Raw genomic sequence first — 144,179 nt, 5'->3', positions numbered from 1 at the left:
CATGCATACATTTACACCCGATGAACACACACAAATGGCTGTGCAAGTGCAAACGGCAGGGTCGCGTCTCACACACCAACGCACAGATAAATAATACACATGGTGTGGTCAGGGACAAGAGGACGATTAGGGTTTCCATGTATGCCAATAAATCCCGTTGTGACGGGGCGATCCACTGGAAATCGGAATGTATGGTTTTATGATGTCCATGTCTATGTGCCAAATGGTAGCCTATTCCCTATGGTGCACTATTTTTTTTACCAGGGCCCATACAAAAGTATTGCACTACATAGGGAGCCATTTGAGACGCAACCCATGTTAGAGAGCCAGAGGACAGCTCGAAAAGAAACCACCCACAGTCTTGTTTTTGGAACCAAATGGCTCTTCTTCTGTTTTTCAAATAAAGGAGTGTCCAACAGTCCATGTTGCACTATTACAAAACCAGAACACTTCTTTACACAAGAGAAATCAAGGTGGGGTCCATAGGGCTCTGGTCAAAGGTAGTGCACTATATAGGGAATAGGGTGCCATTTGGGACACACACAAAGCGGAAACACATTCAAGTGGAGATGTCCAAACACTGAGGATGCATTTGCGGGTTTTGCTAGAGAGACAGCGAGTCCAGAACCAATCTGCTAATGCAGAAAGAGAGAGGGTGGGAGAAAGGGGGATAGAGAGAGTAAAGGGAGAGAGAGAGAGAAGGATATGGGGAGAGAGACAGGGGGAGGGGGGGGAAAGGGAGAGCTCCTCTCACTTCCTCTAAGCTCAACCGCTCTCGCGGGCCAGAAACACCACACTGTTGTTTCCACATTGTACGTATGTTGGGGTCTAAAGTAAAGGATGTAGGCTCAATCGTCAGAGAAGGTAACTTATGCACATACACTAACCCTTAGGTACGTGCATAGACCTAGAAAACAAATCAGACGCTAGTATACGTGGCAATTCACAAACAACCTTCAGCCACATGCCACATCAAGCCAATCTTCTTTCCAACACAAAAGACACGAACATACTGTACAGAAAGACTAAACTCAACCGTCAGACAGACATACTACGCTCACACACACACAAAACCTCCCATGGAACTCTGCTGCCTACATGGAGACCAAATCACTGGCCACTTTAACAAATGGATCACTAGTCACCTTAAACAATGGCACTTTAAATAATGCCACTTTACATAATCTTTGCATATCGTACATTACTCATATATGTAAACTCTGCAAAAAAAGAAACGTCCTCTCACCGTCAACTGCGTTTATTTTCAGCAAACTTAACATTTTTAAATATTTGTATAAACATAACAAGATTCAACAACTGAGACATAAACTAAACAAGTTCCACAGACATGTGACTAACAGAAATGGAATAATGTGTCCCTGAACAAAGGGGGGGAAATCAAAATCAAACAGTCAGTATCCGGTGTGGCCACCAGCTGCATTAAGTTCTGCACTGCATCTCTCCTCATGGACTGCACCAGATTTGCCAGTTCTTGCTGTGAGATGTTACCCCACTCTTCCACCAAGGCACCTGGAAGTTCCGGTACATTTCTGGGGGAATGGCCCTAGCCCTCACCTCCGATCTAACAGGTCCCAGACGTGCTCAATGGGATTGAGATCCGGGCTCTTCGCTGGTCATGGCAGAACACTGACATTCCTGTCTTGCAGGAAATCACACACAGAACGAGAAGTATGGCTGGTGGCATTGTCATGCTGGAGGGTCATGTCAGGATGAGCCTGCCGGAAGGGTACCACATGAGGGAGGAGGATGTCTTCCCTGTAACATACACCGTTGAGATTGCCTGCAATGACAACAAGCTCAGTCCGATGTGCTGTGACACACCGCCCCAGACCATGACGGACCCTCCACCTCCAAATCGATCCCGCTCCAGAATACAGGCCTCGGTGTAACGCTCATTCCTTCGACAATAAACACGAATCCGACCATCACCCCTGGTGAGACAAAACCGCGACTCGTCAGAGAAGAGCACTTTTTGCCAGTCCTGTCTGGTCCAGCGACGGTGGGTTTGTGCCCATAGGCGACGTTGTTGCCGGTGATGTATGGTGAGGACCTGCCTTACAACAGGCCTACAAGCCCTCAGTCCAGCCTCTCAGCCTATTGCGGACAATTTGAGAAATGGAGGGATTGTGCGTTCCTGGTGTAACTCGGGTAGTTGTTGTTGCCATCCTGTACCTGTCCCGCAGGTGTGATGTTCGGATGTACCGAGCCGGTGCAGGTGTTGTTACATGTGGTCTGCCACTGCGAGGACAATCAGCCCCTCATCCTGTCTCCCTGTAGCGCTGTCTTAGGCGTTTCACAGTACAGACATTGCAATTGATTGCCCTGGCCACATCTGCAGTCCTCATGCCTCCTTGCAGCATGACTAAGGCACATTTACACAGATGAGCAGGGACCCTGGGAATCTTTATTTTTGTGTTTTTCAGAGTCAGTAGAAAGGCCTCTTTAGTGTGCTAAGTTTTCATAACTGTGACCTTAATTGCCTACCGTCTGTAAGCGGTTAGTGTCTTAACAACCATTCCAAAGGTGCATGGGAAACAGTGTTTAAACCCTTTACAATGAAGATCAGTGAAGTTATTTGGATTTTTACAAATTATCTTTGAAAGACAGGGTCCTGAAAAAGGGCCGTTTCTTTTTTGCTGAGTTTATATACTGTATTTTATACCATCTATTGCACCTTGATTATGCCGCTCAGCCATCGCTCATCCATATATTTATATTCTCCTTCACCCCTTTTAGATTTGTGTGTATTAGGTAGTTGTTGGAGAACTGTTAGATTACTTGTTTGATATTACTGCACTGTTGGGAACCAGAAGCACAAGCATTTCACTACACTCGCATTAACATCTGTTAACCATGTTTAGGTGACAAATAACATTTGATTTGATGCACCACGCTCACCTCTCCCTACCCTCCAATCCTCCAAAACGACTTGGAGTCACAGTAACACACATTGTTTTTCATCTCATGGTAGCTGCTCTTTGCTTTTAAATCGGGATCTCCCTCGGTCACTCTCCCTAATCCACTATCAAATCAGAACCAGGCTGGGCTGGGCCAGGGACTAGACTGCCACAGATGAGATCCGCAGGGGACTGCAGGAGTTGATGAGACTGAGGAGCTCTTGAGTGGAGGCCTTCTGCCCTGCCGCCTGGATAGATACAAGTATGCAAAAAACACAGGCACGTACACACACTAACATGAATGCGCACATGCAAAGGAGACAGACACAAACACCATTGTAATGAACCCATTAACCGTAGCGCTTACAGGACCATCGGTTATTCCGCCAGTCATTTACACCAGCCAACACACTCACTAATGAGATTGACTTGACTGCACACAAGACCCAGGCATACGGTACAGTACAGTCAAGTACAGCCTGGCAATCTCCTACTTCTAAGCCCCCGTCTAAAGACAGAAATCCATGGAGACAGTAGGCTGATGTACAGTGAGATTGTTTGACTGTAGACATTGGCTAGGAACATGAGATGTTAAGCCACTGAGGTGAGAGAACAGAAGGATAGGAGGAGTGTGTGTTGGGTGAGGGGGTTTACGCTGTTCATCACATGTGATTTGTCTCTTGTGAGTCGTCTCGCTCTCCTCCTGCACCCCGCCTCCCACACATAGCAAGGCCCCGCTCCACGCCACTCAGGGAAGCTGTTCCTCGAGGCTTGACCACTCGCATGCAGTCAACGTACCATCAAGTAGAAACAGATTCCAAACAAGATGTTGGAGAAAACAATTCTGCTTTCCACTTTGTTTCCAAATCCACGTTATACGATTACATTTGTCCAGCTTATTCTCTCCGAAACACTAGTTAGCAAGATGTCTGTGCCTACAAAAATGATTTTGCCACTCATGCTAAATCTTTCAGTGTAAACTTAGGGTGTCTACACATAGTTCTGAGCTATAGTTCGAATCAGAGTTTGATTATTTGTTACATTGTAGTTTTTTTTCATTTTGGCAGGCTGGTCTCACATTGCCAAATGTCTAATGAACTAAGATGCCGAAACAAAATGTTCATGTTAAATCCATCTATGATTATCAAGAAGCATAACTTGTGTCCCAAACGTCCTATTACTTTGTTTTTGGTCTTCCAACAACACGCGGGAGGAATCTGCTCTAACTGCGACGTGAACAGCCTATATTCAGTAGCCTATATCCTCGGTATAGCCCCCGCTCCCCTAATCTGCAGCGGATGCACTCATAAATGCACTGCTACTCAGAATGTTTCAGAGATATCAACAGAGTGCGAATTACCGGGGGCCCGGACCCCCTGAATGAGACATGGGTCTGCTTAACAGCCATCCACATTGCAATGAGAGTATTCTTCCATTTACTTAGCTATGTCAACTGCAGTTGTTCAATTCCCAGTTGCCGCCGTGTGCCAGAGGAGAAGTCTGCTGCTCTGCAGGATGTTTCAAGGATGGGGTCCAAAAACGCAGCAAGACAGGCAATCCGTGTGTGGGATATCTTCAAACAAATAAATCTAATCTAATTTTAATTTGTCAAATGCGCCGAATACAACAGGTGTAGTAGATCTTACCGTGAAATGCTTACTTACAAGCCCTTAACCAACAATGCTTTAAGAAATTAATTAAAAAAATTGAAAACAAATAATTAAACAGCAGCAGTAAAGTAACAATAGCGAGGCTATATACAGGGGGTACAGGTACAGAGTCAAAGTGCGGGGGCACCGGTTAGTTGAGGTAATATGTACATGTAGGTAGAGTTAAAGTGACTATGCATAGATAATAAACAGAGTAGCAGCAGAGTAAAAGAGGGGTCTAGGTAGCCCTTTGATTAGCTGTTCAGGAGACTTATGGCTTGGGGGTAGAAGTTGTTAAAAAGCCTTTTGGACCTAGAGTTGGCACTCAGGTACCGCTTGGTATGCAGTAGCAGAGAGTACAGTCTATGACTAGGGTGGCTGGAGTCTGACAATTTTTAGGGCCTTCCTGACACCGCCTGGTGTAGAGTTCCTGGAAGGCAGGAAGCCTGGCCCTAGTGATGTACTGGGCCATTCGCACTACCCGCTGTAGTGCCTTGCGGTTGGAGGCCGAGCAGTTGCCATACCAGACAGTGATGCAACCCATCAGGATGCTCTCGATGGTGCAGCTGTAGAATCTTTTCAGGATCTGAGGACACATGGCAAATCTTTTCAGTCTCCCGAGGGGGAATAGGCTTTGTCGTGCCCTCTTAAAGACTGTCTTAGTGTGTTTGGACCATGATAGTTTGTTGGTGATGTGGACACCATGGAACTTGAAGCTCGTAACTTGCTCCACTGCAGCCCGTCGATGAGAATGGGGGCGTGATCGGTCCTCCTTTTCCTGTAGTTCCCAATCATCTCCTTTGTCTTGATCAAGTTGAGGGAGAGGTTGTTGTCCTGGCACCACACAACCAGGTCTCTGACCTGCTCCCTGTAGGCTGTCTCATCGTTGTCAGTGATCAGGCCTACCACTGTTGTGTCATCGGCAAATTGATGATGGTTTTGCAGTCGTGCGTGGCCATGCAGTCATGAGTGAATAGGGAGTACAGGAGGGGCCCCCGTGTTGAGTATTAGCGTGGAGTATCTGTTGTTACCTACCCTTACAACCTGGGGGGCGGCACGTCAGGAAGTCTAGGACCCAGTTGCAGAGGGAGGTGTTTAGTCCCAGAGTCCTTAGCTTATTGATGAACTTTGAGGGCACTATGGTGTTGAACGCTGAGTTGTAGTCAATGAAAAGCATTCTCACATAGGTGTTCCTTTTGTCCAGGTGGGAAAGGGCAGTGTTGATTGCAATAGAGATTGCATCATCTGTGGATCTGTTGGGGCGGTATGCAAATTGGAGTGAGTCTAGTGTTTGTTGGATAATGGTGTTGATGTGAGCCTTGACCAGCCTTTCAAAGCACTTCATGGCTACAGACGTGAGTTCTCCGGGTCGGTAGTCATTTAGGCAGGTTACCTTAGTGTTCTTGGGCACAGGAACTATGGTGGTCTGCTTGAAACATGTTGGTATTACAGACTCAGTCAGGGACAGGTTGAAAATGTCAGTGAAGACACTTGCCAGTTGGTCAGCGCATGCTCGGAGTACACATCCTGGCAATCTGTCTGTCCATGCGGCCTTGTGAATGTTGACCTGTTTTAAGGTCTTACTCACATCGGCTACGGAGAACATGATCACACAGTCGTCCGGAACGCTCTCATGCATGTTTCAGTGTTACTTGCCTCGAAGCGATCACATAAGTAATTTAGCTCTTCTGGTAGGCTCGTTTCACTGGGCAGCTCTCGGCTGTGCTTCCCTTTGTAGTCTGTAATAGTTTGCAAGCCCTGTCACATCCGACGAGTGTCGGAGCCGGTGTAGTACGATTTAATCTTAGTCCTGTATTGACGCTTTGCCTGTTTGATGGTTCGTCGGAGGGCATAGTGGGATTTCTTATAAGCTTCCGGGTTAGAGTCCCGCTCCTTGAAAGTGGCAGCTATAACCCACACATGTATCAATCTGATTGATTGATTGTGTTGTGCAGTAAGCATGCTCAGGTGTATAACTGTGGCTCCTTCCACCTTCAAAGAATAGGCAAGGACATTTCATTATTTCTATAACTATGCTATATTGTTTGTCCTCGTGTGTGTGTGCATGTTTTTCAGCATAAAATACTCTGCAGCCACTTACACGGAACCCAAACCGGCTGCGCATGTGCGCCATCGCGCATACATTTATTTTGTCCCCCTACACCAAACACGATCACGACACGCAGGTTAAAATATCAAAACAAACTCTGAACCAATTACATTAATTTGGGGCCAGGTCGAAAAGCATGAAACATTTATGGCAATTTAGCTAGTTAGCTTGCTGTTGCTAGCTAATTTGTCCTGGGATATAAACATTGAGTTGTTATTTTACCTGAAATGCACAAGGTCCTCTACTCCGACAATTAATCCACACATAAAACGGTCAACCGAATCGTTTCTAGTCATCTCTCCTCCTTCAAGGCTTTTTCATCTTTAATACAGATAGATGTTTTGCATGTCACTTCCTGATGATTATGATGACTGACAGTGTTAGAATGAAAAAAACAAATCTTAAAAACATGCTCTCTCCCTCTTTTCTGAGAGTATGCTTTGATGTGAGAGAGGATGCCAACCCCAGTCCCGTCATCGCCACCTCACCCACTTAAGATAACCTTCAGGCCGACTGGGAGCCCAAGGCTGGTTAGGAGACACCACTAGAGACACTATTATGTAATTGTGATGAACTGAGAGAATAGGGTAGCCCTGTGATTCATTAATAATATGCTGTCTTCCCTGCTCCTCTGTGCTTACCTCTTTCCCTTTGTCTTTTAACACCTCCCTCACCACCTCTATCTTCCTCTGTTTTTATAATGCACACCAGATGTGCATTGAAGTACAGATTGAACTTGTATTTATAATATTACAATTATATTTATAATGCATGTATTAATAACACTTGGATAATGAACTTCTTTCAATAAAGCATTTGACATTCTCTACTGGTTGAAATTAAGTCTCATTTGACTAAATATTTCTCCTATCCTGTGTTTTATCAGATTAATGCAGATTAAGGAAATTAGATATAAATACTCTAAAATCTCTATGATGCATTGGAAGTGTAGTGTATGGTTTTTGTATGAATTACAAATCAGCCTTTAACTAGTTAAATCATGTTTCTAGTATATTGCATAGTTACAATGTGTACCATTGATGTCCCAGGACCAGGATTGGTGAACACTGTTGAATTGTATAACTGTAATACATGCATGCACACACAGCATCATTCAAAGACTGGAATTTGATACTCCTGGTTTTGGATAGGACCTAAAAATTATCTCAAAAAGACATTCACACCTGAACTGCACCTTTATTTGTCAAGGTAGAGTACATAATCAGTGAAAATATTAAATGTACAGGCTACATGGTTGTTTGATGGTTGTTTCAGGAGTCGCCAAAATATTAAACAACCAGAATTACAATTTCATACTCAAGTCACAACACCCATAAAGCTAACCTGCTAACGTAGCTGGCTAATGTTAGCTAGTCAGCTAGCTTGCTAAATCGCGATTTTCGTAAATTAACTTTATGACAAAAAAATATGCATAATCGTTTGTCTCCACATTAACATATTCCTCTCAACTGTACATGGTTTGCATGATTTGTTATGACGTTATAATTACTTACATTTGCTTCCATCCTAGTATTTTTGTCAGCCATCTTTGCTGAAGATCTTCTCCAGCCTTGGGTCACATAGCGTCAAATTCGTCCTGGGAACCACACGATATGATTGGTCATCGCCTAGCAGTCGCCGGTGGTGATTTGGAAAATGTTGAACTTTATCCACTTCCTCCCACGCCACGTTCGCGCCGCCAAATCGGTCCCACGCCCTCTCCGCTTTCCTTCCATTGAAAATAAATGGGAAGCGGTGTTTCGCCGCGCGGGGCATGACACGGGAAAGCACATGATTAAAATTGTACACCTTGCAGTCAACATTTAATTGGGAAGGTTTTTTATTCAAATTTGGTGTCAGACTGCCAAGTCAAAGGGTCACAAATGTGAGTGTTTTGCAAAAGTATTCATCCCCCTTGGCGTTTTTACTATTTTGTTGCATTACAATCTGTAATTTAAATGGATTTTCATTTGGATTTCATGTAATGGACATACACAAAATAGTCCAAATTGGTGAAATGAAAAAAATCCACAGGAAAAAAGAAAAAGAAAAACTGAAAAGTGGTGCGTGCATATGTATTCACCCCCTTTGCTATGAAGCCCCTAAATAAGATCTGATGCAACCAATTACCCTCAGAAGTCACATAATTAGTTAAAGTCCACCTGTGTGCAATTTAAGTGTCACATGATCTGTCACATGATCTCAGTATATATGCACACACCTGTTCTGAAAGGCCCCAGAGTCTGCAACACAACTGAACGAGGGGCACCACCATGAAGACCAAGGAGCTCTCCAAACAGGTCAGGGACAAAGTTGTGGAGAAGTACAGATCAGGGTTGGGTTATATAAAATAACCTTAACTTTGAACAACCCACAGAGCAACATTAAATCCATCATTAAAAAATTGAAAAAATATGGCACCACAACAAACCTGCCAAGAGAGGGCCGCCCACCAAAAATTGCAGACGAGGCAAGGAGGGCATTAATCAGAGGCAACAAAGAGACCAAAGATAACCCTGAAGGAGCTGCAAAGCACCACAGCGGAGATTGGAGTATCTGTCCATAGGACCACTTTAAGCAGTAAACTCCACAGAGCTGGGCTTTACGGAAGAGTGGCCAGAAAAAAGCTATTGCTTAAAGAAAAAAATAAGCAAACACATTTGGTGTTCGCCAAAAAGGCATGTGGGAGACTCCCCAAACATATGGAAGAAGGTCATCTGGTCAGATGAGACTAAAATTTAGCTTTTTGGCCATCAAGGAAAACGCTATGTCTGGCGCAAACCCAACACCCCGAGAACACCATCCCCACAGTGAAGCATGGTGGTGGCAGCATCATGCTGTGGGGATGTTTTTCATCGGCAGGGACTGGGAAACTGGTCAGAATTGAAGGAATAATGGATGGTGCTAAATACAGGGAATATCTTGAGGGAAACCTGTTTCAGTCTTCCAGAGATTTGAGACTGGGACTGAGGTTCACCTTCCAGCAGGACAATGATCCTAAGCATACTGCTAAAGCAACACTGGAGTGGTTTAAGGGTAAACATTTAAAAATGTCTTGGAATGGCCTAGTCAAAGCCCAGACATCAATCCAATTGAGAATCTGTGGTATGACTTAAAGATTGCTGTACACCAGTGGAACCCATCCAACTTGAAGGAGTTAGAGCAGTTTTGCCTTGAAGAATGGGTAAAAATACCAATAGCTGGATGTGCCAAGCTTATAGAGACCCAAAGAGACTTGCAGCTGTAATTGCTGCAAAAGTTGGCTCTACAAAGTATTGATTTTGGGGGGGGGGGGGTGAATAGTTATGCACGCTCAAGTTCAGTTTGTCTTATTTCTTGCTTGTTTCACAATATAAATATTTTGCATCTTCAAAAAGTGGTAGGCATGTTGTGTAAATCAAATGATACAAACTCCCCAAAAATCTATTTTAATTCCAGGTTGTAAGGCAACACAATAGGAAAAATGCCAAGGGAGTGAATACTTTCGCAAGCCACTGTATATACGCACGCACGCACACACACACTCTCTGGCGGCCAACCTCGTTTATGTTCACACTCTCCCCAGTGAGTGATTTCTGAGCAGCGCCACATCGACCAGTGTTTTCCAATAGTGCCAGCTGTCGGTTATACAGCTGATTACAGTCTTATTTTCAGCCGAGTACTTTTTCCACTTAAATGAACTAGACTCCTTTACAATTTGCTAGTCAGAAGGGGGAAAAAGTCTGCAGAGCCCTCCCGCTAAAATGAACAATATGGCACCTGTCACTCACAAAATGAGCAATGACAGGAAACACTGCTGGTTTGACAGTCTGCTGTCTGTCCTGCCTGTTGGTACCTGGGTGTGTGTGTGCGCTGTGGTCGCAGTCAAATTTCTTTACAGAGAGAGCATGAATTTGCACTTCCCACATAATGAGTGAATTTGCACATCCCCATACAGTATAATGTGGTAACGATGACAAAATCTACTTAGCCTATTGTTTTCTGGCACATACATTTATTTTCTTTATGTGCAGGGTCTGGGCCCAGTAAAAACATGTCGGGCCAGTGGATCTTGTCAAACAGGGTCCTTCCAGTTCAACATTTACCTGCTCTATTGAAGTCTACCATTGAAAACTACACGCATAAATGTAATGCTTTGTATTTGAGTAATAGGATTGGCCGTTCATTCAAGCACCACCACGCTCCCCCGATTCACAACGCCGAGCACTCGAGCAAGACATGAGTTGATGCCTTCACACAGCACACAAGCTGTCCAGAGCAAAAATAAGTGCCCATCAATCTACTCGCTGAGCGTATTTCTTTTTGAGAAAGTGATTTACAAAAGTAAACCATCAATAGTGTACATACCAGCAATATGCTGGCTACTGTTGACAGTCTGAAAAAAAGCAAGCTACAAAAAGACACCAAGCATTCGTCTTTGCTAGCCTACTGTAGCCATGTCAATATATTTTTTGGAACATTCAGGATACTTCAGGATTTTGACAATGAAGCCCTTTATCTACTTCCCCAGAGTCAGATTAACTCATGGATACCATTTTGTCTCTACATCCATGGCTCTATATGTCTCTACATCCACTATGAAGGAAGTTAAGAGGTAGTTTCACGAGCCAGTGCTAACTAGCATTAGCGCAGTGACTGGAAGTCTGTTGTATCTACTAGCATGCTAGCAGTTACCATAGCGCAAGACTGGAAGTCTAACACTAGTTAGCAATTGCGCTAATGCTATTAAAAGGGAACCTTTAGGATTTTAGGCAATGAAGCCCTTTATCTACTTCCCTAGAGTCAGATCAGCTCTTTGATACCATTTTTATGTCTCTGTGTGCAGTTTGAAGGAAGTTGCTTAGGGATAACCCCCATTTCTTTTGGTAACTCTTGAACTTTTTTGGTTTTTGCGACACTACTTGAAGAAACTTTCAAAGTTCTTGAAATTTTCCGGATTGACTGACCTTCATGTCTTAAAGTAATGATGGACTGTCATTTCCAACCGCTGTGTCTTTGTGAAATGCAGAGTAGGTGAACGGATGATCTCCACATGTGTGCTTCCTACTGTGAAGCATGGAGGAGGTGGTGTGATGGTGTGGGTGGTTCTCGGTGACACGGTCTGTGATTTATTTAGAATTCAAGGCACACTTAGCCAGCATGGCTACCACAGCATTCTGCAGTGATACGCCATCCCATCTGGTTTGCACTTAGTGGGACTATAATTCATTTTCCCAACAGGACAATGACACAACACACCTCCAGGCTGTGTAAGGGTTATTTGACCAAGGGGGAGAGTGATGGAGTGCTGCATCAGATGACCTGGCCTCCACAATCACCTGACCTTAACCCAATTGAGATGGTTTGGGATGAGTTGGACTTCAAAGTGAAGGAAAAGCAGCCAACAAGTGCTCAGCACATGTGGGAACTCCTTCAAGACTGTTGGAAAAGCATTCCTCATTTTATTTTTCACCTTTATTTAACCAGGTAGGCCAGTTGAGAACAAGTTCTCATTTACAACGGCGACCTGGCCAAGATAAAGCAAAGCAGTGCAACACAAACATCAGAGTTACACATGGGATAAACAAACGTACAGTCAATAACACAATAGAAAAGTCTATATACAGTGTGTGCAAATAAAGTAAGATTAGGGAGGTAAGGCAATAAATAGGCCATAGTGGCGAAATAATTACAATTTAGCAATTAACACTGGAGTGATAGATGTGCAGAAGATGAATGTGCAAGTAGAGATGCTGGGGTGCAAAGGAGCAACAACAAAAAAACTATTTGGGGATGGGGTAGTTGGGTGGGCTATTTAGATGGGCTGTGTACAGGTAAAATGATCGGTAAGCTGCTCTGACAGCTGATGCTTAAAGTTAGAGAGGGAGATAAGACGCCAGCTTCAGTGATTTTTGCAATTTGTTCCAGTCATTGGCAGCAGAGAACTGGAAGGAAAGGTGGCCAAAGGAAGAATTGGCTTTGGGGATGACCAGTGAAATATACCTGCTGGAGCATGTGCTACAGGTGGGTGCTGCTATGGTGACCAGTGAGCTGAGATAAGGCGGGGCTTTACCTAGCAGAGACTTGTAGATGGCCTGGAGCCAGTGGGTTTGGCGACGAATATGAAGCGAGGGCCAGCCAACGAGAGCATACAGGTCGCAGTGGTGGGTAGTATATGGGGCTTTGGTGACAAAACAGATGGCACTGTGATAGACTACATCTAATTTGCTGAGTAGAGTGTTGGAGGCTATTTTGTAAATTACATCTTAGAAGTCAAGGATCGGTAGGAGTCAGTTTTACGAGGGTGTGTTTGGCAGCATGTTGCAAAATAGGAAGCCTATTCTAGATTTCATTTTGGATTAGAGATGCTTAATGTGAGTCTGGAAGGAGAGTTTATAGTCGTCCCGAGAATGGAACCCTGTGGCACGCCTATAGAGACTGCCAGAGGTCCGGACAACCGGCCCTCCGATTTGACACACTGAACTCTATCTGAGAAGTAGTTGGTGAACCAGGCGAGGCAGTCATTTGAGAAACCAAGGCTGTTGAGTTTGCCGATAAGAATGCAGTGATTGACAGAGTCGAAAGCCTTGGCCAGGTCAATGAAGTTGGCTGAGAGAACTCCAAGAATGTGCAAAGCTGTCATTAAGGCAAAGAGTGGCTACTTCGAAGAATTTAAAATATATTTTGATTTGTTCAAACACTTTTTTGGTTACTACATGATTCCATTTGTAATTTCAATGTTTTGATGTCTTCACTATTATTCTACAATGTAGAAAACAGTACAAATAAAGAAAACCCCTTGAATGAGTAGATGTATCCAAACTTTTGACTGGTACTGTGTGAGTGTGTGTGTATATATATATATATTTATCCATCCATTGATTCTTGAAGAATAGAACTCATAAATGCCTCATGAGCTTAGTTCAACTGTCACACTACATGAGAACCCAAATTATAAGTTGTTTTTCTCCAATGTTTGTAAACATTGTAAATGTAACAAACACTGTATAGCCTCATAACATGGTTAAAACAATAATTTTGATATCATGGACGGTCAGTCCTTGCATCCACATTTGTCTATTAATCTGAGAGCGGTTACATTTCTCCAGGCTCATCCCTCAGCTTTTTACCAAAACAGAGGCGGGGCCTCCATTTTGTTATTGTTTCATCTGTGGATTCGCCCTTTAAACAGCTGCATATTATCAAGATATCAAAGTGTCACCAACAAAAAGATAAACAATAGGCCTATAGCAAATGCAGCATATGGCATTCATTTTTCACATGTAAATAGCACTTTTCATTAGTGATCAAAGCATACCATTCCATGAGCGCAGCATTTATTTTTCAACTCAAATCAATGAGCCCAATCAGTCGTCCATGACAACAAAATCATGAACAACAGAGTAGGGCTGACTAATAAGTCCTTAGTTTTGGGGTTAGGCTCAGGTAAAACAATTAGACTAATCTATATTTCCAAGTTCTATTGTTGAAGATTTTTTGGAATGACTGGAATTCTGATATCTTTACATTAAAAATCAAAGTCTATAATTGAATCGTATTATTATATGTAGTAGAAAGCGATGGGTTAGAAGAAGCCTACATAACCAACCCATAAAGTAAAATTTAACATCCATATATGGCCAGCTATGTAAACTTTAACATTAATTTATCCTGCAATAGATGTCATTCAATTAGTAACATACATGTTTGTCTTCTTCTAATGCCTCTCGAGGGGAAAGTAATCTAAAAGTAAAGGAATGTAATCAGATTACGTTACAGAGTTTGGGTAATCCAAAAGTTACGTTACCGATTACAATTTTGGACAGGTAACAAGTAACCAGCGGATTACATTTAGAAAGTAACTACACAACCCTGGTTACTACGTGATTCCATGTGTGTTATTTCATAATTTTGACGTCTTCATTTCTATTCTACAATGTAGAAAATAGTAAAAATAAAGAAAAACCCTTGAATGAATAGGTGTGTCCAAACATTTGACTGATACTGTAGGTCTACTGATTGAATCAAAGCGTTGACAATAGAGTAGTCAACGGTTGCTTTCTGTGGAGCAAAGTCCATGTTTAATACTTGCTTCATTCTTCAATCAATCCTGTATTGCAGATAGCTGAGAAAATGTCTCTTCAAAAGAAGCTTGAAGCCCATGGAAGTCAGCATACTTTTACAGGATTCAGCATACTTTTACAGCATACCTTTAAAGGCCCAGTGTGGTCAAAATTACATTTTCCCTTGTTGTACAACAGCTGATAAAACTAACACGGTAAAAACATTAGTTGCTGGTTGAAATAGAATCTAGCATTAGAATGTACCAGAGCCCAGCAAAATATAGCTTGTTCTGCAAAAATGTCTTAATAACCCATGGGGGGCAAGTCGGGACCCCCCAGCCCGGCTAAATACTTTTTCTATTTGGCTTGCTACTCCAGGAAAATACTGACCAACCAGACATCACAGCCACGAGCCAATCATCTGCTCCGCCACTGTGCACACCGGCCAATAGGACAGCTCAGTCTGGAGCTGGTGTAGACAATGCAGCTTTCATCAGCTCTATAGATTACACTCCCTTACTGCACTATCTCCCCACATTATTCAAAATAGACCCTGAAACACAGTCGCTTTGAGTGGAGATAGATGTATCCATTAAAATGTAAGCAGTCATATAGTTATATTCTATTGCCCATTTCATGACACTCTTTGTGAAAGGAAGAAAAGAAGAATGTATGGGCTGAGCGTATGAACATTATACACCTCTACTTCTTTATGCGGCACATTGGCATGAATTTGACATATTACTATACATCTCTATGGTAACACTATAGACTAATTAGTGACCTGTTTTACCATTCAGACTCAGACTAAACATTGCAATAAAAGTATTTTGTAAAGCTCCTAGCAACAGCTAATTCCTTCCCAGCAGTGGACAAGGTTGATGTACCATGTAGCTTCTGCAATGGACACGAATCTGTGGGTGAATGAATGGGAGTGAATTGTGTATTAAACAAACACGACACCGTGAAGGGCCTAAATACATTTGCGAAGCGGTATTAAAAAGGGTGCCCAAGACAGCCCGTGACTGTGGGGGGGGGGGTGATGCCTGGGGCTCTGATCAGTGACGGAGCACAGTGAGTGGGTATTCTGCCTTTGAACATCCCTCACATCAAATGATCTAGAGCCACAGACAGAGAGCTTCATGGGAGACACATGGACACAGATGAGCTGGAGGGGTGTATGTGTGGAGGGGGTAAGTGTGTGTGTGTGTGTGTYGGGGGGGGGGGGGGACATACACTCTATAGTAAAAGAGAAACTACTGTACCACAAATCTTTAAATTGCACTTATACGTTCCACTTTGCATTGTGGAAGTAGGCCAAGTATGGTATAATCATTAAAGATAAACTTGACTGGTGACTGACAGCTTACCATGTCAGCTTACCATGAATGGCTTTTCCATCCCGGTTCCCACATGAAGTGGGAAGTGCTGTTTCTAAAATAGAATCTGTCAACTGATAGAATAGTGGCCCTTTCAACAATGATACGCATGACAAGTCCTCTCTTAGCTACTGCGTGAGGAGGAATTATTATGTTCTACCCATAACCTAATACAGTATATTTACAGTCCAGTGTCCCAGATTAACCTCGACACTGCTCACACAAGTAGGACACCTGTAATAGGGAACAACTTTCACAGAACCTTGACTATACTTTCAGAGTCCCCTCAGCTGAGTATAGAAGTAATGAGAGCAAGAGAGAGCGAGAGCGAGAGAGAGACTGTCCATTCCTAGTGCGCTAGGACAGCAGGGCTCCACATCAAGCTGTGGTGCCACACCCAGGCACTGGTCTGCATTGTGCCAGCTCGGTGACGCAGGCCTGGTGACTGACTGGCCACCGCCCTCCCACTGTCTGTCACACTGTTCCTCCAATACACTGCTAAAGAGACTGGGTGAGAGGGGGGTGTCTGTCTGTCGACAGCCACCACCCTTTTCTCGTTTGTCATTCAGCTACAGGGACAAACTGACACCCCCTATGACTGTACTGTACCAGACTACCCACACTAGGTAGCCTAGCAGTTAGAGCATTAGGCCAGAAACTGAAAAGGTGGCTAGCTCGAATCCCCGAACCGATTTTTTTTTTTTTAATAATCAATGTTGATGTGCCCTTGAGCAAGGCACTTAACCTTAATTGCTCCAGGGTCACCATTGATAATGGAAGACCCTGGCTGTGGCGCCAATCTCAGGTGTCTCAGGAAGGGTTGGGATAAAAATAAAAAATAAATTAAAAGGAAAAATGACAAATAAGCACCCACCAATGAATTATTTAATATTAAAAAAAACTTTGACTAACACAGACTGACCAACACTGGCCAGACAAGTAATGCAGAAAAATGGCAGTACTTATTACAGACAGTGATTCAGCACTAACGGAAAATAAACAAGCATTAAAGAATGTTACCACCCTGTCAGCGTATGAACAGGCTTCACCACAAAACACTGAGAAATGGAAAATGATTGGTTGCCTTCAAAACCCAAATGACATGGTGCTAACTTATTAAAAAAGGGAAGATTGTGTTTGCCTTACATAAGTGCTGCACTGGACGAGAACTGTCAATCCCACCAACAACTCTACTCATCAGCTAGCTACGGAGTGAGAGCAAAAATGCTAACATCAGCGTTAGCTGCCAAACTGACTGACTAAAGACCAAATAGACCACCTACAATCAACTCCTCAGTGAATAAGCTGACCCTAAGAGTCACTCAATGGAAAAGGGAAGCTATATTAGTTTACCATTAGCATCTCTAAGCAGACTTTCCCAGCACATTGAATGGCTAGGCTAACTTCTTCTTGTTAGCATTACTTTAGCTTAGATAGCTCCCACTGCAGTCAATGCAGTCAATGGTAGACTGTGATTGTGTGTCACAATGGCCATTAAGCCCTATTGACTTTCTCCACATCCTCGGAGTCTCCTCCTGCCATTGTTCTTGTGTGTTATGGGAGACTGCCATCCAAACAAACGTGCTGGGATTTGGCTTCAAGCAACGCTAAGCCACCGACTCAAGGCCTAAACAGAATCAAAGGAAGCTTCCTGAGTGGGTAAACATCAACAGGAGTTTATATGGCTGGATATACACGGAGTGTACAACACATTAGGAACGCCTGCTCTTTTCATTACATAGACTGACCAGGTGAATCCAGGTGAAAGCTGTGATCCTGTTATTGATGTCACTTGTTAAATCCACTTCAAATCAGTGTAGATGAAGGGGGGAGACGGGTTAAAGAATAAGTTTTAAGCCTTGAGACGTGGATTGTATATGTGTGCCATTCAGAGGGTGAATGGGCAAGACAAAAGATTGAAGTGCCTGTGAACGGGGTATGGTAGTAGGTGCCAGGCGCACTGGTTTGTGTCAAGAACTGCAACGCTGCTGTTTTTTTGAATGCTCAGCAGTTTCCTGTGTGTTTTAAAAATGGTCCACCACCTAAAGGATAACCAGCCAACTTGACAACTGTGGGAAGCATTGGCGTCAACATTGGCCAGCATCCCTGTGGAATGCTTGACACCTTGTAGTCCATGCCCCGGCGAACTGAGGCTGTTCTGAGGGCAAAAGGGGTGGAGAAACTCAATATCAGGAAGATGTTCCTATTGTTTTGTACACACAGTGTAGAACGCTGTATCTACAGACCTCCATGGCATAGCTATCTATAGTAGTAGGCCTATACCAGGGCTTACCAGCCTGCCCCCTTTTTCAAATTGTTGATTTCAATTGTTTATTGAGATAGCCTATATGAAAAACACAACCAGCTTGATTTTGTTTAATTTGTTGTTTTGAAGCTCATTTCCTGCAATTCAACATAGTTAAGACCCTTGACATCTTTCAGGTAGGCTACGTAATGATAATAGTATGAGACAGTCTCTCTCTCTCTCTCCCCCTTCTCCTCCCCAGCTGCTGCCTGATGCCATAGACAGGCGCATACATAGCAAGACGGGCCTGGCACATGATAGCATAGGCAGAGGGGACATTGTTGTTAAACAGTATGCCTACTCGCTGTAAAATAACAAATCGGTTGATCTTCTTGCAACCATAATACTTAGGTTAAATGATGAATACAAGTAGATAGATGCAGAGATTCACTGAAGACAGACAAGAAACAAGCGCCCCGATAAGAATCAGGCCATGTCGAAATCAAACAGAATGCTGATATTACACTAACAATCTGTGCCAGCGACGCGGTCCTTTGAAGAGCACTCTCCAACTGGAGAATCTTCTAATATCCTTGGACGGCAACGAAGGGAAACAGTCAGATTTGTTTTCTTCTTCTTGAAATAGTCCTTTAAAATGTTGCTTTGACTGCAACGTGGGCTAACTCTGACAAAATGAATTACAGAAAAATAAATAAGCTTTTGTACATTCAATAAATAGCTTGGGCGGACACATGCTTGATTCAATTCCTGTATGTTTTTCTACCTGTAAGCAAAATGTCATACAGTTCTTGGACCAAATATGTTGGGCCATTTCAGAAAATGCCTACATGGTCAAGAGCACAGGCTACACGTGCATCGTGATGCGACAACACGCAACTCTCATCAACTGTTGTGACTTGTCACATGAATTGTGCCTAGTGGCCCAGGGGCCAGTAGGTTACTAGAACACAACGGCCGCCACCTCTGCGATATCTTTCCCTGTCGCTGGCTGAACGCATCAATGACCCTTACCATAGTATATTCTCACTTCCCGTTGGCCATGTTAAGACAAAGACAGTTCTATTTGAGATATCCCTCCATTGGGGTAGGCCTATAAATACACATTAGTATAAGATGCATTTAGCTCTGGTGACAGAGTAGGCCTATAGTATGAGAGGAACTCATCCTGGTATTGTTTCATGCAACAAGCCTTGAATGTTGCAACTGGAAAGACTGCATGAGCCAAACGCAAAAGCAAGGGCATCAAGATATAGTGCCAACTGGAGGGTAGTAAAGCAACCAAAAATATATTCACATTCCCTGCTCAATGTTATAAATATAGTGTAAACTGGGAATGCGTGGGTGTGACCAGGGATAAGTGAACAAATACATGTCCTTCGTCCGTGTTTCCCAACTCCAGTCATCAAGTACCCCCCAACAGCACACATTTCTGTTTCAGCCCTGCACAAACACACTTGCTTATTCAGCTGATTCAAATATACAAAGCTTGATGATTAGTTGGTTATTTGAATCAGGTGTGTAGTGCTAGAGCAAAAACCAAAACGTGCACCCGGTGATGCTTTCAAATCTAAAACAAATGCCAAAAAACATTTGTGAAGGACAAGCATTTTTGCATCGATTGTCTGTGTGTTTCGATTGGCTGAGCTGGAACAGTGGCGCACTGTCACAGGTGATAGTCATTGAGCTAATTAACACATGGCATTTAAAACCAGGTGTGTTGAGGGAAAATGTCTGCCACTGAGGTAAGCCACTGCTGTTGTGACAATGTGGTACTAGGCATTTGTTCCAAGATTTTTAAGTACACTGTCAAACCAATGTTTCAATTATTTTCTCCAAGGTTTTTCATTTTCTCACTTATGCAATCACCTGCATAAAATGTTAAAGAAATACAGCAAACTCCAACATTTTGAATCATTCCCTGTCAGGCTGGCAGTGTTAGGTTGTCATTGTGCTTGTGAAACAAGCTGTAAATATACTGAAAATATAAACACAATGTGACGTATTGGTCCCATGTTTCATAAGCCAAAATTAAAGATCCTAGAAATGTTCCATACACAAAGCACATTTAGCTCAAATTTTGTGTACAAATATGTTCATATCAATGTTAAATGAGCATTTCTCCTTTGCCAAGATAATCCACCCACTTGACAGGTGTGGCATATCAAGAAGCTGATTAAACAGCATGATCATTACACGGGTGCACCTTGTGCTGAAGACAGGTCACAAAAATGTGCAGTTTTGTTAAACAACACAATGCAACAGAGGTCTCAAATTGAGGGAGCGTGCAATGACCACATTTAGTCGACTGGTCGATTGGTTTGTCGATAGACTGTTGGTCGACCAAGATTTTTTTAGTCCAGCAGTAGCAAATATATACAGTACCAGTCAAAAGTTGACACACCTACTTATTCAAGGGTTTTTATTATTTTCTACATTATAGAATAATAGTTTAGACATCAAAACTATGAAATAACACATGGAATCATGTAACCAAAAAACTGTTAAACAAATCACAATATACTTTATATTGAATAATCTTCAAAGTAGCCACCCTTTGCCTTGACAGCTTTGCACACTTGGCATTCTGTCAACCAGCTTCATGTGGTAGTCACCTGGAATGGAATTCAATTAACAGGTGTGCCTTGTTAAAAGTACATTTGTGGAGTTTCTTTTCTTAATGCATTTGAGCCAATCAGTTGTGTTCTGACAAGGTAGGATTGGTATACAGATTGGACCTATTTGGTAAAAGACCAAGTCCATATTATGTCAAGAACAGCTCAAATAAGCAAAGAGAAACAGTCCATTACTTTAAGCCATGAAGGAAAGTCAATCCGGAAAATTTCAAGAACTTTGAAAGTTTCTTAAAGTGCAGTCGCAAAAACCATCAACCGCTATGATGAAACTGGCTCTCATGAGGACCAACACAGGAAAGGAAGACCCAGGGTTACCTCTGCTGCAGAGGATACGTTCAAGAGAGTTACCAGCCTCAGAAATTGCAGCCCAAATAAATGCATCAGTGTTAAAGTAACAGACACATCTCACTGTTCAGAGGAGACTGCGTGAATCAGGACTAAATGGTCAAATTGCTGCAAAGAAACCACTAAAGGAAACCAATAAGAAGAGACTTGCTTGAGCCAAGAAACACGAGCAATGGACATTAGACCGGTGGAAATCTGTCCTTTGCAATTTCTGGTTCAAACCGCAGTGTCTTTGTGAGACGCAGAGTAGGTGAACAGATTATCTCCGCATGTGTGGTTCTCACTGGGAAGCATGGAGGAGGAGGAGGTGTGATGGCGCTTTGCTGGTGACATTGTCTGTGATTTATTTAGAATTCAAGGCACACTTAACCAGCATGGCTACCACAGCATTCTGCAGCAATACACCATCCATCTGGTTTGTGCTTAGTGGGACTATCATTTGTTTTTCAACAGGACAATGATCCCAACACACCTCCAGGCTGTGTAAGGGTTATTTGACCAAGAAGGAGAGTGGTGGAGTGCTGCATCAGATGACCTGGCCTCCACAATCTTCCGACCTCAACCCAATTGAGATGGTTTGGGATGAGTTGGATCGCAGAGTGAAGGAAAAGCAGCCAACAAGTGCTCAGCATATGTGGGAACTCTTTCAAGACTGTTGGAAAAGCATTCCTCATGAAGCTGGTTGAGAGAATGCCAAGAGTGTGCAAAGCTGTCATCAAGGCAAAGAGTGGCTACTTAATATATTTTAGATTGGAAATCTTCTGATTTGTTTAACATTTTTTGGGTTACTACAGGACTACATACTATATGTGTTATTTCATAGTTTGTCTTCACTATTATTCTACAATGTAGGAACTAGCACAAATAAAGAAAAAACCGTCGGTGTGTCCAAACTTTGACTGGTACTGTGTGTGTGTGTGTGTGTGTGTGTGTGTGTGTGTGTGTGTGTATGTATATACACACACACACACATATATATATATATATACACATAGTTGAAGTTGGACGTTTACATACACCTTAGCCAAATACATTAAAACTCAGTTTTTCACAATTACTGACATTTAATCCCAGTAAAAAATTCCCTGTCCTAGGTTAGTTAGGATCACCACTTTATTTTAAGAATGTGAAATGTCAGAATAATAGTTGAGAATGATTTATTTCAGCTTTTATTTCTTTCATCACATTCCCAGTGGGTTAGAAGTTTACATACACTGAACTAGTAGTTGGTAGCATTTCCTTTAAATTGTTTAACTTGGGTCAAATGTTTTCAGTAGCTTTCCACAAGCTTCCTACAATAAATTGGGTGAATTCCTCCTGACAAAGCTGGTGTAACTGAGTCAGGTTTGTAGGCCTCCTTGCTTGCACACGCTTTTTCAATAGGCTTGAGGTCAGGGCTTTGTGATGGCCACTCCAATACCTTGACTTTGTTGTCCTTAAGCCATTTTGCCACAACTTTGTATGTTGGGGACATTGTCCATTTGGAAGACCCATTTGCTACCAAGCTTTAACTTCCTGACTGATGTCTTGAGATGTTGCTTCAATATATCCACATAATTTTCCTTCTCATGATGCCATCTATTTTGTGAAGTGCACCAGTCCCTCCTGCAGCACAGCACCCCCACAACATGATGCTGCCACCTCCGTGCTTCACGGTTGGGATGGTGTTCTTCGGCTTGCAAGCCTACCGCTTTTTCCTCCAAACATAACGATGGCCATTATGGCCAAACAGTTCTATTTTTGTTTCATCAGACCAGAGGACATTTCTCCAAAAAGTACAATCTTTGTCCCCATGTGCATTTGCAAAGCGTAGTCTTGTTTTTTTATGGCGGTTTTGGAGCAGTTGCTTCTTCCTTGCTGAGCGGCCTTTCAGGTTATGTCGATATAGGACTCGTTTTACTGTGGATATAGATACTTTTGTACCCGTTTCCTCCAACATCTTCACAAGGTCCTTTGCTGTTGTTCTGGGATTGATTTGCACTTTTTGCACCAAACTACGTTCATCTCTAGGAGACAGAACGCGTCTCCTTCCTGAGCGGTATGACGGCTACGTTGTCCCATGGTGTTTATACTGGCGTACTATTGTTTGCACAGATGAATGTGGTACCTTCAGGCGTTTGGAAATTTCTCCCAAGGATAAACCAGACTTGTGGAGATGTGCAATTTTCTTCTGAGGTCTTGGCTGATTTCTTTTTATTTTCCCATGATGTCAAGCAAAGAAGCACTGAGTTTGAAGGTAGGCCTTGAAATACATTCACAGGTACACCTCCAATTGACTCAAATGATGTAAATTAGTCTATCAGAAGCTTCTAAAGCCATGACATCATTTTCTGGAATTTTCCAAGCTGTTGAAAGGCACAGTCAACTTCTGACCCACTGGAATTGTGATACAGTGAATTATAAGTGAAATAATCTGTCTGTAAACAATTGTTGGAAAAATTACTTGTGTCATGCACAAAGTAGATGTCCTAACCGCCAAAACTATAGTTTGTTAACAATTAACTTGTGGAGTGTTTGAAAAACGAGTTTTAATGACTTCAACCTAATTGTATGTAAACTTCTGACTTCAACTGTATATATATTCACACACACTCAGCAAAAAAATGTCCTCTCACTGTCAACTGCGTTTATTTTCAGCAAACTTAACATGTGTAAATATTTGTTTGAACAAAACCAGATTCAACAATTGAGACATAAACTGAACAAGTTCCACAGACATGTGACTAACAGAAATTGAATAATGTGTCCCTGAACAAAGGGGGGGTCAAAATCAAAAGTAACAGTCAGTATCTGGTGTGGCCACAAGCTGCATTAAGTACTGCAGTGCATCTCCTCCTCATGGACTGCACCAGATTTGCCAGTTCTTGCTGTGAGATTTTACCCCACTCTTCCACCAAGGCACCTGGAAGTTCCCGGACATTTCTGGGGGGAATGGCCCTAGCCCTCACCCTCCGATCCAACAGGTCCCAGACCTGCTCAATGGGATTTAGATCCAGGCTCTTCGCTGGCCATGGCAGAACACTGACATTCCTGTCTTACAGGAAATCACGCACAGAACGAGCAGTATGGCTGGTGGCATTGTCATGAGGGTCATGTCAGGATAAGCCTGCAGGAAGGGTACCACAAGAGGGAGGAGGATATCTTCCCTGTAGCGCACAGCATTGAGACTGTCTGCAATGACAACAAGCTCAGTCTGATTATGCTGTGACACACCACCCCAGACCATGACGGATCCTCCACCTCGATCCCGCTCCAGAGTACAGGCCTCGGTGTAACGCTCATTCCTTTGACGATAAATGCGAATCCTACCATCACCCCTGGTGAGACGAAACCGCGAATCGTCAGTGAAGAGCACTTTTTGCCAGTCCTGTCTGGTCCAGCAACGGTGGGTTTGTGCCCATAGGCGACGTTGTTGCCGGTGATGTCTGGTGAGCACCTGCCCTACAACAGGTCTACAAGCCCTCAGTCCAGCCTCTCTCAGCCTATTGCGGACAGTCTGAGCACTGATGGAGGGATTGTGCGTTCCTGGTGTAACTCGGGCAGTTCTTGTACCTGTCCCGCAGATGTGACGTTCGGATGTACCGATCCGGTGCATGTGTTGTTACACGTGGTCTGCCACTGCAAGGACGATCAGCTGTCCTTCCTGTCTCCCTGTAGCGCTGTGTTAGGCGTCTCACAGTACGGACATTGCAATTTATTGCCCTGGCCACATCTGCAGTCCTCATGCCTCCTTGCAGCATGCCTAAGACACGTTTACGCAGATGAGCAGGGACCCTGGGCATCTGTATTTTGGTGTTTTTCAGAGTCAGTAGAAAGGCCTCTTTTAGTGTCCTAAGTTTTCATAACTGTGACCTTAACTGCCTACCGTCTGTAAGCTATTGGTCTCTTAACGACCGTTCCACAGGTGCATGTTCATTAATTGTTTATGGTTCATTGAACAAGCATGGGAAACAGTGTTTAAACCCTTTACAATGAAGATCTGTTAAGTTATTTGGATTTTTATGAATTATCTTTGAAAGACAGTGTCCTAGATTTTTTTGCTGAATTAAAAAAAAAAAAATTATGGACACCTGTCTGATTCATGCATGTCTCTGTGGACTAATCCATTGGAGGCCGCAGGATGGCACACCAGTATCACCAGTGGTACATTTACCACTAATTCCGCTAATATTATTATTCGTATTTTACCGTTCTCATTGTCGGGGTGGACACATTGTTTGCGGACCGCACAACCTAGGCTACACTTGTGAGGAACAAGTTTTGGTTTATTTCATGCCATTGTATTTTATTTGTAGAGCTCCGGTCAATGCTGAGTAAGGACGCGCACCTGATTATGCATAGAAGTAGGCCTAGGCTACCTGGCCTGCATCGAAATGTAGGCCTATAAATGTGCCCATTTTTGGATCTGATAGTATTTATGGATTGTCTTAACGCACCACCACTGTGGAGCTTCGCAAAGTAATTACATCCATTGAGGATGACAATAGTTCCTCAACGTAGCCTATTTGAAAAATCTTTCCACCTCTTTCGATAACCACTTGGTGTGAAAGGGGAAAAAAATGTAATACTCTGATCTGGTGGAAACGTCATAAAATAGGGCTACCTGATTACTTATTTTCCCTTGCTCAAATAGCCTACAGCTGTGTCTGTCCGGAGATCAATGGCGCTGGAAACTGAGGGTGCAGAATATTTTATACAATTTTGCAAGTGTAATGTTTCAAGTTCCTTGCAGACAGGCCATGCGTAGCCAATGTGATTTATAGGATATTTATAAATCAGGATATTTTCTACCTGCAGGCTTCAATGTTTTTATTTGTTGGCTTTATGTAGGCTATTTTTACATAGTTGCTAATGGCAGTAGAAGTCACTTTTGGAATTTTGATAAGAGTATTATAAATGAAACTGTTCCACAAAAATGTGCATATGACAATCATAACTGGCATGCAGATCAGTATAAATGTTAAGATAAATTGGCACTTCAAATGGAAAAGGTTGCCGACCCCTGGTGTAGCCTATTACCGACAACTTCAGGAGCTTAAATGGCAGAAGCTGCCAAGGCCAGCAGCTGCTGGAGGAGGGGGAGATGGGGGATCGGGAACAGTTTTTTTTAATTCTGGTTAGGCGATCTTGATCTCTGGCTCCCTCGAGTCATTGGTGTGCCTTGATTATTTAATCACAGTGTGCTAAAAGCATCAGACGAGCTCAGTAGCCTACATCTGGTTGATTTTAATAACACATAGGGTGTGTCTATTTAGGGAAAAATATGTGTTAAAAAATGTTGACTAATAGGTCGAAAGAACAGACTACTCTCGACCAACCAATATACATTTCTTTTTAGTCGGGGACAGTCCTAGTGTAGATGCAGTTGCATGTAACCTTTGTTGAGATGTCACCTCTCCACGCCATAACAACTTTAGCCTGTCTTCCCTGCTGAGAATGACATCACTGTGGTATTTCATGAGGATTGACCAAGGCCCATTGCGACTCGTGACATGGGCTTTGAGAGGACTGTTGCTCTATGTCGGCAATTAAGAGTTGTTGGGGAATGTGAGTCTCTATGCCCATGTCTTCCCTCACTATGAGACATTGAGACAGTGTAGAGCGGAATACGAGCTAGAACTAAGGTACCGTATTCCCTATAGGAGGTAGGCCAAGTTTGGAGATCTCCTTCTGCAGTCACCGATTGCGCTCTTTGCTGAATAGCTTGATGGTTTTCCCCTTTAAGGCTCCTTGGGGGTTCAGGTTAATAAAAAATAAAAAATTAAACTAACCCATGTGCCTTGTAGAGTATGGACATGGTTCCTTACAATAAAATGGCATGATGCTATAATATAGTTACTATAGATAATGAATACATTGTTGCTCTGAAAAGTGCAGTTTCCCCCTCATCAAAACGCTTATGATGCCCATCCTGCAAGCATCTGCATACACCAAACGCAACCTCACTGAATAAGCCCTGTTGACCAGCGGCAAATAACGCAGTGGCTACATGTGTAACAATACAAGTCAAAGAGTAATTATACCCCCCCCCCCCCCGCGACATGGAACGCTACTAGTCAGATACAAAGTAACTAAACCAAATGCGTCACGTTCACTATTGCTTGTCCATTGAGAATATGACACTGTATTATTATAACGTTACATGTTTGATAGGTGGGGTCAACAAATCTAACCGACCTAGTATCTAACAGTTTGGGGAAAATGTGTTACGTTTCTGTTTTAAAACCGCATCCATGACATTATCAAAGGCAAAGGGGTGAAAATTATGCTTCTTCGAGCCTGTTTGGGTGACTGAGCTAGTGGTTTTCGACCACACAAAGCAAACCTGAATGTTGTCACGTTATTTTCTCGACGTAATAACGTTACTACCCTACCAAGCGTCTGTGTGTTGGAATTGAACGGCCACGATAGATGTGCCATTCAACGCTATGCAGCGAGACAGCAGCTTGCAAGAGCGATTTGACATTCGACTTGATGTCAATAGCCTTGCACAGGGACAGTTAGGTAGATTTGGTGCTTGCCATAGACTATATAATCTATGCCCTCGTATGTAAAGTGTGAGTAACGTTATCAAACGGGTTTACCTCCACTGTTGCTTGAATCCACTCCTGTAGTCCAGCTCCCGATACAACCTTTTCTAATGAGGAAGGCGTGCGCTCCGTCTGCTTACAAATACAGTACTGCACTCAAACCCATACTAATTCCCTTTCCACGAATGACAATGTGACTGCTTTCCAAACGGCACCCCCTGGTTAGCTTCTTCAATATAAATCTTACTCAGTACAGCTGTCAACTAGTAGATAATCCAAATTTCCTTTCTTTTTTTCCCTCCAGAATATTGCGTATTTGAGAGCGCTGTGTCACGTCACCAGCCAACAGCTTGGTATTTTTCGTGTTAATCGGTGTAAACTTCTGAGCGCGCGACCTCTCTATTTTATCATTTCATTGTATCATATTATGGGAGGTAGCCTACAGTTTGGTGGGAGGGAGTTGTACTGGGAATGGGCGTCAACGAGGGAGGGGTCTCCAGAGTAATTCAACCTGAAGATAGGCTACTGTATCATATACATTCTGAAAATTAAGAGTAAGCTTTCGGCTTTTGCCTATAGTATCCCAGGCATGCGATATGACTAGATGTACACTCAGTGGCCAGTTTATTAGGTACACTCATCTAGTACCAGGTCAGACTCCCCTTTGCCTTCAGAACAGCCTGAATTCTTAGGGGCATGGAAACGTTGCTCAATTGGTATCAAGAGACCTAATGTGTGCCAGGGAAACATTTCCCACACCATTACACCACCAGCCTGTATCGTTGACACCAGACAGGATGGGGCCTTGGACTGATGCTGCTTACGGCAAATCTTGACTCTGCCATCAGCTAACGCAACATGATGATGGTGCCGGAGGGTAGTGCTGCCGTCTTATCGGCTCTCAAACAATCATATGATTTTGTTTGTTTTTTCGCATTGTTCGTAACTTGTTTTGTACATTTTGTTGCTGCTACCATCGCTTATGAACGAAAAGAGCTTCTGGACATCAGAACTGGGATTATTCACCTCAAATTGGACGTGGGGTTCTTCTTCAATGAGTCGGACGCGAGGGATATACTGCAGACACCTGACCAGGCCCTGAGTCCAGTGATTTGCCGGAGAAGGAAACAGAGATTTAGAGGCAAAAGATCAGGTTGCCTTGAGAGGATCAGGCGGTAAGTGGCTAATCTGCCTTTACCTTCCGTTCTGCTAGCTAACGTTCAATCGCTGGAAAATAAATGGGGTGTACTGAAAGCATGTATATCCTACCAACGGGACATTAATAATTATAAACTGTAATATCTTATGTTTCACCGAGTCGTAGCTGAACGACGACATTAAGAACATACAGCTGGTGGATTATACACTGTATCGGCAAGACAGAACAGCAGCCTCTGGTAAGACACGGGACGGGGGCCTATGCATTTATGTAAACAACAGCTGGTGCACAATATCTAAGGCAGTCTCCAAGTTTTACTCACCTGAGGTAGAGTATCTCATGATAAGCTGTAGACCACACTATCTACCAAGAGAGTTTCCATCTGTATTTTTCGTAGCTGTCTACATATCAGTGAGGTTGGCACTAAAACCGCACTCAATGAGCTGTATTCCGCCATAAGCAAACAGGAAAACGCTCATCCAGAGGCTGTGCTCTTAGTGGCCGGAAACTTAAATCAGTTTTACTGAATTTCTATCAGCATGTTAAATGTGCAACCAGAGGGGAAAAAATTCTAGACCACCTTCACTCCACACACAGAGACACGTACAAAGCTCTCCCTCGCTCTCCATTTGGCAAATCTGACCATAACTCTATTCTCCTGATTCCTGCTTACAAGCAAAAATTTAAGCAGGAAGCACCAGTGACTCGGTCTATAAAAAAGTGGTCAGATGAAGCAGATGCTAAACTACAGGACTGTTTTGCGAGCACAGACTGGAATATGTTCCGGGATTCTTCCGATGGCATTGAGGAGTACACCACATCAGTCACTGGCTTTATCAATAAGTGCATCGATGACGTTGTCCCCACAGTGACTGTACATACATACCCCAACCAGATGCCATGGATTACAGGCAACATTCGCACTGAGCTAAAGGATAGAGCTGCAGCTTTTAAGGAGCGGGACTCTAACCCAGAAGCTTATAAGAAATCCCGCTATGCCCTTCGACGAACCATCAAACAGGCAAAGCGTCAATACAGGACTAAGATTAAATCGTACTACACCAGCTCCGACGCTCGTCGGATAAGGCAGGGCTTGCAAACTATTAGAGACTACAAAGGGAAGCACAGCCGAGAGCTGCCCAGTGACACGAGCCTACCAGATGAGCTAAACAACTTCTATACTAGCTTCGGGGCAAGTAACACTAAAACATGCATGAGAGCTTCAGCTGTTCCGGATGACTGTGTGATCCCGCACTCCGCAGCCGATGTGAGTAAGACCTTAAAAACAGGTCAACATTCACAAGGCCGCTGGGCCAGCCGTATTACCAGGACGTGTACTCCGAGCATGCGCTGACCAACTGGCAAGTGTCTTCACTGACATTTTCAACCTCCATACCACCATAGTCCCTGTGCCCAAGAACACTAAGGTAACCTGCCTAAATGACTACGGACCCATAGCACTCACGTCTGTATCCATGAAATTATTTGAAAGGCTGGTCATGGCTCACATCAACACCATTATCCCAGAAACCCTAGACCCACTCCAATTTGCATACCTCACCAACAGATCCACAGATGACGCAATCTCTATTGCACTCCACACTGCCCTTTCCCACCTGGACAAAAGGAGCACCTATGTGAGAATGCTATTCATTGACTACAGCTCAGCGTTCAACACCATAGTGCCTTCAACGCTCATCACTAAGCTAAGGGCCCTGGGACTAAACACCTCCCTCTGCAAATGGATCCTAGACTTCCTGACGGGCCGCCCCCCAGGTGGTAAGGGTAGGTAACAACACATCCGCCACACTGATCCTCAACACGGGGCCCCTCAGGGGTGCGTGCTCAGTCCCCTCCTGCACTCCATGTTCACTCATGACTGCGTGGCCAGGCACAACTCCAACACCATCATCAAGTTTTCTGATGACACAACAGTGGCAGGCCTGATCACCGAGAACGATGAGACAGCCTATAGGGAGGAGGTCAGAGACCTGACCTGGTGTTGCCAGGACAACAACCTCCCCCTCAACGTGCTCAAGACTAAGGAGATGATTGTGGACTACAGGAAAAGGATGACCGAGCACACCCCCATTCTCATCGACGGGGCTGTAGTGTAGCAGGTTGGGAGCTTCAAGTTCCTTGGCGTCCACATCACCAACAAACTATCATGGTCCAAGCACACCATGACAGTCGTGAAGAGGGCACGACAAAGCCTATTCCCCCTCAGGAGACTGAAAAGATTTGGCATGGGTCCTCAGATCCTCAAAAGGTTTTACAGCTGCACCATCGAGAGGATCCTGACGGGTTGCATCACTGCCTGGTATGGCAATGCTCAGCCTGCGACTACAAGGCACTACAGAGGGTAGTGCGTACGGCCCAGTACATCACTGGGGCCAGGCTTCCTGCCATCCAGAACCTCTATACCAGGCGGTGTCAGAGGAAGGCCCTAACAATTGTCAAAGACTCCAGGCGCCCTAGTCATAGACTGTTTTCTCTGCTACCACATGGCAAGAGATACCGGAGCGCCAAGTCTAGGTCCAAGAGGCTTCAAAACAGCTTCTACCCCCAAGCCATAAGACTCCTGAACAGCTAATCAAATGGTTACCCAGACTATTTGCACCCCCGCACCACCCCAACGCCGCTGCTACTCTCTGTTATCTTCTATGCATAGCTACTTTAATAACCCTACCTGCATGTACATAATTACCTCAACTACCTCAACATCGGTGCCCCTGCACATTGACACATTGACTCTGAACCGGTACCCCCTGTATATCGCCCCGCTATTGTTTTTTTACTGCTGCTATTTAATTATTTGTTTTTCTTATCTCTTACTTTTACATTTTGTATCTTTTTTCGGTATTTTCTTAAAACTGCGTTGTTGGTTAAGGGCTTGTAAGTAAGCATTTCACTGTCAGGTCTACACCTGTTATTCGGGCATGTGACAAACAACATTTGATTTGATTTGATTTGAACTGGCAATTCGTCAGACCTGGTGATTGTTTTTCCACTCCTCAGCGATCCAGTGTTGGTGATTGCTTTCCCACTGGAGACGCTTCTCCTTGTTTTTTTGCTGATAGGAGTGGAACCCGGGTGGCCGTCTGCTGCAGTAACCCATCCGTCAAAAGGATTTATGAGTTGTGCGGGCTCAATTGGGAAGGTGGAGTCAATCAGTGACCAGGAGTGGTATGGTGTTGATTTATTGTACGTCAGGAGAACAAAAGGAAAGTGCATTGTGTCTCAGGGAATTTTCAGAAAAATATGTAATCTCTGGCGTCGCAGTGTACATTCTTATTATGCACCACGTACCAGGAGTGGAAGCATGTCAATTGAACCATATGGTGAATGGAAGGAAAGAGGAAGTGTTAATTACACCATGAGATTCGGGGGTCTCTATTGAGTGCACGCACATTCCTTTTTTTTATGGGCCTATTAATAAAGATGTAATTTAAACGGTAAAAATGTATTACCTTTAAATTTGGCATGAACATAATCAGTCATGATATTTTCAAGCGAATCACTTCAAAAAGGGCATGTTTGTCCACTCCCAAATAATTCCAGCATCCAAATGGCATGCACTGCATACTCACGCTATTTAATGAGTGGAAATAGACATCTGTTACAAAATGCCAAAAAGTTTGCATAATGACATCTTAGGGATAGCCCCCTTTTTTTCGAACTGCCTGTAGCTCAGGCCCTAAAGCAATGATATGCATATTCTTGGTACCATTTGAAAGGAAACACTTTGAAGTTTGTGGAAATGTGGATTGAATGTAGGAGAATATAACACAATAGATCTAGTAGAAGAAAATACAAAGAATAAACCAACCGTTTTCATTTTTTTTCTACCACCATCTTTGAAATGCACAGAAAGGCCCCAAATCTAGCCATCACTCTGGTTGTAATTCTGATGGAGTACACAAGATGGCAGCAGTGTATGTGCAAAGTTTCAGACAGATAACTTGAAGTATGAACAAACTACATGACATTTAGTGTGAAGTCACCCAGGTACATTTGGGCAAATCGTGAAGGAGACATTTACATTTTTCTGCAAGAATATCGTCAAATCTGTATACTTGGACTTTGATTTAGCTTTTCCAGTATTAGTAGCCATATTTTAAGTTCAACATTTGCAAAACACCCAGTTTTCATAACTTCATAACTCTCCATATTCTTATCATTTTTGTCCAAAAGGAAAAGCAACATTCTGCGACAGATACGGGATTTGTTTACATCCCTGTTAGTGAGCATTTCTCCTTTGCTTTGATAATCATTACAGAGGTGCACCTTGTGCTGGGGACAATAAAAGGCCACTCATAAATGTGCAGTTTTGTCACACAAGACAATGCCACAGATGTCTCAAGTTTTGTCGGAGTGTGCAATTGGCATAGGAATGTCCACCAGAGCTGTTGCCAGAGAATTGAATGTTCATTTCTCCACTATAAGACGCCTCCAACGTCGTTTTAGAGAACTTGGCAGTACATCCAACCGACCTCACAACTGCAGACCACGTGTAACCACACCAGACCTGACCTCCACATCCGGCTACTTCACCTGCGGGATTGTCTGAGGGGAGAGGGGGGTATTTTCTGTTTGTAATAAAGCCCTTTTGTGGGGGAAAATGTATTCTGATTGGCTGGGCCTCCGCAGTGGGTGGGCCTATGCCCTCCCAGGCCCACCCATGGCTGCGCCTCTGCCCAGTCATATGAAATCCATAGATTAGGGCCTAATGAATTTATTTCAATTGACTGATTTCCTTATATGAACTGTAACTCAGTAAAATTGTTAGTTGTTGCATGTTGCGTATATATTTATGTTCAGTATAAAACATTGAACTTGAACCCTGTATGAATCATGGATCTTGGAGATCTCAGAAAATGCATTGCAAGTGTAACTATGCCTACATAATATTTAATTATGTTTAGCTGTGATTCAAAATTCAAATGGCACTCCCACATCTGAGATATCTTTCTTTCAGGTGCATGGTAACAATTGAATAAAATGAGAGAAAAAAGAAGAAACCGCACACAGCTCTTGCTAGCATCACTGCTCTTAATTAAGCTTTACGTGTCGGCCTCAAGGCCTTCGGCGGAGCTTCTGTCAGTGTTTTTAATGTGTACCCTTATGTAGACATTGCTCCACCCACATCCGTTCAATGCATCGAATGGGGTGTGGGTGGAGCAATGTCCCCCTTAATTCTCTATMTGSGGGGGGGSGGGGGGGGGGGGGGGGCTGGTAGGAGTGAGCCAACAAACGGAGGGTTGCTGGCATCAATATCTCAGACAGATCTCATGTGCCATCTACTGCCGATGTTCCCATGAGCGAGGAAATTAACCACCTAAACTGCTCGTTGGGTGCTGCACCGCGGCTGCCTTCTGATCCAGTGGTTCAAACCTGATGTGTGTGTGTATATCGGAGGGGTTGGGTTAAAAGCAGCGTAAAAATGTCCATCATGTATGGACTAATAAGGTATATCTCACTCTTATTTGTTGTGGGCAATTTAACTGTATTGTCTACCTACCGCCCCTAATAGTAGTTCAATTATCAAGGATTATTATTATTGGCAAACCAAACAAACTGTCTCAGCCAGAAGAAAATAGTTGTACTCTTGGATGTGTATTGACATAAGCGGAGGCTCCTCAGAGGAGGAAGGGGAGGACCATCCTCAGTGAATTTCATAAAAATTTAAATAGTGAAACATTTAAAAATTATCCTTTTTAGATAAAACTATTAAATATATTCACATCACCAAATAATTGATTAAAACACTGTTTTGCAATGAAGGTCTACAGTAGCCTCAACAGCACTCTGTAGGGTAACACCATGGTGTAGCTGTAGGACAGCTAGTTTCTGTCCTCCTCTGGTTAAATTGACTTCAATACAAAACCTAAGAGGCTCATGGTTCTCACCTCCTTCCATAGACTTACACAGTAATCATGCCAACCTCCGGAGGACATCCTCCAACCTATCAAAGCTCTTGCAGCATGAACTGACATGTTGTCCACCCAATCAAAGGATCAGAGAATTAATCTAGTACTGAAAGCATAAGCTACAGCTAGCTACTACTGCAGTGCAGAAAATGTGGTGAGTAGTTGACTCAGAGAGAAAGACAATAGTTGAACATTTAAAAAAAATAATATTTCTTCAAAAATGAAGGAGAAGTGAGAGGGAGCTAGCTATATTTTGTAGTATTTTTTTCAATTAGACATACTTAGCTAGCGAATGCAGCTAGCTAGTTTAGCCTACTCAAACACCCAGCTCAAACAGAGGGATGCAATGTTAGCTAGCTCGCTATGGCTATCCAACACTGGAAATCTTCCAAGTCAAGGTAAGCTTTTGGTTTTATTAATTTATTGCCACCAGGGCCCGACAGTGTAACTGCTAAACTGCACGAATGTAGCAGGTTTACTAACACGTTAGTGAACCAGGCGAGGCAGTCATTAGAGAAACCAAGGCTGTTGAGTCTGCCGATAAGAATACGGTGATTGACAGAGTTGAAAGTCTTGGCCAGGTCAATGACGACTGCACAGTACTGTCTTTTATCGATGGCAGTTATGATATCATTTAGGACCTTGAGCGTGGCTGAGGTGCACCCGTGACCAACTCGGAAACCAGATTGCATAGCGGAGAAGGTACGGTGGGATTCGAAATGGTCGGTGCTCTGTTTGTTCACTTGGCTTTTCAAGACTTTAGAAAGGCAGGGCAGGATGGATATAGGTCTGTAACAGTTTGCGTCTAGAGTGTCTCCCCCTTTGAAGAGGGGGATGACCGTGGCCGCTTTCCAATCTTTAGGAATCTCAGACGATATGAAAGAGAGGTTGAACAGACTAGTAATAGGGGTTGCAACAATGGCGGCGGATAATTTTAGGAAGAGAGGGTCCAGATTGTCTAGCCCAGCTTATTTGTAGGGATCCAGATTTTCCAGAACATCAGCTGTCTGGATTTGGGTGAGAAGAAGCGGAGGGGGGGGGGGGGGCGGCAGTGCCTGCGGGGGTGCCAAGAGCTGTTGGCCGGGGTTGGGGTAGCCAGGTGGAAAGCATGGCCAGCCGTAGAGAAATGCTTATTGAAATTCTCAATTATCGTGGATTACCGGTGGTGACAGTGTTTCCTAGCCTCAGTTCAGTGGGCAGCTGGGAGGAGGTGCTCTTATTCTCAATGGACTTTACAGTGTCCCAAAACTTTTTGGAATTAGTGCTGCAGGATGCAAATTTCTGTTTGAAAAAGCTAGCCTTAGCTTTGTATATTGGTTCCTGGCTTCCCGGAAAAGTTGCATATGCTAGTGCTAGTGCAGTATGCCACAGGATGTTTTTGTGCTGGTCAAGGGCAGTCAAGTCTGGAGTGAACCAAGGGCTAACACTACTACAAGCAGTGCATGCACACATGCCGTGCTGTACACATACTTTCTCTTGCGAGCATTGTTGAGGAGATTTAGAGGAACTGCTCAAGGGCTACTCAAGGCGTTGATTACCTATTTATATCTATTTGATATATGACAGAAAAGGTCGCCTCCGTCAACATCAGATTGACACTTGTATACAGTGCTGTATGTGGAATGTATGGGTAAATGAACGCCTCTTCGAATATTCAGAAGACATACCACCTGTTTTTCAAGGGATTGATTGCCAATCCCTGTGACATACAGTGCCTTCAGAAAGTATTCATCCCCCTCAACTTATTCCATATTTTGTTGTTACAGCCTGAATTCAAAACGGATTCATTAAATTTTTTTTTCTCACCCATCTACCCCATAATGACAAAAAATGTGCTCAAATGAAATACAGAAATCTAATATACCTTAGTATTGACACCCCTGAGTCAATACTTTGTAGAAGCGCCTTTGGCAGCGATTACAGCTGTGAGTCTTTCTAGGTAAGTCTCTAAGAGCTTTCCACACCTGGATAGGAAAGACGCTTGTATCTTTGTAGTGACTGGGTCTATCCAAAGTGTAATTAGTAACTTCACCATGCTCAAATGGATATTCGATGTCTGCTTTTTTATTTTTACCCATCTACCAATAGGTGCCCTTCTTTGTGGCATTGGAAAACCTCCCTGGTCTTTTTGGTTGAATCTATTTGATATTCACTGCTCGACTGAGGGACATTACAGATAATTGTATGTGTGGGGTACTGAGATAAGGTAGGCATTAAAAAAATATGTTAAACTCTATTATTATGTTAAACTCACCAATAAAAATGGAGCAAATGCATCCCCAGCAGACAAAATTATGAACTTCTACAGGTGGAAAGACAATACATTCCCTGTAATCTCCCTGTATCCCCCCACCTCATTTTATACAGTTAACAAGTAAACAATATGTGTGTTAATATCACAGCCCTTTAGGGAGGGGAGCCACACAAAGGGGGGGTGAATGCATGGCAGAGCAGAGCAGTATGAGCGGGCTGACAGTCTACTTCTCATATTTACTGTCTCTGGAGCCATGCCACCCTCTGGGTGATGATGGGTGGCCATCCACACCAGGCTTCGACATTTCACCAGGAGCACGCGGCACCTACTGCCGACACGTTAAGGTTTATAGGCCCAATAAAAGCCTTCGGAGCGGGAATGAGTGAGCCTCTGCACCGGCAGCCAACTAACTGTTACAACATAACCCCCCTTTTTGAGATGACAAACAATTTAAGAGGCCAAAGGAAGAAAATTGGACACCTAACATTAGTCAGTCATCTGTGCGGAGTATGTCACAACAATGGGGTTGTTTGTTAAAGAAGAAAGAGTTTTAGTAAAGCAACCTAATGGCCCATACGAAGAAATTCTCTCTCTCTCTCAATTCAATTTAAGGGGCTTTATTGGCATGGGAAACATATGTTTACATTGCCAAAGCAAGTGAAATTGATAATAAACAAAAGTGAAATAAACAAAACAAAAATTAACAGTGAACATTACACTCATAAAAGTTCCAAAAAAATAAAGACATTTCAAATTTCATATTATGTCTATATACAGTGTTGTAATGATGTGCAAGTAGTTAATGAACCAATTAGGCACATTTGGGCAGTCTTGATACAACATTTTGAACAGAAGTGCAATGGTTCCTTGGATCAGTCTAAAACTTTGCACATACACTGCTGCCATCTAGTGGCCAAAATCGAAATTGCGTCTGGGATGGAATAATACATTATGGCCTTTCTCTTGCATTTCAAAGATGACGGTACAAAAAAATACAAAAAAACGCATGTTTCTTTCTTTGTATTATCTTTTACCAGATCTATTGTGTTATATTCTCCTACATTCCTTTCACATTTCCACAAACTTCAAAGTGTTTCCTTTCAAATGGTATCAAGAATATGCATATCCTTGCTTCAGGTCCTGAGCTAAAAGGCATTTAGATTTGGGTATGTCATTTTCGGCGAAAATTGGAAAAAAGGGGCGGATCCTTAAGAGGTTTTAAAGTACAAAAGGGAAAATAAATAAACATAAATGTAGGTCGTATTTACAATGGTGTTGGTTCTTTACTGGTTGCCATTTTCTTGTGGCAACAGGTCACAAATCTTGCTGCTGTGATTGCACTCTGTGGTATTTCACCCAATAGATATGGAAGTTTATCAAAATTGTATTTGTTTTCGAATTCTTTGTGGGTCTGTGTTATATGAAGGAAATATGTGTCTCTAATATGGTCATACATTTGGCAGGACATTAGGAAGTGCAGCTCAGTTTCCACCTCATTTTGTGGGCAGTGTGCACATAGCCTGTCTTCTCCTGAGAGCCATGTCTGCCTTCAACGGGCCTTTCTCAATAGCAAGGCTATGCTCACTGATTCTGTACATAGTCAAAGATTTCCTTAATTTTGGGTCAGTCACATTATTTGGTGTTTTACGTTGTACAGTACATGGAGGATATTTTTGCATAACTCTGCATGCAGTCTCAATTTAGTGATTGTCCCATTTTGTGAATTCTTGGTTGGTTAGCGGACCCCAGGGCAATGGGTTCTATAACTTTAAAGTATTTTTAGCCAGATCCTAATTGGTATGTCAAATTTTATTTTACTTTTGATGGCATAGAAGGCCCTTCTTGCCTTGTCTCTCAGATCGTTCACAGCTTTGTGGATGTTACCTGTGGCGCTGGTGTTTAGGCCGAGGTATGTATCATTTTTTGTGTGCTCTAGGGCAACGGTGTCTAGATGTAATTTGTATTTGTGGTCCTGGCAACTGGACCTTTTTTGGAACACCATTATTTTTGTCTTACTGAGATTTACTGTCAGGACCTAGTTCTGACAGAATCTGTGCAGAAGATTTAGGTGCTGCTGTAGGTCCTCCTTGGTTGGGGACAGAAGCACCAGATCATCAGCACACCTTAGACATTTGACTTCAGATTCTAGTAGGGTGAGGCCGGGTGCTACAGACTGTTCTAGTGCCCTCACCAATTCGTTGATATATATGTTAAAGAGGGTGGGCCTTAAGCTGCATCCCTGTCTCACCCCCCGGCCCTGTGGAAATAAATGTTTTTTCCAATTTTAACCGCACACTTGTTGTTTGTACATATGGATTTCATAATGCCGTATGTTTTTCCCCCAACACTACGTTCCATCAATTTGTATAGTAGGCCCTCATGCCAAATTGAGTCAAAAGCTTTTTTGAGATCAACAAAGCATGAGAAGAATTTGCCTTTGTTTTGGTTAGTTTGTTTGTCAATTAGGGTGTGCATTGTGAATACGTGGTCTGTCTTACGGTAATTTGGTAAAAAGCCAATTTTGACATTTGCTCTGTACGTTGTTTTCGCTCAGGAAATGTACGAGTCTGCTGTTAATGATAATGCAGAGGATTTTCCCAAGGTTGCTGTTGACGCATATCCCACAGTAGTTATTGGGGTCAAATTTGTTCTAAATTTTGGGGAATATGCCAGAGCTGAGGATGATGTTAAAGAGTTTAAGTTTAACCAATTGGAATTTGTGGTCTGTATATTTTATCATTTAGGATACCATCAACCCCACAAGCCTTTTTGGGTTGGAGGGTTTGTATTTTGTCCTGTAGTTCATTCATTGTGTAATTGGAGAATCTAGTGGGTTGGGGTAGTTTTTAATTGTTGTTTGTAATATTTGTATTTGATAATGTATATGTTTTGGCTGTTTGTTCTTTGTTATAGAGCCAAAAAGATTGGAGAAGAGGTTTATCCATACATCTCCGTTTTGGATAGATAATTCTTCGTGTTGTTGTTTGTTTAGAGTTTTCCAATTTTCCCAGAAGTGGTTAGATTCTATGGATTCTTCAATTACATTGAGCTGATTTCTGATGTGCTGCTCCTTTTTTTTCCTGTCGTGTATTTCTGTATTGTTTTAGCGATTCACCATAATGAAGGCGTAGACTCAGGTTTTCTGGGTCTCTATGCCTAGGTTTGATTGATTTCTCAATTTCTTTCGTAGGTTTTTGCATTCTTCATCCAACCATTTCTCATACATTTTCTTAGGTTGTCTGCTTGAAATGTTTAGGTTTGATAGGGAAGCTGAGACGTCAAATATACTATCTAGGTTTTCTACTGCTAAGTTTACACCTTCACTACTACAGTGAAATATTTTGTCCAGGAAATTGTCTAGAAGGGATTGCATTTGTTGTTTCCTAATAGTTTTTTGGTACATTTCCACACTACTTTTCTTGCATCTATAGTATTTCTTAATAGTATTCAGTTCCTTTGGCTTTGATGCCTCATGATTGAGCATAGCTGTCACGTTCTGACCATAGTTCTTGTGTGTTGTGCTTGTTTTAGTGTTGGTCAGGACATGAGCTGGGTGGGCATTCTATGTTGTGTGTCTAGTTTGTCTGTTTCTGTGTTCGGCCTAATATGGTTCTCAATCAGAGGCAGCTGTCAATCGTTGTCCCTGATTGAGAATCATATATAGGTGGCTTGTTTTGTGTTGGCGATTTTGTGGGTGGTTGTTTCCTGTCTCTGTGTTTTCTATGCACCAGCTAGGACTGTATCGGTTTGCCACATTTATTATTTTGAATTTAAGTGTTCACGTTTATCGTTCGTATTAAACATGTTGAGCACTGGCTACGCTGCGTGGTGGTCTGATCCCTGTTACACCCCCTCTTCTAGTGAAGAGAGGGAAGGCTGCCGTTACAATAGCTCTGTTCAAGTAGTGTGTGATTTTGCTGTGATCTGATAGGGGTGTCAGTGGACTGACTGTGAACCCTTTGGGTTGAGGTCAGTGATAAAGTACTCTTTTTTTAATTTAACCAGGTAAGTTGACTGAGAACACATTCTCATTTACAGCAACAACCTGGGGAATAGTTACAGGGGAGAGATGAATGAGCCAATTGTAAGGATTAGGTGGCCATGAAGGTATGAATGCCAGAGTGGGAATTTAGCCAGGACACCGGGGTTAACACCCCTATTCTTAAGATAAGTGGCATGGGATCTTTAGTGACCACAGAGAGTCAGGACACCCATTTAACGTCCCATCCGAAAGACGGCACCCTACAGTACACATGACAATATCCCGATTCACTTACCTGGGATATTTTATTTACACCAGAGGAAAGGGTGCCTCTTACTGGCCCTCCAACACCACGTCCAGCAGCATCTGGTCTCCCATCCAGGGACTGACCAGAACCAACCCTGCTTAGCTTCAGAAGCAACCAGCAGTGGGATGCAGGCTGGTATACAGTACTAGTGCCATATTGTGTACCTACCAAAGGAGTCCCCTCGAAGCCTGCCATTGACTATGTACATACCCAGTGTCTGACAGAGCTGCAGGAGTTGTAACCCATTTCTGTTGGTTATGTTGTCGTAGTTGTGTCTAGGGGGGCATATGGGGGAGGGAATGTTGTCACCTCCAGGCAGGTGTTTGTCCCCCTGTGTGTTGAGGGTGTCAGGTTCTTGTCCAGTTCTAGCATTTAGGTTGCCACAGACTAGTACATGTCCCTGGGCCTGGAAATGTTTGATCTCCCTTCTTGGATGGAGAAGCTGTCATTGTTAAAGTATGGGGATTCTATTGGTGTGATATAGGTAGCACACATGAGGATATTTCTCTCTGTTGAAGTCATTTCCTTATTCATTTCTAGCCAGATGTAAAATGTTCCTGTTTTGACTAATTTAATAGAGTGGGTTAGGTCTGCTCTATACCAAATTAGCATACCCCCTGAGTCTCTTCCCTGTTTCACACTTGGTAGATGTGACTACCAGCTCTCTGTAACCTAGAGGGCAACCAGTCTCCTTAATACCATGTTCTCTCTCTCTCTCTCTCATGTATGTGTGATATATATAAATATATGACAAAATAAAGGAAACACTTTAGTAAATGAGAGATACAAAGTATATTGAAAGCAGGTGTGATTCCTGAGTTAATTAAGCAATTAGCATCCCATCATGCATACATTTCTTTGGCTACCATGGCTAGAAAGAGGGCTCGCAAAGGAGCATAAGGGGTTTAAAGTGTGTGTGTGTGTCAGTCATTCACCAGATCTCAACCCAATTGAACACTTATGGGAGATCCTGTAACTATGTTTTCCACCACCATCAACAAAACACTAAATTATGGAATTTCTTGTGGAAGAAAATTGTCACATCCCTCCAACAGAGTTCCACTTGTAGAATCTATGCCAAGGCACATTGAAGCTGTTCTGGTGGCTCGTGGTGGCCCAACGCCCTATTAATTAAGAAGCTTTATGTTTGTCACGTAGCTACGAGTGGTGGGTGTGGAGTCAGGAGCAGAGAGCAGAGGTTTCGGGAAAACCGTATTTATTTCGGTAGTAATGGTCACGCCAAAAACAATAGGCGAAAATAATGACCGACCCAAAACAGGACACCAAACAGTCCGGAAAATACACAACATCACCATCCACAAACAAAACAGAGAAACAAGCCCGCACAAAAGCAGGCGTTTATTTTGGCAGTTACCAGTATATTTTAACATGTACAGTGGGGTCCAGAATTATTGGATCCCTTGATAGAGATGAGCAAAAAAAAACGGTATAAAACTGTATACATATTGAATGGTCAAAATTATATCAATTATACACCTTTATTGTAATACAATTGCTTAGAGAGAGATTTTGTTTAACAAGTAATATACAGTATATATATTTATTTTTTTGAAAAATAAGAGCCAAAATGATTGTCTCCCCAGTTTTCAATATTCCAGCCCCCCCCCCCCCCCCCTTGCTGTCAGTGTCATTATTCTGGCAAGGGGATGGTGCTGGAGTAATGAAAACTGAGGATCCAATCATTTTGACCCCTATCTTTTTTACATACATTATTTGTTACTTGTTAAATATTTCTTTCTCTGAGCAATTGTATTAGTATAAAAGAATACGTTTAAAAAACATATATATTTAGCATACAATACAGCTCAGTGTTTGTATTATTTATTTTATAGTCATTTTTGCTCATCTTTATCAACGGAGTTTAAATGTATTTGGCTAAGATGTATGTAAACTTCCGACTTCAACTGTATATCCATGGGGTACCGGTACCGAGTCAATGTGCAGGGTCACAGGTTAGTCGAGGTAATTTGTACATGTAGGTAGGGGTGAAGTGACTATGCATAGATAATAAACAGCGAGTAGCAGCAGTGTACAAAACAAATGGATGGGTGGGTGGGCGGGTGGGGGGCGGACTGGAATCTCTGACAATTTTATGGGCTTTCGTCTGACAACGCCTAGTATATACTAGAGGTCGACAGATTAATCGGAATGGCCGATTAATTAGGACCGATTTCAAATTTTCATAACAATTGGTAATCTGCATTTTTGGACACAGATTATGGCTGATTACATGGCACTCCATGAGGAGACTGCGTGGCAGGCTGACTACCTGTTATGCGAGTGCAGCAAGGAGCCAAGGTAAGGTGCTAGCTAGCATTAAACTTATCTTATAAAAAACAATCAATCTTAACATAATCACAGGTTAACTACACATGGTTGATGATATTACTCGTTTATCTAGCTTGTTGCATATAATCGATGCAGTGCCTGTTAATTTATCATTGAATCACAGCCTACTTCGCCAAACGGGTGATTTGACAAGCGCATTCGCGAAAAAAGCACTGTCGTTGCACCAATGTGTACCTAACCATAAACATCAACGCCTTTCTTAAAATCAATACACAAGTATATCTTTTTAAACCTGCATATTTAGATAATATTGCCTACTAACATGAAATTATTTTAATTGGGGAAATTGTGTCACTTCTCTTGCGTTCTGTGCAACAGGGTCAGGGTATATGCAGCAGTTTGGGCCGCCTGGCTCGTTGCGAACTGCGTGAAGACCATTACTTCCTAACAAAGACAGCCATCTTCGCCATACGGGGGATGATTTAACAAAAGCGCATTTGCGAAAAAACACAATCGTTGCACGAATGTACATAACCATAAACATCAATGCCTTCCTTAAAATCTTTTTTAAACCTGCATATTTAGTTAAAATAAATTCATGTTAGCAGGCAATATTAACTAGGGAAATTGTGTCACTTCTCTTGCGTTCATTGCACGCAGAGTCAGGGTATATGCAACAGTTTGGGCCGCCTGGCTCGTTGCGAACTAATTTGCCAGAATATTACAAAATTATAACATAACATTGAAGGTTGTGCAATGTAACAGGAATATTTAGACTAATGGATGCCACCCGTTAGATAAAATACGTAACGGTTCCGTATTTCACTGAAAGAATAAACGTTTTGTTTTGGAAATGATAGTTTCCGGATTTGACCATATTAAAGCCCTAAGGCTCGTATTTCTGTGTTTATTATATTATAATTAAGTCTATGATTTGATAGAGCAATCTGACTGAGCAGTGGTAGGCAGCAGCAGGCTCGTTAGCATTCATTCAAACAGCACTTTCATGCATTTGCCAGCAGCTCTTCGCTGTGCTTCAAGCATTGCGCTGTTTATGACTTCAAGCCTATCAACTCCCGAGATTAGGCTGTCAATACTAAAGTACCTATTAGAACATCCAATAGTCAAAGGTATATGAAATACAAATGGTATAGAGAGAAATAGTCCTATAATAACTACAACCTAAAACTTCTTACCTGGGAATATTGAAGACTCATGTTAAAAGGAACCACCAGCTTTCATATGTTCTCATGTTCTGAGCAAGGAACTTAAACGTTAGCTTTTTTACATGGCACATATTGCACTTTTACTTTCTTCTCCAACACTTTGTTTTTGCATTATTTAAACCAAATTGAACATGTTTCATTATTTATTTGAGACTACATTTATTTTATTGATGTATTATATTAAGTTAAAATAAAAGTGTTCATTCAGTATTGTTGTAATTGTCATTTTTACAAATATATATATAAAAATCGGCCGATTAATCGGTATTGGCTTTTTTTGGTCCTCCAATAATCGGTATCCGTATCGGCGTTGAAAAATCATAATCGGTCGACCTCTAGTATATACAGTTGAAATCGGAAGTTTACATACACCTTAGCCAAATACATTTAAACTCAGTTTTTCACAATTCCTGACATTTAATCGTAGTAAAAATTCCCTGTTTTAGGGTAGTTAAGATCACCACTTTATTTTAAGAAAGGGAAATGTCAGAATAATAGTAGAGAGAATTATTTATTTCAGCTTTTATTTATTTCGTCACATTCCCAGTGGGTCAGAAGTTTACATACACTCAATTAGTATTTGGTAGCATTGCCCTTCAATTGTTTAACTTGGGTCAAACGTTTTGGGTAGCCTTCCACAAGCTTCCCACAATAAGTTGGGTGAATTTTGTCCCATTCCTCCTGACAGAGTTGGTGTAACTGAGTCAGGTTTGTAGGCCTCCTTGCTTGCACATGCTTTTTCAGTTCTGCCCACAAATTTTCAATTGGATTGAGGTCAGGGCTTTGTGATGGGCACTCCAATACCTTGACTTTGTTTTCCTTAAGCCATTTTGCCACAACTTTGGAAGTATGCTTGGGGTCATTGTCCATTTGGAAGACCCATTTGCGACCAAGCTTTAACTTCATGACTGATGTCTTTGGATGTTGCTTCAATATATCCACAGAACGTTTTGTTGCTTCTTCCTTGCTGAGCGGCCTTCCAGGATATGTTGATATAGGACTCGTTTTACTATGGATATAGATACATTTGTACCTGTTTCCTCCAGCATCTTCACAAGGTCCTTTGTTGTTGTTCAGGGATTGATTTGCACTTTTGGCACCAAAGTACGTTCATCTCTAGGAGACAGAACCCGTCTCCTTCCTGAGCGGTATGACGGCTGCGTGGTCCCGTTATGTTAATACTTGTGTACAATTGTTTGTACAGATGAATGTGGTAGCTTCAGGCGTTTGGACATTTTTCCCAAGGATGAACCAGACTTGTGGAGGTCTACAATTTAGTTTCTGAGGTCTTGGCTGATTTCTTTAGATTTTCCAATGATGTCAAGCAAAGAGGCACTGAGTTTGAAGGTAGGCCTTGAAATACATCCACAGGCACACCTTCAATTGACTCAAATTATGTCAATTAGCCTATCAGAAGCTTCTAAAGCCATGACATAATTTTCTGGAATTTTCCAAGCTGTTTAAAGGTACAATCAACTTAGTGTATGTAAACTTCTGACCCACGGGAATTGTGATACAGTGAATTATAAGTGAAATAATCTGTCTGTAAACAAGTGTTGGGAAAATTACTTGTGTCATGCACAAAGTAGATGTACTAACCGACTTGCCAAAACTATAGTTTGTTAACTATAAATTTGTGGAATGGTTGAAAAATGACCTTTAATGACTCCAACCTAAGTGTATGTAAACTTCCGACTTCAACTGTATGTCCTGGATGGCAGGAAGCTTGGCCCCAGTGATGTACTGGGCCGTACGCACTACCCTCTGTAGTGCCTTACGGTCAGATGCTGAGCAGTTGCCATACCAGGTGGTGATGCAACTAGTCAGGATGCTCTCGATGGTGTAGCTGTAGAACTTTTGAGGATCTGGGAACCCATGCCAAATCTTTTCAGTCTCCTGAGGTGGAAAAGGTGTTGTCGTGCCCTCTTAACAACTGTCTTGGTGTGTTTGGACCATGATCGTTTGTTGGTGATGTGGACACCAAGGAATTTGAAACTCTCGACCTGCTCCACTACAGTCCCGTTGATGTTAATGGGGGCCTGTTCGGCCTGCCTTTTCCTGTAATCCACGATCAGCTCCTTTGTCTTGCTCACTTTGAGGGAGAGGTTGATGTCCTGGCACCACACAGCCAGGTCTGTGACCTCCTCCCTATAGGTGGTCTCATCGTTATCGGTGATCAGGCCTACCACTGTTGTGCCGTCAGCAAACTTAATGATTTTGTTGGAGTCGTGTTTGGCCACGCAGTCGGGGACTAAATACACACCCCTGAGGCGCCCCAGTGTTGAGGATCAGCATGGTAGACATGTTGTAGCCTACCCTTACCTACCCTACCCTTGTTCTGTCTATTCTGGTGGATTAAACGGAAATTACAACTACCTTCGCATGGCCTGTTTTTAAAAGTTTTTTTTATTGATATTTTGGAGATTATTTCATTTTCAAATAACCAAAAGTGAGAGGTTGTATCTAAATAAAGGGAAAAGGGCATTCTTTAACATGGGGTGAGACGTTCTTACTAATCTGCCAGATAACTTTTGTATGACTGAAGCCTTTAGTGAAAGGTATAACGCTTTAATATTTAATAATTTCTGCCCTCTGAATTCATATTCATGATATAAATAGGCCTGTTAGTTTTTTTGTCTGGTTTGCCGTTCCAAATAAAATGGAGTCGCTAGCTGTAGGCAAGGCCATCAGCAAATAAGTAAACTGGGATATGACTAAAGAGTTAATCAGGGTGATTTTTTCCCACAAATAGACAGGTATATTCCTTTCCATGGTAACAAGATCTTATGTATACGCCTCACAAGTCCTCAAGTGGCGCTTCTTTAAATAGTACCCACAAAACACCAGTCTCAACGTCAACAGTGAAGAGGCGACTCCGGGATGCTGGCCTTCTAGGCAGAGTTCCTGTGTCCAGTGTCTGTGTTCTTTTACCCATCTTAATCTTTTCTTTTTATTGGCCAGTCTGAGATATGGCTTTTTCTTTGCAACTCTGCCTAGAAGGCCAGCATCCCGGAGTCGCCTCTTCACTGTTGACGTTGAGACTGGTGTTTTGCGGGTACTATTTAATGAAGCTGCCAGTTGAGGACTTGTGAGGCGTCTGTTTCTCAAACTAGACACTCTAATGTACTTGTCCTCTTGCTCAGTTGTGCACCGGGGCCTCCCACTCCTCTTTCTACTCTGCTTAGACCCAGTTTGCTCTGTTCTGTGAAGGGAGTAGTACACAGCGTTGTACGAGATCTTCAGTTTCTTGGCAATTTCTCGCATAGAATAGCCTTCATTTCGCAGATCAAGAATAGACTGACGAGTTTCAGAAGAAAGTTCTTTGTTTCTGGCCATTTTGAGCCTGTAATCGAACCCACAAATGCTGATGCTCCAGGTACTCAACTCGTCTAAAGAAGGCCAGTTTTATTGCTTATTTAAATCAGCACAACAGTTTTCAGCTGTGCTAACATAATTGCAAAAGGGTTTCTAATGATCAATTAGCCTTTTAAAATGATACACTTGGATTAGCTAACACAACGTGCCATTGGAACACAGGTGTGATGGTTGCTGATAATGGGCCTCCCTAAGCCTATTTAGATATTCCATAAAAATTCTGCCGTTTCCAGCTACAATAGTCATTTACAACATTAACAATGTCTACACTGTATTTCTGATCAATTTGATGTTATTTTAAATGGACAAAAAAAGGTGCTTTTCTTTCAAAAACAAGGACATTTCTATGTGACCCCAAACTTTTGGACAGTAGTAATATATATATATATATATATATATATATCATTTCAATGACAACCTCAAGCCAACTATAAATTGTAGAAATTCATATACAAATATTAAAAGCATTTAATAAAGCATAAACCATTGCAACATGAAAATATTGTCCAGTTTACATTGTGTAATTTATTGACGGTCCCTAACTATCCCCACAGATATCCAAAGTGAATCAGTCGATATAATCGAGAACTATTCGAAATCACGCGATATGAATCAGACACACGGGTGTAATGCAGTTTATCTGGACCCCCGCGAGGTCGGAATCACCCCCTCCCCTAAAGAAAATAATAATGAGTCAGCCAATCACAAAGTCGGCCTATAGACTACCGATCACTGTCCATGGTGCTGAAACGTGTCTATGATGCTACATGCCTATCGAATCGATGATAGGCTCTCTGTGTTGCCAGGGTTTATATAGCTTAGCTTTAGCAAATGGATAAATGTTTATTGGTAGGCCTATATGGTCGTAATTTTTTCCATGTTAAGCATAACATTTCACGAAGCTATAGACTGTGTCGCAATGGTGCAATTTTTAGACTGCTGGCTGGTGTCGTACTTGCTCAGTAATTAAAGTTGGAAATTCCTACATTGCAGATTGTACATGAGCATGACTAAACCGTCTGTGGTCAACAATGCGCACCTCTTCTCTGAATCGATATTTGGTTTTAATGCAGACGAGAGCACTGAATCCAGCTTCACACAGATATGAGCTGGTGAAGGGTAGCCTACCATGAGTTTTATGGTGCTTTCAAGACACCTGGAAACTCTGAAAAATACTAGATCAAATCATGATGTCAGTGGTCTTTAGGTCGGAAAGTCAGAGCTCTAGAAACAGGTCGGAGTTCCTGAGTTGGAGTTCCGAGTTGGATAATCGTTCAAATTTTCTTTTTCCAGTTGGAGCTCGTTTCTTTCAGAGATCCCAGTCATCTTGAACGCACTGAAGTCAAAGTTCCGAGTTCCAAGTTGTTTTGACATCAGGGTGTTCCGTTTTGAGTGAGGAACCAAAACTCCTCCGTAGTGACCTGTGAATGCGTTCTCTGCAGCATTCGGTCAGCTGTTCGATTTCACTTACCGGAATATCAACTGAGCCAGGATCACAGCCAAATGGATTTGGAAGTAGGTCCCAAAGTGCTATTCCAAGCGAGGGAGATGAGCAGTCATCACTCGTGTGGGTCACTTACTGATGCATCTCCCAACATATATAGTGAACAAAAGTCAATGCTTCGGCATCTCTGCCCTCACAGCTAACGTCCATTTGGAGAGCATAAGCCGGAGAGTTTGAGTCATTCAGTCAGAGCATAAGTTCTTTGTTTAACAGTGTTATGTGACAAAGGTATTGATGTGAGTTTCTGTGCCTCTGCCTCCCCACACATTGTTTTCACCATATCAATTGTACCCGGTATTATCAAAGTCTGCAATTATCAGACCTCAGGATAAGACCCAAATGCAGACAGTTTGAAGTAACAAAAGTTTATAACAAAAACAGGGGGCTTGGCAAACGACAGGTCAAGGGCAGGCAGAGGTCAGTAACCCAGAGCAGAGTCCAAAAGGAACAGAACAGCAGGGAGGCTCATGGTCAGGGCAGGCAGAGATCAATAATACAGGGTCGTGTCACAAGGTATAGAACGGAAGGCAGGCTCAGGGTCAGGGCAGGCAGAATGGTCAAAACCGAGAAAACAGGGACTAAAGCGAAAACAGGAGTACGGGAAAACCACTGGTTGGCTTGACGAGACAAGACAAACTGGCAACAGACACACAGAGAACACAAGTATAAATACACAGGGGATAATGGGGCAAATGGGCGACACCTGGAGGGGGGTGGAGACAAGCACAAACACAGGTAAAACAGATCAGAGTGGGACAGCAATAATGTGTGGTTTCATAGCATAGCGGGCCTAGCCATTTACCGTGGGAATGATTCAAGTGCAACGGACTCTGATCTGAAAATGTGAAGTATTCTTTACTATTTTGTTGTCTTCCTATTGTTTCCTCTGGAATTGGTTAGGGAATGAAAGAAGAAAACTGGCCCAGAATCAAGCTGTCTCTCCCAAAAAAATGAAGCTCTACAAACGTAATGTGTCAGCCTACAACCTGTTTATGAGGGACCTGCAAATGGCAGGCATTACAACCTGCCACAAAAGCTCATTACATTAAGGAGGCAGACGAGCTTCAGGCAGTTGGTCAGGAGTTGGAGGAGAACCTGAAGGCATTAAAAGTCAATGATTATTTAAGCCGGCTGAAATCAATGGTTGGAATATAAACAGTGCATTCGGAAAGTATTTAGACCCCTTGACTTTTTCCACATTCTATTATGTTACAGCCTTATTCCAAAATGGATTAAATAAATGTTTTTCCTCATTAATCCATACACAATACCCCGTAATGATCAAGCAAAAACAGGTTTTTAAAAATGTTTGTGAATGTAATAAAACTAAAAAACAGAAATACCTTATTTACATACAGTAAGTATTCAGACCCTTTGCTATTAGACTCAAAATTGAGCTCATGTGCATCCTGTTTCCATTGATCATCCTTGAGATGTTTCTACAACTTTATTGGAGTCCACCTGTGGTAAATTAAATTGATTGGACATGATTTGGAAAGGCACACACCTGTCTATATAAGGTCCCACAGTTGACAGTGCATGTCAGAGCAAAAACCAAGCCATGAGGTCGAAGGAATTGTCCGTAGACCCCCGAGACAGGATTGTGTCGAGGCACAGATCTGGGGAAGGGTACAAAAACATTCTGCAGCATTGAAGGTCCCCAACAACACAGTGGAAGGAGTTTGGAACCAACAAGACTCTTCCTGGAGCTGGCTGCCTGGCCAATATGAGCAATTGGGGGAAAGGGCCTTGGTCAGGAAGGTGACCAAGAACCAGATGGTCACTCTTACAAAGCTCTAGAGTTCCTCTGTGGAGACAGAAGACTAAAGCCACTCCTCAGTAAAAGTCACATGACAGCCCACTTGGAGTTTGCCAAAACGCACCTAAAGGAAACAAGATTCTCTGGTCTGATGAAACCAAGATTGAACTCTTTGGCCTGAATGCCAAGTGTCACGTCTGGACGAAACCTGACACCATCCCTACGGTGAAGCATGGGGTTGGCAGCATCATGCTGTAGGGATGTTTTTCAGCGGCAGGGACTTGGAGACTAGTCAGGATCAAGGGAAAGATGAACGGAGCAAAGTACAGAGAGATCCTTGGAAACCCGCTCCAGAGTGGACCTCAGACTGGACCTCAGACTGGGGCGAAGGTTCACCTTCCAACAGGAGAACGACCCTTAGAACACAGCCAAGACAACTCAGGACTGGCTTCGGGACAAGTCTCTGAATGTCTTCGAGTGTCCAAGCCAGAGCTCGAACTTCAACCCGATCGAACATCTCTGGAGAGAACTGAAAATAGCTGTGCAGCGACACTCCCAATCCAACCTGACAGAGCTTGAGAGGATCCGCAGAGAAGAATGGGATAAACTCCCCAAATACTGATGTGCCAAGCTTGTAGCGTCATACAAATGAAGACTCGAGGCTGTAATCGCTGCAAAAGGTGCTTCAACAAAGCACTGAGAAAAGGGTCTGAATACTTAAATACGGTGCCTTGCAAAAGTATTCATCCCCCTTGGTGTTTTTCCTATTTTGTTGCATTACAACCTGTAATTTAAGTGGATTTTTATTTTGGATTTCATGTAATGGACATACACAAAACAGTCCAAATTGGTGAAGTGAAATTTAAAAAATTACTTGTTTAAAAAAATTCAAAAAAATAAAAAACGGAAAAGCGGTGCGTGCATATGTATTCCCCCCTTTGCTATGAAGTCCCTAAAAAAGATCTGGTGCAACCAATTACCTTCAGAAGTTACATAATTAGTAAGATTGCACAGAGGTGGACTTTATTTAAGTGTCACATGATCTCAGTATATACAGTTGAAGTCGGAAGTTTACATACACCTTAGCCAAATACATTTAAACTCAGTTTTTCACATTTAAACTCAGTTTTTCACAGTTAGGATCACCACTTTATTTTAAGAATGTGAAATGTCAGAATAATAGTAGAGAGAATTATTTATTTCAGCTTTTATTTATTTCATCACATTCCCAGTGGGTCAGAAGTTTACATACACTCAATTAGTATTTGGTAGCATTGCCTTTAAATTGTTTAACTTGGGTCAAACGTTTCGGGTAGCCTTCCACAAGCTTCCCACAATAAGTGGGGTGAATTTTGGCCCATTCCTCCTGACAGCTGGCGTAACTGAGTCAGGTTTGTAGGCCTCCTGCACGCACACGCTTTTTCAGTTCTGCCCACACATTTTCTATGGGATTGAGGTCAGGGCTTTGTGATGGCCACTCCAATACCTTGACTTTGTTGTCCTTAAGCCATTTTGCCACAACTTGGAAGTATGCTTGGGGTCATTGTCCATTTGGAAGACCCATTGCGACCAAGCTTTAACTTCCTGACTGACTGTTCCGAACTGGGAACCCTCGCAGGAGGCTCTGGACTGGGAACCCCCGCTGGAGGCTCTGGACTGCAGACCGTCTCTGGAGGCTCTGGACCGCCGACCGTCGCTGGAGGCTCTGGACTGCCGACCTTCGCTGGTGGTTCCGGACCGTTGACCGTCTCAGGAGGTTCCGGACCGTGGACCGTCTCAGGAGGTTCCGGACTGGGAACTGTCGCCAGAAGCTCTGGACTGGGAACTGTCGCCGGAAGCTTGGTGCGTGGGGCCGGCACTGGTGGTACCGGGCTGGTGACACGCACCTCAGGATGAGCACGAGGAGCAGGCACAGAACGTATGTGACTGTGGAGGCGCACTGGAGGCCTGATGCGTGGGACAGGCACTGGTGGTACCGGGCTGGTGACACGCACCTCAGGGCGAGTGCGGGGAGCAGGCACAGGACGTACTGGACTGTGGAGGCGCACTGGAGGCCTGATGCGTGGGACCGGCACTGTTGGTACCGGGCTGGTGACACGCACCTCAGGGAGAGTGCGGGGAGGAGGCACAGGACGTACTGGACTGTGGACATGCACTCCAAGGAGAGTGCGAGGAGCAGGCACAGGACATACCGGACTGGGGACACGCACTTGAGGAAGAGTGCGAGGAGCAGGCACAGGACGTACAGGGCTGTGGAGACGTACTGGAGACCTGGTGCGTATAGCCGGCATCAATGGTACCGGATCTTTAACACACTTCTCACGGCAAGTGTGAGGAGCTGGCACAGGAGGTACTGGGTTGTGAAGGTGCAGTGGAGACCTGGTGCGTATAGCTGGCATCAATTGTTCCGGAACTTTAACACACTTCTCAGGATGAGTACGGGAGCTGACTCGGGTGGCACCAAACTGACAACACGTTCCTTTAGTCCAAATCCGTGCATCCTCCACCAACTCAACAACTCTCCCATTTCTCTCTCCTCCAAATTCTCCTTCTTCTCCCAGACTGGCTCTGGTTCACTCCTCGGCTCCGCCGACTGCTCCATGTGCCKCCCCAAAAAAGAWTCTMGGGGTTTCTGTYGCCTTCCTCCCCGACTTRGTCGCWGTCCCTCCTTCYCTGCTTCRGCCTGCTTCCATGGCAGGCTCTTCTCTCCTGCCATTATGTCGTCCCAAGTCCAGGATGTTCTCTCCCTAATCTCCTCCAAAGACCAGGATGCCATTACCTCCCGGGCACGCTGCTTGGTCCGTTGTTGGTGGGATCTTCTGTCACGATCGTCATAATAACTGGACCAAAGCGCAGCGTGATCTGGGTTCCACATCTTTTTATTTCTAAGTGAAACTCACAGCAAAACCAAAACAATAAATCTCAAAACGAAACGTGAAGCTAACAATAGTGCTAACAGGCAACTATCCATAGTCAAGATCCCACAATGCACAAAGGGGAAATGGCTGCCTAAATATGATCCCCAATCAGAGACAACGATAAACAGCTGCCTCTGATTGGGAACCATACCAGGCCAACATAGATCATTATTCACCTAGATAACCCACCCTAGTCACTGTCACGCCCCAACCAACATAGAGAATAAGCAGCTCTCTATGGTCAGGGCGTGACACATTTCACATTCTTAAAATAATGTGGTGATCCTAACTACCCTAAGACTACCCACATTTTTTACTAGGATTAAATGTCAGGAATTGTGAAAAACTGAGTTTAAATATATTTGGCTAAGGTGTATGTAAACTTCCGACTTCAACTGTATATACTAGAGGTCGACCGATTATGATTTTTCAACGCCGATACCGATACCGAATTAACTATATACATTTATGTGATTCAACAATGAAATAACTGTCCTGCTGCATTTAAGCAAGCCTAAAGTGGAACTGACAGCGTTTTAGTAACATGAAATCTTATTCAAATCTGTTCATATACACCCCCAGGAAGAATGACACTTTTTTTTGTTACATTTTCTGACAAGCGAGCACTTAGGTATGGTCATTTTCACATTTTTATGAATTCATAGAATGTTTGGGAATGACAGAGTAAGGCATTTTTTTTTAAATTCGGTTAACTGATTGTGTCAGTATATGCGGCCGAGTTGATGGCCATGATTCTAGGTTTGAGATGGATGGAGGAGGTGAAACCACTCAGAGTTGTCATCTGTTCTGATTCGGCTGCAGTGTTGAGGAAGTGTGAAAACGGGCTGGTCGGATAGGGGAGACTTGTTTGTGGAGATGATGGTGCTGTTAATGGGATTGGAGGTAAGCTTTTGCTGGGTTACCGCCCATGTGGGTGTGGATGGTAATGAGAAGGCTGATGTATTGGCTAAGAGTGCGTTGAGGAGAGAGGGGGTAGATATTAAGGTCCCACTGGGCCGCAGGGAAGTCAAGTCCTTGATCCGGGCAAAAGGGCTCGATCTTTGGCAAAGGGAGTGGGATGCTAGTCGTAAGGGGAGGCAATTCTATCGCATGCATCAGTCAGTAAAGGAAGAGAAGGGGAGTATGGGATCTAGGAAAGAGGAAGTTGTGCGGAGTAGACTACAGTTGGGACACACAGGTTTGAATGCCACAGTGTGGATGACAGGCAGACATGAAACAGTTCTGTTTGTTTAGTGGAGGAAACAGTGGAGCATGTGTTATTTTGTGAACAGTATGACGTAGATCGGGAGAGATTGTGTGCAAGGGTTAGAGATGCTGGACGGGTTTGGGGTTTGGGTGGTGTAGTGGGGGGAGGAAAGTGTTGTCTAGGGCTCTATGTCACTTTCTTCAGGGAACAGGAATAATGAAGAGAATTAATTGTACAGTAAGTGGGGGTGTATGCACCTTAAAAGTTGGATGCGATCTGCCAAGAAGAAGAAGAAGCTACGTAGATGTTCCATAGCCAATCAGAGCTACAGTAGTAGCGATTTGCAGTAATAATCGATTTGCTACACGGGCCTGCGATCATTCATTTGAACTGGACTGTGTGTTTACAGGCAGAGGCAACAGAGCGACTTTCGATGATTAGAACGCATTCGTCAAAAGCCACAAAATTCACCTGAATGTATTTTTGCAAATATGTAACTACCACGGGAATCCTCTTGCATTTGGGAACTTTACAGTCCTATTGATGAAACAACCATGAAAAGGTAGGCTCTCCCTCAGTTATGCACATCAACAACAGCTAATGCTAGAGAGAGATGAGCTCAAATCTAACGAGGGAACACTATATAACCCCAATCAAACTTTTTCAGCCAGTTGGCCGTCAAAATTGCACTAATAAACGATGGGGAATAATAGTAGCCTGCTTGTCCTGCAGCTTGCCTGCCAATGCATGCTTGTTCCAACCAGGGGTGAAAGTGGGTTTCATTTCTTGACTTACAAGCCTAGGTGTAATCATGGAATTACATACATATAGAATCCCTATTAATTTCATATATGATCTCTGTGCCTCAAGGATTTGTCATATCGCATTTAACATGCAATTACCTTTCAGCATAGGCGGTGCGTGGGTTTGAGGTTTAGGAAACTAATTTTCCCCATGTTCATGTGCCATTTTAATAAAGCATTCCATGCATCCTTGCCTACTATTCCTAATGTGATGATTAGATCACATTAGATGGGAATGACTTTGTCATGCCCTGACCTTAGAGATCCTTATTTATTCTCTATGTTTGGTTGGGTCAGGGTGTGACTCGGGTGGGAAAATCTATGCTTTCTATTTCTTTGTTGTTTTGCCAGTGTGGTTCCCAATCAGAGGCAGCTGTCTATCGTTGTCTCATTTTGGGGATCATATATAAGTTGTGATTTTCCGTTTGGGTTTTGTGGGGTGTTATTTTCTGTTTAGTGTCTGTGCCTGACGGCACTGTTCTCTTTCGTTTTTGGATTAGTTATTTTTGTTTGAGTGTTTTTGTAAATAAATATCATGAACACTTTCCACGCTGCGCTTTGGTCCACTCTTCCTTCCACCGATGACGAGCGTTACAGTCTTCTTCTTTAAGGTTTTATTGGCTGTCCTTTGGGTGGTAGACCATTCCTGATACACATTGGAAACTGTTGAGTGTGAAAACCCAGCACCATTGCAGTTCTTGACACAGTGCGCCTGGCACATACTAACCTTACCCTGTTCAAAGGCACTTAAATCTTTTGTCTTGCCCATTCACCCTCTGAATGGCACACATACACAATCCATGTCTCAATTGTCTCAATGCTTAAAAATCCTTCTTTAACCTCTCCTCCCCTTCATCTACACTGATGAAAGTGGATTTAACAGATGACATCAATAAGGGATCATAGCTTTCACCTGGATTCACCTGGTCAGTCTAAGATAAGTGTATAAAATCAACTGCACAGCCATGCAATCTCCATAGACAAACATTTGCAGTAGAATGGCCTTACTGAAGAGCTCAATGACTTTCTATGTTGCACCGTCATAGGATGCCACCTTTCCAACAAATCAGTTCGTCAGGGCTCTGCCTTGCTAGAGCTTCTCCGGTCAATTTTAAGTGTTGTTATTGTGAAGTGGAAACGTCTAGGAGCAACAACGGTTCAGATGCTCGCAAAGTGGTAGGCCACACAAGCTCACAGAACAGGACCGCCGAGTGCTGAAGCGCGTAGCGCGTAAGAATCATCTGTCCTCGGTTGCAACACTCACTACAGCGTCCAAACAACCTCTGGAAGCAACGTCAGCACAATAACTGTTCATCGGGAGCTTCAGGAAATGGGTTTCCATGGCCGGGCAGCCACACACAAGCCTAAGATCACCATGTGCATTGCCAAACGTTGGCTGGATTGGTGTAAAGCTCGCCTCCATTGGACTCTGGAAAAGTGTAAACGCGTTCTCTGGAGTGATGAATCACGCTTCACCATCTGGCAGTCCGATGCCAGGAGAATGCTACATGCCCCAATGCATAGGGCCAACTGTAAAGTTTGGTGGAAGAGGAAAAATGGTCTCGGGTTGTTTTTAATGGTTTGGGGTAGGTCCCTTAGTTCTAGTGAAGGAAAATCTAACGCCACAGCATAAAATGACATTCTAGATGATTCTGTGCTTCCAACTTTGTGGCAATCGTTTGGGGAAGGCTCTTTCCTGTTTCAGCATGACAGTGCCTCCATGCACAAAGCGGTGTCCATACAGAAATGGTTTGTCAAGATCGGAGTGGAAGAACTTGACTGGCCTGCACAGAGCCTTGACCACAACCCCATCAAACACCTTCGGGATGAATTGGAACGCCGACTGCGAGCCAGACCTAATCGCCCAACATCAGTGCCCACCTCACTAATGCTCTTGTGGCTGAATGGAAGCAAGTCTCTGCAGCAATGTTCCAACATCTAGTGGAAAGCCTTCCCAGAAGAGTGGAGGTTGTTATAGCAGCAAAGGGGGGACCAACTCCACATTAATGCCCATGATTTTGGAATGAGATGTTTGACGAGCAGGTGTCCACATACGTTTGATAATGTGGTATCTATCTATCTATCTATCTATCTATCTATCTATCTATCTATCTATCTATCTATCTATCTATCTATCTATCTATCTATCTATCTATCTATCTATCTATCTATCTATCTATCTATCTATCTATTAAACAGGACATATCTGACGGGGCATGTATCCCCTTTGGAGCTGGAGTTGGAGGTTGGGTTATGGGTGGAACTTGGGTTAGAGGAGGAAGAGGTTGGACCTGGGGTTGAAGTTGGGCTGAGGCTGGAGGTTGGGCTGGACCTATGTCTAATTCTGGAGGTTGGTAATAATGTATGTTATGTAGGTAGGAATGTTGTGTATGTTATGAATGACGCTTAAAGGGATTCCCCAGGACTTTTGTATATTTTTTAGCCTGTAGTTCTGAAGCATGAGCCAAAAGTGGTCCCGGAAAATTGCGTACTATATCACATATGTACAGATATGTGCACCGCGTCAATTGTGCTTTCTCTCGCTCTGCTCTGGGTGATGCTTGTTAGCTGTCACTCAAATGGCGAGGTGCTGAATGTCTTTGGCTGGAACTCGAATTGCTAGGGGGCTGGTCCATGTGGGGAGAAATGTAGGGGAAATGGCATAGCACAGCTTCCAGAAAACAGTTGCTTTCAAACAATCTTGTGGCTAATTGAGGTAAGATAGTAATTCTGCTCATATATTATGCATGTATAAACTACACATTGACACAACCAGCATGAACCTGGAGGTTTAAAAAATCAAAAATCACTCGCCAAAGTACCAGAGCATGTCTTTAAGACCTATCCAGAGAAATGAGACACAGCCTAGCACCAAAAACAGGAAATGACACCATCCACGTTCCCGGGAAATGTAAAAGCCAAAGAATTGCACTCAAGAAATGTTCTCTCCTACTATGGGTCATATTAGCGGGCTACCCCAGGGTAAAAACACTTTTGAAAAATCTATTACATTAGCATTTGTAAATCACAGTTTAAAAAACAATGCTATTGGGAACCTTTTTGACCTTTGAAGGGAAAGTCAGAAGATCTTCTAGTTTTAGTTACAGCACAATAAAAATGCAATAAAAACTGTCATTACTGCCACCAACTTGTACGGAGTGTAATAGCAGCCAATTTGCTTACTGTAAATATTGCACTCAGAAATTGCGATTTGAATAGTTGATTTAAACCTTCTGACCAACTAGTGGGTCAAGCGGCACCCAACTGTCTGATTCAGAGACAGCAGGGTTTCAAACTGTAGATCCCAGTTCCTACATTTGAAAATAAAAATGGATTTGATCAAACAAAACTATGCTATATTTTATCTCTGGGACCCTCAGGATGACAAATCAGAGCAAGATTACTAAATGTAAGTACATTATTTACCTTCAGAGGTGAATGTATCAAACCAGTTGCCATGATAAAAGTTTTTTGTTGTTGTGCACTCTCTTCAACCAATAGCATGGCATTTTTTCACTGTAATAGCTACTGTAAATTGGACAGTTTGCTGTTACTTACAATGTCATTCTAGTCACATTAGCGCACGTTAGCAACAACCGTCCCGGTATAGGGACACCGATACCGTAGATCCTTAAGAGGATATATCACATACTAATGGTACCAGCGGATGCAGAAGAAATAGTCTAATCCAATGGTGTAACCCAAAAGTCTGTACCTCAAACACACAATGTTTAAAGGGGGTTAGAAGTCCAAATCGCACTGGCATCGTGGTGGGACTCATTGGCTTAATAAGGTAACACATTAAAATGTTACTCCAGCAGCCTGTGCTTGCTTGTAGTTTGCACATCCTGGTACTGTGTGCCACACCATGATAACTATACCACACCATGATAACTATAACTATAACTATATGTAACTATACGTTACAGTTGTTGTCGAAACAAAAATAAAAATAAATCGTTTTTGCAAGCTGATGTTCTATGAACGAGTGACTGGTCCATTGAGTAACGTTAGCTACCTGTTGACACCCATTCTCGACTGACTCCACCTTGACAGGGGTGGTACTATGTAATGAAATCGCTATGAATTCTGGATATTGTGGTTTTCTTACAACCAGGAAATATAGATGGCCCGTTTCTACCGGTGAGATGCAGAAATGCTCGTCTTTGAGTGTAGTGAGGAAATGTAAAAAAAATGTATGATATACATTTATAATTATATTAATGACATGTACAGTGAAAGAGCAGCAGTGAAATTTCTCTTTAACAAAATTTGGCAATTTAATTATATGTAATATATTGTAGCGACCCGCACAGACAGCTGTGTGTTATGTGTTAGGCTAGTAGGTGGTTGTGTTGTACTGACCAGTACCCAGTGTTCGCGGGGTCCGACATGTCAATCAACCTGCTATCTGCCAATCACGGGAATGCCTGGAATGTTCTGATGCCGGGCATCCTGGCGGTTGGTGGAGTGGCGTGGAGGGGGGTTGGGCAGGGGGATGGAGCATTGGAAGTTAAGACCAGGTTTAGCCTTTGTTCTCCCTCTTACGTCTGGGCTTCACAAGAGAAGGTCACGATTGGCTTGTGGTTATCGTTCATTTATTTGGCGTGGGCTACGGCCAAACAGTAGCCTGTGTAAAGTTGGTTTAATAAAGCGTCAATTCGCAAACTCAATCCTCTGTCTGGACAATTGTTAATTTATGATCTAGTCAGGTCATTACAATATACACAGTAAAATCGCAAAAGTTAATTCAACCCATATGGAGTCAAATGTAACACTATTTTGGGGTTTAGATGGTCCCACCCCCATTTTGTGTTAAAACTACTCTGGTCATGGTGTTGATATTTTTGGAGTTAAAACGATACTAAATGGAGTAAATATCCAACTCTCAGACTTACTTAAATTTAACTCAAATTATAAAAAAAATTCTTCCTTTGAGTCTTATTTTAATATTTCTTAATGTGTCACATAATGGTAGTTTGCAATGTGACAAACAAATTAAAGCAATTTTTTTTTTCTTCTAAAGTCTATCAACCTTGCCAGTAGGCATGCCAGCTAAGACTTGATTGATAGCCTGAAATGGTTTTGTAGCTATGAGGTTGGGAGATTGGGAATCTGTCTAGCTGGCTAGCTAAAGCCAACTTCATAAAATTGTTGGGTGGCTAGTATTACAGAGAAACAACAACACATTTGAATTGTATTTATTCATCAAGAAGGAATCAAATTCATTTACAAACACAACGCGAGTCCTGCCCGTCAACGGCGGCTAAAATCAAATGCTATGCGTGTAACTTGACACTCTCTTTACTCCTCCACTGACAATACTGTCTATATACTACTAGAGTATCTAGCTTCCTGCTTGACGGAATGTCGACGTGACATTATAAAATCTAATCCAAATCCCATGTATTATTCACTTTCACTTTCTTCCTGTAAACAAAGCAGCTACATACAGCGGTGGAGCTGGACCTCCCCTTCCTGGCTCCCAGCCAATCTCAGCCCAGGAGAACAATATGAGGATATGATTATTTGTGGTAATCCCAAGGTCAGTTTACCAAACTTTGACATATAGTTTACATAAAAAGAACAGGGGTTATTGTGTGGATAAAGCACAAGAGCCCCAAACACGGGCTGGTTATAAGGACATGAATAGGCTTTGGGTTTGATTTTGTTGAAGTAGGGCTGGAAAATACTCTCTTCTCTGGAATGCTTCTGAAGACGGCTGTTGTTCGATAACAAGGGTTTGTCAGGCACAGCCAGCGGAGACTGCTGAGGGGAAAACGGCTCATAATAATGTCCGGAGCAAATGGAATGGCATCAAACACCTGGAAACCATGTGTTTGCTGTATTTGATAGCATTCCACTGAACCCGCTACAGTCATTACCACGAGCCCCTTCTCCCCAATTAAGGTGATACTAACCTCCTGTGGTCACAACGTGGTTGACCCTACACAACTATGGTTATGGGAACATGAAGCTGTGGGGTAATGTCAAAATAGTACTGGATTATGGAGCAAAAACGCCCTCTTCTCTACCACGTTCGGTGGTCTTCTCAATGTGACGATGGTGTTGTTTGGTAACAAGAGTTTGTGGGGCTCGAGATGATTTGAGGACACGGCTGGCTTTCTAGCGTCATGTTCCGAGGGCGCTATGAGCATCAAGAAGCTGTCATGGTGTCTCTCTTTTCATGTCTGTTTCCTAGAAGACGAGGTGTAAACTAGGGGACTGGGCCACTTTGACCTCTGGTGGTGGGGGTGTATAGTACTATGAAAGGATAAGAAATCCCCCATAGGCCCAGAGTGACGTGTTCCTCTGGTGAGAGTTGTGAGACTAATGGATTTTACTTGTAGCTTCACTTGTTTCATCATACCCAGCACTCAATATCACAACTGTGATATTTTCAACCCTAAACTCTACCGTGTCTACTGTTGCTGCTCCTTATTGACAATACCCAGCAGTGGAGGCTCCTCAGAGAAGGAAGGGAAGGACCATCCTTCTCAGTGAATTTCATAAAAATAAAACATGTAAAACATTGAAAAAGTTATCCTTTTAAACACATTGTTTTGCAAAGGTCACAGTAGCCTTAATAGCACTCTGTACGGTAGCACCATGGTGTAGCCGGAGGACAGCTAGCTTCCATCCTCCTTTTGATACACTGAATTCATTACAAAACCTAAGAGGCTCTTGGTTCTCACCCCCTTCCATAGACTTACACATTAATTATGACAACTTCTAATTTGGACGTCCTCCAACCTATCAGAGCGGTTGCAGCATGAACTGACATGTCCTCCACCCAATCAAAGGATCCGAGAATGAATCTAGTACTGAAAGCATAAGCTACAGCTAGCTAGAACTGCAGTGCATAAAATGTGGAGAGTAGTTGACTCAAAAAGAGAGAAAGACAACAACAAATTAATTTCTGAGAGAGAGATTGTCTTTTTTTCGTCTTTCAGTTTCAATTACTTAACTTACAAATGCAGCTCGCTAGTTTAGCCTACTGAAACACCCGGCTCAAACAGAGGGATGCTATGTTAGCTAGCTGGCTATGACTATCCAACACAACATTGGAACTCTTCCAAGTCAAAGTAAGCTTTTGGTTTTATTAATGAATTGCCACCGGGGCCCGCCGGTCTAACTGCTTACTGACAATACACTGTAACGTTACTGCATGATTGTAGAGGGTTACTTTAGCTAATATGGGGACAACGATGTAGGCTGTGTGTAGCGGTTATGACGTGGTTTGGCTTGGAAATGTTTTTTCGCCTGGTCACATACAGCTGATGTGTTGTTCATTGAAGTCCTCAAACGAAGCAAAAAGGTGAGAGGAGTAGAGTGCATAGAGGCTAGAATGAATACAACGTGGCTGCTATGAAAGTGAACTGTGTTTGCGTGATCAGGGGTGTATTCAATCCGCCGATTCTGTTGAAAAAACGTTTCTTAAACGGAAGCAAACGAAACGTGGATAAAAAATACCTGAATTTGTCCAATAAAAACTCTCGTTTGCAACTGTTGGACTAATGAGTACACCTTAGATAAGCTAGAAGCAGGCAAGAGTGTGCAAGGCGGTATTGAATGTGTCACTGTCTGTCCATGTGTCACTGTCTGTCATCTCAAAAACATTCTCGACCTGTGTGCACCTACGTTGTAAACTTTCATTCATAGGCTAGGTTATAGCAACCTCATGATGGGTATAGGGAAACTTTGAGTGTCATATAGTAGCCTAAACCTATCGACGTTGTATGAATGGAATATGAATGACAGTCATCCAACATGCTGTAATAGAAATAAGGCCATGCTCATGAGAAAAAAATGTGTCCTCTCTCATCATAAACGGCTCTGACCGCCACTGATGCCCAGCAATACCACAACCAAACTGCCACTGTAAGACCTCAAGGGTTTTGCTGCTTCACATTTGTGTATTTACTCTCCAGGCTAGGGAGCTAGAATACACCTGTTGTCCGCAGACAGACAGTGTGAGATATCCGGTATGAAAGAGACTGTCAGTAACTCTCCCAGAGCGCTAAGGGAAGCTGAATACAAAGGGATTAAGTCCTGTACTGGAGTTATGTTAATGACATTTACCACCTAAGTGAAGATTGACACTTATGATGGTGTGTTGGGAAACCAGTCTCCACACTTGAGGCTCAAACACATGGCTCACACCAAAATCCTAAGCCTCTTGCTGACATCAGTTAGGCTTCTCCTAAATATGATTTACTTTTCCTGGAAGCCCGATTTAACCAAAGTCCTCCTTCCTTTGATGAGATCTGTAGTCTAGTAAACACACAACCAGCTTTGAACCACGGTGTGTAAATAATTGGCTCATTCCAAGAGACAAGAGACGTTACAATCAACTCCACATGTGTCACGGGCAATGGCTGAGCATCGTGGGAAGCCGTAATGTGGGTGAGACGACAGCCCTTTCTCATCTGCAGACCTGTGTTCAAATACTTTAATATTTTTCAAATATTTTTAGAGGGGTGTTTATACAAAACAGGTGCCTTGGACTCGAGTCCCTTGCACGAGGACATGGGTACTAATCGTAACCCCCTTTCCCTTTTCTTTGCCCCCCTCCGAAAAAAACATTGCCTCTCCAATCAACACCCTAGTTAAAGACCCAACTGTCAACCTGTGCATAAATTCACAGCCCCCAAACTATTTTTAGGGATGCACGATATATCGGTGAACATATAGGAATCAGCCGGTATTAGCTAAAAATGCCAACATCGGTATCGGCATGTCTAGTTTAATATATCGGTATGTCTAGTTTAATACATCGGTATGTCTAGTTTAACGTCGACGTTAAAAACCGATGTCAAAGCTACCGTGCATACCTAATGACGCCACGTAACATTTTGTGCAACACGTGCAACACAGCATTCCTAACCTAGCCCACAATGTCTGCTGTGTGGATCGAGCAGTCAACAAGTCTAGCAGTCATTTGAAAGAGTAAGACATTTTCAGCCAATCCATTAAAGCCAATATAATGGAATTCATTGCCCTTGACAATCAACAGGGATTGTCACCCACTGTTGTGGGTTTCGCCGACTGGTCGAGCATAGGTACGCACTACCAAGTGCGCTATTTTTCAGATGTTGCCCTACCGGAGTTACACAGTAATAGCGTTACTGCTATTAGCTTCACGATATACATACTATGGAATGCCGTTTCGGTCTTTGTATGTCAAAAACGATACAGTAGCACTGTCAAAGCTGTACAAAAAAGTCTGCAAACAAGCAAACATCGGCCACGAACGATGAGTTTACAATACCGCGTTGGTAATAAAGAATAATTTAACAGACATCTTCAACTAGCAACTTCATTAAATAGTACCCGCAAAACACCACGCTCACTGTCAACAGTGAAGAGGCGAGTCTGGGATGCTGGCCATCTAGGCAGAGTTCCTCTGGCCAGTGTCTGTGTTCTTTTGCCGATTTTAATCTTTTATTTTTATTGGCCAGTCTGAGATTTTTCTTTGCAACTCTATATATATTCCATTCAAAATCAGCTGTTTCCAGCTACAATAGTCATTTACTACATTAACAATGTCTACACTGTATTATCAATTTGATGTTATTTTAATGGACAAAAAAATTGTTTTTCTTTAAAAAACAAGGACATTTCTAAGTGACCCCAAACGTTTGAACGGTAGCGTATGTGGCAGGGACTCCAGACAATCACGGATTATAAAGAAAAAGTCAGCCATGTAGCGGACACCGACGCCGCGCTCCCGGATAAGCTAAACACCTTCATCAGGGAGGTGACCAAGAACCCGATGGTCACTCTGACAGAGCTCTAGAGATCCTCTGTGGAGATGGGAGAACCTTCCAGAAGGACAACCACCTCTGCAGCACTCCACCAATCAGGCCTTGATGGTAGAGTGGCCAGACGGAAGCCACTCCCCCAGTAAAAGGCACATGACAGCCTGCTTTGTTTGCCAAAAGGCACCTAAAGAATCTCAGACCATGGGAAATAAGATTCTCTGGTCTGATGAAAGAAAGATTGAACTCTTTGGCCTGAATGCCAAGCGTCACATCTGGATGAAACCTGGCACCATCCCTACGGTGAAGCATGGTGGTGGCAGCATCATGCTATGGGGATGTTTTTCAGAGGCAGAGACTGGGAGACTAGTCAGGATCGAGGTAAAGATGAACGGGGCAAAGAACAGAGAGATCCTTGGTAAAAACCTACTCCAGAGCGCTCAAGACTTCAGATTGGGGCGAAGGTTCACTTTCCAACAGGACAACAACCCTAAGCACAAATCCAAGACAACGCATGAGTGGCTTCGGAACAAGTCTCTGAATGTCCTTGAACATCTCTGAAGAGACCTGAAAATAGCTTTGCAGCAACGCTCCCCATCCAACCTGATAGAGCTTGAGAGGATCTACAGAGAAGAATTGGAGAAACTCCCCAAATATAGGTGTGCCAAGCTTGTAGCGTCATACCCAAGAAGACTCAAGGCTGTTATCACTGCCAGGTGCTTCATCAAAGTACTGAGTAAAGGGTAGGAATACTTATGTAAATGTGATTTTTTTAGTTTTGAAATTAGCAAACATTTCTAAAAATCTGTTTATGCTTTGTCATTATGGGGTATTGTGTGTAGATTGATGAGTGAAAAAAACGATTTAATCGATTTTATAATAAGGCTGTAAACATAACAAAATGTGGAAAAAGTCAAGGGGTTTGAATACTTTCCGAAGATACTGTATGTATATACTGTATTCTACTAGTCATGGCTCATCCTATATAATTATTCCTAAAGACCGTTTCAATTCATATACTGTCCATACTGTCTATACACACCATTATTATATATATATATATATACACAGTACCAACAACAGTTTGGACACACCTACTCATTCAAGGGTTTTTCTTTATTTTTACTATTTTCTACATTGTAGAATAATACTGAAGACATCAAAACTATGAAATAGCACATATGGAATCATGTAGCAACCAAATAAGGCTTAAACAAATCAAGATATATGTTATATTAGAGATTCTACAAAGTAGCCACCCTTTGCCTTGATGACAGCTTTGCACACTCTTGGCATTCTCTCAACCAGCTTCACGAGGTAGTCACCTGGAATGCATTTAGATTAACAGGTGTGCCTTGTTAAAAGTTAATTTGCGGAATTTCTTTCTTTCTTATTGCGTTTGAGCCAATCAGTTGTGTTGTGACAAGGTACAGGTGGTATAGAGAAGATAGCCCTATTTGGTAAAAGACCAAGTCCGTATTATGGCAAGAACAGCTCAAATAAGCAAAGAGAAACAACAGTCCATCATTACTTTATGATATGAAGGTCAGTCAATAGGGAACATTTCAGTGCAGTTGCAAAAACCATCAGGCGATATGATGAAACTGGCTCTCATGAGGACCGCCACAGGAAAGGAAGAGATATTTTGCATTTTCTTTCATTCAACTTGGATAATTTGGATTATGTGCGTATTGTTTTGTATTGCTAGGTATTATTACTGTCCTGTTGGAGCTAGAAACACAAGCATTTTGCTACACCTGCGATAACATCTGCAAATCTGTGTACCAATAAACTTTGATTTGAAACCTTCGGTTGGAGTCTGTACTGTGTTCGCTTCACTCTAAGATGGGTGGAAAGAATTTAATATATTCCAATGCCTTGAGCATATCTCATTTGCATTTTCTCATTTATACAAGAATATAGCACAGTAGGGCTAGGCTAAAAAGGAAGGGAAATAACATTCAGAATTGCAACCAACCCAGCGTAGAGACAGAAATGACACACACACTGAGCTGTCTATGGTCATATGTAGTAACTATCACGAGTGTGATACAACATACCTCCATAGCACCCATGGGTCACTGCCTGAGGTAATTTGTTTAGGACATGTACTCCTCCGACACCTCTCTCTCACTCTCTCTCTCCAGCAGGTGGTGTTCATTAGCATGTGGTGACAGGCGACCAGGTGCTGCAGGTTCGAGTTCCCCTGTCTCTGTCGCCACTTGCGGCCTTGGCGCCTCCACGGTCTCAGGACGGGGGGATCTGGGGTGGAGGGATGTGGACTAGAGATCCCAAACGGCACCCTTTTACTTACATAGTGCACTTCATTTGACCAAGAGCCCTATGGACCCATTTGGGACACAGACTAGAGGGTCTGTAGCGCTGAAAAAAGTCATTAATGCCCTCTGAAAGGTAGAGCTCTCTGCGGGTGAATGATGGTTAGAATTAGACAGCTTTAATATGAGGAAACAGTCCAGTTCCATGGCTGACGGCTCGTCGACTACCTCGCCAACCCCCCAACCCCCCAACCGTCTCTCCCCATTAGGCATATCGAAAGCAGCAGAAATGGGCCCCGCACACAGGCAAATGCACCTCAGCTATGATCAAGTGCCTTGAGGTCTGTGTGGGTGTTGAGTTGATGGAAGGCATGTTCTCTCCTAATTAATCGTTCTTTATAACTTTATCACTCAATTTCACGCGTCCCAATCCCCCCTATGCCCCCCCCCCACACACATACGCACACCTCAGCTATGTTCGAGTGCCTTGAAGAGGTGTGTGTGTTGCTGCGCATTAGCACATGTGCGTGTGGACGCGTGTGTGCGCTGAGAGGGACGGGAGGCAAGGCATGTTCTCTCCTGACTTTATCACTCAACTTCACCCGTCCCGACGTCTCCGTGCCTGCCCTCTGGTTTTCCTAAGGCCTCGACCGGGTTTAGAGATTTCAGAAGAGCTTGAGGAGCCCCACACTCAGCCACGTATCTGATGGAAAACACATTTCAGAGACCACGTGCCGACGCCAATGTCAATGGCTGAACACATGTGCACATGTGCTCCGCATAACATCCACACATTAGAGGAACGTCTATTACGTAAACATGAGATCAGATTCATCATTTGAAGACTGCTGTTGGTCGTCGCATGCTTTTCATTCTCATGCTTCTGCTGCCAAGAAAAACCGAAAGGCCTTTTTTGTCCTTTGCTCCCGTAACTGAACAAGAGCCCCTATAAAATCAAACAGTTATGTTATGTTCCTGTTATGGTCCAGCTTGAGACATCTGATTGGTTAATTTACACTCACAGAACATAACACTGTGGACATAGGATGTACAACTGCTTTAAACACAAAGAAACTGCCCAAATATCCCGGAGGCACTATTTATTTTCAGGCATTCGACTGTAAGACAAGGCAACGCTTCGTTCTGGAGGATAGAGAGGTATCTTCTTGCTAGATCTACATTAGGAAATTAAATACACCAGAAAAGACCAATGTTTATCATTGCGCTGAGGGAGGGGGGGTGTTTGCAGCTTTTAGGGTGCCCATAAGTGTCCCAGCGTCTGCAGTATACCTGGGGAAAATTATAGAGTAGAACAGGGTTCCCCAAACTGGTGATTTTTTTATCCCCCGCCAAGTTTTCTGAGCAAATAAAAGCTGTAAAAACACTAGCAAATCAGCTCTAAGTGATTTTAATTTTGAAAATCTGTTCCAAAGTAGTCCCACGCATAACAGAGAGATATGGGATCGTATACAAATGTAAACAAGGTCTGAAATGATTATGTTTTAGTCAAACATTATATCTGTTTGGGCTTCTTGCGGTCAATTTGCAGTCTACAAATTATTTGTAATTATGTTCTGGCCCCCTGAACATCCGCTTAGGAAATAAATCTGCCCGGGGCTGAATCTAGTTGATGATCCTTGGAGTAGAAGAAACAGGGCATGACTCTGAAGCAGTCAGGGCTTTTACATCACCATGGGTCATTCTGTTATACAGAGAAACTCATAATTTGGATTTTATTTGATGTGTTTAGTAAAGGACCCTGAAAGAATACCAGTAAGGAAATACTTTACGGTAAGCTTTGTGTGTGTCCATTACACTTGTGCGAATTGACTAACTTTATCATCGTATATATATTTTATGGAGCACCCCCTGCTGGCCTGGTGGTCTTTAAGCTGACGGTCGACTGGCTTGTCAGTAAATCCTCCATTACACAACTCTTCATTCAAAATGAGTTTAAGTGCCCCTGTAATACTGATCCTTGATCAGATGTATCACTTTGAGGCCAGTTTACAGGGGCCTAACCCTTTACACTTGTACCCATATACGGCTTGAAAATGGAGAGCAGTGCCTGTACAGTAACATGCTGTACATGACGTCAGAGCTCTGGCTCTGCGCTTCACAGCACTTTATGGGTTTTGACTTACAGCCGTTCTGAACTTGAGCACCTCATCCCACCCACTAACTGGGTAACTTTAGCACATTTTTTTGTTGTCTGAGTGCGGGACATGTTGTAAATTAAGAGGACTCTATGTATTTTGAAAGATGAGGCATTGAGGATTATAAGAATTTCGCTACACCAGCAATAACATCTGCTAAACACATGTATGTAATCAATAATAAAATTGGATTTGATGGGATTTGATAATATATACCACGTTGATGTCAATACAAGCAAGCCAAACACCCGTGAGTCCAAATGTGCACTTCACGTTTCCTTACAATAAAACTCATGTCATATACAGTGTCAATGTTTGTGATCACTATGTTTGATGTACAGTTAGTTACAAGATGACATCACACCATGGGTTGTTCTGAACAGAATGAGCTTATGTTTGTGTATTGTGAAGAACGTTTGCCATGGCACGCACACCTGAATGCACTCAGGACTCCTTTCTATGCACACCAAGCGTATCTGTTTCCTCGAATTGCATTGTGAAAGCCTATAACACTGTAATATTGTATTTTATAACTTAGCCAGTCATGTTGGCAATAGAACAGGCTTACAAATGATGCCCACCTGACCCAGATTGTGATTTATAATGGACCGTATTTGGATTGCGTAAACAACGACAGTAATTGTGTGAGGGCAGGGATGCAGGGTTGTGTTCCAAACAAAACAACTGCAAGTGTGCTCGCTCTAGTTCCTCAAGGGCACAGCTAGGAGAGCTCAAAACAAAGCAACTTATAGTTGAAGACTCTTCTTTGAGTCATAAAAGTGCATTGAAATGACTTAGGATCAGTGCACACTTTGGAGAGCTGTGCGGCCACTTGGAGACACCAGTTAGTCCTCTCACCAAAAACCTTTGTGATTTTTTGGGGTCTTATGTTGCATCTACCAGACATTGTCCAGGAATATTCTTATCATGTTACTGAATGTATCCAGAATATTTTCAGATTTCGTTATAAACATAATGTGGTGAAAAGTACAGTAAATGTAAAATGCACATTACTTCTTGTTTAAGGTTAACTGTTGTGTCCTCACCTTTGGTATAATCATTCCCCCATGATCTCCAAACTGTTCCCTTTCAATTGCTACCATGGTTATGCATTTCATAATTCTTCTGTAAAAAACATTTAAATGTAGCCCTATCCATATAAGCCAATTTCAGGGTCTGACAGGTGTATAAAATCGAGCACACAGCCATGCAATTTCCATAGAAATACACTGGCAGTAGAATGGCCTCCCTGAAAAGCTCAGTGACATGGCACAGTCATAGGATGCCAGCTTCAGTCAGTTTGTTACATTTCTGCCCTGCTAGAGCTGCCCCAGTCAACTGTAAGCGCTGTTATTGTAAAGTGGAAACGTCTAGGAGCAACAACTGCTCAGCCGTGAAGTGGTAGGCCACACAAGCTCAGAGAACGGGAACCGGCGAGTGCTGAAGCATGTAGCGTGTAAAAATAATCTGTCCTCGGTTGTAACACTCACTACAGACTTCCAAACTGTCTCTAGAAGCAACGTCAGCACAAGAACTGTTCGCCGGGAGCTTCATGAAATGGCTTTCCATGGCCGAGCAGCCGCTCACAAGCCTAAGTTCACCATGCGCAATGCCAAGCGTCGGCTGGAGTGGTGTAAAGCTCGTCACCATTGGACTCTGGAGCAGTGGAAACGTGTTCTCTGGAGTGATGAATCACGCTTCACCATCTGGCAGTCTTCCGAACAAATCTGGGTTTGGCGGATGGCAGGAGAAAGCTACCTGCCCGAATGCTTAGTGCCAACTGTAAAGTTTGATGGAGGAGGAATAATGGTCTGGGGAGGATTTTCATGGTTTGGGCTAGGCCCCTTAGTTCCAGTGAAAGGAAATCTTAACGCTACAGAATATAATTACATTCTAGTGTATTCTGTGCTTCCAACTTTGTGGCAACAGCTTGGGAAAGGCCATTTCCTTTCAGCATGACAATGCCCCCGTGCACAAAGCGAGGTCCATACAGAAATGGTTTGGTGAGATCGATGTGGAAGAACTTGACTGGCCTGCACAGAGCCCTGACCTCAACCCCATCGAACACCTTTGGGATGAATTGGAACGCAGACTGTGAACCAGGCCTAATCGCCCAACATCAGTGCCCAACCTCACTAATGCTCTTGTGGCTGACTGGTCCCCGCAGCAATGTTCCAACATCTAGTGGAAAGCCTTCACAGAAGAGTGGAGGCTGTTATAGCAGCAAAGGGGGACAAACTCCATATTAATGCCCATGATTTTAGAATTAGATGTTTGCCGAGCAGGTGTCCACATACTTTTGGTCATGTAGTGTATGTGCACTGATTTGGTTCATTCTGGTATATTGTTTCTTCACTGCTTGTTCTAAATGGAAGAGAAAGACTGAGACGGTGTCAGTCATTTCATTTGTCATCCGCTGTCTCGCCCACGGCTGCCTCATCTCGTACAGACAGACTGAGCAGAGCAAAGGTCCCTGGAAGAACATTCCAGAGGCTGAAGGGACTCCGGGGAGAGCTAGAGGCCGAGTCGAGACTTCCATCTGCTTAGTCAGCACATTCCCCATTCCCGAGTCTCACTGTGTTGCCTCTATCCACTGATCCTGGAACAGCCAGGCCTCACACAGATACTAGTATGGCTTGACAAAAACACAAAAATGGATCTCAGTTCAGGAAGTTTCTACATAGATACCATCATAGATAGACACAGACACAGATCCCGTGTCAGACAGACTCCCTGCAAGGAAACAGACACTGTCAGGTCATGGATAGTTAACCCACAGACATGGTTGTCCTCCCTGGTTGTTTTCCCGTTTTATTGAATTTGTGGCACGTGCTGCCCCCCACACTGAGGTGTGTGTGTGTGTGACCCCTGGCTCTACAGCAAATTACACCCAAGGGCCACATTGGCTGCAGCATGCATGGTATTTTTTCCTTCGCTTCACTGTTTGCCTGGACAGCGGTGTTTGGAGCATATCTGGCCTAACCACTCTGGCCCCATGGTACTCAGCCCAAGGTCTAGACTCTCAACAGTGGTCAGTCCCCAAGAACACTAAGGTAACCTGCCTAAATGACTACCGCCCCGTAGCACTCACTTCCGTAGCCATGAAGTGCTTTGAAAGGCTGGTCATGGCTCACATCAACAGCATCATCCCAGATACCTTAGACCCACTCCAATTTGCATTCCGCCCCAACAGATCCACAGATGATGCAATCTCTATTGCACTCCACACTGCCCTTTCCCACCTGGACAAAAGGAACGCCTATGTGAGAATGCTATTCATTGACTACAGCTCAGCGTTCAACACCATAGTGCCCACAAAGCTCATCACTAAGCTAAGGACCCTGGGACTAAACACCTCCCTCTGCAACTGGATCCTGGACTTCCTGAATGGCCGCCTCCCAGGTGGTGAGGGTAGGTAACAACACATCCGCCACGCTGATCCTCAACATTGGCGCCCCCTCAGGGGTGCACGCTCAGTCCCCTCCTGTACTCCCTGTTCACTCATGACTGCATGGCTAGGCACGACTCCAACACCATCATCAAGTTTGCCGATGACACAACAGTGGTAGGCCTGATCACCAACAACGATGAGACAGCCCTTAGGGAGGAAGTCAGAGACCTGGCTGTGTGGTGCCAGGACAACAACCTCTCCCTCAACGTGATCAAGACAAAGGAGATGATTGTGGACTACAGGAAAAGCACGCCCCCATTCTCATCGATGGGGCTGCAGTGGAGCAGGTTGAGAGCTTCAAGTTCCTTGGCATCCACATGACCAACAAACTATCATGGTCAAACACACTAAGACAGTCGTGAAGAGGGCACGACAAAGCCTATTCCCCCTCAGGAGACTGAAAAGATTTGGCATGGGTCCTCAGATGCTCAAAAGGTTCTACAGCTGCACCATCGAGAGCATCCTGACTGATTGCATCACTGCCTGGTATGGCAACTGCTCGGCCTCCGACCGCAAGGCGCTTACAGAGGGTAGTGCATATGGCCCAGTACATCACTGGGGCCAAGCCTCCTGCCATCCAGGACCTCTATGCCACTCGGTGTCAGAGGAAGGCCCTAAAAATTGTCAAAGACTATAGCCACCCTAGTCATGGACTGTTCTTTATGCTACCGCACGGCAAGCAGTACCGGAGCACCAAGTCTAGGTCCAAAAGGCTTCTTAACAGCTTCTACCCACAAGCCATACGAATTCTGAACAGCTAAACAAAGGGTTACCCAGACCCCTCTTTTACGCTGCTGCTYCTCTCTGTTTATTATCTATGCATTGTCACTTTAACTCTAACTACATGTGCATATTACCTCAACTACCTCGATTAACTGGTGCCCCCGCACATTGACTCTGTACCGGAACCCCCTGTATATGGCCTCGCTATTGTTATTTTACTGCTGCTGTTGAATTATTTGTTATTTCTATTTTCTATATTTTACATAACACTTTTTTTCTTAACTTCTTAAAGCGTTGTTGGTTAAGGGCTTGTAAGTAAGCATTTCACTGTAAGGTCTACACCTGTTGTATTCGGCGCATGTGACAAATCAAATTTGATTTGATTTGTCTAGTCGTTTGGTCAAGTCTTATGTAGAATGGAAAAAGAAGATTGAACACGGACGCACACCCACCCAGACATCCTCCACCACGGAAGGTTGGTTGCCCTCCACTTGCTCTGCTCTCCCCCCGAATGCCCCCACCTCCCTGGGGAGAGGCTCATAAAAACTGTCCCCTGAACCCCAGCAGCCAATTGCCACCAGACAGGAATGTCCTAGTCAAACTCCCTCGCAGTGCATATTAACTGGAGAGGAGGAAGGAGGGGTGTGGAACCCTATACTGTCCCCACCACCCACACACAGTCCCAGCCCCATTATACAGCTTCCCGCACATACACACATGCACGCACAGGAATGTCATGTTGACGTTTCTTCTGTTGATCATTGGACAAGCTACCCTCTGGTTCCTACCGAAAAGCTAAGGTGGATACAAATACTAAATCATACAGACCCTTCTGACTGTACAGTCGCCTCAACCCACCTTGTCATTTCGATATTAGCAGTGTTCCTGGAGTTGCACAATCTCAAATCCAGCCCGAGAACCTATGCACCCATGAAGATATGAGAGGATTTGATGTGTGTAAGCAATATGGTAATACGTTTCACCGTATTGCTTAGAGCTGTCCGATCCCCTCCGGTATCCACAAGCGCATCAGGCGTAGGGTCTAGCGGTGAATTTGGAATTGGGGCAATGGGCTGTAGATTTATCAGCAGAGAAGCAGATATATGTTCATAACAGCATCTCCAGTTCCTCTCTCCGCAGAGCTGTGTAGGTGTTGACCATGAGAAGAGGCCTCGAGTCTGGTAGACGGGAGACTAGTAATGTAGCATAAACATCACCAGCCGTCATAATCTACCGCCGTGAACCTCAGCTTCACCTGTGCATATCTGAAAACATTTCTCACCGCAAGTGGGAGAGAATCCCAGAAGGTTTTTGACATAATTATTATTTTTTAAATGTATAAAACTTCGATGGTGGTAGGTCTATCATTCCACGAACCATGCTCCATAATCATTCTTTATACACAAAAAGTGGCAGGTTACTGCGCCCGAGGTATCCTCTCGCTCACCTCCAAGAAAAATGACCTGTTGAATAGTTGTGTCACGCAGATAGTTAATAGGTAGGGAGAGTTATTTTTCACATTCCTTGATACTGCTCGGGCAACACAAGATCGGAGAAAGCACAAGAGAGCATAAAAACAAAAATGACAATTGATGGACACAGGGCATCTACTTATCTAAAACATAGATGAGTAGATATCCTTCTGGAGAAATGCTTTGAGGAGAACAAGATCTATTTTAGTGGGTCAATTTCGATTGGTCTAATTTCTGTGTAATTTCTTCTATGTGGATTGAAACAAATATGATCTCTTGCTTGAATGAAGTGGCCTCTACTGTACAATCCCACTACTTGAGCACTCACAGCGACTACCAGGTAGACTCCCTTCACGGGTATGCTTTAACTTAGCATGTAGTGTGTGCACAGGGTGAAGTTTGTAAACAAAGACGGGTTTGACTGAATCCCGGCCATAGTGCGATTATTTTTGCTACGATAAGAGACACAAGCAACTTCACACACGTAGGCTGGACATGTTTGCTCCAAATACTGTTGCTGCTTGCAGTATTACCAATGGACTGCAGACAGTAATTCAGAAAACCCAGAGCTGTACTAGACTCCGGATGAATTTGCTACAACTAGAAACCATAGAACAGCCAACAACCAAGTCTAGATTTACCACTGAACTTTCTATAAACCCATAACAATAAGTATCTATATCAACTATATCTACTTAGTTTGAGTTTGGGTCTGTTTTTGCTGAATAATATAATAATATACGTCCACAGACAATGGGGATCGTATTTCCATTGGGTATGTAATGTTTTGTAACCAATAGCGAAACTCCAGCTATTTTCCCCCTACTTTGTCAGTGGTGCCTCTCCCAATGTGTAGCCAGTGTCATGGGTGTGTCAGCAAAAAAAACTTCTGTACATCCCCCATCAAAGGCTCCCATTGACTGAGGTGAAGATCACTTTTTATTGGTCATTGCATACAAGGTCCAACACGAAATTTAACTTCCACTTTTAACCCAACCCCTCCAAAAGACACACACAATTTTTGGAGGGAGAGGTGCCCGCACTGGGCGCCCTGGGAGCTGTTGTTGTGGGGGGGTTAAGTGCCTCGATCAAGGGCATAACGGCAGGCAATGGCATCTAGGATTTGATACCAGCAACCCTTTGATTGCCAGCTCACTTCCAAACCAATTTTTTCCAATTGTACCCGGGATTCGAAATGGCAACCCTCCTGTTGCTGGCTTGCCTCTTACCGCTAGGCTACCTGAGGGGTGGGGGGGTCATAATCCAATAGTCACACCAATCTGGCTCTTTAGCTGGGAGAAAAATAAATGTAGAGTAGAATCTGACACTGTTAATATCCAATAGGGTTTCTTGAAGTCCAACACAATCCAAAAACTCATGAGAGACCATCTGATTGTATGGAGTAAGTAACACGGCCTATGTGCCTCCCCTCATAGACAATCAGCTCTTTGTCTTATCCATAACTTATTGCTGAGTAACACAAACAGATTTGTTGCATACAACGTTATAAACTCTACTTTAGTAATAGTAATGTACAGTGCCTTGGGAAAGAATTCAGACCCCTTGACTTTTCCCACATTTTGTTACGTTACAGCCGTATTCTAAAATGGACTAAATAAAAATGTTCCTCAGCAATCTACACACAATACCCCATAATGACAGAGCGAAAACAGGTTTATAGATTTTTTGCAAATGTATTAAAAACAAAAAACAGATACCTTATTTACATAAGTATTCAGACCCTTTGCTATGAGACTCGAAGTTGAGCTCAGGTGCATCCTGTTTCCATTGATCATCCTTGAGATGTTTCCAAACTTTATTGGAGTCCACCTGTGGTAAATTCAATTGATTGGACATGATTTGGAAAGGCACACACCTGTCTATATATGGTCCCACAGTTGACAGTGCATGTCAGAGCAAAAACCAAGCCATGAGGTAGAAATAATTGTCCGCTGAGCTCTGAGACAGGATTGTGTCGAGGCACAGATCTGGGTAAGGGTACAAAAAATGTCTGCAGCATTGAAGGTCCCCAGGAACACAGTGGTCCCAATTATTCTTAAATGGAAGAAGTTAGGAACCACTCTTCCTAGAGCTGGCTGCCCGGCCAAACTGAGCAATCGGGGGAGAAGGGCCTTTGTCAGGCAGGTGACCAAGAACCCAATGGCCACTCTGACAGAGCTCTAGAGTTCCTCTGTGGAGATAGGATAACCTTCTAGAAGGACAACAATCTCTGCAGCACTCCACCAATCAGGCCTTTATGGTAGAGTGACCAGACGGAAGCCACTCCTCAGTAAAAGGCACATGACAGCCCGCTTGTAGTTTGCCAAAAGGCACCTAAAGACTCTCAGACCATGAGAAAGAAGATTCTCTGGTCTGATGAAACCAAAATTGAACTCTTTGGCCTGAATGCCAAGCGTCACGTCTGGAGGAAACCTAGCAACATCCCTACGGTGAAGCATGGGGGTGGCAACATCATGCTGTGGGGATGTTTTTCAGCAGCAGGGACTGGGAGACTAGTCAAGATCGAGGCAAAGATTAACGGAGTAAAGTACAGAGAGGAGAGATCCTTGATGAAAACCTGCTCAGGACTCACTGGGGCGAAGGTTCACCTTCCAACAGGACAACGACCCTAAGCACAAAGCCAAGACAACGCAGGTCTCTGAATGTCCTTGAGTGGCCCAGCCAGAGCCTGGACATGAACCCGATCGAACATCTCTGGAGAGACCTGAAAATAGCTGTGCAGCAACACTCCCCATTCAACCTGACAGAGCTTGAGAGGATCTGCAGAGAAGAATGGGAGAAACTCCCCAAATACAGGTGTGCCAAGCTTGTAGTGTCATACCCAAGAAGACTCGAGGCTGTAATCGCTGCCAAATGTGCTTCAACAAAGTACTGAGTAAAGGGTCTAAATACTTATGTAATGTGATATTTCATTCTTTTACTTTTAATATGTTTGCAAAAATTTATAAAAACCTGTTTTTGCTATGTCATTATGGGGTATTGTGTGTAGATTGATGAGGGATTTTTTTTTTATAATAAATTTGAGAATAAGGCTGTTACGTAACAAAATGTGGAAAAGGTCAAGGGGTCTGAATACTTTCCGAAGGCACTGTAAACATTAGAACACATCTGCAAACAATAAATACATACATTTAACCCTCCGATACATAAAAAGGGAGTGGAAATTTCATCACTGTGTTTACCATAGCCTCTCCCAACTAAACTAACATCCCACACACTTGTAATAAAGTAACCCCTGCACGGTAAATAGGCTGTAGGTCAGTAGGGGGAAGACCTAGTGTTGATGTTCCTCCATTATTTCTTCCAGATGTTTCCATTTCCAGTGTTGGGATCCAGTTATATGAGGTGGAAGGTCGCAAGAGGCACGGGCAAGGAAGTGTGTGCACAAGAGGTCAAAGGTCACAAGAGGCACAGGCAAGGAAGGCTGTTTATTAGTCACTGCTGTCTCACAATTACGCATGGCACTGCTGTGACTCCAGCCCTACTGCAAGACAGGGTCGTGTTCATTAGGGCACGATTGGACAAATCCAAGTAGTTCATTTCAAATCAGTCCCCCCCCCCATTTTGTGCAAAATGAACACGACCCATGTCAGAAATACGTCAGTGAACAAACACCCACACCGACTCACTAAAAACAACATGCCTTTCTGACTCAGTACAAAAATTGCACACAAATAAATACATACAGGCTCTAGTAGTAAATACACTCTAGTCTACACAATTCTCTCTGCCCAGCCTCGGATACGCTTTAAAGGTGCACCTAGTAGCTGAAGTGGAGGCCATATTTTTCCACACCGTGGATTACATAAATACATAATCTCCTATGAAATGCATGATTAGGTTTCAAGTACTGTACAATCTCTATAGTACACACCTCCACATGGAACATTAAAGAACAAGTGAACAGCAACGACATTCACTGTCAACCTGCGTCTCTCACAATACCTTCACTGCTTTACTCTGCGTTAGTCCCACTCCATCGATAACATCCATGCAACAGTGTCACAGACGATGACTTTACAATTCAGTCAATATCTAGTATTACATTACATGCAGGCATCGTTTGTCAGGTGGAGAAGCTGCACGCTACCTTGAGATAGTCCTAGCCACTTGTTAAGTTGCACACATAATGTTGAAAACACTCATACACACATAAACACGCACCCACACTGACACACACACGCGCACCTTTCACCTCATGACTTGTCGACCTCACCTGACACACACGGTACCGTGTTTTCAGTTTGCATGGCAAGACCGCTATAATTCAGCCGTAACTCTAGCATATCATCTCACAATTCTGACAGACAGATAAAGTTCTAATAATGTCTATTGAAATAGTTTCTTCATTAGGGTACAGGAGAGTTCGTGCCTTAGTGACCGTGCTCAGTAAACATTGCCGGGCGGGCTGCGGTGGGAACTGTTTGACCAGGTCAGGTTGAGTTCCTGATCAGAATGGAATGCCTTGTCTTCAGTCTCTCTGGCAGCAACTCTCCACAAAAGTGTACACAAAAAGTGTTCCTGTTGAAAAAGTCTCTGGAAAAAAAAGACTCTAGTCTCTGAAATCCTGAATGCGAAAGTGTCTGATCAGTCGAGTGGAATTGTAATTCCTTGGCAGTAAAATAAGGACATTGAGGTCAAAGGTCAAAATCAGGTGAACTTGGTTGGCACGGCCCTATTGACATCTACTCTGTAGTCCTCTACTTCCAATCCTCCTCCATTCTCCTCATTCCATCCTAGTCTCTTGTCCGAGGGGTCCATAGTCTTTCTAGGGAATGACAAGAGGATTATTGACTCACTGGCACCACCTACTAGGCTGTCTGTTTAAGTGCAGTTTTTGCTTCAGGTCTTGGCTTTTCTCAAGTCATTTTCTTCTCATTGAACCAGCAGGGCACTCCTCCACACTTACATGGTGGTACAGGTAAATAAACCGAGTCTCTGTTTGCCCAATCATCAGGAGAACCTCCGTGACTGACAGGACATCTGTCCAATGGGGACGCAGCATACAGCAAGTGTTACCTGGGAGGAGACAAACATGCACGTTGGCATAGCAATAACACTATCTGATCTTGAAGTGGGAATATAATGTTATATATAGTAAAATATGACTATGCAGCAAATATGACTTATCAAAGCATTCAGCACTCTTGAGATAGGAAATGACAAAGATTAGTTGTCCATCTTCTGGGTACATTGACTTCAAATACAAAACCTAGGAGGTTCATGGTTCTCACCCCCTTCCATAGACTTACACAGTAATTATGACAACTTCCGGAGGACGTTCTTCAATCTATCAAAAGCTCTTGCAGTATGAATTAACAACTTGTCCATCCAAGGATAAGAGAATGAATCTAGTACTGAAAGCATAAGCTACAGCTAGTTAGCACTGCAGTGCATAAAGTGTGGTGAGTAGTCGACTCACAGACAGAGAAAGACAATAGGTGAACAGTTTTCAACAAATTCATTTCTTGAAAAATGAAGGAAAGCAGCAGCGAGAGAGAGATAGTTACTAGTTTACCTTTCACTAACCTAATGTGGCAGGCGTAGGAAGACGCCTGAGCGGAGTTCCCACTTCCGTTTTTCAGGGGAAACAGAAGTTAGGTTGCAAATACTGTATCCCTGAAAAACGTATGTTAGCATTTTCTGGTGACGCCAGGTGAAGAAGCATAGTTTACCTTTCACATACTTAGCTAATGCAGCTAATTTAGCCTATTCAACAACCTGAATCAAACAGAGAGGAATGCTATCTATGTTAGCTAGCTGGCTAAGGCTATCCAACACTGCAACTCTTCCAAGTCAAGGTAAGCTTTTGGGTTGTATTTATTCCACTGATTCTGTCGCAAAACATTTCTGAACGAAGGGACCTAGGGCTGGGCGGCATACCGTATTTGACTATATACCGGTATTGATGCACGTACCAGTTTGGGTTTTTACTTTACCTTGTATTACGGTATTTCAATGTATGGTTTGTTTAATGTGTTACACCACTCCACCGCGTGTAATGACAGTTTTTTATAGTTTACTCATTTTGCTACTTGAGTCGTCTCTCTCCCGCTCTCCTTCCACACACGCCAAGCCCCACCCCCTGTCACCCAAGGAGAGCGCTCTACCACGAGTCACAGCCACTTCACTTGCTGTGACTGTCTGCATGGTCAATGCTCCAGATGCAACAAGATGGTGACAGCAGCGCTGCTTTCCACTTCGCTTCTTAACATACTGTAAATCCACAAGCCTTCTATGATGACACTATTAGGTTGTGTATCTTACTGTCTGCAAACAACTAGTTTGTCTTTTCTTAGCAAGTTGTGGCTAAAATAAATTGTATTAGCCACTAATGCTCATCGATAGTTAGCTGGCTAAATGTGCTTAGTCAGAGCAAACGTAGCTAGCTAGAAAATACAGCCTGATACCAGTGCTGGTGTAGGCCTAGATCAGCATGTCTTTGGTGCAACTCTATATTCTAAATCAGAGAGGAATAGGTAAAACATTAATATTTTAGCTACATCAGTAGATACCTATAATGTAACCTCTATTTAGGGTCCACTGGGAAACACTGACCAACACTTTGGTTCCAACCCGGTTAAAATGTCATTCGTTGTCATGTCAAACAACACTGTATCCAATATATTCCAACTTTTGGTTGAAGTTTGATTGAACAGTATAAAACAATCAGAATGTAGAAATCCCCATTAAAAACATTTCAAATGTATGTGTTGCCGCCACCCTAGGGTTATGCATTACTCATGAACCATATTTAGAACTTGTATTATTCAAAAACCTAAAATACCGTCATATCGTAATAAATTGGACAAATATCGTGATATGATATTTTGGCCATATTGCATAGGCCTAGAGGGACCAACCTGAATTTGTCCAATAGAAGCTCTCCTTTTAGTTGCAACGGTTTGGACTAATGATGATACTCCTGATCAGCTAGACGCAAGCAAGAGTGTGCAAGGTGGTATTGAATGTGTGTCACTGTCTGTCACCTTGATTACTACAGTTTGTCTCTCGACCTGTGCACCTACGTTATAAACGTATTTGTAGGCTAGGTTGTAGCAACCTCATGATGGGTATAGGGCAAATTCGAGTATCATGTAGTAGCCTAAACCTATTGATGTTACATTGAGCTGGGTGAATGGAATATGAATGACAGGTATCCAATATGCTGTAATAGAAATAAGGCTAAGCTCACTCATCTTGAACGGCACCGACTGCCACTGCTGTGTATGTGTGTTCAGTGTGTGTGTGTTTGTATAAGTGTGTGCCCATGCCTTTATATGTGTGTGTTTGTGTGTGCTCTCGTGTGTGTTTGTGTGTGTGAACCAATGCATGTGTATGTGTGTGCCCATGCGTGTCCCTCACCTCTCTCTCATGTGCACTGTCGGGTGTGTATTGAGGAAGGACAGCTGCTGCTCCAGACTACACACACGGAAGGCCAGGTAGCAGGAGGACATGATGAGCAGAATGATACTGAGGGAGACAGGAGACATACACTTTCACCACACAATTACCTCATTGTTTTCCACACACGAGTACACTGACAGCTACAATAAAAGGCCTATGGATCATTATGTGAGTGACGTGCCATGAGCTTCAACATAGTTTTTCCCCCCAAGCATGCTATAAAATTCATAAAAATCAAAACAGCCATGAAAAAGAACAGCGTAATGCCATTTACAAAAAAGACAAAATGTCTCATGTAAAGAGATGCAAATGTAATATGTACACTAAGTGTAATATGAACTGGTCAGAATTACTATGACCAGCAGGTGGCAGTATGACAGCAAGGGAGAATCGCAATTGCATCGCCTTGATTCCTCACGTCGTCGCTCCCTGTGTTTGTCAATACCCATGGGACGAGAAAGTCAGAGGGGGGGACCTTCTCATCCAATGGGTTTTGAGAAGCAGATGAGGAGCGGTGACACCAGGAAAGAAGGCAATGCAATTTATATTCTTCCTAAGTGCATAGTATTAGGACATTAGCCCTGTGTGTGATGTGAGTGCATTGTGGTCCGTCCGAAGCCTGGTCCCAGATCTGTTTGGGCTGCCTTGCCAACTCCTATGGTGATTGTCACGCCACGAGAACACAAACAGCACCTGGTTAGTATGTCCAGTACTCACAGAAGGATGAAGAACTTGAGCAGCTGGTACTCCATGTGGCCCAGCTCTGGCACTGGCTCTGTCAGGAGGATCTTCTCTGTCTCCAGACTCCGCTCTGCACACAACACAACAGACCAAAATGGGTTAGCGTTAGCGTTGAGCTATTGCTTCTCTATAGACAACACCACAAGAGAGAGCAATGCTAATTAGCGTTAGCATTAAGCTATTCTGTCTCTAGAGACGAGTTGGCTGACAACGTCACAAAAAATGATGCGCGCACATCGATGAGGCAGAAGGCCGTTTGGCGTTGTGATTCTGAATGGTCAGATAGCTAGCAACAATGACAAGACGCTACCATGTGGGGAATCGTAGGTGGCTTGTTACAGCTCGTTGTATCTTGTTATTGATACCATGTCTTGTTTTGCTAATATGGTCAAAGAATTGCTAGCTAGCTAACCAACAACTGTAACAATATATTTGAGAGACAACAGGTGCTCACATATGTATTTATGTTTTCAATAAACATTGCGCAAGTGCCGGTTTTGTTGCCAAACAACCCACCCGTCTATAGACAACACACCACAGCATAATGGCCTTAGTGTTATCATTGAGCTTTTCTTTCTCTATAGACCACGCAGTCAACACAGCGCTGAGTATGTGGGTGGCTAACAGCTAAGCGCCACTGCCTGTCTCCTATCCCAAGTCTGACACCAATGCAGCAGGAATTACACTTGAAGGCAGACACGTTGGAGAAACTCAGGGGGTCCATTTACAACCGTACTTATTTACAACCTTACTTAGCCTACACAAGACCCTTTAAACCATAATCGTTGCTTTGAAGTGGTGCTTCCACATAGAAAGTAACAATACTAGTCTTGGAGCTAGTTTTACAGTAGGATATATTTTGTACATTTGTATGTGTTGATTGTGCTAACATTTCATTCTAGCCATCTTTTTTAACAGGGCCGGGGTTGGCCTCTACAGGGTCTTGTTCATTATGTCACGCTATGGAAATTGTTTCAAAATGTTTCGCAACGGCAAACAGAAAATGGGCGTTTCTTATTGGACAAGTCAAGGTAGTCCCTCCATTTTTCAGTCCACTTTCTTCCATTTGGTGCCTAATGAACAGGACCCTGCTAAAAACTCCACACAGCGGGGCTTTTAATGATCTGAGAGAAGGTACAATTATGTATGAAAGGAGCGGTCTGTGTTTTTCCTGCCACTCTGAGGGCACCTCTCATACTTCTAGAACTACAGGCATGCCCTAAGTACAACCAGAGATACTGGAAATAATAACGAGATGCTTGTGTCTTCGCCCTAACAATGGGATTTGTTGTCCACAGAGCGGAACAGTGGGCTGTCAAGCTCCCGCCTATTCCTGTCTTTGGATTGGTGGATACATCTCGTTATTTGAATACTTTTTTGAACTCTTCGATGAGGGGTGTTGACATCAACCGCCTGTATGCAATGGAGAGTGAGATGCTAAGCTAGCCTCATGAATATGTACAGAACGTCTCGAATTTCAACAGGGACAACTCCGATGTCAAGTGTTTTTTTCTCAAAGTTGCCGGGATGTCACGTGCATCACACTTATATCAGTACACTCGTAACAACCTAAGCATTATGTTCCTTCTATTAGAGTAAATATGCCTCACGTATCATCAAAATAGCAATAAAAGTGTATCTTGACTAAATTCGACACTCTCATTGCCCCCCATACAAAAACTCCTCACTGGCTTAATAATTAATGCTATCCTACACATTTTGCCATGGGGCGGAGAGAAGACTTTGCTATTTTATAACTCATTTCAAGCAATTCTTCTCATTTTGCCACAGGGCGGATAATTTTTTTTCTTCAGTTTTACAGCTAATTTGCTGCAATTCTACACATTTTGCCATAGTAAAAACTGCAAACGTTTGCCTCCACCCTATCTAAACTGCTTACTAGAAGTTTAAATAGCTGGGCACTAGACTAATTTACCAATCTGCTGATGCACAACCAAATTTCGAAATTGCACTTTGTGTACTCTATTACTCTAACTCTCAAGGAAAAGTATGTTGAGTTCAAATCGCCCCCCCAATTTTTTTTAAAATTAATTGGTCCGCGGGCCTAAAAAAAGGGGTGGGGGGCACCAGTTGCCCATCCCTGCTCTAGTCAGTAGAAGGGGTAAAAAAAAAAAAAGTTGAGCTCATACAAAAATCAAGAGTTCAGGTAGTTTATTGGAGAATGTACGTGGCTCTATGCACGCTGGTTAAAAAAGACTATCAGCTGGGTAATTAGTAGCCATAGATCCCTACTTATCAGTGTGTGAGTCAATAGCGTGTGACTTTTGGCCCAAAAGGTGACTCCAATGGCTACATTAGCAACAGCTTGCGTGTGGAGGAAGGAAGATATCAGCTAATAGTCCTCTTTTCTGTCAAGAATTATCTCGGTACCCGTCTGTCATGAGAGACTATGTCAGGCATAGAGGAACAAAACAGAGCCTAGCTTACATTTAAATGTTAGTCATTAAGTATGTATTATTTAGTCATTTAGCTAAGTTAGCCTGTTAGTTAGCTTGCTGTTGCCCGCCTTGCCAAGGGTATGTTGTTGGATAAATAAAACAAATCAGTCAGTCAGGCACCCATGCAAGCTACAACTGAGCCGGGTCATGACAGGCTGTTTGTGAGAGTGCTGACAGTGTGATGGATGAAAGGTTGCCTCTATGGATCAGATTACCATCATCCCAATCCTAAACTAGGCCATAAAAGGGCTGGAAAATATCTGACCTTGGACCAGTGGTTAGGTTATTGTCCACTGCTGTACAATTTAGGCTTTGAGCTCAGACCTGACAGAGGTCCTAAAACATGTTCACCATTTGTAGGACTTGACAACAGCAACCCTCCAGTTGCCTGCTCACTTCCTTTTAGATGTTCCCCATAAGACCCGGGATTCAAAGTTTCGAACTGGCAACCCTCTTGTCACCGGTTTACCTCTCTAACCTCTAGGGCATGGGTGTCAAACTCTGGCCCGCGGGCCAGATTTGGCCCGCGGGGTAATTATATTTGGCCCGCGAGACAATACCAAATTACTACTAGAGCTGGCCCGCCGGTATTATACAGCGCATTCACCGCTAATACTACGAATCCCATAATGCTCTGCTGTTGTTTTCGCGCGCCAATCAGGACAGGACCCAGAAACGCCCTCTCCTCTGTGACAGTAGTCATAGCAACATAGACGCTACAACTGTCAGCGCGCTATCCCTTCCCAAAAATGGCGAAAAGAAAGGCAGAAAAACAGGAGCTTTCTGGACAAGTGGGAGGCAGAATATCTTTCTCTGTGACATCTCGAGCCATCTCGATGCGCTGAACCTGCAGCTTCAGGGGCGGGGGCGCATCATCAACGACATGTGCTGCAGTGAGGGCCTTTAAAACTAAACTGTGCCTGTGGGAGAATCAGATGCTGCAAGGAAACCATTGCCATTTCCCTGCTGCAAACCATAAAAGCGCAGATCTCTACCGCCGTGTTCCCATGGCGCACAGTTTGCTGAAAAACTCAGTGTTCTCGCCGCTGAGTTTAGCCGGCGATTTGCCGACTTCGATGTCCAGAAATGTAGGTTTGAACTGCTTAGTAATCCCTTCGCAGTTGATGTGGAAAATGCACCAACCAACATCCAAATGGAGCTGATTGAACTCCAGTGCAACGACACGCTGAAGTCAAAGTATGATGCTGTGGGCGCCGCACAGTTTCCACGGTTCATCCCTGACACAATGCCTCAGCTCCGCACCCAAGCTGCTCAGATGCTTCTCATGTTCGCAGCACTTATCTATGCGAGCAACTTTTCCCTCGATGAAGATGACCAAAAACAACTCACAGGAGACGTCTGACTGATGAAACACCTTCGCTCGATACTGAGGATTTCTTCAGCTCAGAGCCTGAGCCCAGACATTGATGAACTAGCATCCAAGAAGAGATGCCAGGTATCTGGCTTGGGCACATCAGATTAGATCAGTGTGCAATAATAATGTTTTCTTTGTGCACTTTTTTTCTTGCTACAAGGCATGGGCTTGATGGTTGATTGATTTATTATCATTTTATTTGTAAAATTATTAGCCAGTGGAAAAGTTTATTTTGGTATTTAAATCAGAAGGCTGCAAATAGAAAAGAGGCATACAATTTTTATTTACATTTTATTTATTTAATAAATGAATGCCATTGATGTGTTTTTTCATTTGAAATTCGATTTTGCATGTCTCCACTATTAAATTATATATTGTATGGTAATAAGCGATGCTTGTTCCATATTCAATGTTAAAGCAAAACTTGTTTGGGTCCATATTAAAAGGTTCATTTGTTCAATGTTGGCCCGCGACTTTGTTCAGGTTTTACATTTTGGCCCACTGGGTATTTGAGTTTGACACCCCTGCTCTAGGGGAAAGCAACATCGAGGGTTTGAGGGCCACATAAGGATTGAAAAATTCAAAAGGAAGGTTGTGAATACTTTTGTTTGGACTGATTTGTTTGTCAAAATCTATTTGTGGACTGGAAAAAGGGCAGTTATTACCAAATAAATAGGACCATTATAATTTCTACATACTTTCTATCAGGTTTTAGGCGTTTATGTGCAGCCTGGAGTAATTTTTTTATGCAAAATAATCCTTTCCAACCCAAGAAATTACTACCTGTCGCCCCATGATGATTAATGATTGAGCGGGGCTTACCTTTGATCTTACTCTTCAATGTCAGTGGAACCTCAGTGGGTAGGTAGGGGGTGTCCACTGCACTCAGGCTGCTGGTGGAGTTCCCCAGGAGGTCTGGGAGAGAGGAGGACACGGACGGAATGGACGGCTTTCTCCTCCACTTCAACACTGGAGGGAAGTCATTGACCACAGGGAACTCATCCTGAATGAGGGAGGAGAGGACCAAGGGGAAGAGAGGAGAGGCCGGCAGAGGAAGAGAGGAGATGGAGTTGAGAGAGGCTGAAATGAAAAGGTATCTTTAATTAAGTTTAGGTGATATAATCACAATGTTTTGGTTGACACGTTAGGGATTGTATTGCCTAAGCTTTATTAAATGATCACGTTTGGGAGCAGCGAAACACTGAGTGGGCATTCTCTTTTTCTATATATTGGCCTTATTTTTTTCCCCAGCGGCTGTTATTAATTTGGATATGCGTTTAAAAAAAATGAATTGTAACCAACCATTATGCCAGTAAGTAAAAAGATCAAGAGGAGAAAAGGCAAGAAGGGCAGTTCGAGTTTGAGGTCCCTTTTAAGCACTCACATCACTGAGTGGATTATTATTGCTTTAGCTCTAAAAAACATTTGACTTTCGCCTGAGTAAAATACCAGCACGCTAAGCTTCTTAACCCATGATGACGTCAACAATCACAAAAGGGTCTACTAAAGGATTAAAAACAGCAGCAAAAAAACAGCAGTTTGAGGCACTCTGCTTATCTTATTCTTAAGAGGACTTACAATTGACAAGGAAGGCCAGAAGCATGCTTCAGTGTATATACACCGAACAAAAATATGTTTCATGAGCTGAAATAAAAAATCCCAGACATTTTCCATATGCACAAAAAGCTCATCGATCGAAATTTTTTGGCACAAATTTGTTTACATCCCTGTTAGTGAGCATTTCTCCTTTGCCAAGATAATCCATCCACCTGATAGGTGTGGCATATAAAGAATCTGATTAAACAGCATGATCATTACACAGGTGCACCTTGTGCTGGGGACAATAAAAGGCCACAGGCGTCTCAAGTTGAGGGAGCGTGCAATTGGCATGCTGATTGCAGGAATGTCCACCAGAGCGGTTGCCAGAGAATTTAATGTTAATTTCTCTACCATAAACTGCCTCCATTGTCGAAATCCATAGATTAGGGCCTAATGAATGTATTTCAATTGACTGATTTCCTTATACAGTGTGAACTGTAACTCAGTAAAATCTTAGAAATGATTGCATGTTGCGTTTATATTTTTGTTCAGTATAGTAGTGCAATTTACTACTACGAGTTACATTGAGTAATGTGTAGGGGCATATTCAAAACACTTAAAGTAGCACTCCAGTCTCCGTGCAGTAGTGTCTACAAAAACCTATTTTGTGCAAACATTTTTTTTACCATAAAGTGTGTGTACTTTACTGTGCTCATACTTGGGATATTGCTTTCCAACAGTAAAAGTTAAAAAATAGATGTCTTTAACAAATGCCTAACTCTGACTTGCATAATGCTAATGCTACACCACATCTATCTCTTTGACCCTACACACACTTAAAGTACAGGGATTCTGTAAATTGCACACTGCCAAGTTCAATTTATGGTCTTTGGCAGCTGGTCAACAGTAGCAGATGGATCTAGACTGTTGTGTAAAGCAGGGTTGGTTGCACCACAACTGTATCCTGGGTAAGGGTCTGTGTTTGATCTCTTGCTAACTCCTTGTCACTCATGCCATGAAGTGTTTGTAAGAGACCAGAAACCGCTTGGCACCCAGGCTACCATATCTATCCTACTGTACTGCACCCAGAGTAGTGTAGTTTAGTGTACTGGCTGGGCTTACCATAGATAGTGAGCTAGGCTCCTCCAAGTACTGCTTCAGGCTAAGGCTTTTCTTCCCATTCACCTAAGGAGGAAAATAAGGTTACATTGTAACTACAGTAATTATTAGTTCTCTATTGTGTAACTACACTACAGTATTGATATCCACGATATCTGCTCAATCTTACAGACCATAGATGAGGTAAAGAGGTCAATGGATCTCGACCAAAACAATGGAAATGCCATGGAAACGGGTGGGGGGAAAGATCCCGAATCGCCTCATTGCCCCCAAGCAATATTAGCCCATTCAAGCTATTGTTTATGTGTATTTCACACTATGTTGAGGTAAAAATCGGTGTATAATGCTTGTGTGGATGTCAACCCCAATACATGTACATTACAGTAAAAAAGGTCTGACTGCCACCAACAATTTCTGTATGCTAGCTATGCCATCAGCTTATACGAACGGGAGCTAGCATTTAGCAACCACTTTTTCTAAACCCGAAAAGGGACAACTTTCTAAATGTTATGCACTGAAAACAGCCAAATGTATCCAAATGGGACTTTAGTAACCACATTGTGGGCCTGTTACAATACAGCAATCATGATGGATTTGGCAAATATCAACTTGGTTAGTGTGCGCCAATCCGGCAAACTTCTTCTCTCCCCCAAGGTCTGCGTTCCATTGACCTTTTTACCTCATCTATTGGTATACTAAAGTCCCTTTGATAATGGCATATTGTGAGGTTATTTCGCACCTGAAGGTGTGTACAGATCCTCCTGAGGACATCGTAGACACTGTCTCGGGACAGCAAGGACACAAACACATACTGCAAGAGAGAACAAAACACTTGTGTAAAAAAAAAACAAAAAAAACACTTGAGCTCCACTATCTTTAATGGTCTATTACAGCAGATGTGAAGACGCACAGGTTATCAACAAAGTTAGATTTCTCACTTGTCAACTGACATCTTTATGACATGCAATGACTGAGTAGCTTCAGCCAATTCAGCTGTGCACTAGATAAACAAAACAGACAATAGTTGTATAGTAAGTGTTACCCATTCATTTTTTGCTTAGACCACTATTCCCAAAACACTATTCCCATTGAAGTTATCTGAGTGCTGTCTCTCCCACTCAGCTTCTTTAATTCATGAAAGACAAAACAAAGCCAGGTGGCAGCCAGCAGCTTTAGCCGTCATCACTAAGGATCATAAAACCCCATAAAAGGCGTTTTGCTGTGTCAGGAGCCCTGTTACATCACACCACTAACTTGTACAAGAACGAGAACAGACTATTGAGTTACCGTTTGAAACAAAATACAAGCACTCTGATCGCTGTACATTCCTTTTTATGATCAAATGTTTATATTTATAATAATAACTGTTGGCAAACAAGAATACAGATACACAGAATGAAGTTACAACCTCCCCTCCCCAACTCAATCCCACCACACCGAGGACCCAATGGATCTAATTAAATAAAGAAAAGCAAACAAAACAAAACAGAATGAAGTTACAATCCCCCCCTCCCCCAACCCCACCCCATTGAGGACCCAATGGATCTAATTAAATAAAGAAAAACAAACAAAACAAAAAAACTCAAAGCAATACATCACGAAGTGATTAAGTAGCAAGAAGCCATTGGGTCGTGTCTTCTTAAGCTCCATGAGGCCATTAGGCCAGCAAGAAGAATGGGCGTCTGACACAGAGATAAATGAAGTACAGAAAAAGCTGTTCATTCCTTTACAAATAAACTACTCATATCCCCAAAGCAAACACCTCTGAAGAACTGTACATCGTCAGCAAGGTGAACATGGATGTGTGTGACCTTTGACCTTTCAAGGTCCAATAGCGCCATTTTTATCTCAATATCAAATCATTTCTGAGTAACAATTAAGTACCTTACTGTGATTGTTTTCCATTAAAATAGTAAAAAAGGAACAAAAATAGCTTTGAGCAAAGAGCAATTTCTCAAGCAAGAATTTTGCTAGGACTGTCTGGGAGTGGTCAGAGTGGGGAGGGGAAAACTAGCTATTGGCAGAGAGGTTTGGAACTCTTTCTTATTGGTATATTAACAAATGTAATGCCTGGTCACCAAAACTCCATCCCACAAAAACAGGCTGAAATTTCAGAAGTCCGCATCTGCGGTGAAAGGTGACAGAGCTAGAGCGGTGTTTGTCAGAGCATGAGACATCCTGAAAATCGGACTTCTCACAAAATCGTCTGTAGTTTCTGAACGGCCTACATACTATTATGATGAGACTCACGAACAAGATGGTGTTCTCCATTTTGCTCTACGACCCCCACAAGCGTTTTGGGATTCGTCTGAAGTCGGCACAGCCGATCTGCCAACTTCTGTCTGCAGCGTCCGAACAGTTTGACCTACACACTATGACCTAGAGGTCGACCGATTAATCCGTTTTTTTTTTACACCTTTATTTAACTAGGCAAGTCAGTTAAGAACACATTCTTATTTTCAATGACGGCCTAGGAACGGTGGGTTAACTGCCTCGTTCAGGGGCAGAGCGACAGATTTTTACCTTGTCAGCTCGGGGATTTAATCTTGCAACCATACGGTTAACTACTCCAACGCTCTAACCACCTGCCTTACATTGCACTCCACGAGGAGCCTGCCTGTTACGCGAATGCAGTAAGAAGCCAAGGTGAGTTGCTAGCTAGCATTAAACGTATCTTATAAAAAACAATCAATCAATCAATCATAATCACTAGTTAACTACACATGGTTGATGATATTACTAGTGTATCTAGCGTGTCCTGCGTTGCACTTAATCGATGCGGTGCACATTCGCGAAAAAGGACTGTCGTTGCTCCAAAGTGTACCTAACCATAAACATCAATGCCTTTCTTAAAATCAATACACAAGTATATATTTTTAAACCTGCATATTTAGTTAATATTGCCTGCTAACATGAATTTCTTTTAACTAGGAAAATTGTGTCACTTCATTGCAACAGGGTCAGGGTATATGCAGCAGTTTGGGCCGCCTGGCTTGTTGTGAACTGTGTGAAGACCATTTCTTCCTAACAAAGACAGCCAACTTCGCCAAACGGGGGATGATTTAACAAAAGCGCATTTGTGAAAAAAGCCACAATCGTTGCACGACTGTACCTAACCATAAACATCAATGCCTTTCTTAAAATCAATACACAGAAGTATATATTTTTAAACCTGCATATTTAACTAAAAGAAATCCAGGTTAGAAGGCAATATTAGCCAGGTGAAATTGTGTCACTTCTCTTGCGTTCATTGCATGTAGAGTCAGGGTATTTGCAACAGTTTGGGCGCCTGGCTCGCTGCGAACTAATTTGCCAGAATCTTACGTAATTATGACATAACATTGAAGGTTGTGCAATGTAACAGAAATATTTAGACTTATGGATGCCACCCGTTAGATAAAATACGGAACGGTTCCGTATTTCACTGAAAGAAAAAACGTTTTGTTTTGGAAATATAGTTTCCGAATTTGACCATATTAATGACCTAAGGCTCGTATTTCGTGTGTTATTATGTTATTTAAGTCTATGATTTGATAAGCAGTCTGACTGAGCGATGGTATGCACGAGCAGGCTCGTAAGCATTCATTCAACAGCACTTTCGTGCGTTTTGCCAGCAGCTAAGCATTGCGCTGTTTATGACTTCAAGCCTATCAACTCCCGAGATTAGGCTGGTGTAACCGATGTGAAATGGCTAGCTAGTTAGCGGGGTGTGCGCTAATAGCGTTTCAAACATCACTCGCTCTGAGACTTAGAGTGTTGTTCCCTTGCTCTGCATGGGTAACGCTGCTTCGAGGGTGGCTGTTGTCGATGTGTTCCTGGTTCGAGCCAGGTAGGAGCGAGGAGAGGCGGAAGCTATTTGGTTACACTGGCAATACTAAAGTGCCTATAAGAACATCCAATAGTCAAAGGTATATGAAATACAAATCGTATAGAAGAAATAGCCCTATAATTCCTATAATAACTACAACCTAAAACTTTCCTTACCTGGGAATATTGAAGACTCATGTTAAAAGGAACCACCAGCTTTCATATGTTCTCATGTTCTGAGCAAGGAACTTAAACATTAGCTTTTTTACATGGCACATATTGCACTTTTACTTTCTTCTCCAACACTTTGTTTTTGCACTATTTAAACCAAATTGAACATGTTTCATTATTTATTTGAAGCTAAATTGATTTTATTGATGTATTATATTAAGATAAAATAAGTGTTCATTCAGTATTGTTGTAATTGTCATTATTACAAATATATATATTTTTTACATCGACCGATTAATCGGTATCGGCTTTTTAGGTCCTCCAATAATCAGTATCGGTATCGGCGTTGAAAAATCATAATCGGTCGACCTCTACTATGACCCCTAGGTTATTTTGCTCTAGGATGCCCACAGGCCTCACAAGACTCGTCTGAAGGTCACCCGGTACCAGTAAAATAAAATTATGGAAGTACAGTACAAGTCAAAAGTTTGGACACCCCAACACATTCAAGGGTAATTTCTACATTGTAGAATAATAGTGAAGACATCAACACTACGCAATAACACATATGGAATCACGCAGTAAACAAAAAAGTGTTAAACAAATCAAAATATATTTCCGATTTTAGATACTTCAAAGTAGCCACCCTTTGCCTTGATGACAGCTTTGCAAACTCTTGGAATTCTCTCAACCAGCTTTATGAGGTAGTCACCTGGAATGCATTTCAATTAACAGGTGTGCCTTGTTAAAAGTTCATTTGTGGAGTTTCTTTCCTTCTTAATGCGTTTGAGCCAATCAGTTGTGTTGTGGCAAGGTAGGGTTGGTATAGAGAAGATAGCCCTATTTGGTGAAAGACCAAGTCCATATTATGGCAAGCAATTTGACCATGAAGGCCTGATTCATGCAGTCTCCTCTGAACAGTTGATGTTGAGGTGTGTCTGTTGCTTGAACTCTGAATAATTTATTTGGGCTGGTAACTCTAATGAACTTATCCTCTGCAGCAGAGGTAACTCTGGGTCTTCCTTTCATGTGGCGGTCCTCATGAGAGACAGTTTCATCATAGCTCTTGATGTTTTTAGTGACAGCACGTGAAGAAACTTTCAAAGTTCTTGAAATGTTCCGCATTGACTGACCATGTCTTAAAGTAATGATGGACTGTCATTTTTCTTTGCTTATTTGAGCTGTTCTTGCTATAATATGGATTTGGTCTTTACCAGATAGGGCCAAATACAATTTTTCCATTAAATAATTTTTGTATATATTTATTTTGATACTTCAAGGGGTCTTCAAATTCAAAATCAAATAGCTAAATGATCCTCGGTATGACCTTAAAACACCATCCCGGAGTCGCCTCTTCACTGTTGACTTCGAGACTGGTGTTCTGCGGGTACTATTTAATGAAGCTGCCAGTTGAGGACTTGTGAGGCATCTGTTTCTCGAACTAGACACTAATGTACTTGTCCTCTTGCTCAGTTGTGCACCGGGACCTCCCCCTCCTCTTTCTATTCTGGCTAGAGACGGTTTGCGCTGTTCTGTGAAGGGAGTAGTACACAGCGTTGTACGAGATCTTCAGTTTCTTGGCAATTTCTCACATGGAATAGCCTTAATTTCTCAGAACAAGAATAGACTGATGAGTTTCAGAAGAAAGTTCTTTGTTTCTGGCCATTTTGAGCCTGTAATCGAACCCACAAATATTGATGCTCCAGATACTCAACTAGTCTAAAGGCCAGTTTTATTGCTTCTTTGATCAAGACAACAGTTTTCAGCTGTGCTAACATAATTGCAAAAGGGTTTTCTAATGATCAATTAGCCTTTTAAAATTATAAACTTGGATTAGCTAACACAACGTGCCATTGGAACACAGGAGTGATGGTTGCTGATAATGGGCCTCTGTAGATATTCCATTAAAATGTAGCTAGAATATTCCATTCTAGCTACAATAGTCATTTACAACATTAACAATGTCTACACTGTATTTCTGATCAATTTGATGTTATTTAAAATGGACCGAAAATGTACTTTTCTTTCAAAAACAAGGACATTTCTAAGTGACCCCAAACTTTTGAACAGTAGTGTATATACAGTATATATATTTTAATAAATGTTTTTTTATACTGTTTGGACATAGGCGTCCCGAAAAAACACTTACACGGCCTGCTCAAGACTCTTCTATGAAGAAAAAACTCTTAAAGTGTTAGGGTTAACACCTAGATAATGCTAGCTGTCTGTGTGGTAGAGCCATATTGCATTGTGCTGCTGTACTATGCTGAGCCATACCTTCTGGCTGGTGTCCACAGTGATGGCCAACCCGTTAGGTACTAGGCCTGCTGTCCTGTGTTTCTTCACCAGCCGTACTGACACCACTGGAATGGCCACCTGTAGAGGAAAAGCAAACATGGTTAGCACCTGCACTTCATAACATAATAGCATAGCATCCCTATACTCTACACTCAAAGCACAGTGATCTATTTAACTCAAAAACCATAGCGGCCGTCAACGGCCTTTCTTATCTAACAATAATATTTGTGTCAATATCGCAAAATTTACTAACTAATAAACCTGTTGTCGTATTTGCGTGGCTATTGTCATCAAGCAGAAACCGGAAACAGGGTATTCTGTCATTTAAAATGGTATATATTTGGGGCAGAAAAGCGATGATGTCGAGGTGATTGAAATAAGTAAACAGCAGATATATGTTTGGTGTTGTTGATGTTTGATTCTGTGAAACTTGTGGATTCGTTCTCAGATTAGCAAGTCATGTCATGATAACTTGGTTGGTAAAGGTGAGAGCATCAGCGGTGGAGCTCGAATGATTGCTCTCTGTCTCTTTGAAATAGTTACAGCCTTTAGCTGTATATACTGTAATTAGCTAACTAGCTGGCTGTTTTGTTTTGAAGAGGAACATGGAGGAAGAGCATGTGGAAAAGGGACAGGAGGAGGGAGAGGGAGAGGAGGAAGCAGAGGTAGAGGAGGAACCAGAGTGAGAGAAGGAGGAAGAGGGAGAGCAAACCCGAGGGGAGCCTACGTTTCCATGGAGTTTGTCTGCCTCAAGTCACAACATTCACCCTTGTACCACACAGCATGTGCCTAAAGTGAAAGGCAGGGGGTTTGGAGTTGTTTTTAAGAGTGGGAGAAACGGCTATCTCTTCCAGACCTTATAATGGATTACAACAAGAAAATGAGGAGTGTGGTTGACCATCTTGACCAAATGAGAAGCTATTACAGTGTTGGATCCATAGGCAAAAAATGGTGGAAGAATATGTTTTGGGGATGCTCAAAATGTCCATCATAAATCAGTACATTGTTTGCGGGACCCTGCAAAGGCCCCTTCCCAGAAACCGCAGGTGCTGGTCCCTGAAGGCATTCAAAATGCAGCTTGTGCATTCACTTTGTGATATGACTACAGTGGAAGGAAGAGGGGAGCCAAGAGGGTGGCACCAGGGCGTGTGAACCGAGTTGTATCTCATCATTTAAAAGCAGGTGAAGTTTGAAGGGCTTTTTACTTTTTAAAATTGTCTCTGAACAGTTGTTTTGTATCTTGTCTCTACCTAATACTGGTTGCATTCACTGAATTTTTGTCAAAGTAGGCTACTATTTCTACATTTTGTGTCCAGCCTGGTCTGTACTAAATCTTACTGAGAGAGGTTATCTGCATTTTGAAATAGTCTCTGAATAGTTGTTTGCATTTTTACAGAAGTAGGAATAGTTGTTAATCAAATAGCTTACTTTGTGTGGGTTTTGAAATAGTTTCTGAATATTGTCCTCTGGTCACATTTTTTATATATTTTTAAATATGTATATGTAAATAATATGTATAAGTATAATATATTATACTTGGTACATTTTGAAGGAGCAATTTAGTCAAATTTACTACAATTTAAACACTCTAGGGATTTTTGTTGGGTTGTGTGTTAATCGTTTTTTGATAGTGAGCGTCTTTACACAATTGACAAAATGAGTCTTATTCCTATTGACATGAATGTGGTGTAATACTAAATAAGAGGTTGTGCTCTTTAAAACTAAGGTAACTTGTAATTGTCATTTGTTCTTTGTTTTTGAGCTGTGTCTGTTTGTTTGAAATGTGTGCGAAAATTTGCATTCTTTTGAAAATTCTCAATAATCTACAGCAGCATTCTAGAATTCTATTGGGGCCACACACACACAAACACACATCATCATCATGACACTATACTATATATATATTGTTTTATGAAGCCCTTAGTGGCCAGATTGTTTCCCAGTTCATAATGTTCATCAGACTGATGGATAATCAGACAGGAGAGAGTACACAAAAAAGACGTTGATGAATATGTTCATAGATGGGTCAGATTATAAACATAAAGGCTATATAGGGTACACACTTCAATACCCATGGTCAGATGACTTTTCATAGATGGTAAGAGGTCAAAGTATGTGGTACAGAGTTCGCCAATCTTAGCTGATTAGTTACGGAGCTGGGACAGATTCCAAATGAATTGCATCGGTAGAAACACAACAAAACAAGCAACTTGCTAGCTGGCTATGTAAACAAATATCACTGCAACTCAATATCATATGAGCTCAACTGCGCGGGCATCTACCTTAACGTGACAGGTAAGCTGTCAAATAGTAGCACAAGTAGTAAAAAAAAATAAGAGGATAAGAGCGTCTGGATAAGAGCGTCTGCTCTTGGCCGGTAGGGATATCCTTGTCTCAGTATGTAAAAATAATAAATAAATAAATAAAATAAAAAATAAATATTGTAATAAGATGTATGCACTCTACTGTAAGTCGCTCTGGATAAGAGCGTCTGCTAAATGACTAAAATGTAAATGTAAATGTAAGTCCAGGATCCAGTTGCAGAGGGAGGTGTTTAGTCCCAGGGTCTTTACCTTAGTGTTGAGCTTTGAGGGCACTATGGTGTTGAACGCTGAGCTGTAGTCAATGAATAGCATTCTCACAAAGGTGTTCCTTTTCTCCAGGTGTGAAAGGGCAGTGTGGAGTGCAATAGAGATTGCATCATCTGTGGATCTGTTGGAGCGGTATGCAAATTGAGTGGGTCTAGAGTTTCTGGGATAATAGTGTTGATGTGAGCCATGACCAGTCTTTCAAAGCATTTCATGGCTACAGACGTGAATGCGCTGAATACAACAGGTGTAGGCCTTACAGTGAAATAACTACTTACAGGCCCTTAACCAACAATGCAGTTAAGAAAAAAAAAGTTAAAGTATTTACTAAAATAAACTGAAATAAAAACTATATGTCCATTGCTCGTGTTTCTTGGCCCAGGCAAGTCTCTTCTTCTTATTGGTGTACTTTAGTAGTGGTTTCTTTGGAACAATTCGACCATGAAGGCCTCCTCTGAACAGTTGATGTTGAGATGTGTCTGTTACTTGAACTCTGAAGCATTTATTCAGGCTGCAATCTGAGGTGCAGTTAACTTTAATGAACTTATCCTCTGCAGCAGAGGTAACTCTGGGTCTTCCTTTCCTGTGGCAGTCCTCATGAGAGCCAGGTACATCATAGCGCTTGATTGTTTTAGCGACTGCACTTGAAAAAATGTTCAAAGTTCTTGACATTTTCTCCATTTACTGACCTTCATGTCTTAAAGTAATGATGGACTGTCACTTCTCTTTGCTTGTTTGAGCTGTACTTGCCATTATATGGAATAGGTCTTTTACCAAATAGTGCTATCTCTGTATACCACCCCTACCTTGTCACAAGACAACTGATTGGCTCAAACGCATTAAGAACGAAATAAATTCCACAAATTAACTTTTAACAAGGCACACCTTTTAATTGAAATGCATTACAGGTGACTACCTCATGAAGCTGGTTGAGAGAATGCCAAGAGTGTGCAAAGCTGTCATCAAGTCAAAGGGTGGCTACTTTGAAGTATCTCAAATATAAAATATATTTTTATTTGTTTAACACTTTTTTTGGTTACTACATAATTCCATATGTGTTATTTCATAGTTTTGATGTCTTCAATATTATTCTACAATGTAGAAAATAGTAAAAATTAAGAATAACCCTTGAATGAGTAGGTGTGTCTGAACTTTTGACTGGTACTGTATATGAAATGTATTTACTAGAATGTTGACGTTCAAAAGACACGTCATTGGTCCGAAGGGGGGTCCAATGAGGCCAGGCTTTTCTAGTGTTAAGCGTAGCATCCCTTCACTCCCTTAGTGATCAGTCAGTCAACAAGGACACATTAAGGTAACTGTCACGCCCTGGCCATAGAGAGGCTTTTATTCTCTATTTTGGTTAGGCCAGGGTGTGACTAGGGTGGGCATTCTAGTTTCTTTATTTAAATGTTTTCTGTTTCTATGTTTTGGCCGGGTATGGTTCTCAATCAGGGACAGCTGTCTATCGTTGTCTCTGATTAGGAATCATACTTAGGCAGCCTGTTTTTCCACCTTAGTTGTGGGTAGTTGACTTTGTTAGTGGCCTGTATAGCCCTAGTAAGCTTCACGTTTGTTTTATTTGTTGTTTCTTGTTTTTGTTGGCGACATTCAACATTAAAAGAAATGTACGCTCACCACGCTGCACCTTGGTCCGGTCATTTCCACCCTGACGACGTTCGTGACAGTAACATTGTTATTTGCACATTCTCATTGCAATGGCATTATTGCATTATTGTTGCATAACATGGACATTATATTCTACCCAATCCATTTATACATGGGGAATCTGAGCCGGATGACTTGCAAACATTTCGAACAAGCATTTTATTCTGTACAGAACAGTGTTTTGGATGCCAGTAGCTTAGTTAAGAGTAGACACACGGCACATGACAAAAAATTAGCTGTGTGACCTTTACGCTACATAACTATGCACCCCAATCTTGGGACTTTGTGCCCATTTAAAGAAAGGGGGAGCGGAACGGGTCAAAACAAACAGAGAAAAGGAACAAATAAAGGTCTATTCCTGCGGGAGTGTACACACAGGGAGTGATTGATAGTTGGGTTCAGGGTGAGTTGACACCGTGCTTAATCTTCAGTCACTTCAAATGACTGGCTGGTTAATGGGTCTTTGAGCTTAAAATAGCCTTGTTAGGTTTATGCTTTATCAATTCAATAGAATTCTGTTATTTCACAGGAATACAATACAAATACCCTTTCCTCTTGAAACCATTTTTACACTTGACTGACCAACAATTGTATTATTCAGAACTTATTTTCCTTTTCACAACTACATTTTATGTTGTATTCCGTGATGTCATGGAAAGTAATGATTTGTAAATAAGGAAATTGGTGCTCAACTCAATTTCCCTTTACTGTAAATGGACTCAACATCTTGTAAAACTGTTTGCTGTTCAATAAATAACCTGACTATCATGTCACTTTATTGTACTTATTTCAATACCTACATCAAACAGGCCTTTTCATTTTTCAAGCTCAATTATCTGAACTAGGAAACATAAGTAAATAAGCAGTTTCAATGATGGACTTAATAGAGGGAAACCTTCATGCGGTGCGATTCATTTGAATGTCTTTTGTGTTCAGGTTGTTAAGTGCAGAGGATAAAAGTCTCTATCAGACATCCTTATTCTCTATTTCAAAGAGAGAAACCTTCAGCAATTGAACAGAGAAACATCCATTTATATTGAATGATCTCTAGTCAATGGAAAGTGTGGAGGTAAAAATGAGAACCTGTTATCAACGGGAATGATCAAACCAACAACGCTATATAAACATTGATAGGTATGATGATAAGTCTATTACTTATTTTCAACACAGGTCTTCATATTTGGTGTGTTTGTAAATTAAATCTGGAGTCCCAGAGTGCGCTAGCAAGCTAATGTTGGCTAGCTTGCTAGCTACTTCCAGACACAAATGAGAGAACACCTCACTCAAACCATTTTAATCGCCCGAGCAGAGCTGGTTAGGCTGTTTTCATGTTATCCAGAGCGTTGGTGACTGTAACTGTGCTGCTGGCAACAATTTAATTACACTTTTTTCCCAACGTTTACTGACACAGGCCATTACAACGGGCGGTGAGTGTTCATAAATTCATCAGTTATTTTGCGCTCTGGCACACTCAAACGAGAGTGCTCTGAAATCGGAGTAGATAGCCAGAGTGAATTTACGAACGCGCCCATTGTTAGAAGAGAGAAGCCATTTTGTGTCAAGGCTGAGGGCAGTTGCAATTCCTTCCCATTGTCGAACTAGGCAGCATCAGCGTAACTGCTAACCAGGGAAGACCCACTGGAGCCAATGAACCACCACATCACCAAGGCTGTTTGACACTCACCTTGATGTCCTTCCCAAAGAGGTTGGCATAGAAACACAGCCAGTTGCGGGAGATGTAGAGGCGGCCCTGAAGTAGGATGTCTCGGAGAAGAGCGCAGGAATACACTGGGAATGACAGAAAAAAAACACAAATAAGACTGGGAATACCATAGAGATACAGTATAATAATGTTATATTTCATTCTGTGGGGAATACACACCGCAGAGGGAGAATGCACAGAGCTGGAGACTAGCGTGGGATATATACGAGTTGACTTCAAAACTACACATTGTGGCAGTGGGATACAGCTGAAGTTTATGGGATTGTAGAACACTGTTGGCTAGTGATGATTTCCTTTAGTATAGAAACACAACTCTACTTGCAATATCATTATGTCATTTTCATTTTCCCGTAAATATGCTCTTCGGGGAATGCATACTAACACGTCAATCTGTAGACGCCAGTAACACAAATTATGCCTCATTATGGCCCCCGCACCTCTCTGATTCAGAGGGCTTTTGGCTTAAAGGCGGTTGAATGCATTCAGTTGTCCAACTTCCATTTCCAGCTGAATGCAGCAGGCTGGTACAGAGTTCCCCACAGAGAGGAGAAAAGGGAGAGAGGGAGAGTGGTCAAGAGAGAGCGAGAGAGACGGAAAGAGAGAGATGTAAAGAGAGAACAGTAATGAAAGAGAAGGGAGAGGAAGACACTGTGGAGTGGAAAGCAGATGGCTAGGAAGCACTGTGAAGCCTGACGTAAGGAGATGAGGACGTGATTCTAACAGCCAGCTGACAGTGATTTGCAACGAAAAAGGAATTGATTGACTCTGGCTCAAGTCACATAATCCCAAATGAATTTGTAACCTAAAAATACCACTTTGCCGGCTTTTTAGCGACTAGCGAGTTTGACGTGGTTTATGATAGTGTGAATGTCCATATGCGGCAGAAGAAGTAAGGCATTGCAAGTTATATGAATAGCCTACATCTCAACTGTTGTACTGTAGCTGCACAGCCATATCTAGTTTAGTGTCAAGTCAACCCTTGCACATTAGAGTGATGCAAACCTTATTCAAACAAAGTGCAGTTCAGAACTCCCAATTCAAATGGTATTTTCTTGCACTGTATTTGATCTTCCCACAAATTTCATGCACACATTCATCCCAAGCCATCAGATGGCATACCACCTTGTATGAAGCAATGTACTGGGCATGCATTCTAAGTACAAGAGTATTCTAGTATTATTGACTGAGTGTATGATGTGTAGACAGTGTTCAATTTCCCCTGACTGACCTTTCATGAGGATCTCCTCCTTGGGCACGGTCTGGAACAGCTTGTGGTACTGGGAATTGTACTTGCTGACGGTCTGTAAGGGGGAGATAGGGGTGAGACGGGGATAGACAGGGGTGACAAGGGGGAGACAAGGGGGAGGTGGGTGAGGTTCCTTTCAGAAAATGTCCACTCACTGTTTAACTTCTCCCAAACGGAATCTTGTAATAAAGTTGATGGCCATGTGACTATATCACCTAAGCTTTATTAACAGATTATGATTCAGCTCCTGTAATTATTTTGGAAGTGCATAAAACCCCTTCCAATCAATTAGGTTCCTCTCAGCCATGTGATCCTGCCCTGTCCTTTCCCTATGGGGGCTGGAGCTTTGGCATGGTAGCCTACAGGATCATAAACACACACACACACACACACACACACACACACACACACACACACATACACATACACATACACACACATAAAAAATGCACTCTTCCGCACACACATTCACACACACGTGCACGCACAAACGCAGGCAAGCGCACGAAAACACACACACCTGTTCCCCTGGTGCTGGTCAATCACTATACACTAGTCCCACACCCTCTCTGTTACACTGTGTTGTTTTATAACTCAGACACACTTCCTATGTCACAATGTGTTCTGACCCAATTGTTTATCCTGCGTAACATCTAACAGTGTTCCCTTCCCTTCTCTGTTCCTCTGTAGTGGTGCCACAGACAATCCCTTCCCCTCTTTGCCTCAACCTGGGTTATAACTTATAATTGTCATGGTTCCACCTGTCACCAGAGGGCGGCAGAGACCGTCCTAGAGACATTAACAACACTCAGGTGTGTCCTATTTACTCATTATGATTTGTTTTCTATTGTCCTTTGCTGAAGCTTGAGTTGTGTGCCGTGTACGTTTGTGTGTGCGTTTGTCGCCTGAGTGAGTTTTCGAGACTTAGTGTTTGTTGGTTTCCCAGCGTTACTGTGATCCTTCTGTTACCGTTTCTCAGTAAACTCTTATGTTCCTACTTAACCACTGATTCCTCATCTGGTCTCTTCTCTGCACCCGGGTCCAACCTCACCATGTCACAATAATAGATAAAGACGGAAACTCCTTTGCTGGAGACGTCTGCGGGTTATATGTCCAAGGGATCGTTTTCGTCAGCCATTCTGAAGGGGAGTGATTTGTTTGAATCAGTTCGATTGCAGGTGTGCGTGTGTCGGCGTGGGTCTGTGTGCGCGTAAGACTGGAGAGAAGGTCATTTAAATCAGAAGACGTACGGTCTGATCCATTCCGAGCTTAATTTAACCCTCACATACTTTTTTAACCGTGTATGTGAAGCTTGCACTAGAAAACCTTAGACAATTATAAACATTTGAAATCGTTTCAAATGCAAATCCCTGAAACTCATACTGTATGCGTACAATATTACGTGGACTTGTGAGCGTACTGTTACTGTGCTAAAATCATGTAAAATAATAAACACTTCACATACACTATTGCACATACACTATTCTGTGGACTGGTGAACTGACTGTTACCATGCTAAATAACTTGCCATAAACTCATTCCTTTGTTTTTGACAAAATACCATGTCTTGCTTACAATCGGGTAAAGACAGTATTTCTGTGTGATAGTTCAAATACAACTACACGCGTCCTTACTTTGTCTCCCCTTGGACTATACGTAATATTGTAGTGGGTAGGGCATTTTTTACACATGAACGAAGCGCTCCATTACTTCCTTATGCTGACAATACCGTGTAAACGTCCACCAACAGTGGGAATCGGGACGCGGTAAAAACGACTCACCGAGCCCCTGTAGCATTTCTTGACATCTTCATAGGTCAGGTCATCAATCAGTTGCAGCCTGTAGAGGAGAGAGAAACACCGAGAAGTTTAGGAGTGGTGACACAGTTTCTATGGTTTGTCACCGTCAGAAAAATAAATATGTAGAGAAAAAAAAGAATCATCTGACTGTTGTGCCATGTTCAGCTCAGTCCGGATAGTTAACAGAACATTTTTGTTTCTGCTATTTTGTTAATTAGTCCACTGTCCGTACAATCCCATCAAGTCTACAAGATACAGCACTTTCAGTACAGAGCAAAAGCTGTGATGATGATGATGCATTTGTTCTTAAATGTATTCTCCATATAGTCTTTAAGCAGAGGACGACTATGATAGCATGTACTGTTGAACTGCTAATGATGGACAAAATGAGCCTTATATTTGAGTGGCACACACAAGCTCAGTCTTCTCTCTCTCTCTCACTCACACACACACACACACACACACACACACACACACACACACACACACCACACACACACACACACACACACACACACACCACACACACACACACACACACACACACACACCACACACACACACACACACACACACACACACACACACACACACACAACAACCATTAATCAAAGACAGGGACATGCAAATGGACACACAACAAACACACACACACACACCTCAAACAGGTCATCGGTGTGAATGTAAATGCTTAGGTAATATGAAAAGTCTATTTATGTAAAGTCAGATTGTGAAAGTCAAGTAAAAGACAAACAGTTTAGCAGATGTCTCCATTGGCCAAGTCCTGACCCGACACACACACACACACACACACACACACACACACCACACACACACACACACACACACACACACACACACACACACACACACACACACACACACACACACACACACACACACACACACAGGCAGACACACACACACACACACACACACACACACACACACACACCACACACACACACACACACACACACACACACACAGACAGGCAAACACCACACCACCTAAAGTGGTTGATACTGAACTCAGACCACTAGAGCCCAAAGTAGACTCCCTCTAATATCCCTAAGGGCCTATTATAGCTTGGAGAGGCTACTTCCCATTCACAGCTCAAGCCTGGCATATTGTACTGTTTGTGTTTTCGGGGCCCCAATACTACACAATGAGGACGAGGAAGTAATTTGCTGTTTGGGGTAAGTTTTTCAAAAACGTGAAAACACACAAAAGGTGTCTGGACCCTTCTATAACATGCCATTTAAATCAAAAATAGAGATTTGGTTGTAAAAAAAATACTTCTCCTTTAAACCTATATTGGACAAATCCATAATAATAATTTCAGCTCTATAGATTTTGGACGGAGGTCAATGAGGGACAATAAAGCCTTCAGACCGGTTGTGACTGGTTTTCATTGATAGGCCACTGTGTCATTATCACTCTCTCTAGGTATTCTATTGTGGTTCAGGGACTAGACTAGAGCGTCATAGTGACAATCTAATGTGACAGGCAACCCCCTACTGTATTGTCCATTACATGGCAGTAGGCTATACAAACAGTCTATACAAACAGAGAACATGCTAAATGGTTTCTACATGATACCAAAACAAACTGCACAATAATTGGTTTTCACTAGATGTAGGCTACTATAGAAACAAACACTGTATACTTAAGCAATATGGGCCGTGGTATATGGCTAATATAATATACCACGGCTAATATACCACGGCTAAAGACTGTTCATATGCACGACGCAACGCGGTGCCTTATTGCTATTATAAACTGGTTACTAACATAATTAGAGCGGTAGAAAGAAACGTTTTGTCATACCTGTAGTATGCGGTCTGATATACCACGGCTGTCAGCCAATCAGCATTCAGGGCTCGAACCACCCAGTTTATAATATAATATATACTCTATTAAGGAAACAGCAGCACTATAGTATACCTAGATCTCTGCGTGTCCAGCTTTCCTTTCCCTATATGGCTAGTGTTGTGGTCTGATTCTGTCACTCCCCTTCACCACCGCAACAACTGAAGCCGTCCCCAAAATAGCCTCTTCTAAAGAGCAGTGACAGTGTTTTAACCCCATGTTGGGACAATCCTGTCTGTCACGTGCCATCGGATACCTGTCAGTCAGCTGGTGTCAGGCCACATGCACCCAGTCGGGTCATTCTCTCCATCTGTCTCTCTGTCAGCCAGGAGTTGAGGTGAGGCCCCCTCTACCACCAATGTGACAATGTATGTTGTAAGTGAGTCACTGTTGTAAGTGACTTTGGCTAAAAGCGTTTGCTAAATCGCATATACAGTATTATTATAGTATTTTCAGAGGAGAGCGGAGAGAAAGAAATGAGGACAGGAGCCAAGGAACAGAGAGGACAGCAGGGGCTGCTCTAACGGGGGGGGGGGGGGGGGGGGTCCAGACCACAACCAGTAGCTGATTGACAACATAGTCAAGGTGACAGGTTGAGTCTACCTCTGACTGAAACCAAGAACACTGTATGCAGAATATATATATAAAAAAATGTATTCGAAAAGATTTGACTCTGGTACCAGCATGATACCAGCATGATTCTGTATAATAATACTGTGTAAATAAACATTTTGAATTTGATCCTAAATGGTTTTAAAAAGTGTGTCTCTCTTCAATTGGAACAGCTTAATTTATATTAATTATCAAATCATATCAGTAAGGCATAGTCACGTGCAAGGTCTCGGTTCCAGCCCTATATAACCGATTTGATAACTGCCAGGGTTTGAATTACATACTGACTCCTAAAAGTGCCCTAAAAATAGCGCTCCAATCCAATGTGGATATTTTTACAGTTTTTGGGGGTGTCCATGTTGATGTTACAACGCAACAGAAAACTGTAATTTATACTGTAATTTGGGCTATTCTCAACAGAAAAATACGACATCTCCTGACGTCCTCAGACATGGATGGTTGTCGAGTACTGACTTGCATCACTAGTGACCTGGCTGATTTTTGTTTCTGTCTCATTAACATATTTACAAGTGTGCCTTGTTATAGTGACGGGGGAAAAATCGTCACAGTTACGTATCGGGATATTATTTTTGAGGATATATCGCAACATTCTTTTTTACAACGTCAAAATGTCATCTTTGCGCTAGTTGGCTGTACCTGTTCCAAAACGCAGGTATTTTTTAAACGGTGAGTCAATATGTTTTCGGCACTTTTATTACCATGACTCTGATCAAAAATAGTTTTCTCGTGTGTCTCTCTTGTCCCTCTGCAGCAGACACATAGTGGGCAATATGTTTGGAACATCGAATTGCAATAAAATCACAGTATCGAATCACAATACATATAGAATCGTCAGAATAGCAATACATTTCGTATCGGCACCTAAGTATTGGGATAATATCGTATCGTGAGGTCCCTGGTAATTCCCAGCCCTACCTTGTAACACACTATATTTGTTGCACCCGTGAGTGAGAATGCTGTACCAATTTAACCCCTATGTGGTTATAATGCCCCATCAATTTAACATGTATACAGATTGGAGTGGCAGCATGTCTTAAACCATAAATGATTGAGCATTTTGCCATGTCCTTTTGGTCTGTTTTGCCCTGTAGTAGCTGCCAGTTTGGAAGCCTATGTTAAGGCCTCTAAAGTGCAAGCAATATAAAACACCAAATATGAATTAATATGCTATAATGTATAAGCAGTTTACCTATCTGCTAACCTGCTTGCACCAATCCCTTGTAATTACAGTTAAATACTGTGAAATTCAAACCCCTCCCCTCAATGAATTTTTACAGTATAATACAGTCAATTTTACAGTATTGTACTGTGTGTCATAACAACTACTTGCTTTGATACCATATTTATATTAAAGTAGGTGTCATAACACATAGGTGTCATAACAACAATACTTGCTTTGATACCATATTTATATTAAAGTAGGTGTACTGTCATATGAAATAAAGAATGAGATAATGTGAGATAATTACCCTTATTGTCCCATTTACATTGTGTAATTTATTGACTGTCCCTAACTAGCCCCACAGATAGGCTATCCAAAGTAAAAACCAACTTTGCCACAGTCGCACACCGGCCGACTGAAGCTAATTGGCTAAACTAGTTGGCTAGCTTGCTAGCTAGTGTAGGCTACTTCCAGACACAAGACCTGGTTAGACTGTTTCAGTTTATCTAGAAGGGTGAGTGACTGTAACTGTGTGCTGTTTTGGCAGAGTGAAAGTTCAAACGCTTCCCACGTTCGAACACACACACAAAAGATCCCCACATCAAAGCATCCAAGACCCAAATCTCGTTCTCAGGCGCATTTCCTAATGAGGAGAATTGAAACAGAGGCTCAATCAGGAAGTTCAGCCTCCCTTTAAGTATTTTATTATTTATAAACATGAATATACATCTAAAAGCATTTATACTTTTTTATAATCATTACAATTCATAAGCATTTAAACGTTCATGAGCTTTTTAATGGCTTATTTGTGAACGCTATTATTATAAAGTGTGACTAAAAGCCTCTATAGTCCCTGGATTTCTGAGGCCAACCACCGTTTGTTTGTTGCTTGCGGAGATGCCTTCCTTTAAAGAAATGCCAACCGTGGATCACGAGGCTAGGTCGGTATGATGACACCACTTTGGGCCGTGCCAACATTGCCAGACCAGACCTCCCCCCACTCCCTGCCTTCAGGGAAAAGAGAAGGCTGATCTAAACTGAAACAAGTATTAAACGGCTTCCTTTCCCCACAGTCCTCTGTAATGTACTCCATTCATGAGACACACGATATACAGTGCATTCGGAAAGTATTCACAACCCTTGACTTTGTCCACATTTTGTTACAATACAGTCTTATTCTAAAATGGAATACATGGTATTTTTCCTCATCAATCAACACACAATACCCCATAATGACAAAGCAAAAACAGGTTTTTAGAAATGTTAGCAAATGTAGTCAAAGTAAAAGACCGCAATATGACATTTACATAAGTAATCAGACCCTTTACTCAGTACTTTGTTGAAGCACCTTTGGCAGAGATTACAGCCTCGAGTCTTATTGGGTATGACGCTACAAGCTTGGCACACATGTATTTGGGGAGTTTCTCCCATTCTTCTCTGCAGATCCTCTCAAGCTCTGTCAGATTGGATGGGGAGCATAGCTGCACAGCTATTTTCAGGTCTCTCCAGAGATCAAAATAATTGAATCAATTTTAAAATAAGGCTGTAAAGTAACAAAATGTGGGAAAATGTCTGAATTCTTTCTGAATGCACTGTACATACAGTATATATACACAACAGAGAAGTTCTCTCTCTAACACACACACACACACACACACACACACAAACACACACCTCCACCTAAGCACACTCTTATTCCTACGCAGAAACCATTGTTAATATTCTAATCTAGTGCAAACAGAGACCAGGAGAAAATGAAAGCAGAACAATACTAAACACCAGAGGATAAATAGATAGTCAGCTTTAGAGTTCCCAGACACTGTGTGTGTGTGTGTGTGTGTGTGTGTGTGTGTGTGTGTGTGTGTGGTGTGTGTGTGTGTGTGTGTGTGTGTGTGTGTGTGTGTGTGTGTGTGTGTGTGTGTGTGTGTGTGTGTGTGTGTGTGTGTGTGTGCTGCTCGATCAGAGTTCTCAGACACTGTCAACAGGAGGAGTGCACAGACTAACAAAGTTATTGACACAGACCCTCAGGTAAGGAATTGATGTCAGATAGTCTGAGAGTATACCTCCAGCTCTTGTTGTGGGTTATACAAGATGTAAACTGCATTGCATAATGAGGTTAGTTCCCACAACATAGAATTGTGTTCATTGTGACAGGGAATTATTTACTCTCCTCTTTTTTTGTCGTTGCAAGGGTGCTTTTCTGTGTTTGTGAGAGGTGTGAAGGGGAAAAGTGTGTGTATATGTGTGTTTGAATGTCAGTCTGTGTGTGCTTATCTGTCTTGTCTGTGTGTGTGTAGGCCACAGCCTGCGTGTGGGTGAGTAAGCGGCGTCAGTTTGTCCGTAGTGGTGAATGCAGCATTTGTTGTCCTCAGGAACTTTTGGGTGGCCTACATGTTGTTCTCACAGGAGACAATTGCTGGTACACAAACACAAACACACACACCACCACACAAACCACACACACACACAACACACACACACACACACACACACACACACACACACACACACACACACACACACACACACACACACACACACACACACACACACACACACAGCCCTCTGACACGCAGCCAGACCCAATTTAGAGCTGTTCTATCGCCTATTCACTGAGGCTCTATAGCCCTCAGTACTGAGAGGTCCTTCACTCACACTGCCCTTCATAGACTCACTGTCCCTCCTGTAATTCCTGCAATTAACAACTCTCTTCCAGTAAACTGCTGTGTACCGTTATCTGTGTATACTTTCAGTTGGAGTTCCACCACAAATTAACGACACAAAACAGAGGGGCCTTAAGTTGAACCGGTTAAAACAGGAATAGCAAGCATTTGCACATTTCATATGATTTTTTTTCTTGTTGGTAGCACACGGCGGACCTCGATTTCCAGTTGGCGAACTTTCGTTCTGAGAATAACAGAGCGAAAACGAGGCATTCAATTATGGTAATGGAAGACTACGAGACTACATCGGGGGGAAAGCTACCTCGGATATTTATATAAAAATAAGAATAGAGCTTCACTCAACCTAGTATTTTTTCCTGGTTTAACAGACAGGTATACTGTATATACCGGTAGTAGGGGATATAGTGAGAAGGGAGACATAAGAGAAAACAGGGATGGAACCCCAGTCTCCAGTGGGGAGGCATATGCAGATTGGGCCGGTAGTGTTACCCACTCGACCACGGCTCTGCACAACCTAGCTAGGACACAAGCTGCAGTACTGTGGTCCTCTTGTCTAGTCCAAGGGTTTTCAAACCTCTCCTCAGGCACCCTCAGCAGTTCCATGTGTTTGAACAATCTGACAGCTAGCACACCTGATTCAACTTGTCAACTAATCATCAAGCGCTTGAATAGGTGAATCGGGTGAGCTAGTTAAGGGCTACAACAAAATTGTGAAATGTCTAAGGGTTCCCGAGGAGAGGTTTGAAAACCACTGGTCTAGTGAAAGAGATGAGGGAGCCAGTTAATCCCAAACTGTTTGTTTGTGCTACAGTTCTGCAACCCACTGGCTTCTATAATGAGGGAGTAGCAGACAGACAGCAGAGGAAGAGAAGAGAAGATATTTCTGCTGGCAGTGGCATCAGGCCGGCCCAAGACAAACAGAGACTGGCTGTACTCTAGCCCTGTGGCCCAGTACAGAATTCCCACTGAGACAGAGATGGCACTGTGTGTGTGTGTGTGTGTGTGTGTGTGTGTGTGTGTGTGTGTGTGTGTGTGTGTGTGTGTGTGTGTGTGTGTGTGTGTTTGTCTGTGTGTATGGGCACGTGCAAGTGTGTGTGAGTGCATTTATTCATTCCTCATGTCACTATTTCTATATACAGTGCATTCGGAAAATATTCAGACCCCTTGACTTTTTCCACATTTTGTTATGTTACAGCCTTATTCTAAAATTGATTTCCTCATCAATATACACACAATACCCCATAATGACAACGTTTTTAGAAAGGTAAAAATAAAAAACTGAAATATCACATTTACATAAGTATTCCTTCGACCTCATAGCTTGGTTTTTGCTCTGACATGCACTGTCAACTGTGGGACCTTATATAGACAGGTGTGTCTTTCCAAATCATGTCCAATTAATTGAATTTACCACAGGTGGACTCCAATCAACTTGTAGAAACATCTCAAGGATGATCAATGGAAACAGGATGCTCCTGAGCTCAATTTCGAGTCTCATAGCAAAGGGTCTGAATACTTATGTAAATAAGGAATTTCTATTTTTACTTGTAATAAATGTACAAAAATGTCTAAAAACCTGTTTTTGCTTTGTCAATATGGGGTAGTGTGCTGAGGAAATGTTTTTATTTAATCCATTTTAGAATAAGGCTGTAAAGTAACAAAATGTGGAAAAAGTCAAGGGGTCTGAATACTTTCCCAAGGCACTGTATATAAGTAAGTGTTTCACTGTTAGTCTACACTTGTTGTTTTACGAAGTATGTGACTAATAACATTTTATTTGATGTATGTGTGGAGGGTGTGTGTGTGTGTGTGAGTGCGCACGCGGGCGCGTGTGTAACCCAGCCTCACATGGGCATCTCTATAGCACACTCTCATTAGAGGGAAAGGGAGAGAGTGGCCGTTGCAGCAGCGTGCCCTCTGGCTCCCTGGTAGTACAAAGACACTTTAGTACAAAGACACTACACCAACAGACACCCAGCCAAACACAGCTACAGAGAAAGCGAAAGAAAGAGAAAGGAAGGAAAAAAGGAGAGAAAGGGAGGTATAGGAAGGAGGGAGGGAGATGAGAGTCAAAAGGAGGGAGAGGGGGGGGGGTATAGCAATGGCTATATATGAATGGACAAAGCCATCGATCACGTAACACCATTCATTCCTATGTGATGACTCAATAGCGCATTGAAGCAAAATGAAGTCGGTTAAGATGGCGTCTCATGGAGACATAACATGCGCAGTTTGAGCTACTCCAGGAAGTGACGTTGTAGGCTAGCTCAGTGCTGTCCCCTCTCATTGAGTAGCTCAAGTTGAAGGCAGCCCGGGGTACTGCAGGCTGAACAGCAACTAAATTATGCTTATAACTTCTTCTGTGTGCAATTTTTTACATACAACTGGTGTAATAGAAGAAATTATTGGTACGAAGATTGACCACAAAGATTGCCATTTTGATTATCTATCCCGTTGCTTAGTCACTTTATCACTTCCTACACAGTATATACATCTCTACCTCAATTACCTCGTACCCTGCTACTTTGAAGAATCTCAAATATAAAATATATTTTGATTTGTTTAACACTTTTTTTGGTTACTACATGATTCCATATGTGTTATTTCATAGTTCTGATGTCTTCACTATTATTCTACAATGTAGAAAATAGTAAAAATAAAGAAAAACCCTGGAATGAGTAGGTGTGTTCAAACCTTTGACTGGTACTGTATATATATTTTGGGGATTTGATATTCCATTCACTATAATGGAGGATCCTGTTTTCTGCTAACAATGCCTGCAGTACCGCGGTCGGCCTTGAACCTCTGTGGCTTCAATGAGAGGGGGCAGTCGTTCTCCCCTGGGCTAATAGGAAAGGGAGGGAAATCGATGAGTCATTATTAAAGTCATTCTACTGTATTTGTTTCAATCAATTTGGGAACATGTTAAAAGCATTATCTAGAGTGGCTTACTTTGAGACGGGCGCTGAATCAGGCTTGAGGGTAGATAGAGACATTTAAATGCCAATGTATGATGTGTGAGAGAGTAAGTGGCATGTATGTGCGGGTGTGTGGGACATGTGAGTGGTTTGTGTGTGTGAGAGTGAAAGAGGGAGGGAGAGCGAAAGAAAGAAAATGGTCTGTAAGTAGCATGGATGTGTGTGTGTCAGCCTGACTGATGTAATCCTCAACTGCTAAGGGACCACTGCCGCTGACGCAATGGGTCTGTGCCTGCGTGTGTTCTGTGCGCACTTGTGCCTCCATTTCTTCCGTGCTGTAAACAGGCAGTGCTAGGTCCCTTGCCAGTACCCAGGCAGCGCCGAGGCCGCTAATAGAAAAACACTGGCACTCCGTGGGGACGAGTGAGCTGCATCGTCCTCCATTATTAAACAGCTTTTAATTAATACTCGGCACAACCACAGCGTACACAATGTTTCTCGGCACCCATGCTACTGTCAACTATGCTAGTAATGGTGTATAGTAGATAGTGTGCTACCAGGATTTGAGTCCCCCATTCAAAATGCCACTGATATACCAAATCAGGTGTGGGTAAACATTAGAGAAACGCACACAGCCAATTGTTGTCTTTTTCTCACCATTCTGGCAGGAAAATCAGTGTTTACCTACATCAAAGCCAACGCTGTTCACTAGTAATACCATCTCTGATAGAATTCAGTAGCTGGTATAAAACAATATGTTGATCACGACGACTCTCGGTGGGAGTGGAATTGGAAAAATGACACTTTTGGGAACTCCCCAATGCAAAATAGAATAGTCCTATAGAATTCACTGTGAAAAAAAACTGTTTCATGTGTCAATGTGATTTTCCTTAAAGGTACTTGGTTCCCATGCTTTCCCAGCACCCCTGATATAGATGCTGAGCCATGCTTCTCGAGTCAAAGGCTGGCAGTTCTCTGTGTTCCCTGGCAGTGGATTAGAAGCAGGTGTATGGTGTCTAATCTCAGTATGTTTGTGGTGTCTAATGTCTCTGTGTGTGTGTGTGTGTGTGTGTGTGTGTGTGTGTGTGTGTGCTGTCTCTTATACACATCTAGGTGTGTGTGTGTGTGTGTGTGTGTGTGTGTGTGTGTGTGTGTGTGTGTGTGTGTGTGTGTGTGTGTGTGTGTGTGTGTGTGTGTGTGTGTGAGAGACAGGGCTATCATTACCTCCAATGGCATGGCTCCAGGCTCTCAGCTCTCACTGACTGAGATCTATCCAGCCGGTGAGTGGAGGCTCTTTGCTTTGTATTTGAAAGGTAGGTAGCAGTGTATGTGTGTGTGAGACTCATTCTCTCTCTTTCCCATATACAGTGCCTTCAGAAAGTATTCATACCTCTTGACTTATTCCAAATGCTGTTGTGTCACAGCCTGAATTCAAAAAGGATTAAATATATTTTTTCTCTCTCCCATCTACATACTATACCCCATAACGGCAAAGTGAAAACATGTTTTGTTTTGTATTGAAAATGAAATAAGTATTTACACCCCTGAGTCAATACATTTTAGTATCACCTTAGGCAGCGATTACAGCTGAGTCTTTCTGGGTAAGTCGCTAAGAGCTGGATTGTACAATATTTGCACATTATTCTTTTTTAAATTCCTCAAACTCTGCCAAGTTGGTTGTTGATCATAGCTAGACAGTTCACACCCTGTTGTGAATCAAGGATTAGAACTTTAAGCTATCTCCCGCTCCAAATTCACACATAAATACTGTATAATGAAATTTGTTTCACAGACGTTTTCCCGCCGAAACTGTAACACGTTCTAAAGCGAATACTGGAACAATATTTCTAACATAGAACATGGAGAATGGTCAGAGGCAATCTAAAGAATAATAATGTCATTTTGGTTGTTATTTTGTGATGTCATTAAAAATGTTATAAAGGAAATACTGTAACTTGAAAAGTATATACACTACATGTACGAAGTCTGTATCCTCTACATTGTGTACGAAATATTAACAATTCTGAACGTGTTTTTGTTAAGAGAGGGATGTGATCTTAGAAACTACAAGAGGAAATTGTTTCTATAACTTTGTACAAGTGAGTAGTCACCGTCCCTTTAGTGAGGTCAGAGAGCCTTTTTGAATGAACTGTATAAAATAGTGGGTTAAGAATTAACATACCAGGTCAGAGAGGCGTTGAGCTGCAGCTCACGTCCAAAGTGGTTAAAACTCTGAAATCTCAACACGAGGTAGAGACGATAACGTCACCTCTCGGACAATCACTGGTATGGCTGATTTAGCTGGGATCATTCTACTACTCTTCAAACCATCGTATGTATTCTACTACTCTCATCACCCCACTGAGAACCAGTGATATGGCTGGCTTGCCTATCTTCAAAGAATCATCTTCCAGAGCGAGTGGAGGCAGAGTGAGCTCTGTTGTTCTGTTCAGGACTACACGATGGATCGCCGGATGCCGGGCGACGGCAGAGGAGAGCAAAAGTAGAAGAGACGGGTGGGGACCCCTTTTGGACAATCAGAGCATTACAAGCGTGCCACGGAAAGGCCCAACCAAACACCTTTCAAAGAAGTCTTGGTTCCGACAGAGATACCCGGCGAACCAAAGCATTTACATGTAATAAATAAATTCATGATTTCTTACTCCAAACGGGCAGCAGTTCGTGTGCAAAGTATATGATTACTGTGAGAGTAGTTTCTAAATGTACCAAAGTATGATGTCTCTGCCCCTCTCTCCCTCTCGCCCTCTTCATCTCCTTAGTAACAAAACGCCATATTGTGTCAGTTCGCTAGGGACCTGTTTTAATGTATTAAATGTGTATGTTTATCCTGTGTTATCATTTAGTTCACTAGTAAATAAATAATTAAACCAATTTGTGTAGTACTGTATCATAAGTAAGGCTGGGGTTTATGCAGATGCAGGAGGTTATGACTGTTCAGAAGGGTGATATGATATAAGGTTATGATTAATAAGTTGACTGTTTATGGATGTAATAGGTAAAGACCTTTAGAGTTTAATCTAGAGATGGTAACTCTTTAAAAAAATGCTCTCGTGGTGCCATAAAATCCTAATGAGTTAATAGTTACATTATGTATTTAATCGATTGACTTTTAAAGAGTTAGTTGATTTGATAAATAACAGTCATCAGATTAATGAAAGTAAAGTCACAACATAGGTTAGTATTGTGGAGTAACTACAATGTTGTTGATCCATCTTCAGATTTCCCCTATCACAGCCATTAAACTCTATAAATGTTTTAAAGTCACCATTGGCCTCATGGCGAAATTCCTGAGCGGTTTCCTTCTTCTCCGGCAACTGAGTTAGGAAAAACGCCCGTATCTTTGTAGTGACTGGGTGTATTGATACACCATCCAAAAGTGTAATTAATAACTTCATCATGCTCAAAGGGATATTCAATGTCAGTTTTTTTTTACCCATCCCCTACCAATAGGGGCCCTTCTTTGAGAGCCTCCCTGGTCTTTCTGGTTGAATCTGTGTTTGAAATTAACTGCTTGACTTAGGGACCATACAAATAATTGTATGTTTAGCATACAGAAATTAGGTAGTCATTCAAAAATCATGTTAAACACTATTATTGCACACAGAGTGAGTCCATTGAACTTATTATGTGACTTGTTAAGCACATTCCTACTCCTGAACTTATTTAGGCTTTCCATAACAAAGGGGTTGAATACTTACTGACATTTCAGATATTATTTGAATTAATTTGTAAAAATTTAGAAAAACATAATTCCACTGGGATATTGTGTGTAGGCCAGTGACACAAAATCTCAATTTAATCAATTTTAAATTCAGGCTGTAACACAACAAAATGTGGAAAAAGTGAAGGGGTGTGAATACTTATGTATTTCTCTCTCCTTCTCCCTCTCTTTGCCATATATATTTCTCCCTCCTAGCCCCTCTTTTCCATAAATGTCTCTCCTTTCCCCCTCTCGTTCCATTATTTATCTCTCCTCCCCCTCTCTTTCCCATCTATTTCTCCCTCAATCCCCTTCTATCCATCTCACTCTTCCTCTTCCATCTAACTCTTCCTCTTATCCTCCCCCCTCACCCTAGATATGTGTTACATAACGGGGTCTCCGCTCTTCTCTAGTAAACATGTGCAGGCTGCACGTGCGCTGGGCTGCAGCACTCTCTCTCTCTCCATCTATTCCTGTGATCCTCTCCCAGCACTCTGCATCTCCTGCAGCCTCTTGGGTGCTGCGTGAGAGGAGAAGAGGGTGAGGAGTGTGTGTGTGTGGTGTGTTCGTAGGGGTAGGATCTATCTTAAGGAGGTGTTTTTGAGCTCTGCTGGGGCCCAGTTCAGAGCACACCACAGCCGCACTGATATGGCATTTAAGTGTGCGAGCAGCTTGAAGATGACATGGCTCCTGTCTGCAAAATTTTTAGGAGATGCAAACATCTATTTCAATAACTACTAGCTAATTTACATAGCCAACAGACAACATATACACATTTAAATAGACGTAGACGACATAGACAACATTACAGCCTTATTGTAAAATTGATACTAAATATTTTTTATTCCTCATCAATCTACACACAATACCCCATAATGACAAAGCAAAAACAGGTTTTTTAACATTTTTGCTAATTTATCAAATAAAATAAAAATCTGAAATACCTTATTTACATAAGTATTCACATACTTACATTCACCTTCGCTATGAGTCTCAAAATTTTGCTCAGGTGCATCCTGTTTCCATTGATCATCCTTGAGATGTTTCTACAACTTGATTGGAGTCCACCTGTGGTAAATTCAATTGATTGGACATGATTTGGAAAGCCACACACCTGTCTATATAAGATCCCACACTTGACAGCGCATGTCAAAGCAAAAACCAAGCCATGAGGTTGAAGGAATTGTCCGTAGAGCTCCGAGACAGGATTGTGTTGAGGCACAGATCTGGGGAAGGGTACCAAAAAATGTCTGCAATATGGAAGGGCCCCAAGAACACAGTGGCCTCCATCATTCTTAAATGGAAGAAGTTTGGAACCACCAAGATTCTTCCTAGAGCTGGCCGCCCGGTCAAGCTGAGGAATCGAAGGAGAAGGGCCTTGGTCTGGGAGGTGACCAAGAACCCGATGGCCTTTATCAGGCTTTTATGGTAGAGTGGCCAGATGGAAGCCACTCCTCAGTAAAATGCACAACAGCCCGCTTGGAGTTTGGATAAAGGCACCTAAAGGACTCAGACCATGAGAAACAAGATTCTGTGGTTTGATGTTACCAAGATTGAAGACTTTGGACTGAATGTCAAGCATCACGTCTGGAGGAAACCTGGCACCATCCCTACATTGAAGCATGGTGGTGGCAGCATCATGCTGTGAGGATGTTTTTCAGCGCGACTGGGAGACTAGTCAGGATCGAGGGAAAGATGAACGGAGCAAAGCACAGAGAGATCCTTGATGAAAACCTGCTCAGGACCTGAGGCAAAGGTTCATCTTCCAACAGGACAACGACCCTAAGTACACAGCCAAGACAACACAGGAATGGCTTAGGGACAAGTCTCTGAATGTCCTTGAGTGGTCCAGCCAGAGCCCAGACTTGAACCCGATCGAACATCTCTGGAGACCTGAAAATAACTGTGCAGCGACTCCCCCCCCATCCAACCTGACAGAGCTTGAGAGGATCTGCAGAGAAGAATGGGAGAAACTCCCCCCAATACAGGTGTGCCAAGCTTGTAGCGTCATAGCTAAGAAGACTTGAGGCTGTAATCGCTGCAAATGTTGCTTCAACAATGTACTGAATAAAGGATCTGAATACTTATGCAAATATGATATTTCATATATTTCATATTTTCTTTTTATACATTTGCAAAAATGTATTTTTTGGCTCTGTCATTATGGGGTATTGTGTGTAGATTAATGATGGGGGGAAAAAACAATTTGATCAATTTTAGAATAAGGCTGTAACAGAATATGGAAAAAGTCCAGAGATCTGAATACTTTCCGAATGCACTGTACATACCGGTAACTGCCAAAATAATGGAAACACTTCAGTGGTCACTGAATGGTTTGATAAGCATGAAAACAATGTAAACCATATGCCATTGCCATCTCAGTCAATAGATCTCAACCCAATTGAACACTTATGGGAGATTCTGGAGCGCTTGAGACAGCGTTTTCCACCACCATCAACAAAACACCAAATTATGGAATTTCTTGTGGAGTTCCAAGAGTTCCAGACACTTGTCAAATCTATGCCAAAGTGCATTGAAGCTGTTCTGGCTCATGGTGGCTCAATACCCTATTAAGACACTTTATGTTGGTGTTTCCTTTATTTTGGCAGTAACCTGTATTTACATAGACAACATTTTCATGGGTTGCACATTACATCACGATATTGTTTTGAACGTTTGTTTTAGGCCTGATGTCCAGCTGAGCATTCTACTCAATGCAATCTCAATGGGTGCTAGTCTGAAGTGCATTACTGTGGCTTGGAAACACGATGAAATTTCAAAAGGAGGCAAATCATTTGTAGGACAAGCTTTTGTGATCATTGCGATATCTCCAAACAACTGACTAAGATTGAGGGGAGAGTGCTGAAATTTCAGCTCGCTAACGTTAGCATTGCTAGCTAGTTCTGACTAACTTTGCTAGCTCAAAGCAACATTGCCACTCCTCTAAATTAAACTTGACGACATCACAATGATGGCAACGTTGTTTTCTACTCTTTATTTGTCTATGTTAGCAATGTCATGATATTTCCAGGCCACGACAGTGTACATTTTACGAAACAGCCATTAGACCCCGTTCAGAAAGACTTGGTATTAACCATCAGTCACACATCAATAAGCAGCGGATAACAATGGCAACGATGCGACCGAGTGACGGAGGTGCAACATAGACAACATATTTACCTAGACATAGACAACATAGACAATGGACAACAAAGTCAATAGACATCATAGACAATGGACTACATAGACAACATATTTACATAGACAATAGACAACATAGACAATGGTTTTGCCCACTTATTTTCCAGCATTTTCCCTCTTAAAGAGCTAGCTCGTCTCTCTGACCAGGTCTGGTTTTCCCTCTTTGGCTCAGCGCAGTGAGCAGCCAGTATCACCACAGGGATTCTCTTTACACGTGAGACTCTCTGAGTGAGCAGAGACACAACGCCTTTGTGTGTGTGTGTGTGTATGATGGCGTGCGTGCGTTTTGAGTGTGTGTGCCTTTTCTGTTTGTGTGATGTGTGTGTGTGTATGGGGCGGAGGGGGGGGGGGTCCCATTTTCATATCTAATGATCCTAACTCCCTCTGTATTTTCTCCCTCAGCACGCACCCTTCTAGGCTTTCATGTGCTGCCAGAGAGCCTGTTTATCAGTCACACTCCCAGAACAGCACAGACTACTGCTGCCTCACCGTTAGTGCTGTTATTATGAGCGCTTCAGACAGATCTCAGATCAGCTGAAGGGTAAATTATCCCTATAGCATTACTTACTAACATTAAGATGCTAGGTGGGTAGTTACCTGTAAGGAAACTCAATAGAGTCTGACTGGTATTATGAATTCTGCCTCAACTCGCTGAAATTAACTGAATCTGAACCAAAACAACACTGGGGCTAAAGAGCTGATGTTTCATAATTCATAGAATAACATAGCTGTTAAAAACAAGGTTCATTATTGGTTATACATATTATAGCCCAAGTTCTCCAAGCAGTGTATACTATAGCCACAGCACATATGCACAGTATGATATGATAGTCTGATGGTATGGATGAATTTTAGGACTATCGTGTTGTGTTGTATTGTATGTTCAAGATGTAATTCAAATCCAATTTTATTGGTTACATACACATGGTTAGCAGATGTTAATGCGAGTGTAGCAAAATGCTTGTGCTTCTAGTTCCGACAGTTCCAATAATTTATGTCATTGTGAATTTGTACTCTCAATAATGCCTTCAAAATTGCTCCTGGGGGGATTTATAAAGTTATATTGTCATTGATTTCTATTGTATTATATTGTGTTGTATTGTATAGCATAGCAATGTACTGTATTATTGGACAGACAGTTAAAACCAGGACGCTGTGTTAAAAGGCCTGATGTGATCTCTGACTCTGTTGGCTGTGTTCCTGACAGAGAGAATGTGTCTGTCTGTCTGTTCGTCTCTGCCAGTGAGAGGTTACCCCAGGTCTGACAGTGACTGGGAGTCACAAATCAGGGTAGGTACGGGTCTATGTCAGGACATTACTCCGTAACAGTCTCTCTCTCTCTCTCTGTGTGTGTGTGTGTGTGTGTGTGTGTGTGTGTGTGTGTGTGTGTGTGTGTGTGTGTGTGTGTGTGTGTGTGTGTGTGTGTGTGTGTGTGTGTGTGTGTATATATGTGTGTTTGTTCTGTGCACTTTAGATTCATCACACCCATAGATAAGTTCAACTATACTGTATCAAAAGACTATGATGTAAACGGCATGTTGACAGATGGGTAGAATATAGAAATGAGATAGCGTTAGGAAAAGAGAGCTTTTCCAGAAATACTATATAGTAATTGCTAGGATAGCATGTGAAAGCTAATCCTCATCCTGAGTCAAGGAAAATGTCACTATAATTACACTTTGGAAAAAGGGTGGGTCCCAGACCTCAAGACAGCATTTGCACCTCGTCATCAATGTTGAATCACGAGGTGTGATTCTATTCTACTCGATACCAATGTAAAACTAAATAGACCATAGAGACCTTTAACTCTCTTTGTATGCCAGGCTGCCGGCGGTTTCCAGACTTATTGTATCCTAAGCCATGAGCAATTATACCACTCCCGTATGCAGAGGAGACTGCAAGGTGGAGCAGAATGCAAGTGGGGACGTGTAGGCTACCGAAGAGGAGAAGACAGTGTTGTTGAATATGGTGAAAAGAGGTGGAGATATCACTGAACATCATACTGCTAGTTGCTAATTTGCCTCCCTGTCCTTAGTCAGCGCAGCAAGCAATGACGGCAGACGCCAATGGCACATGGAGTCTTAATTACTTTCTTTTCTGGTTGAGAATTGGTTTTCTGATTCAGAAGATGTCATATAAACAGATTACAATGTGATTTTCTGGTTGCTAAAAAGATGTTAACGAAATGTCCTTATGCAACCAGTATAGAACCATGATAATGACGTCATTGCAACTAGTTTTGCTCGCTGGGGGTGCGGTGTGACCAGAGTAGCCACATTAACTATGACTGACTGAGTGTGTACATCATGAGGTGACATTATCCATCTGTTTATCACTCTGGAGTCTGCAGGGAGGCAGACAACTTTCACACCAACAGTCGGAAGCCTCTTCTATTTGCCCTAACAATTGCTAAAATAACAGGGGAGGACAGACATTTTTTTGACCACTCAAAGCCACTCATATCCAGGATCCGTATAAGTGTACTGTATTTTATTTTGAACCTTTATTTAACTAGGCAAGTCAGTTAAGAACAAATTCGTATTTACAGTGACGGCCTACCCCGGCCAAACCCTAACCCGGACGACTCTGGGCCAATTGTGCACCGCCCTATGGCCTGGTATTGAACCAGGGGCTGTAGTGATGCCTCTAGCAATGAGATGCAGTGCCTTAGACCGCTGTGCCACTCAGGAGCCCTGTATGGGAAGGGAGTAGGTTGCCTTGACCCTAGTTCAGTTCTTCTGAGGTCAGTTTTATAACCCAACAATTAAGATTAGGCTTGAGAGGGTAGGGGGTTAGCTGATCCTAAATCTGTGCCATAGGTAGTAGAGATGCCTCACCTGAACTGTGGTTGGCAGTGTCCATCATCCTCCTTGGCGGCCTCTGCCAGCAACTCCAGCGGGCTCAGGACACTGATGTCATCACTCTGCTCCTGGTGTTCCATCATCTTCAGCCTGAGGGGACAGAACAAAACACAAAACCCGTTCACACACTGACTAAATTATCAACAGAAACACTTCATTCAAGTACATACACAAACCCTTTTCTAACTATAGTGCTGACTCGAGACAAACTGTGCTGGCAGATGATATTTTCCTTTCACATTGTCTTTTTCAGCTACAATGGTGGATGTGTAACAGGGCCAGCTCGGTACAGCTTGGTTTCACTCTGCTCAGTGGTGTGAAAAAGCCTATAAACTCACTTTCCCAGGATATTGTCCACAGCTTCAGCTAGGTCCATAATTATTGGCACCCTTGATAAAGATGAGCAAAAAAGACTATATAAAATAAGCTGTATAAAATAAATAATATATTGCATGTTCTAAACAATTTGAAATGTATTTTATATTAATACAATTGCTCAGAGAAAGAGATTGTGTTTAACAAGTAATATATATATATATTTGTTTTTAAGATAGGGGACAAAATTATCAACACCCATTTTCAGTACTCCAGCACCCTACCCTTTGATAACGACACTGAGCCTTTTTCTAAAATGTTTTATGATATTGGAGAACACGCCGGGAGGGATCTCAGACCATTCCTCCATACATCATCTTCCCAGATCCTTGACATCCTTTGTCTGCGCTTATTGACTGCCCTCTTCAATTCAAACCACTGGTTTTCAATGGGGCTCAAATCTGGAGACTGAGATGGATACTGCAAAATGTTTATGGTGGGTTTGGCATTGAAAAACAGAAGCATATGCAGAGAAGTACCTCATATCTACGGTAAAATATGGTGGTGGATCTTTGATGTTATGGGGCTATTTTACTTCCACTGGTCCTGGGGCCCTTGTTAAGGTCAACGGCATCATGAACTTTACCAAGTACCAGAACATTTTAGCCAAAAACCGGGTAGTGGTATTTATTGGGTTCCCCAATTATCCGCTACCACGGCAGCAGCTACTCTTCCTGGGGTCCAAACAGGAAATAAAACACAACAAATAAAATACATAATATACATAATAATACTTAATCTCCTGACTCTGCCTCACTCTTCAGAAACAGGAGATGTCTCCTGCCCAATGAGCCGTTCGGGCTCGCATAAGCCAAGGATTTGTGCAAGGCCACCCACCTACATAATACAATACATAATACAGTGTAAATTACAATACAAAATATATACATATTTCCGTGTCTCTTCGCAGTCCCTATTGTGCCGTAAGGTGTTATTTTATCTGGTTTTTGAATCTGGTTTTAATTGCTAGCTTGAGTTACCTGGGGTGGCAGAGAGTTCCATGTAGGCATGGTTCTATTTTTTACTGTACGTTTCCCAGCCTCTGTTCTGAACCTGGAGACTGTGAAGAGCCTGCTGATTGCCGATAAATGTCCGAACTGTGTGCCAACTGCTTGAACAGACAGTTTGATACCTTCAACACATCAACATCTAAGTGCAATACGTGCTACCCTGTTCTGGACCAACTGCAATTGACCTATGTCCCTCTTTACCGCACATGACCAGGACTGTAGGACATATCTGGTCGACTGAGATGTCAAGAAAGCAGAGCATGGACAGATCTCTTACCATTTTAGCCACCATAGAGTCTATATGTTTTGGTTGCCTCTGTCAGGATGCTGACATTTGGCCGCAAGTGGATAACCCCAAGCACTAATCAAAATGGTTGACTTGTTTAATATGCTCATCTTTATCAAGGATGCCAATAACTATTTAGAAAGTGGGAAGGGTGCTAAAAATGCGAGAAAAGCACTTCTGAGGAAGAGCTAGTGACACCCACTCTCCTTAATATGTGTGGGTAATGCAATTTTACCCAGACACAATTTCCCACTTGCGCATTTCCCTTGCTGTCCCTGGACCTTTCCTTTCATAAACAGTTTCAAAGGCTTAGTACTCTCTGTACTCTTAGCAGATCTGAAGTCAGTGAAAAATGTTGCACTGTGCAAATGACTACTAGTGAGGGGGGGGGGGGGGGGGGGGGGGGGGGGTGGGGGGGGGGGGGGGGGGGGGGGGGAATCAGTTACATATCGGGATATTCATTTTAACAATATATGCATCGTTTTGACAACATCACAATATTATTTTTGTGCTAGTTGGCTGTACCTGTGCCTAAAATCCAGTATCTTGCCTTCATAGCTTGTTCTCCATCTTCTTTTAAAATTTGTTTTCAGCACTTTCATTCCCATGACTGATCAAAACTCATTTTATTTTGTCTCTCTCTCGTCCCTCTGCAGTAGACATATGGTGAGCAATATGATTGGAACATCGAATCACAATAAAATCACAATATCGAATTGCAATACAATTAGAATTATTGTGATAATATCATATTGTGAGATCCCTGGAAATCTCCAGCCCTAGTTGTAAAATGACGGGATCCCTCTCTTTTAACAAAGGCCAAAACTGCTTTCAAAATACATTTGCAAAAACTGCTTTCAAAACTGTTTTCCCGCAATTGACTGCTTGTCTAAAAGACTACATGTTTCCCTCCCTATCTATGGCTCTCGCAACTTGAATGCGCCTCGAGGAATATTTTTCTGCATACAGCACACAACAACAAGCTGACTAGGTAAATAGGTCAACTGTTCTACTATGGGGCTGTCTGATTTTGTTTTAATAACAACATTACATAGAAAAAATAGTATCACGGGAAAGTTTCATCCTAAGTGATAAGTACAGGCTTTGAATTACTTTGGACCAACTGGCAAGTGTCTTCACTGACATTTTCAACCTCTCCCTGACCGAGTCTGTAATACTACATGTTTCAAGCAGATAACCGAAGTCCCTGTTCCCAGGAAGCGAAGGTAACCTGCTTAAATGATTACCCGCCCTGTACCACTTTGGTAGCCATGAAGTGCTTTGAAAGGCTGGTCATGCCTCACATCAACAGCATCATCCCGGATACCCTAGATCCACTCCAATTCGCATACCGCCCCAACAGATCCACAGATGACGCAATCTCAATCGCACTCCACACTGCCCTTTCCCACCTGGACAAAAGGAACACCTATGTGAGAATGCTGTTCGTTGACTACAGCTCAGCGTTCACCACCATAGTGCCCACAAAACTCATCACTAAGCTAAGGACCCTGGGACTAAACACCTCCCTCTGCAACTGGTTCCTGGACTTCCCGACGGGCCGCCCCCAGGTGTTAAGGGTAGGCAACAACACGTCTGCCACGCTGATCCTCAACACTGGGGCCCCTCAGGGGTGCGTGCTTAGTCCCCTCCTGTACTCCCTGTTCACCTACAACTGCATGGCCAAACACGACTCCAACACCATCATTAAGTTAGCTGACGACACAACAGTGTTAGGCCTGATTATCGACAACGATGAGACAGCCTATAGGGAGGAGGTCAGAGACCTGGCAGAGCAAGACAAAGGAGCTGATCGTGAACAATAGGAAAAGGAGGGCCGAACAGGCCCCTATTAACATTGACAGGGCTGAAGTCCTGGAGCGTGTCGAGTTTCAAGTTTCTTGGTGTCCACATCACCAACAAACTATGATGGTCCAAACACACCAAGACAGTCATGAAGAGGGCACGACAACACCTCAGGAGACTGAAAAGATTTGGAATGGGTCCCCAGACTCTCAAAAAGTTCTACAGTTGCACCATCGAGAGCATCCTGACCGGTTGCATCACCGCCTAGTATGGCAAATGGTCGGCATCTGACGTAAGGCGCTACAGAGGGTAGTGCATACGGCCCAGTACATCACTGGGGCCAAGCTTCCTTCCATCCAGGACCTATATACTAGGCGGTGTCAGAGGAAAGCCCAAAAAATTGTCAAGGCCTCCAGTCACCCATAGACTGTTCTCTCTGCTACCGCACAGCAAGCGGTACCGGAGCGCCACAGTCTAGGACCAAAAGGCTCCTTAACAGCTTCTACCCCCAAGCCATAAGACTGCTGAACAATTAATAAAATGGCCACCCGCACTATTTACATTGACACCTCCACCCCATTTGTTTTTACACTGCTGCTACTCGCTGTTTATTATCTATACATAGTCACTTTACCCCTACCTACATGTACAAATTAGGCAGAGTTGCAAAGAAAAAGCCATATCTCAGACTGGCCAATAAAAATAAAAGATTAAGATGGGCAAAAGAACACAGACACTGGACAGAGGAACTCTGCCTAGAAGGCCAGTATCCCGGAGTTGCCTCTTCACTGTTGACGTTGAGACTGGTGTTCTGCGGGTACTATTTAATGAAGCTGCCAGTTGTGGACTTGTGAGGTGTCTGTTTCTCAAACTAGACACTCTAATATACTTGTCCTATACTTGTCCTCTTGCTCAGTTGTGCACCGGGGCCTCCCACTCCTCTTTCTACTCTGTTTAGAGCCAGTTTGTGCTGTTCTGTGAAGGGAGTAGTACACAGCGTTGTACGAGATCTTCATTTTCTTGGCAATTTCTCGCATGGAATAGCCTTAATTTCTCAGAACAAGAATAGACTGATGAGTTTCAGAAGAAAGTTATTTGTTTCTGGCCATTTTGAGCCTGTAATCGAACACACAAATGCTGATGCTCCAGATACTCAACTAGTCTAAAGAAGTCCAGTTTTATTGCTTCTTTAATCAAGACAACAGTTTTCAGCTGTGCTAACATAATTGCAAAAGGGTTTTCTAATGATCAATTAGCCTTTTAAAATGATAAACTTGGATTAGCTAACACAACGTGCCATTGGAACACAGGAGTGATGGTTGCTGATAATGGGCCTCTGAACGCCTATGCAGATATTCCATAAAAAATCTGCCATTTACAGCTACAATAGTCATTTACAACATGAACAATGTCTACACTGTATTTCTGATCAATTTTATGTTATTTTAAATGGACAAAAAATGTGTTTTCTTTCAAAAACAAGGACATTTCTAAGTGACCCCAAACTTTTGAACGGTAGTATATGTCTGTTCAGTTCAGTTTACACAGTGTAACAGAGAAAACACAATATTTGAGAATACATTTATTTGGGAATATATTTCGTAGAACCGACATGCTTCTGTGTTCAGCTTTGTCACCTCCAAACCAAAAGTTGTGAGAGTCACACACCTTGATGGACCCCTAATTAATTGGTTTGGCTGACCAGCTTTGGGTATCCACGTGCTAATAACTGTGGGATTCCAGTTGTTCTGCTCACGAGTTGAGACAACCGCAACAAAGTGTGGTTTTCTGCTTGTCATTAGTGGTTTCCTGTCAATCCACTAAACTGGCCCTGACCTGAAACAACAAAGCCCTCTTTCATTAGCTAATACCCTTCTCTAAGAGAGTAGAAAGTCACTAATGAGAATAACAACTGCAGACTGGGTGGCTGTATGAGGGAAGACAGGCACGCTAACAGTTGATTGGCTAGCATGGAATGGAGAGACAAGGTAGGTGACAGTTGATTGGTTGGCTGGGAATGGAGAGACAAGGTAGATGATAACTGACAAGACGGGCGGAGCAGTGACGTGAGGATCAGGCTGTCAGTTCAGCAAACAGCCCAGCTTATTGAAAAGGTGGGAAGGGGAAGGAGGGAGGGAGGGAGTGTGGGAGATAACGACTAAATATAGAGGTTCGACCATCGTTAAAAGACTGCAGAGAGAAAGGTTGAGGCGTGGGCGCTCGCACAGTTTCACAACCGTTAGCTTGGCAAAGCACGTAGACTCCTTCGACTGGGTGAACAATGAACACATTTAGAAACAGTAATTAGCGGGCACATCAAACAAAATACCATTGTTTCAACTTCCCTTCAGTGTTCTGAAGGGAATAAAACAGAGCCAGTTTGCTGAACAGATGCAGTTCAAACAGATGAGGAAGGCTGATAAGATGGAAGTGATTCTGAGATAAGGCCACCACTGAGCTTGACCTGTCTCCATTCAAGCCCGTGTTTCATACCTGCTTGACGCACACCAAGAACAAGGTCTTTCAACCTCCCCCTGCTGTAAAATCCCTTATCACCCCCTAAAGCCTTTCAAGGACTTCAACTTTGTTCCTCTGAAGATGCTGAAGACCCCACATTCTTCATTGGTGTACATGATAAACACCCATTCTCGAGATATTCTTTCAAGCATTCAAAGGACAACGGTTAACACTGAAGGTTCAACCGGGGATGCCAGGCAGCGATGAGTTTACATCGAAACAGATAGGCCTACATAGGATTACATGGCATGACAGCGAGTTGACAACGAGAGATGACAAACACTGTGAGAGGTAGTGATGCAGTGTAAATAGTGTGGTGGCAGCAAACGGAGAAGCAGCAGAGACACAATGAGTGCCAAAAGTAACTAGGTTGATGAGTCTGTATGTGTGCACCTTATGAGATGAGAGAATGACAAATGCACACACACACACACACACACGATTCAATGTGAAATTAAGTAACTACGCTCACATTCGAACTCAAAGGGCTGAATCAGCCCTACTTTAACTAGGGAGATGAGGCATTCACAGCTCTTGGTCTATCAACCCCATATTCTGTATTCTGTACTTAGTCAATTATATCTTGCCAGGTTCCCAATCCTCACCAATGCTACCTCACCCAAGGACACTGAAGAGGAGATAATTGTGCTTTTGGAGGATGTCCAAAACGCAGCTCAGGGAAAAGCTCAGGGCTGGTCCGGAGGACTAGCTGGCATTGTGTTTTCTTTAGTTGCAATGTGACGGGAGTAGGGACTGCCATGGGATAGAGTTGGCACCAGACACTGCCCGCCCGGACTGTCCGGACACTAAGGGAGTTTTATATCCCCACCATGACCTCAAAAAAAGAGAAACGGTAAAATGAGACGGAATAGTGATCTTATTGTTTGAGGGAAATATTACAGGAGATGATGAGGGTAGATTACAGGCCACCAACACGTTTCGGGAGGACGATGTTTTTTAATAATGGCAGTGAAAAGAGAATGGAGCAATATAAGGAAATTACTCTCTACTGCATGCCAAGCCTGGCTCGTTATTCTCTGTCCAGTGGCCCTGCACTACGGATAGACAAAGGCTTCCTTACTCGACAAAGACCAAACGCATCACCACAAAAAAAAACTCTTGGCAGTACCGTGACAGTGTTGCACATATTTTGCACATATTGTCAGTGGGCTTTCTTTTGTCCCCACTGCTTGCAAAATCTCACTCTGCCACACAGTCACGTACGGCCGCTATGCATGCAGGTATTTTCCTCTCTCGGTCGCCATGGCAACAGCCTGAGAAAAGGCCATTCGAGTCGGGCATTTTCTTCTTCTTGTTACCGAGTTCTAAAGTGGACATGAGGAGACACCTTGTTTAATGGTCAACCGATAGAAACCCAGTGCAAACACAACCTGGGCTATATGAAGAGTGCAGGTTAACTCACGAAAGGTCAGGTAGCACACAAAACAGAGGACCTTGAGAGTGTTCGCGAAACGAATCATCTGTGAGCAAGTGTAGCCTTTCCGTTCCCTTAGACAAACATGAATGCCTTCAAAAGGGAGTCACAATTTAAAACGGCGCTAAACAGAACAAAGACCCACTTCTAAAAATAAATACATAGGAACAGAATTCTGATAATAGTGAAATAGTGGATAGAAATAGTAGAGTGAATGTGCCGAAATGTATTTCAGAGTAAAAACATGGGATAAGATGTGAAAAATATATAAGTCAGTCTGTTGTCGTACTATATAAGTGTATCTGGCTTCCTGTTCCTGTCGGCTTCAGCTGTCATTAAAGTGATGCCCCAGAGCTTTTGTATATTGTCACCCATTAGTTATGGAAGTAGTGCTCACAAGCAAAAACAGGTCCCTCGAAAATTGTGCCCAATTGTGTACTACGCCATCCATTTCGTATGAAATGTTCCGTACAATATGTTATGAAGTAAGTGCTTAAGGTCCCGGACAGCATCTTTAAGAAGAGTTGACGCCTCTCTGTTCCCTTCCTTTCCTTTCTCTCCAGTCCACCCATCTCCTGACGTGATCCTATCTGCAACAGCTGCGGACATCACACACACTGCCTGAGTAGACAGGTACAAGCTCCATCGAGACAAACCATGACTACGGTTTCCATGGCTCCCTGATTCTTGGAAACCCATTTCCTGTGATGTGGCTGGGAACATAAATAGATCTAATTAGTCTCATCCCCATTTCTCTTCTCTAATCACAGTGGCGTAGGGTGAAGGTGGTGTATTGGTTGATTTGGCCCTGAGTGTGGAGATCAAGGAGTGTCTAAGCACGGCTTTATCGATCGCAGCTTCTTGATGCAGGTTGACGTGTGACCACTGAGGTGTGATCACTATGATACAGGAACTAGGGGTGTGAACATTAAAACTTTGAAACAAAATTGGGATCCTTGACGTTAACAAAAATCCCTAAACGAAAAACACAGTGCCATTATCACAAAACATATTATTTTCAGTTTTATAGCCTAACTAGACGATAGGCTATAAAGGGCAAGATGCATAATTTAAATGTAGACAGTGATATTAAGTATTTTTTAAATAACTAGGCAAAAAAGGCAAGGGACAGCGGTGAAGTCCTGTATGACAATACTTTGAGAAGATAAATGAGAATGAAATGCAAACTTTGCAAGGTGGAATTGAGGTATAGTAATGGTAGTACAGGTTCAATGCTTAACCATCTGAAAGGGACACACCGTGAGGCCCAAACTGTTGCTGGCAGAAGCGCAGCTGCATTGTGAATTCATGTGGAAAACTGATTTTTAAAAATGGTGGTATAAACATTTTAATTTGTTACATCCCTAGCATTAACAAACTATCATTCAAAGTGTCTGTGCCTGCCCTGTCTGTTCCCTCCGGATTTAATCAGGATACACGGCTTACAGCAACGCATTCCCCTTTGAGAAATCAAATCAAATCAAAGTTTACTTGTCACGTGCGCCGAATACAACAGGTGTAGACCTTACAGTGAAATGCTTACTTACAGGCTCTAACCAACAGTGCAAATAAGGTATTAGGTGAACAAAAGGTAAGTAAAGAAATAAAACAACAGTAAAAAGACAGTGAAAAATAACAGTAGCGAGGCTACATACAGGCACCGGTTAGTCGGGCTGATTGAGGTAGTACGTACAGTGGGGAGAACAAGTATTTGATACACTGCCTATTTTACACTGCCGGTTTTCCTACTTACAAAGCATGTAGAGGTCTGTAATTTTTATCATAGGTACACTTCAACTGTGAGAGACGGAATCTAAAACAAAATCCAGAAAATCACATTGATGATTTTAAGTAATTAATTTGCATTTTATTGCATGACATAAGTATTTGAACACCTACCAACCAGTAAGAATTCTGGCTCTCACAGACCTGTTAGTTTTTCTTAAGAAGCCCTCCTGTTCTCCACTCGTTACCTATAAAACACACCTGTCCACACACTCAATCAAACAGACTCACCTCTCCACAATGCCAAGACCAGAGAGCTGTGTAAGGACATCAGGGATAAAATTGTAGACCTGCACAAGGCTGATGGGCTACAGGACAATAGGCAAGCAGCTTGTGAGAAGGCAACAACTGTTGGCGCAATTATAGAAAATGGAAGAAGTTGAAGATGACGATCAATCACCCTCGGTCTGGGCTCCATGCAAGATCTCACGTCGTGGGCATCAATGATCATGAGGAAGGTGAGGGATCAGCCCAGAACTACACGGCAGGACCTGGTCAATGACCTGAAGAGAGCTGGGACCACAGTCTCAAAGAAAACCATTAGTAACACACTACCCGTCGTGGATTCAAATCCTGCAGCGCATGCAAGGCCCCTGCTCAAGCCAGCGCATGTCCAGGCCCGTCTGAAGTTTGCCAATGACCATCTGGATGATCCAGAGGAGGAATGGGAGAAGGTCATGTGGTCTGATGAGACAAAAATAGAGCTTTTTGGTCTAAACTCCACTCCCCGTGTTTGGAGAGAAGGATGAGTACAACCCCAAGAACACCATCCCAACGTGAAGCATGGAGGTGGAAACATCATTCTTTGGGGATGCTTTTCTGCAAAGGGGACAGGACGACTGCACCGTATTGAGGGGAGGATGGAGGGCCATGTATCGCGAGATCTTCGCCAACAACCTCCTTCCCTCAGTAAGAGCATTGAAGATGGGTCGTGGCTGGGTCTTCCAGCATGACAACGACCCGAAACACACAGCCAGGGCAACTAAGGAGTGGCTCCGTAAGAAGCATCTCAAGGTCCTGGAGTGGCCTAGCCAGTCTCCAGACATAACCCAATAGAAAATCTTTGGAGGGAGCTGAAAGTCCGTATTGCCCACGACAGCCACGAAACCTGAAGGATCTGGAGAAGGTCTGTATGGAGGAGGCCAAAATCCCTGCTGCAGTGTGTGCAAACCTGGTCAAGAACTACAGGAAACGTATGATCTCTGTAATTGCAAACAAAGGTTTCTGTACAAATATAAGTTCTGCTTTTCTGATGTATCAAATACTTATGTCATGCAATAAAATGCAAATTAATTACTTAAAAATCATACAATGTGATTTTCTGGATTTTTGTTTTCGATTCCGTCTCTCACAGTTGAAGTGTACCTATGATAAAAATTACAGACCTCTACATGCTTTGTAAGTAGGAAAACCTGCAAAATCGGCAGTGTATCAAATACTTGTTCTCCCCACTGTACATGTAGATATGGTTAAAGTGACTATGCATATATGATAAACAGAGAGTAGCAGTAGCGTAAAAGAGGGGTTGGCGGGTGGCGGGACACAATGCAGATAGCCCGGTTAGCCAATGTGCGGGGGCACTGGTTGGTCGGGCCAATTGAGGTAGTATGTACATAAATGTATAGTTAAAGTCACTATGCATATATGATACACAGAGAGTAGCAGCAGCGTAAAAGAGGGGTTGGGGGGGTGGCACACAATGCAAATAGTCTGGGTAGCCATTTGATTACCTGTTCAGGAATCCTATGGCTTGGGGGTAAAAACTGTTGAGAATCTTTTTTGTCCTAGACTTGGCACTCTGGTACCGCTTGCCATGCAGTAGTAGAGAGAACAATCTATGACTGGGGTGGCTGGGGTCTTTGACCATTTTTGGGGCCTTCCTATGACACCGCCTGGTGCAGAGGTCCTGGATACACTGAGTGTACAAAACATTAGGAACTTTTTCCATGACAGACTGACCAGGTGAATCCAGGTGAAAGCTATGTTCTCCTATTGATGTCACTTGTTACATCCACTTTAATCAACAGTTTCCTCTGTGTGTCAATAATGGTCCACCACCCAAAGGACATCCAGCCAACTTGACACAACCGTGGGAAGCATTGGTGTCAACATGGGCCAGCATCCCTGTGGAACGCTTGACAAGTTCTAGAGTCCTTGCCCCGACTAATTGAGGCTGTTCTGAGAGCAAAAGGGGGTGCAACTCAATATTAGGAAGGTGTTCCTAATGTTTTGTACACTCTGTGTATATGCTGTGCTTGGTAAGATTTTCCTTTTATTAGTTACACAACCTTGCTCTCTCCATCTTTCCTTTCTAGAACTTTATCCTAATTTGCCAGTCAGGTAGTCAGGTAGGAAGAACTGGATCTGAGGTCAGTGTAGGTGAATGCCCGGTGACTCCACAGACCAGGTATCTCCTGGTTTCATCTGCGAAACATGCTCTTCCCTTCCCACTTTTATTCAAAGCGTCATGTTCTCTGAAGTTCAGTAAGCCCCTTGGTGACTGACTGGCTGTCTAGCGTCCTAGCTCCGCCAGGACCAGAGTGACGTGCAATGAGATGGCCTGGTCCCAGATCTGTGTGTGCTGTCTGGCGTCCTAGCTCCGCCAGGACCAGAGTGACGTGCAATGAGATGGCCTGGTCCCAGATCTGTGTGTGCTGTCTTGCCAACTCCCATGGTCATTGTCACACAGAGATCGAAAGACATCTAGGACCAGGCTAGCATTGAGATGATGGTTAGAAATAATCTAGATACAATATTAAAAACAACCACTGGATGTTCAAAAGTATATTTCATTCAGAGATTTTATCAATAATCCAGCCTCACCTGTGCTGTTAAAGGAAAGGTTGCACAATATATATTCCACAAATCTAAAACAACGTCGACTGATTATATTCCATCAAAACGGTCTTTACGCAAAATTTTATAAAAAAATACTTCTGTTTTCGCAATTTGAATTACATTTATCAAAAACTCGTATACCAACAATACACTGCAGCTTTGAAGTCAAGAAAGGAACAGCCTGCTGGTGGCTTCGGTGATGGAGGCGAATCAAGTAAGTAGGTACTAAAGTGCCCAAAGAGTTATGTCATGTTATGTTGATAGTAGATGATTAAAAAAACGTGCCATGCAAAACAAACTGGCCCACTCGGATTTAACATGGTGTATGGGGATGGAATAAGCTAGCTAGCTAGCTAGCAAGCAAGCAACAACAACTCCATCAACACTGCAAGTTTTGCAGAAATTAACGGTCAAATACCAATCGGATTAATGTCAATGTTTATTTCAAGATATGTCTTTATTTTTGATCAACTGCCTGATCTTTATTGGCTGATATAACTTGCAGGATATTATGGTAGCCACTGACCACATTTACATGCACACCAATATCCCATTATTATTCGGGGTACTCAAGTATTCTGTTTTTGAGATGACGCATATAAACATCATATCCCATTTACAATAACATATCCCATTTACAATAACATATCCCATTTACAATAACCCGAAAAAGCTTGTATCCCGGTTATGACAAACCCGGATAAGATGCCTGGTCTTAGACGGGATACTGTTGCATGTAAACATCTTATCGCATATAGTGTAGTTTTTTGTGGTCTGTGCAGGCTCAGGTTCGCATATCATGGTTGTTGTGTGATGTTTTCATCTGATTGTCAAACAAATCACTTTGAAAAGTAGGGCACCTGTGCAGTTAAATCCACCATAATAATTCCATAATAATTTATTTTGCTGATACTCCGCACTGGACTGTAAAGCCTACTGGCTACTTTCACCCCTATTTTAGAAAGGTTTCTGCTTATAATTTCCAACATTTGGTAGGCCATATTATAATACAACAAGTGTAGACATTACCGTGAAATGCTTACTTACAAGCACTTAACCTACGGCGCAGTTCAAGAAGAGTTAAGAAAATATTTACCAAATAAACTAAAAGAAAAAAAGAAAAAGGAACACAATAAAAAAACAATAACGAGGCTATATACCAAATTTCCAACACTTTGTAGGCCATTTGTTTGTCAGCTATAGTTAGATACATGCAGCTTCTCTTCTGTCATAACTTGTTGCCCCAGAAGACAAAATAAAGTAGCGCTCACCTGAAGAATGTCTTACATCGATATAATTATTGCATTAGTAATCTAGTTAACACCAGTAAAGTTGTCTGTTTCGTTTAGGTCGGCGTTTAGTGACCGGCAAGAATGCAATAACTCCAAAACAGTGGAAAGACTGGTCCTCTGAAAAATGTCCAAATGTCATCAGTTTGACCGGTTTTAAGGAAATGAAACGCTGAGAAAACGATGAAACACGTTTCTGATAAGACTTCAGTTCATCTTGGGTGCATTATTTATGTGGTTAAAATACTGTCTGCTTGCATAACAGTGTCAAAGAAAATACATTACACGCGCATTTTCTGAAGAGATGCCGAAACAAATAAATAATATTTCTCCAATCCTGTTCCTGAGACAAAATTAACATAAGTTCTATCGTTTTACTGCAAGAAGTGCATAATTCTGCCAGAGTTAATATTATATTCGACTACACGTGAGAGGTTATAGGTCCTACAGTCAGTGTCCAGATTTCAGTTACTATTCCATTTAACCCATATGAACTTAAATGAGGAATATTCTGTTTATTCATGGTTAAAGGGATACTCCTGAGTGGGATATCAAAGGTGCATGTAAACAGCTTATCCCGAATAAGACCTTAATCTGGATATGAGCTACTATCCGGGAATACTGTGCGCATGTAAACGTGGTCAATGTTTGTGTTAGCCATTATACCTGGACTTACTGTTACTGCTGCTGGTAATGTTAGTGACGTTAGAACTCAGGTAAACATGTGTAGCTATAGCTACCATCGGCCAACAACAGAGTTTTAGCCAGTTTGGTTATGGATGTTTAATGTCTTCTATGATAGTAAAGGTTCACCTTGATTTTGCGTAACAGTACGAGAAACGCTGATGTGCTGAACTGCTAATTAGTGATGATGCAAAATGGTTCCGAAAATAATATTCCCCTCTCGCTGGAATCAACACCCATCTACTGTACTGAAATTAAATTGATTCAATCTTTGAGTCCTGTTCACTGTTATTTGACAGACGATAGAACGATAGATAATGGCTGCTCTTCGGGAGTTCTAATGAGTAGTAACTTTGAGTCCAAAAGACATTCAAGGGATGGCGGTTTTACAACTAAACAAACACAAACAGTTATATTGTGTAGTGCTGCTACTGACTCCAAATCAGAGCCAAAATGCTTCTAAATCTCCTCAATGGGTCTCTTGTTTAAGTGTCCTTGAGTGATCTCATCCCTTCAGTGCTCCCTGTCCCCAAACGAGGAGTCCATTCCAAACAACGCTAGGGGAAACGACCACATTGTGCCTGTCTCAACTCTGTGGAGGGGAAACATTTCCCCCTAGAAAAAGATTTTGGCTTAAGCCTAGTGGACCGGAAACTGTAAACAACATCACACCAGGCCACACAGTAAATCAGTCATTATGGGAGAAGCATACCAATAGACAGGGGGCATGTGTGGTGGATAGGTCTAAGAAAGTTGCATGACAAGCAATAATTCAATAATTTACTAGTAAAGTAATATCTTCGCCCACGAAGTCCATTTTACTGTTTGGTTTAGTTGAGGCTGATCTGTCCAACTTGACTTTCAGACAGCCGTTATATCTACAAAACAAGCAGATACAGAACCTTGAGATGTAAATTACCTCGCCGCCGAGAGCTGTGTCCACAGTTTTATAAATGGGTTCTCTTTGACGCTCCCAACCTACTTCACTTTAGAATATTAGGCTGGCCAAACATAGCCTGCAGTGCTCAATTAGCACCTTTCATTTCCAATACAAGTACAATAAAACGGACTATTCCCCATTATAATGGGACAGAATAATTGATCCATCTCTTTCATTAAAGAGGGCTTTTACAATTCTGATGGCTGTAATTGGTATTGTGTGATAGGCTTGGGCGATATACAGTATATACCGTACACCGCGGTATTTGGAAAAAGCCACAGGATGGTTTTTCAATACCGTCAAAACGATTTATTTGAAGTTTTTCATAATATGCAAGCCCAAGGGAGCACTGGGCTAGATGTGGCAGCTGGATAATACATTGTGTCAGAAGAAGCTAATAATAATCATGTGGTTCAGTCTATGAGTGGTTACATGGAGATCAGAGAGGATGCTACACTATATGTACAAAAGTATGCAAAATGGTTTCAAAGACACTTGTGTCTAATTATTAACCACTCTCTGGAATGTATGACCCGTTTGATACTAACCATTAGAAAATACATGTCATTACCTTTCAGACAGACACTAAATGTACATGGGGCTGTTGGCTAAACTAATCATAATACCCCCAACTACATATCTGACATACCCATGAGTGGAACATCATGTGCTGGGTGACAAGTTTCCATTCCCAAAGTAGAAACTACTGAGAACCGTGCAGTCTATTTTAGCAGCCATGATTTCATATTGTCAGCACACTGGAAATCTCTCTGCACACCTTTTTCATTGTTCTAGATGAACACTGCACAAAGTTGGCACAGAAGAATGACTTATCAGTTTTGGTTTCCTTTGTAATTATGTATAGCTAAATAGGCAGGATGAGTGCATAGACTACCACCGCACAGTGGCACGAGTGTCGAAAGATTTGCATTATGTAATTCAAATGGATAATTCAATGACCAAGCACGAAGCTAGATGTTATGTAATAACATAATAATAATAATAATAATGTTACTGTCCGACTTGAATCATCTGTTCATTACCATAAGCTGTCTGTCATATTTCCAATTAACTTGTCTATCTTGTAAAATAACGGGTAAATACAGTACCAGGAAAGCGAAGCAGAAATACATCTGCCTCTCGTTGACAATGTCTGCGGTCTCGACATAGATCAAACCTACCGTGGAAACTGGGTAGATATGCTGTCGAGTATGTCATTTCCGCGGCGGACTCAGAGGAGAGAAATTAGGGTCGAATGTCCACATAATCGTATTCTAAAGGAAGAAGTCCGTGGGTAAAGTGAAAATGGTAGACAAGACTGGAAGGGGGGAAACGGTTGTCAGAGTTGTCGCGCTGTCAACACAAAGGCAGGAGCACCGAGTAGATGAAATGTCGGCTGACTAACAAGCAAACTTGTTGCGCTGAGCATCCACGAGCGCTGGGCACTGGCTTATCTATTTACTGTTCCCGCCTCCTGCATTTTTTTGTGCCTTACTACTGTGATCTCTACGGTCCATCTACTACGTGCACTCGTGCAGAGATCGCAGAACACATAACTTCTAGTGGTTGATCAACTGTACTGCAAGCACATATTGTAATTTAAGGGGAAAATGTAGGTGTTTTAATGCACGGGAATTATAATAATGGTAGGCTAATAAAAACATTCAAATGTAGGCCTAAGAGATGCATTTACCGTTGGTTAGGAGATCACAAAGCAGCATAATACAATGAACATTATGGGTAGGCTACAGTATTGCTTTGTGATAGGAGCCGACATCATAGCATATTTAATCTCAGAGCCTACTGTATACTAAGGCAGGAGATAGTAAACACATTAGGGCAATTTTAGCATGTACATCTTGGTGGGGCAAAAAATATATATACTTGATACATGGCCAGCAAAGGCACTACACAACACAACTCTAAAACAATACATTAATTGCACTGTAACGGTGACAAACGGTGCACACAAATTGTTGTCCCAACAGCAGAGCTTTCCTTTCAGCACCATGGAGTTAATCCTAACCACTGCTACACCTGGCTATCAGCGGAGCCTTGTCTAACAGCGAAACAGCCTCATTTACTGCCTTTTTAAAAAACATAGCTGATATTGCTGACTTGCTTAAACAAATGGGGTTTCTACTGACAATTGAGATGTGCAAACTATGGCATAAGGGAAAAATTTGCGGATAAGAGGCAATCCAAGCTAGGACGGACGTATTCAATATAACTATTTGTTCAGCACTTTTGAAATATACAGTGACAGAATTCAGAACATGGGCTGTTCTTACAATATTTTCCCTGTACACCAAGTCAAAACTGTAGGATAAATAAAGGAGGATATAAGCAGAAAATTAAAGCTCTTAAAAAATGTAATGATTACATTTCTCTAAAACAGGCTATAGGCTACATGTGGACCACCAAGTCAGAACAGTATGCTAAGATATGAGGGGGGAAAGGGACCAAATTATTAGGGTGAGGCACATGGGCTACTAACAGCTTACTACACAACATACTCTTAGTATTACTTTCGTGGCTACAGTATACAGTGGCAAGAAAAAGTATGTGAACCCTTTGGAATTACCTGTATTTCTGCATAAATTGGTCATAAAATGTGATCTTATCTTCATCTAAGTAACAACAATAGACAAACACAGTCTGCCTAAACTAATAAAACACAAACAATTATATGTTTTCATGTCTTTATTGAACACACCGTGTAAACATGCACAGTGCAGGGTGCAAAAAGTATGTGAACCCTTGGATTTAATAACTGGTTGACCATCCTTTGGCAGCAATAACCTCAACCAAACGTTTTCTGTAGTTGCGGATCAGACCTGCACAATGGTCAGAATAAATTTTGGACCATTCCTCTTTACAAAACTGTTTCAGTTCAACAATATTCTTGGGATGTCTACTGTGAACCACTCTCTTGAGGTCATGCCACAGCATCTCAATCGGGTTGAGGTCAGGACACTGACTTGGCCACTCCAGAAGGCATATTTTCTTCTGTTGAAGCCATTTTGTTGTTGATTTACTTCTGTGCTTTGGGTCATTGTCCTGTTGCATCACCCAACTCCTGTTGAGATTCAATTCATGGACAGATAGCCTTACATTCTCCTGCAAAATGTCTTGATAAACTTGGGAATTCATTTTTCCGGCGATGATAGCAAGCTGTCAAGGCACTAAGGCAGCAAAGCAGCCCCAAACCATGATGCTCCTTCCACCATACTTTACAGTTGGGATGAGGTTTTGATGTTGGTGTGCTGTGCCTTTTTTTCTCCACACATAGCGTTGTGTGTTCCATCCTTCCAAACAACTCAACTTTAGTTTATTCTATCCACAGAATATTTTCGAACATCCAGATGCTCTTTTGCAAACTTTAGATGTGTATCACCAGTTCCGGCACCACTCATCAGGCCTCCAGTGCGCTTCCACAGTCCAGTACGGCCTGTGCCTCTTCCCCACACTCGCCCTGAGGTGCGTGTCCTCAGCCCGGTACCACCAGTTCCGGCACCACGTATCAGGCCTCCAGTGCGCTTCCACAGTCCAGTACGGCCTGTGCCTCTTCCCCGCACTCGCCCTGAGGAGCGTGTCCTCAGCCCGGTACCACCAGTTCCGGCACCACGCATCAGGCTTCCAGTGCGCTTCCATAGTACAGAGCTTCCGGCGACAGTACCCAGTCCAGAGCTTCCGGCGACAGTACCCAGTCCAGAGCCTCCAACGACGGGCCACAGTCCGGAACCTCCAAACGAC

At 42.6% G+C, this 144,179-nt stretch overlaps 1 protein-coding gene across 2 annotated transcripts; it reads right to left on the bottom strand.

Annotated features, from left to right (window-relative positions):
* Positions 1-77,361: 77,361 nt before the first annotated feature.
* On the bottom strand, positions 77,362-141,952 carry LOC111962089 (GRAM domain-containing protein 2A). 2 transcript variants are annotated; one of them, XM_023984909.2, is made up of 12 exons: positions 141,605-141,952; positions 125,435-125,548; positions 106,389-106,446; positions 104,590-104,662; positions 103,323-103,426; positions 97,362-97,460; positions 91,846-91,917; positions 91,110-91,172; positions 89,271-89,451; positions 84,591-84,684; positions 83,832-83,939; positions 77,362-81,485 (listed from the first exon to the last, which is right to left on the bottom strand). In XM_023984909.2, the coding sequence occupies exons 2-12, from the start codon at positions 125,539-125,541 to the stop codon at positions 81,482-81,484; spliced, it is 963 nt and encodes a 320-aa protein (XP_023840677.1). In that variant the 5' UTR covers positions 125,542-125,548; positions 141,605-141,952; the 3' UTR covers positions 77,362-81,481. The 2 variants fall into 2 exon arrangements, with proteins under 2 accessions (XP_023840677.1, XP_070299043.1); XM_070442942.1 differs by lacking the exon at positions 77,362-81,485 and having other exon boundaries at positions 83,828-83,939.
* Between the last annotated feature and the right edge of the window lie 2,227 nt (positions 141,953-144,179).

Source organism: Salvelinus sp. IW2-2015, linkage group LG4q.1:29 (assembly GCF_002910315.2).
Source record: "Salvelinus sp. IW2-2015 linkage group LG4q.1:29, ASM291031v2, whole genome shotgun sequence".
Taxonomy (NCBI): domain Eukaryota; kingdom Metazoa; phylum Chordata; class Actinopteri; order Salmoniformes; family Salmonidae; genus Salvelinus; species Salvelinus sp. IW2-2015.
This window is presented reverse-complemented; position numbering and strand designations above follow the sequence as displayed.

What these genes read in the sequence shown, in the direction of transcription:
- LOC111962089 (XM_023984909.2), bottom strand. Translation starts at nt 125,541, where the DNA reads ATGATGGAACACCAGGAGCAGAGTGATGACATCAGTGTCCTGAGCCCG. An exon ending in CACTGCCAACCACAGTTCAG is followed by an intron (nt 106,447 to 125,434) that starts GTGAGGCATCTC and finishes TCTCCTCTACAG; the next exon opens with GCTGCAACTGATTGATGACC. An exon ending in TCTTTGGGAAGGACATCAAG is followed by an intron (nt 97,461 to 103,322) that starts GTGAGTGTCAAA and finishes TTTCCTCTACAG; the next exon opens with GTGGCCATTCCAGTGGTGTC.